This window comes from Rousettus aegyptiacus, unplaced genomic scaffold (genome assembly GCF_014176215.1).
Source record: "Rousettus aegyptiacus isolate mRouAeg1 unplaced genomic scaffold, mRouAeg1.p scaffold_m13_p_4, whole genome shotgun sequence".
Lineage (NCBI taxonomy): Eukaryota > Metazoa > Chordata > Mammalia > Chiroptera > Pteropodidae > Rousettus > Rousettus aegyptiacus.
In genome coordinates this window covers 88,262,437-88,384,332 of record NW_023416307.1, presented here as the reverse complement: position 1 = coordinate 88,384,332, position 121,896 = coordinate 88,262,437, and the positions used below count along the sequence as shown (strand labels likewise).

The 121,896-nt window shown below is 35.5% G+C and overlaps 1 long non-coding RNA gene and 2 pseudogenes across 1 annotated transcript; 2 read left to right on the top strand and 1 right to left on the bottom strand.

Moving 5' to 3' along the window:
* The first annotated feature begins 3,276 nt into the window (after window positions 1-3,276).
* On the top strand, window positions 3,277-85,025 carry LOC118601704. The gene is made up of 3 exons (XR_004950540.1): window positions 3,277-3,314; window positions 81,942-82,801; window positions 84,772-85,025. It is a non-coding gene; the product is annotated as an uncharacterized LOC118601704 (long non-coding RNA).
* Window positions 54,885-55,446, top strand: LOC107516584 (annotated as a pseudogene).
* A 21,606-nt stretch (window positions 85,026-106,631) lies between the features above and the next one.
* Window positions 106,632-108,763, bottom strand: LOC118601685 (annotated as a pseudogene).
* Window positions 108,764-121,896: the final 13,133 nt, after the last annotated feature.

Sequence of the window (121,896 nt, the reverse complement as noted above, 5' to 3'; positions counted from 1 at the left end):
ACCCCATCCTGACTAAGGCAGAAAGGGAAAGAGCTCCATGAAACTCCTGTAGGTAGGGACTACGGCCATTCTCAGCAGGAAGCAGATACAGAAGAAGAGACCTGTCCCTCATCATCCATACTAATAATAAGGGGGTTCATGTGTAAAAGTGGAAAATTCTCCAGGAAACTAGTCACAAAGACAAGACAGGGAATGATATCTTCAAGTGCCAGCTCCCAAAGGAAAAAAAATATATATATATATCACCGCCAGGATGCAGATAAAAGAACTGTCTACCAGGCCCTGTTTGCTATAAGATTTAAGAGTCCCCCAGAAATGACATTTTTGCACCAGATGAAAACAGCCAACTTCTGCTTCTATAATCTGCTTAATGTGTGACTAGAGTGTAGTTCTAGGAGATGTCCTGTGCAAAGATGTACTAATGGCTAACTTCTGCTTCTATAAACCCGTTTGCTTGTTTGATGTGGTTTTAGGCTTTATACACTACCTCTTCTGAAAGCTCGGGGCTGATTCTCTAGTGGGGAGAATCAGTCGCCGGCTGGCTAATAAAGGCTCATAATTAATCTCAATCGGCTCCATGGGTCTTAGATTTGAACGTGCCACACAACACGTGGCTCTCAGAACAAGAAGTAGGCAGGAAAGTTAGCTAGGGAGTTTCAGGTCTGCCTGCAAAGACATTGAGGTCATCCTATCTTAGAAGGAGTCCACCCTAATCTGCCACAATTAAGCAAGCCAGAAGGCATTTTTTTTAACTCACAGAAGAAACTAGTAAACAGAGATTTAGGTACCAGTTTAAGCCAGTTACTCGCACCTGCGCAATGAAGACCCCAATGACCTTCAACTCACCTGAGTCTCATTATACCATAATTATAATATGATGCATATGCTCGGAAGTTCATTAATATCATTATAACAGACTGAATTCTGGGAACAAACATGCGCAGAAAGCAAAATGATGATCACTGAGTTCTGTCAATCTTAGTTGTCAATCAAGGAAGCCCACTCTAAGTAACCACCCACAGAAAAAAGGGATAAAAACCCTAAAGTCTTTGTTACCAGACCTTTTGAGCCACGTTTATCTTGCTCAGGCTCGCTTCCACTTCTGGAAGTGTACTTTCCTTTCTAACGAAACTTTTCTACTGTATTTTAGTGTCTTGCTCAATTCTTTGTTCGAGACATCAAGAACCTGGACAATGCAACAGGAGAAGACCCCACTCTCCGGTACCTCTGCCATGGAAAAAGAGGGTGTAACTCCCTTTCACATTCTCACCCTACCACACATGTAAGCTTTCCATCCCCTATCCCATCCTTTCCAATTTAATGAGTGTTTTTCTATAGAAAAATATCCATTTTGCTAAATGTTTTCATAAGTCTGTAAATATAGCTGAGCGATGTTCTTTCTGGACTATATGCTTCCTGAAGTTAGTAATTTTCTTGGTTTTTATCTCTTACCTTGGTTTTCTATACACTTATTAATACCAAAATGTTGCCAATTGTGTGGCTCTCTCAGTACAGACACTGTATTCTATCGGTCTCACGTTTATGGTGCAAAGTACAGAGCTGTCATTCTTGACTGTGTTTATTTCTTCTGGGATTTCCTGTGTCTCTGCATTGTGTGGAGTCCCCTGGTTTCTGGAGCCCACATCTTCCTCTCTTTTGGTTTCATTTTAAAACACATCCTTCGTAACTTTTAAAGAAAAGTGCATGGGAAATCTCGAGTACTTGAGATTGTCTAAAAATGTCATTCCATTTGCTCATTGATAGTTTGCAAATAGAATTCCAGTTTGAAATTTATTTTCCTTTGTATTTTGATTATAGCATTCCATTGTCATCCAGCTTCCAGTCTTGCTGTTTGAGTAGTCATTCCAATTTCTTATTTTGCAGAATGGCAGATTTATTTTCCAAAAGTGGTTGCCAAATATCTCTCGCCTCACATGCTCTTCAACAGTGTGACCTTTTCATCCTCCCATTGAGATGTGTGTGTCTTTCCCTTGAACTGGGGTGACTAGAGATTTGCTTATAATTAATACAATGTGGTAGAAGTGATGTTGTGGAGAACTTTGAGGCTGGGTTAGAAAAAGCAATGCAGCTTCCACTTTGTTTGTGGGGACACTTGTTTGTGGAACCTGAGTTGCAGTATAAGAGTCTGACTACCCTAGACATCATCCTTGAAGAAAACACAGGGCAAATAAAGAAGCTACAGGGAATGTTTCTGTTAATAGCCCCAACTGAGGTTACAGCTGCATCGAATGCTAAATATGTGAGTGAACGAGACTTCAGATGATTCCATCCATCTTTTGGGTTATCTCTAGCTGTTGAATCTTCCCATCTGAAGTTGCAGATGTGAAGAAGAAACAGGCTGTTTCTATTGCACCCCGTCCAATTTTGTGACCCACAACATCGAAGAGCATAATAAAATTGTTTTAAGTCTGTAAGGAGATTTGTTGCACAACACTAGTAACTGGAAGAGTATGTGACTTTTAAATTTTTTTCCTGGATGCTTTATGCTTTTAGGGTTTTATATATATATTTTTAGCATCCTGAGAGTTTGTGATGATCATTTTAGTCATATCAGGTACTAAGTATATACTTTCAATCTAAAAAAGTTCATATCTTTTCAGTTCTTGGAAATTTTTTTGAATTACTTCAGTGGTGATATTTTCTCCTCTATTTTCTATTTTTTCTGGAGCTCCTACTATTTAGATGTCAGACCTCTTGGGCTAATCTTCTAATTTCTTCGTTTCTTACTTTTGTCTTTTATTTTCAGCTTTTATTCTTTCTATTCTAATTCCTGGGTTATTTCCTAGACTTCGTTTGCCCAATATTTACCAAAGTTTTAATTTCCAAGACATTTTTTTTTCAGGTATCCTATTTAAAAAAAAAAAATGTATGCAATTTCTCTTTTTATTTGTATGAGGACTTTAATAACCATTTTTGTTTGCTTATTTGTTTGCTTGGTGTTTTTGTTTTTTTCTCGAATAATCTTTGTTACCTTTTATCTGTTTGTTTTGGTCTTTTTCTTTGATGTTGGCTTTGATCCTTGGTTTTCTCATGGTTAAGAATGGGGCACTAAAAATGGAACCGAGTAGTTGATTGTAGGCTTATTGCTTCATATTTTGGTTGAGATTTCATTGGGGAAATCTCAGTGTCATTATTTTTACCTTTTTTGTTGGGAGGCGGTGTTTGGGAGAACATGCTGGTCAGATTCCAAGAGAGTGATTATTCAACTTCCTGATTTATTGGAAAGTTTCTGTTTTAGCTGTCAGAATTTTAGGAGTCAAGTAGGGAGGAAGATCGAGTAACGTTTCTGCCAGGTAAGCATGCTATTTCTTCTGAGAATAAACCTCCAGTTTCCAGAGGAAGAGGACAATTTCTTTACCTAGCGGAATGAGAGGTGACGTGGTATCTGACTTAGACTTATAACCAATCCTCCAGTTTTGCTCTGTCTTTCCCCTCTCGAGGTATCTGATGCCTTCATTTCCTATGCTTTTAAGACTTTGCAATATAAATTTTATTATTTCCTTGTTTTCCCTACTTGATTAAGATTAAGATCTTAATCTTTCAGGATTTAGTTTTGTTTCTGCTAGGTCAGTTATCACTTATTCATCTCTTACAGCTTCCAAAAGTTTGAGACTGTCATTTTCTTTCCTTTTCTCTTTGTCCTTGGATGATATGCTTTTTTGGACAGCTCTTTGATATAATTTTAATGGCATTGGGGAAGCAGAAAAAGTAATGTATATGCTTAATTATTATCTTTACTATTAAATTAAAATATGTACATTACCAGGATCTCTGCAGTAAAATTTAGAATGTGTTAGCTAATCTAAATATGTCTTATTGAATTTATTTTCTGATGAGATTGTTATAATTTTTTTATTGTTTTCCAATTCAATTCTAAGAGGAATATTCAAATCAGTAACAGCTTCGGAGGAAAAAAATTTTTTCAATAAATATACCTGCTGATTGTAAGAAAGACTTTAAGAAAAACAAGTGTAAAATACTGGAAAACTTTGAGAAACTATAGTAAATAAATATAAAGTAAAATTAAGAGAAATTTTAGCAATAAAAAGAAAGAGAAAATGACTTGTAGTACTTCATTAGCAGTTTGTCTTACATTTTGACCCTGCTAATAAGAAGAGAAACTTGAATAATCACGGAGTTGTACAAAACTTTAAAGTTTTACCTCAAGTCAAACAAAATCTTTCATTTTGATTTCCTTGTTCATAACTCAGAGTGGTGAGTTTGACATTTTCATCCTAAATCCCCTCTGGTTAAAACATTCGCATTTCATTTCTATTTGTTATCAAGGAGTTGAAAATGATAACATGTTATGAAAATGTCCAGTGTCTTTTATAATCGTTAATCAAGAATTTTCAAGTGTTATTGTACATGTGGCAATATAAGAGCAAATTCCAAGAGCTCTGTTGTACAAGAAAAAGGGCATGCGGGGTTTCACACATCCTCTGGACAGAATGAGGAAAAGCATCCAACTTGGCAAAACTAATTCTTACAGGATTTGATTTCACAGTGACTATTTTAAATGCTCCTTTTTTAGAGGGGAAGTGTTTTGGGGAAGAGGGTGGACCATATGGTTGCCAACTAAATTTTTTTCTAGATGTGTTAAGAGATCTGCTTTTTAGACAGGAGTGTTTAAGTCCCTTTGTGCTGGCACTTGGCTATACTTTAGCCTAGGTCCCTTGGCTAACAGCCCTGCATGATTCAATCTGACCACTGAAACCCTGACTCAGGGTTGCCCGCTTTGCCTGTGTGTTACCAGATTTGACCTGGCCCTGTCATCTAAACTCAGACCAAACTACCGACTAGAGATAAAGAATAGTTTGTTTCTTTGGTTTTCAGGGTAATGTGTTGTACACTAGATGACATCTCCTCTATTCCCTTAAACACAAATGCTAATTATATTTTATGTGTAATTATAAACCTGTGATGAGCTCAGTGTTGTAAGATATTGTTTTCTTTTGAAATGGATTATTTTAATTTGAGAAGACATTAATTAGATTTTTAACCTTAAAATTAAGATATGGAAATACCTTAGAACAAGGCTACCTATACACACATACCAACATGCAATTTAAAGAAAGCTGGACAGTAGAAACAAAACTATTACAGGGTTTTCCTGCTCCTGTTTTCACCAAATTGCTGGTTTCACTAAAATCTGCCTCTTGAGATAAAATCTGAAGGCATATTTGTTAATGAGATGTCTGTTTTTTTATGGAAAAAGTATTTTCATATTTAATTTAAGAAATTTTAATCTCACTATTTATTGAGCTTTCTTCTTGTAATGTAAGGTATTTTAAGTTGTAAAAGCTAGAACCTATATTCAAACATAAAATTATGTGGAAAAAAATGAGAATTCTAATCTCGGCTGTGATTCAAGCAGGTTGCGATGATTTTGGCCAATCGAGTCGAGTCGATCAGCGAAGAGGCCTCTTGTTTGGATGGGCAAAGTCTTGGTAAAAGAAAGAAATTGAGAGACAGAGAAACACACTCTTGTGAGACAGAGAGTGCTCTGATTCAGGCAGAAAGTCCTGGAGATTTTATGTGTAGTGGTGACGTCTTCGGTGTCTTATCAGCCAGGTGCACAGGTGTCTGGTTATTGTTAAGGGTGTAGTTATCCTGTGCAAAGATATGCTAATGTTAACTCCTGCTGCTGTAAACCTGCTTGCTTGTTTAATGTAATTATAGGCTTTATAGGCTTCCTCCTCTGAAAGCTCGGGGCTGATTCTCTAGTGGGGAGAGTCAGTCACCGGCCAGCTAATAAAGGCTCATAATTAATCTCAATTGGTTCCGTGGGTCTTAAATTTGATCGCATCACAACAGTTATCACTCTTGGTCAAATCAATTTCACTCTTGGGGTAAACAATTTCAGTTCGGCAAAACAAGTTGTTTACATTTCTGAGGTTTAACATTAATGGAGCCATTTTACACACATGTAATATAATTCAAATCTAGTTTACACAAGGGCAAATAAACTCACAATCCACATGTAACAAACCACTGCAACACTAAGGACTTCCTTAGTGTTCTGTTTCATCCATATCTATGAATCAGACTAATAATTTTTAATCTTTATCTCCAGGTCTTGTCCCAACCCTAACTTCTGAGGAATATACCTTCATAGTAACAAACTTGAAAAATATGTAGAAAGCCATTGTTTTCATGCAACTGAAAATATTATGAATGTACCATCATCATACAAATATACTTTCATTAATATGAAGTAGAAAATTATGTGTAAATGTGTGACATTTATATAACTGAAAATCAGCAACATGCTAAAGATGACTAACTTAAGGTAATATGTCTGAGTGTTCTGTTGAAAGGTCAGCAATTTTGGATAGTGACAAAATAAAAATAAATTCTATTTATTTCATGAAATTTGTCTTGCTTTTAGCAAGATCACATATTAGCAAGGTCATCTAATGTTATAATCAAAATTGTCATATAATTTGCATCCTACTAAAACCGATGCCATAGAGAACAACTTTTCTCGAGTTATTAGATACGAAAGATTTTAATTTTTTTAATTTTAATTTTTCAGTTAGAGTTGACATTAAATATAATTTACGAAGTGATTCCTAGGTGTAGTACTCACCTGGCACTATACATAGTTATTACAATATTATTGACTATATTCCTTATGCTACACTTTACATCTCATGACTACTTTGTAACTACCAATTTGTATCTCTTAATCCCTTTGCCTTTTTTACCCAGTGCCCCAACGCCTCTAAAAAAAAAGTCTTAAAGCAATACTTAGATTTTTTTAAAAAATGAACTAAGGTGATTTCCTGTCTTGCATATAAGCAGCTTGGAAGTTGCCACTTCATCCAAATGATAAGTTAAAACCCGAACAAACTAAAAAATCAATTCTTTTTAGATCTATAAGAGAGGTGAGGTCACGGGGGAAACCACTGCCCGCTCCCACCCTAAACTGGAGAGACTGACAGTCAAATACAGAAAATCACAACTTCCTGAAGCAGAAATCCATAAGCTAAAACCTCTGTGGAACCCTATTGGGGTAGGAAAACGAACTAATTGACAAATTGCTGGAGGCTCAGTGTGAACAAACAGGTAAAAATTCCAGCGAGTCCCAGTCACTGGGAGCCCCCCACACTTTTGTGAGTTTTACCTCTAGGAGCTTAATCAAGTTCTCACAGTGAATAGGAAAGTCCCATTGTGCTTCTGGCAGGGGAAGGGGGAAAGAACTAATTTAAAAATGCACCAGAGCATTCTGTTCTTAGCAAAGTCTGCCCTCAGGAGAAACTAGTTAACCAGAGCCTAATCTGCTAGGGTTTTATCAGAGCCTAACTGACTTTGAGGGTAGGGAAATAACCAAACTCCAGCTCATTCTATCCATCCTATTCCACCTGCAGGGTTAGGAGAAACTGAGAAACGTGGAATTTACAGTACAGAGGCACAGGCTCACTAAAAGACTGAGACATAATCATAAAGTATTAGAATATGTTTCTTCCCTGTTACTAAAGGCCTATTTACAGCGATTTGTTTTGCCAAGCCCATTATGTCTGGCTATCAAGAAAAGGCATACTAAAAAGTAAAAAACAAAATGACACAAAAGCAAGCATCAGAACCAGACTCAAAAATGACAGAAGTGTTGTAATTATCAAACCAGATTTAAAACAAAAAAAAAAAACAAAAAAAACATGAATAATATTCAAAATGTTCTAATGAATAAAGGAGATAGTATGAAAGAACAAATGAGGGCAATGTAAACAGATGAAAATTCTGAGAACCAAAAAAAAAAAAAAAAAAACCCTTGAGATAAAAAAAATGCTGTAACATAAATGAAGAAGGCCTTTGATGGTATAACCATGTAAGTCTTCACTTTTTTACAATAAATTTTTCTCTTCTCTTTCTCCTTCATTCAAATAGGCCTCCAGCTCACTTGCTTCTCTTTCCCCCTATCCTGTGCAGGGCAAGACCACTCCCGTAATCATTAAACCCTTAGGTCAGCATTACTCTTAGGAACAAAGCCTCAGGTCTCTTGACCACAGAAACAGTTTTAGTCAAAGTAAAGGTAAGATCTTGCAGCTCCTTGTCCATGAAGGTGGAAGGACTCTACGAGCATCCCCTTGAAACCAGAAAGAACAAGGCTATGACTGACATTAGGACCTGATGCAATTATCAGCTGCCTCCCACCCTTTCCTCGACCAATCAGTAGAACCTATAGCACAGATTCTCCACACAGATAATAGAGTCCTGTCAAAAAAATAAGGAAATGAAAAAGACTGATCAAGAAACTTGGTAAGTAGCAGTATGATTGGTAGAAAAATCAGTGGGGAATTGGAGAGAGAGAGAGAGAGAGAGAGAGAGAGAGAGCGAGCGAGAGCGAGCACATCATGGAATTCATTTCAAAGAAGTAAGATTTAGTAGACTAGTGTACTGGAGAATAAAAAGACGTTGACATACTCTCCTCCCTACTCTTTTGAGAGAGCAATAGGGAAAATATTAAGAAAAGGTGAGTTTTAGGGTAAAGATATAGAGAAGTTTGCTTACTAAGTAATGATATATAGGGAGGTTGATCAAAATTTCCTGTTTTTATGTAATAGTCAGGGTTTAAACCTAATGGCCTAGTGTCTTGTCTAGTTTACCATTGCCCTGTCTAAAACATCCCAGTTTGGACAATAACTTCTGTGATCATCTTATACAAATGATACTTGGACATGCTTTTATGCTTCTGAAAAATCACCAGTCCATGAAGAGTGAACAGATTACTTGATTCCCTTGTGTGAAAATAGTGGGACTCTCCTAGTTTGAGATCCTTATTTGCTCAAAATGATCCCTTTGTTTATTAATAAATTTAAACATTTTCCCATAAGTTTAACATCCATTCCTCTTTAGTATATTGTCTACATTTAAGAGACCTATTTACTACTTGGAGTGTAGCTTTTCTTCCCTTCCCTTCCTTTTTAAAATATATATATTTCTATGGGCTACGGTCCATACTTTGCTTTTACTCCATTTTAATAGGTCAAAAGAAGGTACCAAAGACACACACACGCACACAGAATAAGAGAGAGAGGAGAGGGGCTATGAATTACCCAGGTTTGACAAGAATAAATAAAATAAAGGTCCATGAATATAGGTCATGCCCAGCTAAGAGGCTGCCAACCACATATTCTTTCTGTACTACTAAAGTTTATTAAATGCTGTCACATGACCTTGGAAATATGCCATATGAATAAATATTTTTCCTGCCACTTGGTGCAGAAGTTGGCCTAGGCAGGTCATGTAATCCCAGAACTTACCAGTGAAAATGTTTGACATACTGTGGCAGAACCCAGGATATTTGTCATCTCTGGTGGAGTGTTCTTTTGACCCATGAGACAGACGAGTCTGTTAGGAGGAAGTTTGGAGAATTCCAGCAAACCGATTCTATTTTTCATGTACAGTCTTTATATACAATCACATATTGCTTACCTCCTGAATTTTAGAAATAGAATCTGAAGTCAATGTTGACCAGGCTTCATTTAAAAGATATGAGACATGAGAAAGGCCTTAAGGTTTCAGTTATAGTAACCCAACAACAAAAAATAGTTACCATTACATTAAGAAGAATAAATTATTTAAACAAGATAGAAGATAGAAGGAGCCTTCAAGCCAGGCAAGAAGAATAATTCAAAGAAGGAAAACAAAATAAAACTACTGCTCAGCATATACGAAAATAGAGACATATCTGAAGGCAGACGTTTTCTAGTAAATAGTGACTGACAATTTCACAGCAGTGTTCCTCCACGCTATGGCATCACATGCTAGTGAGAATTCACCAAATCAAAGATATGATTGCTGAGATAGTTTAGAATAAAAATGCTATAAGAATCTAGAATATATGACTAGTGTAAAACCATGAATGTAGAGTATAACGGAGCTAGTATGCTAGGAAACAACTATTGAGAGAATAACTGACATGAATATTTTAAAAAATGTGGAAGATCTAGAAGATGATTCTTTTGGTTGTATAGATAACTTTGTACATTTAGGAAAGTTACTTCATTTGGCACAGAAATGTGTTAAAATACTAGGATCAAGGTAATTGTTAGAGTGAAATAAAGGCATATTCTGATTTATAAAATGGTGGTTGAAAAGATGTGGAAGGGTGAATTGAAGAAGTGTGTACGTGGGCACGTGTGTGGTAGGAGGTGGTTCCAGCCTATCCGGAGCTAGGATTCAGACTGCTTTGAATGAGTTAGATGAATTGTTGTCAGCAAGAGGGCATCTGACTGAAGAAAGAGATTTTGCAGGTGTGCTTTGGAGACGAAGCAGATCCAATGAAGAAAATCCATACTGGTAGCTGTCTGAAATATCGGGTGCCCCAGTTGGTCCTTGGGCCATCTGAGTTGTGGAAAAGAGAGCTCTGGGTAAAGGCTGTTGGATCAGTTTTGAGTAGATGGTATAGTGCTTAGATGACTAAGTTCAATCCAGAGCTGAATGAGAGTTTTGAAAAAAATGCTGTGTGAATGAGGCACTCTCAGGATATCTGAGGGCACTGTAAGGGCTTTTTGGATTCCTAAAGGGTTTGCTTTTTTGTGGCACAGGGATGTGCAGGGCCAAGGATTGGCACAGTCACATCCTCCGCTCCATCCCATCCAGTTCTTCTCAGGTAGTACAAACAGTGGCAATAGGCTAGAGAAAAATATATCTGAATATATAGAAGGCGTTCCCTGGTAACTGAAGAAAATCTTCCTTTGTGTAGATAGTGTCCCACTGGAGGTGGACATGTTATAAAATACATGTCCTATGTTAATAATTATGTAAATTTGACGCCATTTCTAAACACAAACTGGCAAGTTCTGAAACTATTCATGTTGTAGATATATAACAAACTGCACTGCCATGCGCTTCATTCTCCTCCCACAGTCTCTCAAGCAAAGGAAATAAACTATGCTCTGTATTTTTTCATACTGACATGCTTTTGAAATTTTAGCCTCTGTGGTATGTTGTCTGTTTAAACTGCAAGATGTGTGAACAAAATTAATCAGAGGAAAAAATGATCTATATACGGTAATTTTCTTTGACCACGTTGGCTTCTTGGCTCAACACAATTTAAAATTAGCTAGCTTTTAGTTTATTTGTTGGCAAGTGTTGTTTTGGATTAACAAAAATATTTGTTGTATTTTTTCCAAGGAAGAAAATGATGAAATCCTTGTTTTCTTTATAAATTGAGCCAACATACTTTAGACTGAGATATTGTAAGGGTGTACCTTCTTTTATAAAATCTGGTTAACATTTTTGGGAGGATCTGTTTGTTATTTATTTCCTGACAAACATGTTAGTACAATTTTGCTGAAAACAGCCCATCAATAATAGACCAGGATCAGAACAATAAGCAGCTTCTCCCCTAAAAGTCTTGGAATTATCTTAAGACTCTCAAAGATGTGTGATTAATTTCGTCTTAAAAAAAAAAAAGATTGTTTTGCAAAAGTAAAGCAAGAAAAATCTAATTGTTTGAAGCACATAGATTAAATAGTTCTCTAAATGAGAAACACAGTTTCTTTTTTTCTTTTTTTTCCCTTTTTTACCTTTTATGAAGAATCCCTGGAAAACCAAATATTCTTCTCTCTCCATGAGGCTCATCTGTACAAAGAATTGATCCTAGTTGGAAAATGTTAGTGATATTTTCGTAAATGCAAATATGCACTAATAGAGGAGTAGTTTTATTAGTTAGTTATACCTATGTAATAGAATACTATGTGGCCATTAGAAAGAGTGAAAAAGATGCAAATGTACTAATATGGAATGTACTCCAAGATATCCCATTGAAACAAGGAGAAGTATAATGTCTATATCCTGCTACCATTTGCAGCTAAAAAGGGGGAAAAGGGAATAAATGTGTGCATATCTCTGGTGGCCTCCAGGGTATGGGAAGCAGGGTAGAAGGGATAATTTTTTTTATTGTTATACAGTTTTGTATACTGTTTAAATATTTAAGCATGTAATATTTCTTATTTAAATAAACAAATATATAAATAAATCATTGAAAATGTAACCCACATGTGTAGCTTTGATCTCTCTCTGTTTCAAACACATGACTTTAAGCCCTGTCATGACCTAATACTCTAGTATAAAGGAGAAACAAACTCTTCAAGGGACCTCGAAGATCATCTGCTCAAACTGCCCCAATTCATGGTTAAGGACCAAAGCCCAGCATGGGAGATACTTGCCCAAGGATACACATTTTGTTAGTACTGAAGTCCAGACTAGAGCTCCAGGCCTGTTAATTCTAAGGGAGTGTTCTCACCCTATGGCCCTCTGAGAGAGAGAGAATAAACAATTTTGGCTTTAAAAATGACCTTCCCCTCTATTCCTCTTCCCTGGTGTTGCACGCTGAGGCTGTTATCTCTGCATGTTCTGTCCCAGGGCCTCCTGCTTACTCTTTAGGCATCAAATATCCAGAATAAAAAAATGATAAAATATCCTAACTCACAGCTGCTTATTTTGAAGTCTGTGGGTAGGCTACAAAAAATCCTAGATCTAAGTAAGAGCTATGAACTCTGAAGAGAAAACTCAGTTTTCTATGAGGTTCATTGTCAACTGAGACAAACAACAGTCTGATCCTACTCAGATACACAAATGGCTTTAACAACAACCTGTTTTTACACTAGGATATATCTAAGTGCTGGGGAGTCATTACCAACAACAGTAAAATTCACTTGGACATTTAGCTCTGTTTTAAAGCATTGGAGTAAATTTGCTTCTTGCTCTTGCTATAATCCATGTCCATTATGTGTTGTTCTTACTTTTGGACCCAGGCTGAGGATGCTATCATGGCAGGGAAAAAAGAGAACTCAGAGGGTATCATGCCAAGAAGTAAACATTCAGCCATAAAGTATCTCATATCGTTTGTGCTGTCAGCTCATTTGTCAGAATGGTTACATGGCCTCAACCAATTACTAGGAGCCAGAAAGTGCTATCATACCATGAGCCTAAAAGGCAGAGAGTTGGAAATATTCAGTGAGCAATATTCATTACTACCATCTTTCTCCCTGAATAAATAGCCAGCAGTACTCTCAGAGTTCTAGCAATTTGTTAAATACCAAGAAAAATTAAACCATTTAGTAATACAGATAATTGAAAACTCTTATAGGAATAGAATATACAATTGCAGTTAATAGTTCCAGGGTGTCTATCCCAGTCTCTCCATTTCTATGGGCACTGTGCTCCTCACTCACCCCTTGCTGGAGAGATGGGTCTCAAGTCGTGTTTGTCTCAGTTCTATCAGTCATGTCATCGCCTTTCCCCACAACGGATTGGACTAGTAATTGACACCTATCCCACTGGGTGTTGATCTGCTGGCTAGTCTGTAACCAAACATATTTTCTGAGACAAATACTATATAGTCAAATGGATGTGGGCCTATGAATTAAATGGTTCTGTAGAGTTGGGCCTTTTCAGCCATATTCATACTCTTAAAGAGGAAGTGTGGAGAGAGAGAGAGAGAGAGAGATTTTCCATCTTCAGTGGTTCCTAGATCCCAGCTCCTATTCCCCAAAAGCCCAACTGTGCTTCATTTCTGTGAGGATTTGTTTTATAATAAATCCTCGTTTTCAATAAAGTCTCATTTTATTTGAGCTGACTTAGTATCCATACAAATAAATCAAGAATCGTAGTCATTCTGCCTCTACCTAGGTTATTATTACCTGGTTCTATGCCAGATCTATGTAGAAATTTTGACACTCATGCTGGGGTGTATGGTTGGAGACTAATAGAAAGGAACCTTACTTTATTTTCTTACTTGTTGTGTTCCTGATTCTCTGGCACCTCACTGACCTGGGAGGGACTGCTTCTCCCAGGGTTCGTTTATTCTTAGAGATAGCATTGCCTTGAAGTACATCTTTCTTATGCAAAGTAGCCAATACAGAGCCACCCTCAGTCTCTTCCACCAGTCTCTTACACTTTAGTCTACCATTCCCCTACCCTAATCCCTACCCTAATCACTCTAGTGCCAGGTATCAGACAGACAACCTAGGACAGCGTCAACACCCAGAGCCTGCTGAAGTTATTCAAACTACACAATTTTACACCTGCTTAGCATGCCTTACTATGCCTTCCCCTTTTCTTCCCACAAAGACCACAATGAAGTTCTTGCTCTTGCTTTCCTCTGCTCCTTCTGCCCCTTGATTGACTGGGGTGCTTAGCCACCTGGCCGTGCTGTGTGGTGTGTCATGCTCCCGTTTCTAGGGATTGGGAGTATAAGACTTCTCCCACCATGACAGTCATTTCCGCTTCTGACTGTCTTACCATACCTGATTACAACAAATTTCAGGTACATTTTAATACAAAACCTTTCTCTGTTTTCTTCCGGGCCTCAATCTTAGGTTACCTATTGATTTACTTGTCTGAAGAGTAAGGACCTTTTGTATTTGTAGGTGGTCCTCTCAGATATTCAAATTATAAGCTGTCTAGTGGCACACAAAAAATAGAGTAAAGGGAGTACTTTTTTCCCTCTTAAATATATAATTACAATTACAATGGATCATCCTCTGTAGGCGTATTTTTATATATATAAAAAAGTCAGTACTAATTGTCACAGACATGGTCTCCCTCGGGCAGCATTTGAAAACACAGGGACACATTCTTTCCCTTTTTTCAAGACACTGTGCCTGTGCAAACCACTATCTTTCTATTATAACCAAAAAAAAAACCAACAACAACAACAACAACAACAACAACAATGACCTCAATTCTTTCAGAATTAAATTACTGATATTAAAATCCTCTTTTTAGGGTTTCAAGTGGGGTTCGAGACACTCATAAGTAGTGTTCGTTTAGGGGACATGAAATGCCTGAATCATGATTTTGATATATCTTTCAAAGGAAGACTCACGGCAAATCCTTCTCTCTCTATGAGCCCACAGCTTTAATTCTGTGTGTAATAAGCGAGCATTCAAGCACATACAGTGTTTGTTGAAAGTATTCATCTCCTTTTAGTTCCAGAACCTTAAGACAGGGGAGGATTTAGTACAACAATACTTTATCCTCCCCTCAATGTTGGTATAAGAATAGAAAATGTGCATCTCAACAGTCTTGTGTTCTCAGTTATCTCTTTTATGCTTCAGAAAGAATGAGCAGCTACAAAAGGTCTATATTTTAGGTAAAGAACTCTCATGTTTATTCCCAAGTATATTTGTTAAGGTTTAGTCGTAAAAACAAAGCTAATTTAAATGTTTGAGACAGAAAGGAATTTAATATAGAAACTTAGGAGATTACAGGAAAGGGCAGGAAGCTACCACTGAGGCTACAGCCACTTCACAGTCCCCAGACTGAAGAATGAAACAGGAGTATGCCATCTGAGATGGCTTCAGCAAGCCACTGCTGCTAGTCAGCCACCGCATTTCTTTAGCAACAACACATTGTGTCTCATGCACTTTTTGAATGTCACTCATGTGATTTCATTTGTTACCTGCACTAGAATTCTGATGGGAAGGTACTAAGGGAATTGTAGTTTCCAGGCTTCCAGCCTTGTGATACCAGAAAAAAAAAAAAATGAATTGATGCTGAGTGCTAAAAGATAATTTGTCATGCCACTTTTATCAGGACATTATAATGCCTTATCATTAAGAGACAAAAGCTGTTTCTAAAGGGCTAATGATACAAAATGCAGTCATGAAAATCTACTCTTGTTCAAGGAGACATGGACTCTATCTTTGGATGTTAGATATATGAAAGAATTTGTGAATATGTTTTCAAATGATCACAGGTATAAGCAGGTATTATGTCTATTTCAAAAAAAATTTGAAGATTTGTTGTGAACTTATATACAGGCAATTTTCACAAATGTTCCATGTCCATTTGAAAAGAAGGCATGTTCTGTTTTACTGTGGTTCAGACTTCAATATGGTTATAGATGGCTATTGATTATGTTATTTAGAACTTTGATGTATTTTCTTATATTTTCTAATTTTTTCCACTTGATTTTACTAGATCTGGGAGGGATTTGTTAGTCTATTAGTTTGTATCTGTCTCTACCTTTATTCATCTCTTCTAGTTTCTGCTTTATAATGTAGCTGATATCTTATTTTATATATAGATATTAATAACATTTGCTCCTTTGTCAAAATCAGTTGACTATATTTATGTAGGTTTTTCTAGGCTTATAATTCTGTACCATTGATTTGTCTGTTGTTTCCCCAATATCACACTTTCTTGATTAATGCAGCTTTACAGTAAGTCTTGAAGTTGGGTAGTATAAGTCCTCCACCTTTGTTCTTCTCCTTCAGTATTATGTTGGCTATTCTGGGTATTTTACCTCTCCATATAAACTTTAGAATAATATTTATAGATATTTACAAACTTGCTAGAATTTTGATTGGGATTGCGACTGCATTGAATCTATAGATTGAGTCAGGAACAAACTGGCACCTTGATAATATTGTCTTCCTATCCATGAACTTGAAATAACTCTCCTTATTTAGTTTTTTTGACTTCATTTATCAGAGCTTTGTAGTTTTACTCATATAGATCTTGTACATATTTTGTTAGATTTATACTAAGTATTTCATATTTTGGGGTGCTAATATAAATAAAATTGTTTTTAATTTTAAATTCCACTTGTTCATTTTATATAGGGAAGCAATTCACTTTTGCATATTAATCTTGTATCCTGCAAACTTACTATAATTGCTTGTTGGTTTCAAGAGTTTTTTGGTCAATTCTTTTGAATTTTCTGCACAAATGAGCATGTGATCTGTGAGAAAAGACAGTTTCATTTCTTCTTTCTCATGCCGTATACTTTTTATTTTCCTTTTTTTGTCTTATCGCTTTAGAAAGAACTTCCAATAACATATTCAAAAGAAGTGATGAGAGGGGCACCCTTGCCTTATATTTGATCTTAGTGGATGTGCTTTGAGTGTCTCGCCTTTAAGTGTGATATTATTTTTAGTTATTCCTAGATATTCTTTAAAAAGCTGAGAAAGCCTGCTATATTTCTAGGTTACTGAGAGTTATCATGAATGAGTGTTAGAGTTTGTCAAATGCTTTTCTGTATCTATTGATACAATTGTGTGTGTGTGTTTTTTTTAGCTTATTATTGTTATGGATTATATTATTTAAATTTTGAAAGATGAACGAGGCTTGCATACCTGGGAGAAATTCCACCTGGTGTGCTGTATAATTCTTTTTGTACAGTGTTGGCTGCAATTACCTATTATTTTATCAAGTATTTTTGTATGTATGTTCATAAGATATCAGTCTGTAGTGTTCTTTTCTTGTAATTATTTATCTGGTTTTATTATTAGGGTAATTCTGACCTCATAGATGAATTAAAAAGTATTTCCTTTGTTTCTATACAAGGATTTGGTCCATTTTTATCTATTTATCAAATTTATAGTCATAGAGTTGCATACTATTTTATTATCCTTTTAATATCCATGGAATCTATAGTAATGTCCCTCCTTCATTTCTGAGAAAGAGTAATTTACATACTCTTTCTTTTTTTCTTAGCCTCTTAAAGGCTTACTGATTTTATTGATTTTTTAAAAATAAACACTTTTTGGTTTTGCCGATTTTCCCTATTGATTTCTTGTTTTCAAATTAATCTTTAATTATCATTTTTTTGTTCTGCTTACTGTAAATTTAATTTGTTCTTTTTCTAGTTTTCTAAGGTGAAAACTTAGATTATTGATCTTGGGTCTTTCTTCTTTCCTAATATATGCATTTAATGCTATAAATTTCCCTTGTAAGTACTTATTTGCTGCTTCCCACAAATTTTGACAAGATGTGTTTTAATTTTCATTTAGTTCAAAACATTTTTTAAATTTTTCTTGAGAACGGAGAAGCTATAACATGACAAAGAAAGTACTAGAATTTGTAATTGTAGTTCACATCTTGTCGCATTTTAGGAGTCTATGCTTTAACAGTTACTATGCTTATAGTGTTATACAGTATTTCTTTTTTCTAGTAGCTAATCTTTTCAATTTTTACATATGCTTCAGATTGTATAATTTTCTAAACCATTTCCAAGCTTTAGAGATGCTCACTGTGCCTATCTGTAGCATCAGTATTACACATCGATTATCAACTTTTGATAATTAGAATTTAAAAACTACATATTATACTAAAAGTTTATTGAGGGGCTTCTGCTAGAACGTTGAAAATAGCATCACTGCCAATCCTAGAATAAGAAAAAGTCAAATAATCTATAAAATGCTAGCACCATGATAGTAGACCAGTGAGAACCCCTCTTATAATGCAGGACTGAGGTAGGAGAACAGCAATGGATCCTTTTCCCTATCTTATTTATAGAACAAAATCTTGAAACCTCTGGAGAAAGGGAAGCAAATATTACCTCGCTCAAATATAACTGAAGACTTTTGAAGCTAGGAGAGGGAATGGAAAAAAGAGACCTTTTCCTGAGAGAAAGATAAGAAATTGCCCTGGACCAAGATGGCCAGAGGATTACTGTTGTTGGTTTAGGGACAGACTCATTGAGAAAATTTGTTCTGTGAGACTAAAAGGGAGAGGTTTTGCACAAGATCAAGGATAAAGAAAGAAATAGAGAATATTTCCACCTTCCACCACCAGGCTAGCTAGCATCAAATAACAAGTAATTGCAGTCTATTACTAGGAGAGAGGCATGAAGATAAAGATGGAATTTCTTTGAGGTTCAGGTTCATAGAAGAATACTAAACCTCAGAATGGAAATAGAACACTGAAAAATATCTTTTGGAAACTCAACTCCCATCTCAGTACAAGGTAATGGTAGAGGAATCTGAGGCCAGTAATGTGCTGACAGTAAAAAGAACTAATAAAATCGTAACCCTATTTGACTCCTGACTAGACTTAACTGTCAACATTAAATGTGTAATAGAAGAGGTGTGCCCAATTCTAGGCATAAATACTACATACCTTAGTCTTTACTGTTTCACACATGATACCTGGCTTTCAACCAAAAATTATGACATAAACTAAAATGCCAGAAAACATAACCTCTGTCAGGAGACAATACAATCTGCAGAACCCAGATGTTGAAGTTATTGGACAGGGTATTAAAAAGGGGAAAAAAATAAACTGTAATTAATATGTTAAAGATTCTGGTATAAAAGATGGCTAACAACAAGAACACACGGGAAATTGTAGCAGAGAAACAAAAACTACAAGAAATTATAAAATGGAAATTGCAGAAATAAAGCTATAGTAACAAAAATAAAGATTAGTGCAAAGAAATTATTCAAACTAAAATGCAAAGAAAAAAAGACTGTCTTCAAGAACTATGGGACAATGTCAAATAGTCTAATATATGTGCGATTGGAATTTTAGTATGAAAAAAAAGGAGACTGGGGAGAAGAAATATTTGAAAATATAATGGCTGAGCATTTTTCCAAATAATGAAAGACTTTAAGCCATAAATCCAAAAAGCTCATAGAATACTCAGCAGGATAGATACTAAAAAGAGAGAGGAAAGAAGGAAGGGATTGAGGAAGGGAGAGAAGAATGTAGAAGAGAGGAAGAAAACACCTAGACATATCATACTTAAATTATAGAAAACCAAAGACAGAAAAAAAATCTAGAAAGCAACCAGTGAGGGTGGGGAAAAGACATTATACAAAGATAATTGTATAAGGAACAAAGATAAGAATTAAAATAGTCTTATTAGAAACTAAGCCTGAAGATGATGGAGTGATATCTTAAAGTGCTATAAGAGGAGAGAAAACTTATTACCTCAAAAGTCAATGCTCACCTAATTTTCACAAGAAATGTTAAAGGAGATTCTTTAGGCGAAGGAATAGAATATCAGAAATCAATCTAGACAAAGGAATAATTTTCAAAATGGTAAAAATGAAGTTAATATAAAATTTGTTTTAAAAATTACTCTAAAAGATAATTGACTAAAGAAAAATTAGTAGCAATAAGTTGTATGTATACACTGTATAAATGTTTATTGAAATTATTTTAATATTTGATAATTGAGAAAACCTGTCAAGTTTTGTTGCTACTAAAGATCATTATTTATCATACCACTTATTGAACCACCTACCAACCATCCAACAAAAACCTCCAGAGGTTTTAACATAAAAAAAAAAAATTCTGTCTAAAATTCTGTGTAAATGCTTTATAAAATTTTTGTCTAAAAGGGAACTTACTCTGCGAATACTTGTGGTGATTTTCATCTGGTTCAATTTCCAAGGATTAACATTGCTTTTCCTACTCTGATATCTTTTGTGCTGTAGGGGGAAAACAAAAACAAAAACAAAAACAAAAAACTAAACTAAACTAAATTGCCCAATTTGATCCATAGAAGATTCTCCATTTGTTTATAACAGTCATTTTTCCAACAACACCCTATAAAGTTATGGCATCATTTGTCTACTTCTTATGCTATCTAAATATCTTTTCTGCTTTTTGTAAAACCATATTTTTATTTTTTCAGAGAGAGAAAGAAAAAAAAAGAGAGGAAAATCTCTTATTAGAGCAGAAAAAAAAATCTATTTATTGTGTATTTTTTCTTGTTCTGGGCAGAAACAGAGTTGTAAAAAAGCAGAACAAAAACAAACAAACAAAACCAGCTCATATTTCCATATGCATGTTTGCATTTTTTGGTGCATTAATTAAATGGACTACTATACTTCTAGGTTAAACCAAATGTTTAACTCACTTTTCATATGTTTCAGTGTTTGACTGTGGGCAAATGAAGTCTGCCACAAAAATTTTGTGGTGCTTAGTAAATATAAATTTGATACAACCAGAAGTGATGTAATGTGGTAGACCAGAAGCCGCATTCAACTTAGACCCCAACTGTTTCAACAGAAATCAGCAGTTCTCACACTTTCTATTCATCCCACAAATCTCTATAGACTTTTGTGCTCATTGTCATTGCTAAACAGTGTCTAAGGACTTTTGTTTCATTGTCTTAGTATCTAAGACAAAATGAGATGACTGAAAAAGTACTGGATTTCTCATTTAAAGGATGACTTAATACCCCTTATTCATACTTCAAAGATTTCTGTTGCCTTCACCAGGTAATAGATCTGAACTTTAAATTTTTTCTTCCCATTCCTAGAAAAAAATACTTTCCAGTACATTTTGAAGACTGAAGTTTTAGTGTGGGAAATAATAATGAAGACTTAAAAGGTTATTTAAAGTCATTTATGAACAAGTTTATAGCTTTTTAAAAATTCTCTATATTTTAGTTGTTAACTAAATGGTGACTACATTTGTGCAATTAGCCATTATTTATTTTGATAAATACAAAATGTTGTCCCTAAAATGTAAATGGAACAAATAATAATTTAATAGATTATCTCATAAAATTCAACCTGTCTTCCATAACAGATATTTTCATTGGCTTCCACAAAGACTGAAACATACCCGCTAGGTATTACACATTTTTGTTCCTAAATAAATATTTTATTAAAAATATTGAGAGAGACAAAGAGAGACAGAAAGAAGGAGAACAAATTATAAATGTCTTTTATCTACTCTTGAATTGTCATGCTTGCACAATGCATTTGTAACTGTCCTTGATGTGTTGCTAAGCTGACACTAATGGTTTCCTTGTGGAAAGATGCAAAATATCTTGGTTCTTGATAACATTGTTGAAGTGCCTAATCAACCACGCAGGAAGGAAGGTTGCCCTACCTATTAAGCAAATAAAAGATGGAATAAAAGATGTCCTTGTTCTTTAAAGCTAACTTGACGGGTTTCTGTTCCTAGCCCAGATATCCAACAAAACAATGTTATAAGGGAAAGAAAAACAAACAAACAAACAAACAAACAAACAAACAGAAGTAAACTCAGTGAAACTATTGGCAAAGGAATAAAATAACATGAATAAATCAGCATGGGTTCAGTGAATAGGATAACATGAATAAGCATGAGTTCAGTAGGCACTGAAGTAATTTAAATTTAACATCTATGTCCTAGACACTGAGGTTGTAAAAAGATGGTTGAAACATGGTTTCTGCTTTCAAGGAGCTCCAGACTCGTGCTCAGACCCACATTCTGAGATTCAGGTCAGAATTTACTCCTAAGCCACAAATAGGGAATTTCTCTATGCAAGTCATACTGCTTTTGTGGTTTCACTGGATTAATACCATCTTGTTTTATAAACTAATATGTAAGTTGGATTTTTGTTGAAATGTGAAAATTTTGGTCTGGATTGAACCGGGGTGAATAGCTAACTTTCACTAGTTGCAGTGTTTAAATGGATAATTTGTTTTCTGAGTGTTAAACCAGATTCCCGCACTCCACCCCCCCCCACCTCCAATTTTTATTACTTGTATAGTATTAAAAATTTGTTTTCGAACTGACACTTTATAAATTATTTTTCTTTTTAACATTTGCCAAAACTCCTACAATAATATATTGGCCAAAACAAATTTCGACCTTTAGAGACACAAAATCAAAAGTCCCAGAAAACACTAAATAAATTATAATTTGGTGTGAAATAGTTAATGTAAGCTAATTTTTAAAATTCTAAAAGTTGAGAAATTTAGGACTCATAATGTTATCAGCTATTTTCAGTGTTTCAGTTAGATGCATGTTTCAGAGATGGATAAATGAATAAAACTTATCTGAGCATATGCAACTATGTTCTAGGATTTTAAAATTCACTTCTATATATCTCCATCATGGTGGTGTTTTCTCTTCTGGTCCTGAATCTCCATTAAAATGTCACTAGGGATTATTCAGAAAGGACACAATGGAGTTCTCTTCTGCATCTTGCAGCGTCTTTGGCTAGTTCTCCCCTATGTCTCAATTCCAGATATTTCCTGGCATGGCTAATACTTCCCCTCCCCCCCCTCTATAGCAATAATCCTCTGTCCTCTTGGGAGTTATTTGCCATTCAAAGACTCTTATGAAAGTTGTAAAATGCATATACACAAATATTTCTGTATAATTTCAGGGATACTAAGTTATAAATCCCTATTACAAGATTACAGCCTAGTTTCTGATATGGTGTACAACTTTATGTCAATTAGGACTTGCAAATCATCCATGCATTTAGTAAACATTTACTAGAGACCTTCATGCATTGCTCTCAGTGATAGGAATATTATGCTGAGGAAGATAAACTCCCTGCCATCATGGAGCTTACATCCTAGTGAGAGAGACTGACAGACAACCTATAAGCAGATAAAACAAAGAAATAGATAATATAATATCAGATAAGTGCAACAAAGAAATAAAAACATAGAATAAGGGGATGGAGAGTGACAGGGCATATTCTGAATAAAAGCATGTCAAAATAAAACAAATGCAAACATATCATTTTTAATGATTTTAAAATTATTATTTCTAAATTTTATTATAGTTTGTTCATACCAATAATGTTGAAAACATGAGATGTAGGAAACATAACAAAACTTTTCATTAAAGCTCTTTTTATGATTACTTAAATAAGTTAATTATAAAGAAATAATGGGTAAAATCAACATTTTCTTTGGAAAATTAGAAGTAATCAAAAAAATTTTTTGTAGATTAAAAAAATTCTTGAGTTCTTGTCAAGATGGAAAAGATAAATGCTGTGCTTGCGTCCTCTCACAACCACATCAAAATTACAACTAAACTACAGAATAGCCATCATTGAGAGTCACATGAAGTCTACCTGCATAAAAGTCCTACAGCTTGGGACTCACAAAAGAGGCCACCTCGGGTCTGGTAGGAGGGGTAGAGATGTAAAATGGACTGGTCCCAGGGGTAGAGATGCAAAATGGACTGGCCATTGAGAATTGGGGGAAATATGTTCGCTTCAGAGGGCTCCTCTGAAGAGTGAAGGGACTTGGCCCTACACTGTTCTCCCCAGCCCAGAGTTCCAGTGCTGGGAAGACAATTTCCCACAATTCTGGCTGTGAAAAACAGAGAATGTGGCTGAGTGAGATAAAGGGCCACTGGAGTTGCCAACATTCCTCTCAAGGGCCCGCACACATAAAATTACTCATTGATGGACTTACTCACTTTGCACTCCAGCACAGGGGCATCAGTTCAAAAGGTGCCAGGGACATCTGGGGAAGAACTCAATTGTCTGGCTTCAGGGTGAGGGCTGAAGGGGCAGCTATCTCCCAAACAAAAGTATTGGCAAAATCCATTGTTCCTTCATTGAGTACTTTCTTGCCTGGCTTGCAGACCCAGGTTGGTGCCATATCTGGGTCTCCATCAATGTAACTAATACTGGTTGCTCTGCCCTGAGTCCCTACCCCTCCCAACATGTGGGCTCACCCAAGCTGGTTTCTGTAAATTTTCTCTACAAATGGCCTGTCTTGGCTCATGCTACAAATGTTCCTAAAATCTACCAAAGGTTTGCAAACTTCGAATAAGCAACATTTAGCCTCAGAGTGCCTCATACCTCTTGCTGAGCAGCCCCAAGCCTGGCACTAGCCGGAGCTGGCCTTGGTTTGCGGCTTGGCCTCTCTAGGCACTTCCAAGCCTAGTGCGGGTAGCTTTCATTTACGGATTGCTTGGTGGCTCATGCCAGGTGGCCTCAGGCAGGGCATGGGCTACAGCTGGATTTGGCCTGTGGCAGGGCCTCTTCCAGAATGCCCCAGCCACTCAAGTGGCCAGCTTTGGTCTGAGCTGGAGCATCATCTGGCATCACATCTGAAGACAACATACCCAGAGGGCATACAGGGCTGACACTAGAACCCTGCTAAAGTGAATCCTGCTCTGTAGGACTAGCCCCTGCACAACAGCTCCTTCACTGGTCATGGCCAGTCATCATGACCAATCAGCCCTGTATGCCTCCCATTGATGAGCAAACAGCAACCAAGACTCAACTACAACTAGAGAGCACACACAACCCACTACAAGGGACATACTAGGAGCATCTGGCTCAGGTGACCAAGGAAGTCTGTGCTACTGGGCCCCATAGCACACTTATTACATAAGGCCACTCTACTAATACCGGAAGACATAGCAGCTCTACCTAATACATAGAAACAAACACAAGTAGCAGCCAAAATGGGAAGACAAAGAAACATGTCTCAAATGAAAGAACAGAACAAGACTCCAGAAAAAGAATTCACCAAAATGGAGACAATCTACCAGATGCAGAATTTAAAATATCTATTGTAAGGAAGCCCAATGAATTTAGGGGAAGAGTAGAAAAACTCAGTGAGAACTTGAAGAAAGAGATAAGAAACATAAAAGTCGAGATAAAAAACATAAAAAAGAACCAGTTAGAAATGAAGAATACAATAACTGAAATGAAGAATACCTTAAGAGAAATTATGATAGAGTAAATGAAGCAGAGAATCAAATCAGTGATTTAGAAGATAAGGTGGGAGAAAATACCCAATAAGAACAACATCAAGAAAAAAGAATCCAAAAAAATGAGGATAGTGAAAGGAGCCTCTGGGAGAGCATCAAGTAGACCAATATTCATATTGTAGGGGTACCAGAAGGAGAAGAAAGAGGGCGAGGAATTGAAAATCTATTTCAAGAAATAATAACTGAAAACTTCTCTACCTTAGTGAAGGAAATAGATGTACAAGCCCAGGAAGCACAGAGAATTCCATCCAATATGAACCCAAAGAGGCCATACAAAGACATATCATAATTAAAATGCCAAAGGTTAAAGACAAAGAGAGAATCTTAAAAGCAAAAAAGAAAAGCCACCTATTTCTCAACAGAAACTTTTTCAGGATAGAAGGGACTGGCACAAAATAGTCAAAGCAATGAAAAGTAAAGGTCTACAACCAAGTTACTCTATTTCAGCAAAGCTATCATTTAGAATTGAAGAACAGATAAAGAATTTTCTCAGACAAGAGAAAGCTAAGGGAGTTCATTATCATCAAGCTAGGATTACAGAAAATGTTAGAAAAACTACTTTAAGAAGAAAAGAAAGAAAGAAAAAAGATAAAAAAAATATGAATAATAAAATGGCAATAACTGTATATCTATCAACAATTACTTTGGATATAAATGCTCCAGTCAAAAGATAGGGTGGCTGAATGAATAAGAAAATAAGACCCTTATACATGCTGCCTGCAAGAGACTCACTTCAGATCGAAAGACACACACAGACAGAAAGCAAAGATTTGGGAAAAAGATGTTTCATTAAAATGGAAACAAACAAAAAGCTCAGGTAGCAATACTCATATCAGACAAAATAGACTTTCAAACTAAGACTATAAGACAATGAAGGACACAGTAAACCTACATCTGTGTATTTATTTGAAGAAACCACAAACACTACTTCGAAGAGACATGTGAATCCTTAGGTTTATTGCAGTAGCTAAGATATGGAGCCATCTGGGTGTCCATCAATAGATGAATGGATAAAGAAGAGGTGATACATATCTGCAATGAAATATTACTCAGTCATAAAAAAAAGAAATGAAATCTTGCCATCTATAACAACATGGATGGACCTAGAGGGTATTGTGCTGAGTGGAGTAAGTCAGACAGAGAAAGACATATGTGGAATCTAGAGAACAGGATAAACAAACAAACAACAGAAACATGCTCATAGATATAGAGAGCATTTTGATGGTGGTCACACTGAGGGTGGGTGGATGAGAGAACGGGGAGGAGATTAAGAGGTACAAATTGGTAGTTACAAAATAGTCAAGAGGATATAGAATATAACATGGGAAATATAGTTGATAGTCTTGTAATAACTATATATGGTGTCAGATGAGTACTGGATTTGTCAGAGTGATCTCTTCATAAATTATTTAAATGTCTAATCACTGTGCTGTATGCCTGAAATTCATATGATATTGTGCATCAACTATAAATTAAAAAAAAAACAAAAATATAAAAATTAAAATAAAAAAATTAAAATTTTGAAATTATAGTTGACGTAGAATATTATATTAGCTTCTGGTATACAACATAGGGATTTTGGCTAGATTTTATTCAGTAAAATTTTATGGAAAATTTAGTAAGCTCTTGCTTCAAGTCTTTTAGCTTATTGTATTTTTGGCTTCTGTAGAGTTAGAGATCATTTAAAAACTGGAAGAGACCCAGTTTCCACAAATGGAACCAAATGTAAACAGCAGTAGAGGCATATTATCTTCCCACAGCCCTGTGAGAAAGAAAATTAAGTTAGGTTTTATTTAATGCAGATGTACTGTTACTAATTTTCTGTCTGAAGATGTACTTCACAGTGGCCTTAAATTCATACCTACATGGACGTATAACATATAATATATTTAACCAAGCTGACCACAGAACCCTTATGTTGCTTTGGAAGTCTCAGAAACATTGAGAAAATCCTTCCAAAGTAAATATCTCCAGTGCTCTTTTGGCTACAGAAGAAGGAGTTGCAACTACATTTGTCTGTGACTTCAGGCAGTGGAGTGTGCTCTCCTACTATTGCACAATTTCTGAAGTATTACAAAATGTTTCTCCTTTTCATGTCATGCCAGTTGGAAAAAAGATTTTTTGATGGGAAAACCATTGCCTAAGCCATTGCCACAAGTGATCCAAATGAACGCGAAAGAACTCTGTAGGGTGATTTGAACTAGTTACAAAAGTAAATGGCTACCGATCTGCCCCTAGTTATTGTTTTATCAGTTAATCTAAAGGTTTTCTTTTTCAGTCATGTAAAGGAGTGCATATATTTAGAACTTATGATGCATTTCCCATGGGATGAAATACACTTCCTTTCCTATACACTGAAATCTTACCTGTTCTCCAAGAACAAAATCTAAGCCATTCTACCATGTTGTTCTCTCTAACACTCTGGTCAGAAATATTGCCTCCAATTTTACATTTTTTTCCCTGTTTTGCCATGCTAAATTTACCTTATTCCATGTCATCTTCCTTTACTTGAGGTGTGATTGTGATGTATACCAAAATGTTTGCACTCTACTGAACGTCCTCTTTCTAAGGTTTCCTTCAGAGCAATAATGCTCTCATTGCTTGAAATATTTCAGGAATTCTTCCCTGGTAACCACAGGCCAGCTGCACCAGAAAGTCAGCCACTTTTTATTTTTATTTTTTTACCTCTTTTGGTTTTTATAAAAGGAATAAAGTACCCAACCTGATCACTCATCCTCTTTCCCAAAATCAGTTTCCAAAAATAAAAAAAAAAAATTTAAGGGAAAAAGTTAGCCATTATTGAAGACATTCTAAAAAATGCAGAAGTTGAACTACTCTATCAACAGTTCACTGATTAACCTAAAGTATAACCCAAAGTATAAAAACGATCTGAATAAATGTTATAATGGCTTTTGTAAGGGTATTAGAGGCTGCTACTGCCATTTATGCACAGCAAATTATGTCTGGGTTTTTATCTTTTGATTATTATGCTGCTTAAGACTTTAAGCTATTAAACTATTTCATAAATGTTTTTTTATATATATATAAATGAAAAATTATCAGAAAATATTAAAATTTTTGGCTAGAGTAGGATAAAGGCATATTCTCAATAAATACTTTAAAAAGAAAAGAAAGTCAGAAACCACTTCAGAAGGAGGGAAGACAAAGGAAAAAACAACAAATATATATAATATTGGTAAAGGAATAAATTCAAAATGGTGAGTATTTAGCCATTAAACCCCAGAAAAAAATTAAATTAAGGAGATTTTTGAAAGAAAAGACAACTCAAAGTTAAGAGCTATAACAAAAAAAGATTATTAAAATTGTTTTTAGGGGGAAACAATTTTCTTTTCTAAGGAAAAAATTTTAAGAGGAAAGAGGGAGTCTGCTTGTATAAACTTTGATTAAAATGGTAATATTAGCAACAAAATTGAATTCTGGTTAGATTTCATTTCAGGAAAAACAAAAAAAAACAAAAAAAACAAAAAAACTGAGGAATGTCCTGAGGGAATTAGTATGGCCGGCCAGAAAAGATGGCTTTACCGCAGACCTGTCTTCAACTGTGTCAGTTACACTTTGCCTGTGGTCTGCTTTCTGGTTTCAGTTCTTTCCTGCCATTAAATTTAAGTGGTATCTTTGTGGTCTGTACCATGGTACATTCTGAACTGACTCATCATTAATAATATTATATGGAAGCTTGGTACTGAAACTCAAATTCCCAAGAAATATACCCAGATTCAAAGTTTACGTCTTGGCTGAGCTACAGGAGACAGTCTATGAATGTAATGTCACAGAGATTGTTTTCTTTAATGGGAACCATTACTTGGATTTCTAAGTTTTCATTATGTAACTGAGTAAAAAAACTCTGTTTACTAGTTTCATTTACATTTGGGAGGTATGATAAGCATAAAATAGAGAACTAAATGTGTAAACCAAACTTGCAATTACATCCACGGTTCAATGGGTTTTACTCAATATTTATACTTTCTTCTAGGTTTCTATTTGGTGCCAGTCTGTTTTCGTTAGCTGAGCTATGAGTAATAATTAGCTGTTGTCAATTTTTTAAAAAGTACCATGCATCAATGGCAAAACAATGTTTTTGTGTGATGGTCATATCATTGAATACTTATTTCCTAGATGCCTGGTAGCTCCTATATGAGCTGCTTCTCATGAAGTTTATTTATTATTGTATACATTGGAAATGATAGAGCTATGTGCTTTTTAAAATTTTATTTGAAGTCTTGATAAACTAAAGGATAAACAATAAAAAATGACAGACCAAAAATTGTTTCCATATAATGAGGCCCAGATTAAATAAGTTAAAAACAAAGCTATTATGCAGTCTGTATGTGTGTGTGTGTGTGTGTGTGTGCGCGCGCGCGCGCACGCGCGTGCGCGCACTCATGCACTTTGGTCTTACTAAAATTGCCTATGCATTTCTCATGTATGTACGTCCTCTCCCACACAAGCTTCTTAAAAGACATGTTCTTTCTATTCATAACCCCTAGGATACTTTCCTCAGACCACAGCTCTTTAGACCAGAATTGGATAATAGACCCAATTTACGCTGATAAAATTTTCTTATCCTTTCAAGAATTGAAATTGGGTCACTAAGAAGATGACAGTGAGATAATGTTAAGCTCATAAACTAAATGGATATGTTAGTGTGAGGACTGGTGTAGATGTCATTGTGAGTCAAACTCAAGACTTGCAAGCCAAGGGGATGCGAGGAATTGAAACCATGAGAAAGGTTTAAAACATTGCAGAAAAGTAGATGGTATAATAAACTCTCACTAGTTTAATAGAGATGGAGTTTTCAAACTTTGCCAGTAGTTCTTTTGGGACCCCAGGCAAGTTATGTAACTTCTCTGAGTTTTTGTTTTGTTTTTTTTCTCCATTAAAATAAGTTGACTCTGGGAATCTCTGTTTGTATCTATCACCTATCTGTCTGTCTATCTATTGATCGATCGATCTATCTATCTATCTATCTATCTATCTATCTATTTATCATCTATCTATATTTAACTCTGCCCTCTAATGATACAACTGTCTGATATAAATGATTTCAGAAACAATGATTTCTGAACCAATAGAAAAATGGACTATTGACCTCATTTTACCTTCATTCATTCATTCATTCATTCAACAGGTATTTACTGAGTGTATTCATCTTTAGGCACTATGTAGGTATTATGGACACAATGGGGAAAACAAACATGGATTCTGCCTTTATGGGCCTCATAAATGAGGCACATTGCTCAAATAATCATTCAAATATATAATTATATATGTATAATTTATGTATAATATAAAATAAAAAATATATAATTATATCAGTAATTGCTATGAAGGATAGGGCAGCATCTAACAAGAGGCTTGATTGCTCTGGGGTGATGCCTGAGGCAACTTCCCAGAGCGAGTACTGTGTGAACTCAGAGAGCTGAAGGATAAATAAGTAAAGAAAAGGAAGAAGAACATCCAAGGCATAAGCTCCAGCTTGGCAAAAGCCATGGAATTCCTTAGCAGTCATTATCAGAAAATATACTTATTTGCGTGCTATCTTATTGTAGCCTAGCACACTGAAACCCACAAGTGCAGGAAAATACTCTGCATGCCACAGTCCCACAATTATTCATAATGGAGACTATATCTATATGGAGGCACCCACTAAAACATTTGCTGAAAAGTTCTTCCTAGAACCCATGAAAAAAGCAATAGCAATAACAGAATTTTTTACTTGTGCAAATGAGTAGCGATTTTTTTTTTTTGAGTGTAGATAAATTCTTCAGCACTTTAACAAGGTTTATTATTGACCTCTTTTCTCATCTCCATCCTCCATGCCTGCCTTGGGTTTGGAATGCATTATGTAACAGTACTGGGAGACTTAAGCTTAAATTCTTCCTGTAAGTATTGTACATATCTCTGAACAACTTCTCATTAAAGAGAGTGGCCTTTGAGATTATGTTTGTGAACAAGTTTCAGACTTTAGCTACAACAATGCTTGCAAAATTCTAGGCATCTTAGTCAAAAGGGAAAACTCTTGATTAAACATAACTGGAAATGCTAGCACTGAAAGAAAGTTTTGCCTAGTTATTTGACCCAAAAATACAAGTTTAAGACATTATTGACATTACAGATGCTAAGTGGATGGATGGTGGGCTCTTTTATATTTCCCATCAAAATTGCTATTTAATTGATAAAAGCTTAGTTTAACAAAAATTCTTGAGTTCCTATGACGTTCTGGCATATTCCAGGAACTAAAGATAGATAAATTAGATATTAAGAAAGGTAACAGACATGTAATATTAATAAGTATAAAATGTTATTCATTCAAGAATGGAAATGTGGGTAAACTACAGAAGTGGTGAAATGATTATTCTGATGAAGACAGGGTTAGGGGAGGAGCTGCCAGGATTTTTAGAAAGTGTGAGTGCTTAGTACAGTTCGCTGGCTGGCTGGGAGCCCATCAGGCAGAAAAGGAAGAGGAAACTATAGACCTTGGGCCAAATCTGACTTGGTTCCCTTTTTCTGTTGGGTCCACGAGATAAGAAAAGTCTTTACAAATAAATATTTTCAATCAATTCGATGATAGGGAACACAAACCTTGAACCCCAATTAAGCAAAATGTTATCTCCCTCCCAGAAAATTCTGTTCTTCTTAATAGACTTACATTACAATTTTTTTCTCAATTATTATTATATTTATAATTTCAGCATAAAAATTTTCTAGAAATTGTTTTTTCTCATTTGTTATATAAGCGCACAAGTAATGTCTTCAATTTTCCCTCTTGGCCTGCAAAACCTAACTTATTTACTATCTGACTCTTTTCAAAATGAGCTGGCAAATTCCTGTGTCTAAATGAGAGATAATGAGGCTAGCATGAAAGGGGAGGAGAAAATGAACCAGATAGGGACCATCCAAGTATGAGTGGCTATAAGAGGATATTAATTTTCTGAATATGTCTGGGTTGATTTGGAAAATAGAGAAGTATAATAAAGATGTTTTTTTGCCATGTAGACAAAACAATAAGTTGTCTAAATTAATAATTTTCAATCAGTTGTAGTATCCTGAAGTTGTAACAAGATCAATAACATTATTCATTTTTTAAAAGACCTTATACCATTTTTATTAAGTTTAAAGCAGGTAAGCAGACCTCCTTTATATATATTGGCAATTTTACATATCTTCATGTAACTAAGTAAATAATTTCTTACTTAAAAAAAATGCAAGTAATAGTTGTAGATTTTTTTAAAAAAATCCCAACAGTACAAAAAGATACACCATGAAAGTGAACTTCCATTTCACTTCAGTCTCCTGGTTCCTCAGTTTGCCAGTCCTCTCCAGAGGCAATTTACTTTGCCAGTTTCTTACTTTGTATCTGTGGTTATTTAACGTGTACACGTAAACAGCTCCAGTTCCTTTTACTCACATTCTTTGTACTGTATTATATCTTTCTATTGCCAGTTAATAACTTGGAGTTGGTTTCTAATCACTTTCTATAGATCTTCCTTATTAATAGCTGCATAGTATTTCAATGTGTGGATAATACAATAAATTGCTGTGTAAATACATCTTTATACATATATTACTGAATTTCTACATACACACAAAAGTCTGTAAATGGAATTTCAGTGCAGAAAATATCTGTATTTTAAGTTGACAAATACTGTCATGTTGACTTTCAAAAGTTGAACTAATTTATACCATCACCATGTATATATCATGATATATATTTTATCTCTTTGTCAAAATAGTAAAATACTCAACTTTTAAATCTTTGCCAACAGATGAGAAAACAAGGCATTCATTTATAATCTTCCAATATATTTCTCATATTATCATAAATTTGAACATCTTTTTCATATATTTAAAAGTTATTTCCTCCTCTTCGAATTGTCTGTTTATGTTCTTGGCTCATTCTATTGGTATCATGTTCTGTTTTAAAAATAAAAAAAATTCTGGAAAGTACTATGTCAAGGAAGGAAATCTTATTCAAGCCAAATTTCATAGATGGAAATGAAAAAAACCCTTACTGTTCAAAGGTTTCAATTACTTTACCAGAAAACGAGAATTTTCCCCACTTAGCTTCCTTTTATACTACATCCTATGAGGGAGCCGCGCAAATCTATGTGATCTATAATCAATATTTTTTGTGACCTAGCCTCCCTATTGATTAATCAGTTATTGGCCCAAAAGATGAATGGACAACTTTAGAGCTACAGATCCAGGGTAGAAAAAAAAAAGTAAAGTGAATTCATTTTTATGTAACAAAGGTAGTCCCAAAGAGGCTATAATAGTAATGAAAAGAAATGACTAGTCAATTTTAATTCACACAGAACATTCAGAAATTATGCAAAATACACATTTAAAAGAAGAATGGAATTAAAAAATAAAAACACACACACACTTTGAGTAAATTTTAAAGTCAAGTCTTATATTATCTTAAGAAAACATGCTTACCGAGTAAAATGCCATTGCTTTGACTCAAAGAACATGTTTTAAATGCGACAGAGGCGACAGACTGCTTTTCCTGGGATCTGTGTTTTTTGCCTATGTATAAAATTTTATGAGGTTTAACACATAGGTTAAATTCCATGGTAAAGTTCCTCAGAGGTGTGAGTCCGAAGTCAGCACCTTCATGCTTCTTTCTAACAATAAGTTATTGAAAAAGTACAGAGATTTATGCATGCATGTTGGTAGGCACAGAACTCATGCAGACATCCGGGAACATAAAGGCAATGAACTAAACGAACTCTGGATTCTGTGCTTATATGAGGGGAACCATTAGGGGAAAATCAATCCTAGCTCTCACATATGCCTTCTTGGTATAATTAGACACAGTCGTCAGAAACTTTCTTCCGAAGTGACCAAATGCCCTCTTGGGTATCTGTCTTAAGGGATCCTGGGTGCGACACTTGTCCTCACTCAAGGAGCAATGCTATAAATGAAGTTAAAGGCTTGGCAAGAATTTCATACTTTTTTCAGTGGTATTTACTAGCAACCCTTAAAAAGGAAACAAAACTGGAAGCAGCCTAGACGCATATTTATTGTGACTTTGTTATAGATTCTTTTCGATGTTTTCAATTAAGAAAAAGACTGGTTATTGTGATGGATTCCCCATGATAGAACATTTGATATCACTAACTACACATAGAGAATTGATTGTATTGGATAATCCCTTTACACATTTTAAAATAAAAAACATAGATCTTTTCAGACTATTTTAATAGTTTATACTTGATGCTTATGTAAAATTTGGCTTCAACTGACTATTTGATTTCCTGTGCTGAGTCTAAGAAGCTAAACTTTCCCTTGGCAAATTGCTATTCCAAATGGCCCAATTGCTACATGTGTGGCCTTTCAGAACACTTTCTGCATCAGCTGTAGATAATAGTAAAATTCTGATTTAAATGTCCAAATAGGAGATTGATTTAGTGGGCTTATCACATTCCTACTGTTGGCTTCTCATATCTATACAATAGTTTCATTTTATGGTCTCTCTTCTCCTCTTTCCATTTCTCACAATCTACTTTATCTTTCATAATCCTCTGATCTGCTGCCTGACCTCCTAAGCCAAGGTCATCCCCTGTCATCTCCTGCATATCTCTTGCCCTCTCCACACACTTCATATTCCATTTCCCCCTCATCTTTGATCCTTTAAGTGACCAGGAAACTTTCTGATCATTCTTGGAACAGCATCCTGTGATAACTGAAAGTAAAGTCACCATGATTATCCTTTTAAGAAGAGATTATATTAAAGCCGTTTATATAGTTCGGAGTTTTTGCTTTTGATAGTTTTCTGGAGTAATTTAAACTATTTTTAGATGTTCAAATTGTGAACAACAACAACAAAATGGTTTTCATGGAAAGTAACCTGACAGAGTGATACGGTCATAATTTCCTAACTGGGCAGGTCCAGGTTTTACTAAAAGGCTTATCCTTGCCTTAAGCAAATCCTCTCCATTGTTTCTGTACATCTAGGTTAACACATCTTTAAAATAAACCATAACCACTCTTAAAAGAGAATGGAATCTTAACTATCCTGTAATCCAATCCCTACGTTTCTTCTTCCCACCTCCATGTAATCTTCCTTAGTTCCCTACTTGATTTCAAATGTATAAAAAATGTTGCAAACCAGTCTTTCTCCGTTCTCTGGAGCATTTGATATCTTGCTCTCTGGCATAGCTAGTCAGTTTAGCTCAAATAAACTCTTATAAAATTTTTCCTCAAATTTTGATATTTCTTATGTTGACAAAGTGATTAAAAGAGAAAATATTATATCAAAGCAAAAATCACCTGTCTTGCTCCCTCCATTTCACTTTCCTCTCTGTGATTATTGCATATCTATTTAAGACAAAAACCTGATCTCATCACTCCTCTGCTTTAAACTTTTTCTGGTTCCAGTTGCTCTTAGGAAAAAGCTCAAATCCTTTAACAGGGCTTCCAAGGTTCTTATGTGATCTGGTATTTTTCTTTACCACTTCCTTGTTCTCCTGCCTAGATCTACAGAGAAACAGAGTCATGGTTAAGAGCATGAGCTCTGGAGATAAAACACTGAGCCTTGGAACCAGTTCTTTCTGTTTCATCTCATGACCTTGAGCTAGTTACTTAAACTCTTGTATCTCAATTTTCTCATTTGCACTTTGAGATAATAACTAAACCTACTCACAATTTTATGAGGATTAAATGAGATAATATATAAAGGGAACTTAGAAGAAAATTTGACATATGCTAAGTACCAAATATTTGTTATTGTTATAATTTTTTTTTTTGAAAATGCTATGCCCTCTGCCTTTGGGTCTTTGTACCTGCTTTTCTTTCCTATTATGAATTCTCAATAGAAACAGAACCAATGAGTGCTTGCATATATGTGTGTGTATGTATGTGTATCATTCATCATAAAGATTGGCTCATGAGATTATGGAGGCTGAAAAATCCAAAGATCTGGAATGTGAATTGGCAGGCTGGAGACTTAAAAGGTTAATGTTTAGTTTCCAGTCTGAGTCCAAAGGCCCAAGAACCAGGAGAGCCACTGATGGTAATTCCAGTCTGAAAGCCAGCAGGCTTGTGATCCAAGAACAGCCCATGTTTCAGTTTGAATCTGAAGGCAGGAGAAAAGCCAATGTCTCAGTTTGAAAGTAGTCAGTCAGAAAGAACTTTTCCTTCCTCAGAGAAGGTCAGCCTTTTTGTTCTATTTGGGCTTTCAACTGATGGAATGAGGGCTACCCACATTAGGGAGGGCAATCTGCCTTACTCAGTCTACTGATTCAAATGTTAATCTCATCTAAAAACACCCTCACAGACACACCCAGAATAATTTTTGACCAGATAGCTAGGCACCCCATAGCCCAATAAAAATGACACATAAAATTAACTATCAGGTCTTTCAAGTGTCAGGTTAAGGTCACACCTTAGGGGAAGCTTACTTTGACCCTGAGATTATCTTTCCATCTTTCTAGTCTGTGAGCCCTCTGAGCACAGGGATGTGTTTATCTTGTTTCGTTCTCTATCTCTAGTACCTAGCACAGCGCCTGGCATATGACAGGGTTTCAATAAATGCTTGTTATATGATCAGTTAATTAATAGATAATTATAAGGTTTTTCCATTTCTGATAATATAACTATTCAAAAATATCTAAAATACTGGACAAACTACTTTGAGTTGTAGTAAGTAGACTCTAAAAGCCAAGATCAGATTCAAGATGGCATAGAAGGTAAAGGCTGGACATGCCTCCTCTAGTGACCACACCAAAATTATAACAAAACCACAGAGCAACCAGTACATGGAGTCACCAGAGGTCTGGCTGAACAGAAGCCCTACAATTAGGTCACCTCAAAATGGTAGGAGGGGTGGAGATGCAAAACGACCCCATCCCACAACCATATGTAGCAATTGAGAATTGAGAGGGCTATTTTGGCTGCAGAGCCATCTCCTCTACCTAAGGAGTGAAGGGTTTTGGCTGCGCACCGGGCTCCCCAGCCCAGGGTTCCAGTGCCAGGAAGAGAACAACCTCTGGCTTTAAAACCAGCAAAGGCTGTGGCTGAGTAAGATGGAGGGCTGAGGGAGGTGGAGACCTTCCTCTTAAAGGGCCCATACCTGGCCTTACTCACTGATGCACTTACTTGTTTTGAGCTCCAGAGCTGGGGCAGCTGCTGGAGGAGTGCCAGGGACATATAGGGAGGTGCTGGTCTGTTAAGCAGGCTTCGGGGCGAGGGCTGGAGGGGTGACTGGCTCCTGGACAGAGGTGCAGGCAGAAGCCATTGTTCCTTTGTCGACTCCTTGCTGCTCCCAGCCTGCAGACACAGGTTGGGATAATACAGGTTGCCCTACCCAGGGACTCTGCCTCTCCCAACTGGTGGACCCACCCAAGCTACTTCCAGCGATTTATTTCATATGAACAAGCTATCTTGGCTTCTGTTGCAAACTTTCATACAATCTTTCAAAGTCTCATAAAACCCAAACAAGCAGCATTTGGCCTCGGTGTGCTCTGTACCTCTTGCTGACCATTCCCAACCCCTGTACCAGTAGCAGCTGCCCTCAGTTTCTGACTTGGCCCCTTGAGGCATCTATAAGCCCAGCACAACCATATGTGGATTGCTTGGTGACTCTTACCAGATGACTCCTGAGGTGTACAAGCTCTGTTGAACTTGGTCTGCAGCTGGGACCCCTCTCAGGTCTGTACCAAGAGGCCCCACAGGATATCCACTACATTAAGCCACTCTACTAAGACCAGAAGACGTAGGAGCCCTACCTAATACAGAGAAACAGACACAGGGAGGCAGCCAAAAGGGGAAAGACAAAGAAATATGTCTCACTTGAAAGAACAAAGCTCTAGAAAAAAATTCATCAAAATGGAGACATGCAATATACCAGATACAGAGTTCAAAACACTGGTTATAAGGATCCTCAATGAGGAGTAGATGAACCCAGCAAGAACTTTAACAAAAAGATTCTAAAAAACCCATAAAAATGGAGATCAAAACATAATAGGGAGCCATTGTATTTCAGAATACAATATCTGAAATAAAGAGTACATTAGAAGGAATCGACAGAGTGGATAAAAAGGAAGATCGAATCAGCAACATAGAGGATGGAGTAGCATAGGACACCCAATCAGATCAGCAACAAGAAAAACTAATCCAAAAAAATGAAGATAGTTTAAGAAGTCTCTGGGACAACGTCAAATGTAAGAATATTCACATCACAGGGGTACCAGAAGGAGAAGAGAGAGAGAAAGGAATTTAAAATCTTTTTGAAGAAATAAGCAGAGAAAATTGCCCTAACCTGGTGAAGGAAATGGGCATAAAACCCCAGGAAGCTCAGAGAATTCCAAAAATCAAGGATCTAAAGAGGGCCACACCAAGACACAGCATAATTAAAATGCTAAAGGTTAAATTCAAAGAGAAAATCTTGAAAGCGGCAAGAAAAAAGCAATTAAGTTACATACCAGGGAGTTCCCATAAGACTATCAGCCAATTTCTCAACAGAAGCTTTGCAAGTCAGAAGAGCTTGGCACAAAATATTCAAAGCGATGAAAACCCAGGACCTACAACCAATATTACTTCACCCAGTAAAGCTATCATTTAGAATCAAAGGACAGATAGAGGACTTCCCAGACAAGAAAAAAGCTAAAGGAGTTCATCACCACCAAGTCAGTAGTACAGAAAATGTTGGAGGGAGTTTTTTAAGAAGAAAAAAATGTGTATCAAAAGTCTAAATAAAGAACACTAATAATTACATATCTACCAACAAGTACTTTAAATGAAAAATAATTAAATACTCCAAACAAAGGATAGAGTGGCTGAATGGATAAGAAAACAAAACCTTTACATATGCTACCTACAAGAGACTCACTTCTGATTAAAAGACACACACAGACTAAAAGTAAGGGAATGGAAAAAAGATATTTCATGATGGACCTAGAGGTTAGTGTGCTGAGTGGAGTAAGTCAGAAAGAGGAAGACAAATGCCATATGATTTAACATATATGTGGTATCTAAAGAATAAAACAAACAAACAAACAAAAAAGCCAAGATTGTTTGTTAGACTTATTGAAACTATTTAATCTTAACCACAGATTTTGGGTCAGATCCCCAAACTAACTTGCTGGTAAGCATCTAGCAGAATGTGCTGATGTTTGTTGGTAGAAAGCACTATGCATTTTAAACTCAATCTGGTATTTATATCACTTGATAAAATAGATATAAACAAGTTAGTTTTTAGTTTATCTTGGCAAATACTCTACTTGGTTCATTCAATATATTTTACATACAAATTAACTAAGAAGTAAAGCATAGTTAAAAAATAAACATTCATCATATAGTCTCAGAGACTTAAATGTCCTCCTACCTTCAGCAAGAATCCTTTCTTTAATGATTTTTGAATGATTATATATATTTCTATATATGAATAAACTGTTCTCAAAAACTTGTTTACTGCCAAAGGCTTGTTTCCTACCTTTGTTTTTAGTTTTCTTTTGGCTTTAGACTTTTAAGTAAAGTCAATTTTCATTATTTGCAGTAGTTAAATTTTATAAAGTCACTGTGAGGATTGATTTCGCAAATATTGAACCATTGTTTCTAGGGGAAAAACAAGGTTAGGTTCCTGCAGGTCTCTGGTCACAACATTTTTTTGGCAACCAATCAATACATAACCTTGTTTTATGCTTGTTTCTTTTTAAAGACAACTTATTATATATAACACTGAACTCACAGCACTGTAACTCATAGTTGAATGCAGCTTAGCTAACACACTTATTTTCCCCATAAGGCACATCGGCCTTTTTGTACTTGCGAAAACTAGTTAGGGGCCATTTTAAACCAAAATTACCAACAGAGAGCTGAAACAATTTTGAAGACAGAGTGTTGCCTTGTTTGACCTTAGCTGAGAATGAATGTGTATGTGAGGCAACTCAATTTTTTTACTGCTCTGCACATATTTGTGAATAACTGCAAAAGTGCTGCAAGTATTAATTTTGGAGTTACAAATAAATTTTAGTGAGCAAGCAAATTCGCCAATACAGGATATGCAAGCATTAATTCTACTAATATCTGTAGAGATTTCTTAAGCATTTTTAGAAGAGATTTTTATAAAGACTGCAAAGAATTAGCCTTGCAGTCAGCTGTGTGTTACTTCTGTCAATGTAAAAAAAAACAAAAACAAAAATTCTATAGAGAACTTTTATAAGAGTTTATTTGAGACAAACTGACAATTGTTCGAGAGCAAGATCTTAAACTGAATTATTTATTCTACATTTCTGGATTCTCTTCTTCAGTATTGAAGATGGGCATAGTCTATCGCCATGAAAATTATGACATGATTATATAAACTTTTTCATCAAAAAGATATCATAAATTGCTCCAAATTTTATTTTTTAAAAACCCATTTTCCATTTTAAAGATAAAAAAACTAAAGATTAGATAGGCTAGGTGACTTCAAGTAAAGAACATTCTTCAAGTAAAGACAACGCAAGCTAGGTTTTTTATGACATTCCATGCTCATTTCTTCGCTTTGCCTCTGTATGGAAAGATGATCAGCTTATACCAGGTCAAATTAGTGGCTATGTGCTCAGTAGCTTTTCTACTCTAGTCATTTCTAAAATTTTGAATGTATCAGAATTCTCAGAATCAACTAGAGGGCTGTTTAAAACACAGATTTCTGGGGCCCACCCCCAGAGGTTTTGATTCTGTAGGTTAAGTTGGAGCTTGAGAAATTTTATGTATAAGTTCCTGGGTGGTGCTATTCCTGCTGGTTGGGGACCTCTTTCACTATGCTACTTGAACCAATTTCATTGGACAAAGTTTCCTCATGAAGGTAGTGATTTCCTAGTGAGGATGGTGAAAGAAGACAGATTGGGCTTGCTACTATGCTGTATTCTTCCTAAGCTCTGCCACCTGTCTCAGCATGCATGTGGAAACATGTACTCTGTGACTGTATCTTTGATGCAGGTCAGCTTTGAGCTATTTATTTAATCCTTTAAACTTTTCTGAGAGTAACTAAAAAAATCAATTGTTTCTAGAATAGAGTTTTCATTGTGGGACCGGCCAGGAATTCCCAATTAATGATAGCTATTACTCTCAAGGTAGAATGTGGGTCAATGAGGAACTAACAGTTAAGCTTCTTTGTGACATCAGTCCTCTGTTCTAAAAACTTTTATAATAGGGGCCTATATGTTTTAAGATTTCTTAAGGATATCAAGGTAATAAAAGTAGGCAAAATATTTGACTGAAAATCCTGGAGTTATCAAGATAATGTTAGGTTTCCTTTAGCATATATTTTTAAGAACATAAGTAAATATAATATATTTTTAAGAACGTTTCTATTGAAAATGGTCTGAATAAAAAAAAGAAAACTTCAGGATCTAAGGTAAGGCTTCTCTTTGTTAAAAATCAATAATGAAATAGTCTTAATCTCAGTGTAGGCATTGTGTTTGTTTGAACTGAGTTTGTATGGAACTAAGACAATTTAGGATATAGTAAGAGCTCATTAAATAGGACTAAATCTTAGTCTTTGAACATTCAGTTTTCATTGGAAGAGACAGTGGCCTAAGAAAACATTTTGTAGACTGTGGTTTATGCTCATGCTTCATTCTCACCATTCAGCTTCTCTCTGCTTCATTCATCTATGTTCACCACTTTCTTTCTCTCATTCTATGTTCTCCCTACTTAACGGATTCTTCATATTGTCTTTCATAGGCTTAAAACTTCTCTGTCTATTGACCTGAAGAACCTCCGCACTTCCTTCATTGACCTACTATATGTTGGACATTGGGGATACAGCAGTGAATAGGTAGAAAATTTCTCTGCCTTCATAGAATTAGCATTTTAGTGGGAAAAAAGAGAACAGGAAAACAAGAAGTAAATAAGATGATTACGAGTGTGATACATTTAAGAGGCACACTAATAGGTGATTTTGATGAAGGAAGGAGATGAGATTCTTTAGATCACTCACTAATTCACAGATTGGCTGCAATTAGAATCATTTATAGAAGTTTGATTTGTTTTTATCTCATTCTGATGTGAGTGTCCTACTCGGATTACTTCATAGGAGTAGGACCTGGTCAGCTGAAGCTTTTATAAGCTTCCTAGGTGATTCTGATACTACTGCTTTAGGAGAAGACCTTTTGAAGAAGATAATATTTGAGTTGAGACCTGAAGGAAGAAGCAGCCAGCCTGGTGGAGGGAAAGATTTTTCCAGATCGAGGACACAGCACTTGCAAAGGCCCCGAGGTCAGAGAGATGCATACACAAGGAGCAGAATAGAAGAGGCTCACCATAGTTGAAGCACAAGAGGTCAAGAGGGAGAGTGGAAACCTAAAAAGGCAAGTAGTAAGCAGCTTGTTTGAATTTTTTATATTTTCTATGTTTGAATTTTTTACAGAATGAGAATTCACTGGAGAATTTTAATCAGGTGAGTGACATGATCTTAAATATTATTTAAAAGAACTCAAAAAAAAAAAAAGAACACTGGCTTCTGTATGGAAATAGATTTTAAGAGAGCAAGGTGGTGATGGCGAGACCAGGTAATAATGTTATGAACTCAACCAAATTGAAAGATGATGGTGGCTGAGATAGGGGGATGGCAGTAGGGTAAAAGGAGTACACAGACATGGAAAATATTTTGGAAAAAGAACAAGTAAGACTCTCTTTTTATCTATTATCTAACTTCCTAAGAAAGAGAATCTGAGTAGTGAATCAGTCACTCATATTGATAAATTCTCCCTAATTTCCCCTACAGAGCACCATGCCATCTTATAGGTTATTGGGTTTCCTCATGCCAATCTATGGATGAGTATCTTAGGATCTAGAGCTCAAACAAGTCATGGCCCAAGATGCAACACATATGAGGCGAAGCAAGTTAATTTATACAGAAGGAAGAGCTTTATTTGGGGAGGGGCTATAGGCATGATAGCTATGTAGACTTTCTTAGATTCTTCTTTAATAATCACTTTAAAAATAGTATTTGTCATCAGTAACTGGCATAATGATCAAATATATAAATTATGAAAACTTCGAATGTCTCACATTCGAAGTTTTGCATATTTTCAAAGCCAAAAATTTTGAAGGAAACCAAAATTTTGCCACTTTGAAGCTGTCATTTGGGATATTGATTTTAAACTATTTATTAGGAAACAAGACTCAGAAAGAACTCCTGACCTTTTCTTTTTTTCTGCCCAAAAGATTCAGACAGAAAAACCTGCTTTAGAATAGGAGCCTTGGTTTAATCACCTTAAGAATCATCACCCTAGCAATATCAGGAATTCTCCAAGCCTGTTGTTAGCTAGATACCTGCTGTGTTTCTGAGTTGCCTAGCAAGATTGTTTCTGCCATGTATGTTCTACTCTTCAACTACCCGTAAATTACATTACTTATTCTTACTTCCGAAATCTAAAATCCCATTTCTCTTTTTTCTTTGTTGTTCTAAAAGTCATATAGCCAGTGTTGCCCAACTCTTTGGAATTTTTATGCGTATGTGAATTTCTCATGCACATATATTAAATATTTGATTTTGTTCATGTTAATCAGTCTGTTAATTTGATTATTAGCCCAGCTAGAAAAACTTTAAAGGTGGAGGGAAAGTGCCGGAGCCCACCGGCGGCAGAGATCAAACAGCACCTAAAAGAGGGGAGTGAAGCCTCAGAAAAAAGAAGACAGGAAAGCGCTTCGGGAGGGCATACAGTCACTGCTGCAGCCCCGAGTTTATTTAGCACAGCCTTTACATAAGTTTTTGGATACAATAGCAGAATAAGATAGCAAAGCACAGAGTACAATAGCCAAGTACAGAGTACAATAGCAAAGCACAAGGTACATTACCATAGGAATGCTGACATTTACATAAGTTCCTATATATCCTTCCCTCAGGGTACAAACATTCTTTTCTGGGCTGTAAAACATTCCACTATCTTAAGAGGATTTCTTTAGGAGGCAAACCTCCCCTCCAGAGTCAGTAACATTTAACTCCACATCCTGCTTCCTAGAACCATTGCTTAAGCAGTCTCAGCAGTTGCTTCATGGCTATCGCTACATGACTTCTTCAGTGTCTCTTAATGGCTCCCGACAGGAAAGTATTAATTTTTTTGCCCTTACAGTTTTAAATTTTATTATTATTTTTTGATTGGGTCACCATTTGCTGGCCTCAGGATTCACAGTTAAAATGTGACTTTGTAAACAAACAAACAAACAAAAACTGCACATAGGAGGTTGGTTTTAAGGAAGGAAGAAAATGTTAAACAATTATTGTTAGATTATCATAGATCAAGTTTGGGAACACAACTAAGAGTATGTTTTCTAATGTAGTTTGTCATGTGTACAAATTCACATGTTCAAAGGAATCTGGTAAATAAAAGTATTCCTCTAAAAATGTTATAAAGTCTTCAGTATCTTGTGAAAAAGTGACATCTGGAAAAAATACTTTTATTGTTTTCAGTGAAAACTCACCAAATGTTTATCTTAATTTTCTAACACTTGATGTACTAAGGCATTTACTATTCATACATCTTAAATGTGAAGGTCGGTTACATTTGCCCAAGCCCACATGTCAAGACATACATCTGTGGGCCTCACAGATCCCATATCCTGATTCAGTGACCTGTGAAGTAAGAAATCCTTGATTTTATTTCTGTAAAGAAAAGAGAAAAGATGAGAGCCAGAACAAAAATAGCATCTTTTAATGTTTCTTTTTCCTCATGGATTTCTCAATTCTCTGTAATGGATACCTTCCATGAGTCCTTTAAAATAGATTTTTGTTAGCCAGAGAAACTTTCCATCAGCTTTCTTACTTGCTGGAATTATTAAGACCTCCTGACGTGGTATGTGCTAGCCCAATAATAACAAACTCTACCTCCAAATTTTAGCTGCATGTAGAAAAGCAACTTAAATCATGTGTTCATTTTGCCACTTGTAGTTTAGCCTGAATTATGCTTTCCTTCCTTTTTCAAGAATTACTAAGATTTATTACTTGAATAACTATTATGTACTATACTAGAGAAGAAATATTAATCGGTTGACAAAAAACTATGCAGGAATTCCCTTCTAGGTTTATTCATTGACTAACCTTGAGTTTTAAGATATCCTGCTTATGAAAAAGAAAATTAGAATAGGTGAAGCTCAGATGATTTGGATAAATGTTGATACAGTAAGGAAGTCAACAGCATTGATCTTAGAACTATTTCTGTCTCCATCTTCCACTCCTTTAGACTTTAGTTTTCCTTATCCTCAAATGAACGTCTTGTAGTTCTTTTGTTCCAGGCTTTATTTTCTATTTTATTGTCTTTTGCTTCTGCAACTAGTATGTAGCTATTATTGCAATCGCACAGAGATTTCACTTATAGCTTTTCTTTGATTCAAGCTGGTGTTGCCTAGTATAATGGCATTGTGACTCATTTATTTTGTTCTTATTCTCCTACCTTTATATGCCTACACACTTAATCATTAAGCCTTGAGACATAAGTTTCTGCACAATGTCAAATCTTTTAAGAATAAAGCCTTAGGTTCATGACCATGAGAACAATAAGTTTTGGTTAAACTAAGGATAACATCTTGGCTTTGGGTATATTTCAGCCCCAGACCCATCAAGGCAGAACAGCCCCACTGACCATGGGACCAAAAAAAGATGATGCCATGGCTGATTCCAGAACCAGACACTATGATCAAGTACTCTAGCCCTGTCCAATCAGGAGCACCCACAAACCCAACTCCTTTAGTTTCCATTACTAAGAATTTTTCCCCTATATAATCTATCCCCTTGATATACCCGGTGGTGAGAGGGCAGGTCTTCAAGTGGTAGCTCACCTGTGTCTCTGTGACTTACAACTCTCTAAAATAAACCTTACTTTCTTTGCTACAAAACCTGTAAGTAACTCATTGGACTTAGATGTGTACAAGCAGACAGACCCCTTTGCTCTGGTAACATTAACAAGTTCTCATAACAACTTCTTTACCTCTTTCAAAAATTTGGGAAATTTCAGCATGCCAAGAGAAACCCTGGAAATGAATTGATAAAAAATTTTCTATCTCATTCAAATCCCTTGGATGTGGCCCACACACAGTGTGAATAAGATAATTTCACAGCACAATGCTACACTATTCTAATCATAGAGGATGTCTGTGTGACACACACATCCCATAGAACTAGTGATTTCAGCATTACAGAAAATGCTTTTTCAGGTGATGATTAACCTTTGTTTCTTTTCCATAACGGGCCATAAGGAAAGAGCAACAAAAGAGTATAAGATGTAGAAAGAAAGACACCTCACCTCAGAAATAAATCATTCCCAAATAACAAGTATCTGCGCACAACACTCTGCTGAGAATTCAGCAGAATGATTTCATTACACAGATAAAACAAAAGAACAACAATTAGAGATATGGGCATGTAGACTATAAGATTTATAAAAGGAAGACTGAAAGTTCTCTGTGATGAATATTAAAGACCTGATAAGAAGAAACAAAAAATCTGGAATAGACGCTTATGGATTGAAGAGAATGAAGATTTTGCCACCTTGAAGCTGCCTTTTGGGTTATTGGTCAGAAAGAGCCTTTCACTCTTCCCCCCTTTCCTGCCCGAGGGATTCAGACAGAAAAACTGCTTTTTTAGGAAGAAAGCCTTGGTTTCATCACATTAAGGATCTTTATCTTAGCATTACTCAGAAAGACTCCATGCCTGTTAGATACTGCCTGTGTCCCATTGCTTCCGAGTTATCTAGCAAGAACGTTCCTGCCATGTATGTTCTGTTCTTCAACTACTTGTAAATCACCTAAAATCTAGTACCCCTCTCTCCTTTCTCCTTTCTCCAAAATGTCTTCTATACTACTGTTGCCTCACTATCTTTGAAATTTTCATGCCTATGTGAATTCCCCATGCACAAGCATTAAATCTTTGATTTTATCCTTGTCAGCGCTGAGCTGGTCAAGAAGAGGTTTTGGTGGTGAGATGCGCAGTTAGTAGAATACACAAGAGGCTGACGTGAGAATGAAACAGCAGGCACCAAACTTATTGTGGGGAGCACATTTCTGTTCTAGGAAGTGCTGTTCTATTGTGCGTTTCTGCTTCTGCTCTTCTTCTGCTCCCCTTCTGGTGCTCCCCCTTCCACTCCCTAGGGGACCGCATGGCTCCACACATATCAAAGAATAGTGGCATTCTGCCACACATCCGTGATACAATAACTTGAATCATGCTTACATGTTAGGCACAGGCACCCTACTACCCTAATGTAACATTCTAAACCCAGGGTCCTATTTCTAGCTGTGAGTCTGGATCACAGCCAGACCTGGGGCCTACAATCCTGTTAATCTGTCTATGTTAATTTGATTATTGGTCTAGCTTGAAGAATTTAGAAGATGAGAAAAAAAGTATTAATTAATTTTTTAGTCTCCCTAAGATCAGGACCAGTGCAGAATATGACAATTAGGAAGCTGCACCAACCAACAAAAGGGGAAGAGAATATGAATTGAAACAGGGAAGATTAACGTCTTCATTCTATCAGTTTCCTATTGCTGCTGTAACAGATTATCACAAATCCAACTGCTTAATACAATACAAAACAAATTTATTGTCTTGTAGTTCTGGAGTTCAAAAATTTTAAATGGGTCTTAATGTGGCTAAAATCAAGGTGTTCAAAGAAATGCAGGGCTGAATTCCTTTTGGAAGTTCTGGGAGAAAATCTGTTTCTTTACTTTCCAGTTTTTAGAGTCTTACTGACCTCCCATCCTTTACTTTATTCCATACCTTCAGCAGTCACTACAGTGTTTGGTGAGAGGCAGCTACACCAGTTCATGTCATGGAATTATTGGGGAACAAGAGTAACTTGAGGTAGTTACAGAGATTATCAAAGGAGTTTGTTAAGGACATGCAAATTATATTCTGGGTTCTCCCAGAAATGCTTGGCTTGCAACTTACTCAAAGGGGATGGATATTATTGTGGAAAATACAGGCAACAGCCAGTGAAATTTGAGTTGTTAACACTGTGGTTTTTGGGTCTTGGAGAAACAAACCTAAGTTACATGCACATAGTCTATTCCTGAGTTTGAGTTCAAGAATTCTCAGCTAGCCTTTTATTTTTCAATCTCTATAAGTTCTAAATTCTATAATCCATTCAGATATTGCTAAAGATCATTACTTGTACCAGATAAATCTCAATTGAACTTGCTAGTACATTTTGGTATTGAAGTTGAGGAGTCTCAGTAGACAGTACTCCTAACAGAAATATTTGGTAGTTACTTCTGTTTGGGTGAATTATATGACATGAATAGCTCAGAAGTGTCATGACATAGGAGCCACAATTGTTCCAGTTTGTGCGACCTTAAAAAATATATTGCATACTCAACTTGCTCTTTTTTATGTAATTTCAAATATGTGCACGTATTCATTCAATTAAGATATTTTTCTTCCATAAAACTATTTATTTAATTTGCATTTTAAACAGATTTATTAAGGTTAATTGATATACAAAGAACTGCACATATTTATTGTGTACAATTTGAAGAGTTTAGACATATGCAAACACCTATGATATCACCACCACAATCAATGTAAGAGGCATATCTAACACCTTCCAAAGTTTCCTTGTGTCTCCACTTTTTCTGTGGAAAGATGCTCAACATTATTAATTATCAGAGAAATGCAAATCGAAAATACAACGAGCTATTACCACACACTGATTAGGATGACTATTATCAAAAATAAGAATAGCAAAAATAGCAAGTGTTGGTGAGGGTGAGAATGTAAAATGATGCAGCAGCTATGGAAAGCAGTATAAAAGTTTCTTTAACAATTAAAGATAGATTTACCATATAATTCAGCAATCTCACTTCTGGATATTTATATTTAAAGAAACATGGAATCAGAATCTGAAAGAGATATCTGCACTCACATGTTCATTGCAGTATTATTCACAATAGCTAAGAAATGGAAATAGCCCAAATGTCCATCCACAGATTGTTGTGGTGCGATCAAATTTAAGACCCACGGAGCCAATTGAGATTAATTATGGGCCTTTATTAGCCAGCCAGCAACTGACTCTCTCCACTAGAGAATCAGCCCCGAGCCTCTAGAGGGGATAGCTTAAAAAGTCCTAAAACCTCCTCTCTCAAGCAAGCAGGTTTACAGAAGCAGAGGCTGGCCGTTAACATATCTTTACGCAGAATATCTCTTAGAACTACACCCTGTTTAACATTAAACAATGGAAGCAGAAGTTGGCCATTTGAAAATTTTCTACCCTTAACAAGATGAATAAAGAAAAAGTAGTATATACATACAATGGAATATTATTCAGCCTTAAAAATAGAAGGAAATCTTGCCATTTGCTACAATGTGGATGAAACTGAAGGACTTTATGCTAAGTGAAATAAATGTTACAGAAGAACAAATACCACATGATTCTACTTATATGAGCTCTCTAAATTAGTCAAACTCATAGAAGCAGAGAATATTTAATTAGCATTAAGTGTTCCATATGCTCATGGACATGAGGTTAAATTTTGTGTTACATGATACTTTAGTGTGGTAGGAAAATAGTTTATCATATATCATTGTTACAAGGGGTTCATTTTGCCTGCATTCATCAAGACCAAAAGAGACACAAATGGGAATTTGCAGCAAAGAAAGTAGAGATTTATTTAAGAAAATGGCACCAAGCCTAGAAGCACAAATGAGCTAGTGCTCAAAGACATGGCTTCCCACTGGCCTCTAGGGGATAGATTATATAAGGGAAACTCATAAGCCATGGTAGCTAAAGGAGCTGGAGTCATGGACTCTGCTGATCGGTTGGGGCTAGGGTAGTAAGCAGCTGATTATTGATTGCACCAGGTCCTGTCAACAGTCATGCTGTAGTTCTGTTTGGTTTCAAGAGAAGCTTGTAGGGTCATTCTGCCTTCATGGATCTGGGTCCCTAAAATGTTATTTTTAGTAGGACTGAAACTCTGTTTCTGTGGTCAACAGACCTGAAGCTTTGTTCTCAAGACTTTGATGCTGACCTAAGGGTTTAATGGTTAAAGGAGTGGTATGCAGTATGCAGAAGGATAAAGGAAGAAAAGAAGCAAATGAGCCCAAGGCCAGACTAAATTGAGAAAGAGAAGTGAAGATTTGGATGGTTCCATGTTTATTATACTGTTAGATGATCTATTGTTAGAAATATATTTCTTTGTGTTTTTCTCCAAAAAACTTTTTATGATGCGTATACTCCTAAGAAAAGTGGCTTATTTATGTTAAAGTGAAGTCAGATTCTTTATCAATTAGTTTCTTAGTAACTACTTTGCAACGAAGTTACTGTGGAAATGTGAATTTTGTAGGAAGATGGAGGCACTAATTTAGAGCATTGAAGGAGGAATTCTGTTGAAATATAGAATGGCACAGTACTTTTTAAAAAGTGATTGATATTTGAGTTGAAGAAAGAAGATTATTTAGATGGAAAGGAAAGAAGTATCAAAAAATGCCATGGTGAATAGACTCCAAAGATGATCTTTGTTTTATTGATAATTTTCCCTTGAGTATCTCTGGGGGAAGAGGTTTATCATAGTAAATCTGAATATATCCTCAATCCTCTCATCAAAACAGACTTTAAGAGCCAGTGACATAGTATTTAAAATTTTGGCATATGAAAAAGCTATGGTGGTAAGAAAGGGAGGTGCATTTGATTTGGCGTTCATTGGTTTAATGATTAAGAGACTAGCCACAGAAACCCTTATATAATTGTTTAGGTAATTCTCTTCAGTGTGACTTCTGACTATTTGCAGTTTTAGTATTGTTGTACCCGTTCAAATCTAAGACCCACGGAGCCAATTGAGATTAATTATTAGCCTTTACTAGCCTGCCGGAGATTCTCCCCACTAGAGAATCAGCCCCGAGCTTCCGGAGGGGATAGCTTAAAAAGCCCCCAAATCCCCCTGCAGCAAGCAAGCAGGTTTACAGAAGCAGATGTTGGCGGTTAGTTGTTTTTTTTTTTTTTTAAATCTATATTGTTTTATTGTTCTTCTTGGGAGCCTTGGGAGCTATTTTCTCCTAGGCAGCTGGCCCCTGGAGATATCACTGCCCTGTCCTTGGGGTTGACTTACTGAGGAATTGATACCAAAAACCCTAACAACATATTTTCCAAAGTAGTCACAGCTGGAATAAAGAGGGGAGATGTGAACAAGGAAGATGTTATTGAAATGTACTTTTACGCTGTTACAGTATTTTAATTCTTCTCTCATGCCAAAAAAAATCCTTGTAGACTTTAGACCTTGATTTTAAAGAACATTTTTGTTGAAATCATTAAGATAATAAGTGATTTGAGAGGCCACTATTAAGTCTATTTATAAATACAGGAGGCAAGATTATGGAGCACATATAAACAAAATTCAACTGGTGTTTATGTGAATTTGTTTATAAAGGCAATTCCCACCTTAAGGACTGTTTTTAAAAAAATCACGTTGAATGTCAACTGTAATTGAAAAAAAAAGCATATATGTATTTTGTAAAGATATATTCAAACTGTTAAGTAACTATAGAAACTTCCCTTACAGACACAGAGACACAGAAACACTTATTTTATGCTTATAAATCACCCTACATCCTGAGGCACAAAGGCTATAAAAGCTGCTGGCTTATACCAGCCACAAATTCATGGGCAGAAAGTAACCTCAGTTTCATTATACAATTATTATAATATCAGGCTTATGCCTGGAAATTCATGAATCTAATTATAACAGCCTGAATTCTAGGTAAGGACAAGCACAGTAGGCAAAGGGTTGTATAACAGCAACTGTCAATCAAAATGACCTGAGATGCCAATCATCTAGGACCACCCCAGTAACCACCCATCACAGCCCTAATATAATACAGACCTCCCCATTGCCAGGCTGTTACACCTCTTTGCTGGTAACTAGCGTTTCACTTGGCGTGTACTCCATCTTTTATCTTTTCACCCCAAATTCCAAGGGGCTGTAGCCTTCTTAGGCATGGCCTGTCTCCTTCTAAAATGTACTTTCAACAAATCTTACTTTTTCTAAATCTTGTCGACCTGAAATTCTTTACTGAGTCAGTGGGGAAGAACTGAGGGGTCCCTCCATACCACTGGGACGATGCTAGATTTCAGTAACATTATCTGTTGGGCGTAATATTTAAAGAAACTCTAACCCTTTTGCTATTACTTTATTTCTTACAATTGTTATAGATTATTAAAAAAAAAATGATGACCGTTGTTTTGATAATAAAGAAATGCAAAATGTTTAAAAAATTTATTTTAAAGTCTGTTATTTGAAATCTAGAATACATTTACTCTCAGATGTTCTATATAGAAGCTAAGTTCCTCCATCAGCTATCAAAAACCTCTGTAACCCACAGCATTCCTGAAATGTCCATAAATAATAATACCATTAAAAAATAACGTTATGCACAATGTTGCTTTCTGGAAGAATGAGCCTGAGTGCCAGCTGGGAATATTCTGGCGCATTCTCTTCCTCTCATCTTCTGCAAGTCATGCAATGAGAGAAACTCTGGAAGGAAATCAAATTAATATAGTAATTAACTGGAGAAGAATGCTGAGCGAGCTGAGGGACTCACCCACAACAAAGCAAAGAGAAAACAACTAAACAAAGGAAGAAATAAAGCAGTTGTAAGAGATGAAAAATGAACTGAGAAACTTCTAGAGGAGATACAGGAGAGAAAACCAGAGAAACAATATTTGAAGAGAGCATCTCTGAGAATTTTTTATGTGGAAGAACAACATGCCAAGAGCTGCTAAAACAATTTTGAAAAAGAATAAAGTAAAATTATAAAATAATAGTAAGTTATAAATGATAGTGTTATGCCCTGACTCGTATCTCCACGAACCACCCCAAGAAGCTGACACCGATGCAAGAGCAAGAGGGAGTTTATTTCAGACTCGAGTCCGGACTGCAGTCCGCACACAGATGCAGCAGTGAGTAGGAGGCGGTCCCGGACATGGGGCTTCAGGGGTATTTGAAGGGAAAAATCGTAAGCACGGGGAGCGATGTCTTCGTGTTACAGGATTGGTACAACGAGCTTGTCTCTTAGCAGGATTGGCTGGGTGATGGCGCCAAGGAACAAGGCGGGGAATTTGGAGAGTTACTTTCCATAGTTGCTCTGATTGGCTGAGTCTAGGGTGGGGTGATCGTCTGGCTATCTGCGGCTTTTCCAGGAACTGGCCTGTGCTTAAAATGGAGTCTTATATTTAAGATGGAGTCACTTTGGTTGTTCAATAGAAATTATAAAACAATTGTAATAAATATGATATTGAAGCAAGGCTAGATAAAGAGACCAATGGAATAGAATAAAAAACTAATAAACAGATTCTGCTATATGTGGAAATTGGAATAATAATGGAATTGGCATTACATGTTAGCAAGGAAATGATGCAATAAATTATACTGAGTAGTTATTCATATTGAGAAACAGTTACATTCCTTCCAAAAACATACACGAACAATAAATCTAGATATGCCATATACTGCTAGTAAGCTTTGTGAATAAAAAAGGAGGTTCTATGAAAAGTAACCTCACAGAATGACGAGATCATAAACTTCAGACTGGGTGGGTCTTGGTGGGTAGTCATACCCCAGGCATACAACTTCTTTACTAAAAGGCTTATTTTTGCCTTAAGCAAGCCCTGCCACATTGCTTCGGAGGTTCTAGTTTAACACTCCTTTGAAATGCCCCCTTTCATACTCCTCTCCCTCTAATAACTAACTACCCTTTCAGACTCCTCAAGAAAACACATAATCTTAACTACCCTTTATTCTGAGTTGCTTCCTCCCACTTTCAAGTAATCTTCTTTAGTTCCCTCTTTAATCTCAAATACATAAAAAGAAAACAGTAAACTGCTACTCTTCAAAGTGTTTATTTCAGTTTGTTGAGATCTTGCTTCCAGGTGTATCCTCTGTTTGGCTCAAATTTTTATAAAAATTCTCTACAAGCTTGGATGTTCTTATGTCAACAGCTTATAAATTAATATGGGCTCACATTTGTTTGCAATATGGACCTGTATTAAGTTTCTATTGCTGCTGTAACAAATTACCAAATTAAGTAGCTTAAAACAACGCAAATTTATCTCACAAATCTGGAGGTCAGAAGTCTGAAATGGGTCTCTCTGGTTCAAATCAAGGTGTCAGTAAAGCTATGTTCCTTTCCGGATACTCTAGCTGAGTCTGTTTCCTTGTTCTTCCTAGCTTCTAGAGGCAGTCTACACTCCCTGGCCCATTTCTCTGTGTTTGAAATCAGAAACATTGAGCTGAGTCCTTTTCATTCTGCCACCTCTCTGGTTCTTCCTCTCACTCTTTTGCTTCCCTCTTGCACTTATAAGGATGCTTATGATTACCTTGAGCCCACCTGGATAATCCAGGATTATCTCTTTATCTCAATATCAGTTGATTAGCAACCTTAATTCCCCTTTTCTATGACTAACATGTTCACAAGTCCTGGAGATTAGGACATGGACTTCTTTGAAGAACTATTATTCTGCTTACCACAGGAACTATCAAATAATGTAATATGCTTACGTCTAATGATTTTGCAATTTTATTTCTAGGTATAGTCCCTTTAGAAAACACAGCATGCCCAGAATGCCACAGTACAGGCTCCCCAGTGGTGCAGTCTCAGACTCAGAGCACTACAGGGCCTACTGCCAGGGTATACTGGTCCCTCTGCATTCATGGTTTCTCCTAGCAAGGCAGTAGTTGTTTCTGAGAACAGAGGCAGGAAGTGGGTACCCATGGTGTAACTGGTTGAAGAAGGGGCTGGAGCAGATACTTGGTTTTCAGTGTTTGGCTTAAAACATTCCCGACCCAATTACAACTAGAAAAAGTATCTGGCTGTCCTTTATGGAGACAGAACTGCACTGTGAAAAGAGGACTATCATCATAGGCTACAGTTCTGGGGCTATTGTAGCCATGAGGGATATAGAAACACATTGAGTATATGCTATTTTGTTAGTGACTGCATACACATAGGCCTTGGAGGATGAAAATGAGCATGTGGGTGTGTACTTCAACCACCCCTGGCAATGGGAAAGGATCAAAGTCAACTGCCCTCACATTGTTCAGTTTGGCTCCACTGATGACCCTTCCCTTCCCTGGAAGGAACAACAAGTGGCCAATAAGTTGGAAGTCACATTGTATAGATTAACTGACTATGGCCACTTTCCAAACATAGAGTTTCCTGCACTGATTAATATGGTAAAGTTTATGCTGAAAGTATCAACACAGACAGAATGAATTCTGGTATTTTGCATACCAATATGGTGGAACAATTATCATATTATTAGTAAATAAGCTATTATCAGATGATTACTGAACACATAAAACATCAAATTAACACTCTCCCCCACAAAAAAGACAAAGGAAGCATAGCACATGTCCAGCGGAATTTATATAATTGTAGCATTGTTTGATAGTTAAAAATTAAAAATAATCTAAATGTCTATCATCAGGAACAAGGATAAATTGTGATCCATTGATACAATAGATTATTACACAATAGTTAAAGATAATGAACTAGAGGCTACAGGTGTCAACACGAACATTTCTCAATGACAAAATGTTGCAGGAAGCTGTCTGTTCTGTGGTATCATTTTTATAAAGCTTAAAAACCAGAAGACAACCATATTTTATTTATGGACACACTGCCTGAGGTATAAATAATCCTTACTTGTACTACAATATTTTTAGATTCACCTTTTGCCTTTCACTTTTGTGTTTATGCCTACTCTTAAACACCATAACCTTCTTCTATAGCGGGGGTTAGTAAATTATGGCACTCCGACAGTCCACCTTTTTTTAGGGAATAAACTTTCATGAAAATATAGGCTACATACATTTTTGTAAATAAAATTTTATTGGGCTACAGCCATAGCCATTCCTTTATTATTTTTGGCTGCCTTCATGCGACAACGTCAGAGTTGAGTAGTTGTGACAGAGAGTGAGTGGCTCTTAAGTCTAAAGTATTTACTACTGGCCCTTTACACAAAACTTGTAAGTATAATTAATATAAGTTGAGATAACACCACTGTTCAGTTGCAGGTATTGAACAAGTGGTGTTACCTCAACCTGTACTCCTCAAAGTTGGAATGTTCTGATGATACAATGGTGTTCAGGGGCTCCTACCCTCAAGGAGCTTGGGCTGATAGAGAAAGAGATATGAAATAAGTTCAATGAAATATAAGTTTATACTCTAGGAAAGAAGTTATTTAAAACACAATGAAATGGGAAATTATAATTTTTCATCAGAAGTTGAAAGAACGGATAAATGAGAATTAACATATAAAGTATCTGGCTCATAACAAAATTTCACTGCTGTAGGTTTACTATTTTAGCTATGTTTGTAACCATCATCATCTTTTGATACTGCATCAAAGTAAAGAAATGGAGAGAAGAAAAAAAGGCAGAAAAAATATTTAGAAGAGAAGAAAGTTGAAAGTGTATTAAATAATGAGAAAAGGAGTACCAATTTTTATTTTCCACCACTTCATATTTCAAAAATAATAGTTTTTTGATTCTATATTTTTTAAATTTCATTGAAAACATAGAATGGTCATTTTCTCCAGAAACATAGCCTTTTGATTTCCCTAGTGCTAACTATAAATAAAGTGAATAAGATTTCTCAAATAGTTTTGCCTCAGCTTTCATGCTGATATCTGCTGAAATATACATGCCTATAAATTATAAATATGGCGTATTTCTAGTACGCCAAATAATCATTTTGAAATAAATTCTCTTTCCTATGAGGGTACACATTGTTTTCTTTAATGTGCTCTTAAGGTTAAAAAGAAGTGTAGATAAGTTGTCATCATAGTCATTATCCATTTTTATTTGCTGAGTTTCCAAGGCTTGTTCTGTTCTCTGTAGAACATGTTTAACTTTGTTACTTGGTCAATCATGAGTCCCCAAATAGCTATTAAAGTTATTTTGGCTTGTGTCATCTTTTGAGAGAAAAAAACACTTTTATCTCTCTCCAGGCTAATAATAGTTTATATGTGATGTATTTTTCTCTTCTTCACTTCTCTTTGATCATTCAATGACTCCAAGTATTTGTTTGTTCCCTTGGGAGTTCTGCTAAGGAGCAGCTGGGCACTTGGCTTGAACATACATGATTCTCACTTAATTATAAAACTATTATTACCTGATTTTCCTTCCTGGATATCTTTTCACATTTTCAGTTGTCACTGAAAGTCTCATAATTATGAGAATTTTAGAGTTAACTTATGAAGGTAAATCTTCTTAAAAGGGCATTTTGCTCTTTTCTCAGTAGAACCTCACCAGGCTGATAATTTGCATCTAGGACTAGAATTTCTTGCTTAGTTCTATTATGCATAGCATCAAAATAATACTTCATTAACAAACAGGAAGAGAGATTTAATCTTTGCCTAATAAAATGTTCGTTAAGTTCAATCTAATAGTACTCCTATGGTTTATATTGGGCTTCATTTTACCTTTAGACAGCAATGATCTGTTTAAAGAGGGGCAAGAATGGATCCAACTAGTAATACAGCAGGAAAGCGTTGTTACATTTTGGGGTATGGGAAAGACTAGCTGGTGCTGCAGGTTGGACAACAGAACAGATGTCCACTAGTGGCAGTCAATGTTCAGAAGGCACGCCCTGAGAACTAACTGTCCTACTCATCTATGACATAGAACCCCAACTTTCTCAAGGTCACTTTTATAACATCCAGTAGATGAAGTTTTGAAATTTGAGAGATTATATATTTAATTCCTGACCTTGACCTCAGAAACCTTAGCTGTTTAATTTTTCTGTTAAGAATTTTGTTTTGTATTAAAATGTATTTAGAATTCTAAAATCTAAAATAATGAAAATGTTTATATTTCAAAATGGTTGCTTTACTGTTGATGCATTTTGCAACTATTTATCTTTTAATGCAGAAGCCTTGGCATACTACTGCAAACACATTATTTTTCTCTTGGTTGGTATGATTCATTTATTTATTTTTTAAATTTTATTATTTTTTAATACATAAATTGTGGTATATTTATTGGATACAATGTTATCAACACAACATGTAATGCTAGTGATTGAACTACATGGGTGTCCATCACACACATAACATCGGTTCAAAAATTTTATGTGCAGAAAATTATGTATTGTATCCAATTATATAAATTTCAAGAATATTATTTAGAAATATAAATTGGCATGGTACAGTTTAATAAAAATTACATGATACATTTTGTATAAATTGGACCAATTTGTTGATAATCTGAATAGAACATAGATATTTAGTAGAAAAATTTAATGATAATATCAATTGAATTAAGATATTTAGTAGAAAAATATCTATAAATTGATTTACAAAATGTTTTGTTGACTTGATTAAAATGTCATAACTAGTTTTTATTGTGTGTGTGTGTATTTAGAAAAGAATATAGCATGATGGTTAAGGTAGAAATTCTAGGGTCAGCCCTGATCTTATTTCTATTTATTTCCATGATCTTGTGGAGTCCCTTAATGTCTATAAGCCATAATATTCTCATTTTTAAAGGAAGGTAATAATATCGTAGATAAAAAACGTGACATAATGCTTGCCAAATTACAATAAATGTTAGTTGTCATACTATGTGACAGAGTTGCAATATATTTTAAAATGGGTGGCAAATGATAAAGCACTATATAAATAAATGTTGCTACATAATTTTCATGAGAAAAATGTAGATTTTTCTGCACAGGGTTGAAATGGAAGGATTGTCAACCAGTTTGTATTGCCAGTGGCTCAATAAGTGGGAGAAGGGCTTAGCTCAAGTAATGCAATTAAAGATGTGGAATATTAAAGCTGAGTTCAATTCAAGTTTATTCGTTTGTTTGATTTTTACCTAATAGAGTGACAATGAGCAATTAAAAATCAATATTATGAAAGTGCATCAAGGGGTAAACAAATCCTAGAGAGTATATAATCTTATCGAAGTGATCCTAGTATAACTAAGATCTCGGCTACTGTTGGAGCATATATGTGGGTCAGACGGGTGTGAATGACAACTCCTTAGCATGATATTTGAGGCCTTCACAATCTGGTCCCTGACACCTTTTTAGTTCTTTGTATTATACCTTTCCATGTTCTATAATCTTCACCATCTCAGATGAAGCTATATATTTTCAGGCCTCTAAAATATCTTCTATATTTTCTTCACAATCCAGATCTACTTGTCATGTTATTCACTTAGCACCAGAAAATACTGAAGGTTCTTAAATCTTACTTTTAGAAATCATAGCTTCTCTCCCTGTGTCTATCACATTTTTAAAAATCTCCATTTGTACAACTATGTAATTTACTTTGAATTGCCATTATTTGTGTTTCTATTCTTTTACCTGAAGGCCAGATCCTTGAAAGCAAGTTCCTGGAGATCATCCTTTGTGTCTTCTGGTCGCTATAGCCCCTCGGTGCCTAGCTCAAAGCTTTGCACACAATGAGGACTAAGAAATGATATTTGGATTGAATAGAAATCAGACTTTCTTGAATAAAGAAATACCTCTAAGACATTGGGATGTGTCAGCTTTCCAAATGGCCTTAACCATTGGGGTAGACTAAATTCTTATGATCTTTGATGGTTCCTAGAGGGAGGGGACTTAGTAAAGACTTTGCTCTAACACTGAAAATGATCAGCTGGCATTGCCTATTAGTAGATATATAACATTATACTTTTGGTTATATCATTGGAAAAGGAGTTTCTTACTAAAAAGAGTGTCACTTATTACAAACTAGTATCTAAAAATAATATTATTTCCTTTATCATTTCATGCTGTTTTAATTCTACTCTTTTCACTTAAAAAAAAATGAAAACTGAGGAAGTGAAGAAATTAGTATGAAGGGGTAAATAAGAGGTCAAAATTATGCTAGGCATATGAAATAAACAATGATAATCTAGCATTGTGTAATGAAAAACTTTATAACATCTTATGGATCAAGTGAATATGTAATACTGAAAGGGAACAATAAAGGAAAATGGGAAATAAAAAATATAGCCTAAAAGAATAGTGATTAAAATAGCACACAAAGGTGGAGAAAAGTCTTTTGAAGAATAAAAGACAGGAGCTGTCAGAAGATGATGGATTAGGTAAAAGTAAGGTTTGCCTCCTCCCAGGTCCACATAAAATTACAATCAAATTATAAAGTAATCAAAGTGGGGAACCATCTGAAGTCCAGCTGATCATAACACATACATTTGATAATATAAAGAAGGAGCCACATCGAAGCCAATAAGAGGAGCAAAGTCACAAATTGGGCTGGACCCACATCCACAGGTGATGGAGGATCACCAGAAGGGAAAGTGAGGCTGCAGAGGCTCCCTTGAAGGAGAGGGGAATCCTGGCCTCATTTGGGGTCACCCCAGCACAAGGTCCCAGCCCAGGGAAGAGGAGATTCTAATATCTCTGACTGTAAAAACCAGAGGGGATCCCAGCCATCTGGGTGAGATGGAAGGAGACTGAAACCTAGACCCCTCTTTGAAGGGCTCATGCACGAGCTTTCTGACCTGTGGACATTAACTGAGACACTGGCAGGGGGCCAGAGGTTCAAATGGGATTCATACCAAGAAAGTCCGCATTACCTGGCACCAGAAAGAGGGCTGTAAGGGCAACCACCATTATACTTTAGTCTGGCCTCCCTACCTGGCAATCTACAGACAGAGCCAGCTCCACTGTGCAGACCCCTCCTACCTCCCCCCTGTCCCCACCCCCGCCCACACGCAGGGCTATTAGGAAGCACTGGCCTGAGAGGATCAGCCTGCCCCATACAACCCGCAGATTGCCCGGGGCTTTTGTTGCTGAATGGCTGCCACACCCTTTACAAATTTAGGGTCAAATATTCACAGCTGGCAGTCAGTGCTGTGAGCACGCATTTCTGAGATAGTTTTAGGCAGATCACTGCCAACACAAACTTGGACGGATCTTGGGGATCTGTGGGCCAGTCCCGGACAGCAGCTGGTCTTGCAGTGCTCTGGGACTTCTGCAGTTATCGAAGTTGCAACAAGACTGAGGCTGTATTGATCTGACTGTCATTGTCTCCCTGAGACCCTGCCCCACCTTACCCACAAACTGCCGTAGGTGGCCCATTAACAGTGAAGGGCCATTGCCCTGCCCCTTCCCCCTGGGTCTCCCAATCCACGCCGGCAACAAACTTTGGTTAGCACCCGGCAGGCACTGCAGGGAAATCAGCTGCAGGCAGACCTCTGCTGCCTACAAGAGTTGCCATATTGTGTCCAGGGAATGCAAGTGTCTGTGGGATGGCAGCTGGTCTCAAAGTGATCTGTGACTACAGGGGGAGTGCCCAGGCACAGAAGTTGTGGCAAAACTGAGGTCGTATTGGCCTGATAACCCTTGTCTCTCTGGGATCCCACTTCACCTAAGTCACGAAGTGTCTGCAGCCCATTGACAGGCAGGTTCCTCTCCCTGCTTGGCTCTGGGGTTGCGTAGCAACAGACTTTGGCTAATGCAGTGAGTGCATTTCGAGGAAAACAGTTGTGGGCAGACCACTGCTGCCTGTATGAGCTGCAATATTTCTTGAGGGGATTCCAGGGATCTGTATTGGCCTAACAGCCCGGTGCAGGTTGATAAGCAGCTGCCCCTGCCCTGGGGTGGCACATTCAAGCCCAAGGTGGGCAGCAGCTGGCCTTGATACAATTGGAAACTTGTACAGTGTGCCACGGAGACTGTGCCGAGATGTAAGCTGACACTGCAGTGGCAGGGAGAAACTTACTCATAGACTTAGGAGACTCCTGGGGCCCCTGCACCACCTAATACACATATCACCCAGAGGCTATTCTAGTTTCAGAGACTTAAGGGAAACTGACAGGCAGTATCAGACCTGGAGGAGTACTGGTCTCCCTGCTAAACTGCCCTAGGTCAGGAACAGGGGATAATTGGACTGCTGCCTACAGTGTTGTCTCTTCCATTTACCTACAGATCCAGCATAGGCAACAACCATTTGAGGATCACTTTGGAGTTCTCACCCAAGCAATCAAAAGCATCGGCTGATCTTGGCCTATGGGAGAGCCCTTCCCAAGAGGACACAAAACCAATGCATCTGGAGGCTGGCACCAGACCACAATAGAGTAATTCCTGACTGGTTCCATTAATGGTACACATAAAGGGTAGTTGTGACAAGTATGCAAGCATGCTAGGGCAAATTCTGCTCGGTTGGGTCAGCCCCTACACAAAAACTTTTACCCTGTGGGTGCAGCCAATTCCCACAATTAGTCAGCATGAGCATTAATCCTATCCACTGATGTACTAAAAAAAATAAAAGCTTGATGACAACAGAAGATTACACACAACCCACACAAAGATCACGTCCAGAGCCTGTGGCATAGGGGATCAGGGAGAGTGTGCCATTAGGCCACACAGGACACTTTCCACATTAGGCCACGTGGCCAAGGCTAAAAGATAAAACAAATATTCCTGACAAATAGAAACGAACACAGAGAGGCTAATAAAATGAGAAAACAAAGAAACATGCCACAAATGAAACGACAGGAGAAAACTCCAGAATATAAGCTAAATGAAATGAAGGCAAGCAACCTACCAGAGACAGAGTTCAAAATAATGGTTATAAGGATGCTCAATCAGAACTTAAGAGGAGAATGAATGAGCACAATGAAAGCCTCAACAGAGAGACAGTAAGCATTAGAAAAGACATAGAAAACATAAAAAAGAACCAGGCAGAAAATGAAGAATACAATAACTAGAAGGATTCAACAGTTAATTGGATGAAGCAGAAGATCAAATCAGTAAACTGGAAGACAAGATAGCAGAATACACCCAATCAGAACAACAACAACAAAAAGAATTTTACAAAATGAGGATGGTTTAAGAGACCTCTGAGACAACATGAAGCATAACGACATCTGGATCATAGGAGTACCTGAGAGAGAAGTGAGAGAGCAAAGGATTGAGAATCTATTTAAAGAAATAGTGATAGAAAACTTCCCTAACCTGGCAAAGGAATTAGACATACAAGTTCATGAAGCACAGAGTCCAAACAAGAGAAATTCAAACAGACCCACACCAAGACACATCATAGTTAAAATGCCAAAAATCAAAGGCAAAGAGAGAATCTTAAAAGCAGCAAAGGAAAAGCAGCTAGTTACTTACAAGGGTACCCACATAAAAATTTTTGCTGATTTTTCAACAGAAAATTGCAAGCCAGAAAGAAATAGCAGGAAATATTCAAAGTTATGAAAAACAAGAATCCACAACCATGAATATTTTACTCAGCAAAGCTTTAGATTAAAATGGAAAGTGAGATAATGAGCTTTCCAGACAGGGAAAAAAGCTTAAAGAATTCATCACCAACAAGCCAGTATTACAAGAAATGTTAAAGGGACCTCTGTAAAAAGAGAAAGGGCAAAAAAAGAAAATAGAAATAACAAATAGGAATAATAAAATGGCAGTAACTATGTACCTATCAGTAATCACTTTAATTTAAATGAATTAAATGCTCCAATCAAATGGCATAGGGTAGCCAAATGGATAAGAAAACAAGGCCCATGCATATGCTGTCTACAAGAGACTCACTTCAGATCAAATGACACTGACAGATTGAAAGTAAAGGGATGGAAAAAAATATTTCATGCAAATGGAAATGCAAAAAAAGCCAGGGTAGCAATACTTATGTCAGATAATATAGACTTTAAAACAAAGGCTATAATAAGAGATGAAGAAAGGCATTACATAATGATAAAGGGATTGATAAATCAAGAGGACACAACCCTAGGAAAGATATACATACCACACATAGAAGCACTTATATATATAAAGCAATTATTGACTGACATAAAAGAAGAGATCAATAATAATATACTTATAGTAGGAGACTTTAACACCCCATTAACACCAATGGACAGATCTTCCTTAGTCCCAAAGGAAACAATGGGACTAAAAGACATACTAGATTTAATAGATATTTTCAGAGCATTTTACACCAAAGCAGCAAAATATACATTCTTCTCAAGTACACATTGAACATTTTGCAGACCACATGTTAGGACAGAAAACAAGTCTCAATAAATTTAAGAATACTGAACTCATATCAGCTGTCTTCTCTAATCACAATGGTATGAAAGCTGAAATCGATTACAAGAAAAAAAACTGAAAAGTACACAAACGCATGGAGACCAAATAACATGCTACTAAACAATAAATAGGTTGTCAATGGGATCAAGAAATAAATCAGAAGATACTTAGAAGCAAATGAAAATTAAAACACAATGGCTCAAAACCTATGGGGCACAGCTAAAGCAGTCCTAAGAGGGCAATTCATAGAAATACAGGCCTACCTCAAGAAACAAGAAAAAAGCTCAAATAAACAATCTAACATTATACTTAAAAGAACTAGAAAAAGAACAGCAAACAAAGCCCAAAGTGAATAGAAAGAAGGAGATAATAAAGATCAGAGTGGAAATAAAAGAAATAAAATCTAGAAGAATAATACAAAAGATTAATGAAACCAAGAGCTGGTTTTTAGAAAGGATAAACAAAATTGACAGACCCTTAACCATACTCATTAAGGAAAAAAAGAGAGAGGACTTAAATAAATAAAATCAGAAATAAAAGAGGAGAAATAACTCCAGACTCCACAGAAATGCAAAGGATCATGAGAAAAGGAGCAATTATATGGTAAGAAATTGGAAAATCTGGAAGAAATGGACACATTTCTAGTAACATACTATCTCCCAAGACTGAGTCAAGAAGAAACAGAAAATCTGAACCACCAATGAAATAGAATCAGTAATCAAAAACCTCCCCCAAAACAAAAGTCCCAAACCAGATGGCTTCATAAGCAAATTTTACCAAATATTCTAAGAAGAGTTAACACCTATTCTTCTCAAACTATTCCAAAAAAAATTCAAGAAGAGAGAGGGTTCCTTAACTCTTTTTATGAGGCCACCATTATCTTGATTCCAAAACCAGACAAAGACATTACAAAAAAAATCTATATATCTCTTATGAATATTGATGCACATATCCTCAAAAAAAATTAGCAAACCGAATTCAAAAATACATTAAAAATATCATACACCATGATCAAGGTGGATTTATTCCTGGGATGCAAGGTTGGTACAATATATTCGAATCAATTAATGTGATACACCACATTAACAAATCAAAAGATAAAAACCATATTATTATATCAATAGATGCAGAAAAAGTGTTCGAAATCTAGCATCCATTTATGATAAAAACTCTCAGCAAAGTGGGAATAGAAGGAACATACCTCAACATAATAAAGTCCATATATGACAAACTTATAGCTAATATACTCAATGGGAAAAGCTAAAAGCATTTTCCTTAAGATGAGGAACAAGACAAGAATGCCCACTTTCACCACTTCTATTCAATATGGTATTGGAAATCCTAGCTACAACAATCAGACAAGAAAGGGAAATAAAATGTACTCGAATTGGAAAAGAAGAAGTAAAACTCTCATTACTTGCTGATAACATGATACTATATATAGAGAACCTTAAAGATTCCACCAAAAAACTGTTAGAACTAATCAATGAATTCAGTAAAGTAGCCGGTTACAAAATAAATATTCAAAAGTCAGTGGCATTTTTATACACCATGATGAATTTTCTGAAAGATAAATTAAGAAAACAATCCCATTTACAATTGCATCAAAAACAATAAAATACCTCGGAATCAAATTAACCAAGGAAGTAAAAGACCTGTTCTCAGAAAATTATAAGTCACTGAGAAAAGAAATTGAAGAAGATAAAAATAAATGGAAGCATATACCATGTTCATGGGTAGGAAGAATCAACATCATTCAAATGGCCATACTACCCAAAGCAATCTATAGATTCAATGCAATCCCTATCAAAATATCAATGGCGTTTTTCAAAGAGCTAGAACAAATAATCCTAAAATTTATATGAAACCATAAAAGACCCCAAATAGCCATGGCAATCTTGAGAAAGAAGAACAAAGTTGGAGGTATCACACTACCTGATAACAAACTATATTACAAGGCTATGGTAAAAAAAATAGTATGGTACTGGCATAAAAACAGATACATTGATAATGGAACAGAATAGAGTCCAGAAATAAATCCACACCTATATGCTCACTTAATAGATAACAAAGGAGGTAAGAATATACAATGAGGTAAAGACAATCTCTTCAATAAATGGCGTTGAGAAAACTGGACAAATACGTGCCAAAAAAAAAAAAAAAAGGAAGAAAGAAAAAAGAAGCTAGGCCATCTTCTTACACCATATACAAAAATACTCAAAATGGATTAAAGACTTAAATGTAAGATCCGAAACCATAAAATTTCTAGAAAAAACATAGTCAGTAAACTCTCTGATATTGCTAACAGTAATTTATTTTTGGATATATCTCCCTGGGCAAAGGAAAAAAACAAACGAAATAAATAAATGGGACTACATCAAACTAAAAAGTTTTTGCACAGCAAAGGAAACTATGAACAAAACAAAAAGACAACTGGCTGATTTGCTTATGATACATTTGATAAGAAGTAAATACCCAAAATATATAAATAACTCATACAACTCAACAACAAGAAAACAAACAATCCAATTAAAAAATGGGCAGAAGACCTGAAAGATACTTCTCCAAAGAAGAAATGCAAATGGCTAATACAGATATATGAAAAGATGCTCGAGGCCACTAATCATCACAGAATGCAAATTAAAACCACAGTAAGATATCACCTGACACCTGTCAGAATGACTATCATCAATTAATCAAAGAACAACAGGTATTGGTGAGGATGCAGAGAAAAGGGAGCCCTCATACATTGTTGGTGGGGTTACAAATTGGTATAGTTGTTATGGAAAACAGTCTGGAGGTTTCTCAAAAAATTAAAAATAGATCTACCTTTTGATGCAGCAATTGCACTTCTGGGTATTTATCCAAAGAAAACCAAAACAATAATTCGTAAAGATCTAAGCACCTGAATATTCATGGCAGTACAATTTACAATAGCCTAGACATGGAAGCAACCTAAATGCCCATCAATAGACGATTGGCTAAAGAAGTTATGGTTCATATATACAATTGTATATTACTTAGCCATTAAAAAAAATGAAATCCTACCATTTGCAATGATATAGGTGGACCTATAGGGTATTATGTTGAGTGAAATAAGTCAGACAGAGAAAGAGAAATATCATGTGATTTCACTTAAATGAGGAATCTAAAGAACAAAAAGAATAAACTAATAAAAAAAACAGACTCACAAAAATAGAGAACAATTAGATGACAGACAGAGGGAAGGAGGGTTGGGGGTCTGGGAGAATGGGGTGAAAGGTTAAAGACGTACAAATTAGTAGTTGATAGATGTTTATGGGGATGGGGAGCATGGCATAGGGAATGCAGTTAGCATTAATATATTAGCTAGGTGGAAAACCAGAGGAAAGGAGTAATTAGGGGGATCATTCTGTAAACTATATAAATGTCTAACCAATGTACTGTATGCTTGAAACTAATTTAAAAAAAAGATAAAGAAATATTAGCAGTTTTTTTTCCAATGGCAAAATATTAAATACTTAACAGCCGACTATGGCTTCATAGAATCATGTCAATTTATGACCATTTATTTATCATTCATTCATTTATATTTATTTTCTTATTGCTATTTTTTCATTTTTTGTTTCATTTATCCAACATATATTACATATTTCAGAGATGATAACAACTAGTTGTAACTTAATATAGTGAAGTAACTAAAATATAAAATGTTTATAAATAATATCTTGTTACATAATGGTTGCAGTATCTTTTTTTCATGGACATTAATTAGGCGAAAACGTTTTAAAAAGGAGGCAGTGGTTTATGGCTTAGGGAATTCTTTCCGAGAAAATGTACATTTCATTCAATAAATACTTGGGCCCTAACTAAGCTGTTAGAACAAAATAAATGGTTAATTTTCAGGTAACACCGTTCAATAAAGTTAAGAATATGAGAATATGAGGAAACATTTTTATAAAAAAAGGCAAGTGAAAGGTTATAACTTTAACTGTCATTTAAAATGAATAAAAATACTTTGTGTTTTTATAAATTAGTTCACGCCTCCTCATATTTGGAGAGGAAAAAATATAAGGTAAGTTACAAAATTAACTTTCCCATCTCAGCTATACTGTTCTTCAAAATTGGGGTAATGTCAAATTCATCTTAAGGCTACTATTGGCCTTAACTCCACCAAAAGAGCTCTAGCAAAACACGTCGATCAGGTAAATCTGAGTTTATTAGACTTACTCCAGTAAGGCAGAACACTAGTGTGAAAGACTGTTAGCAAGGTCTCTGAAGGAATTTTTATGAGAAAGTAGACAGGGTTTTATGTGATTTTAAGGCAGATGATGCAAAGCAGAAAACTGAAATTAGGCAGATTTTATAACAAAACAGCTTTGGTTTGGTGGACATGATAAGGAGAGAGGCTCGAAGTGAGATAATAATCTTTATAAGTAAGCTGTTTTGGTTGGTTCAGAAATTTATTTTCCAGAGCAAGAATTTCCTGTGGCAAGCAGCTAAGTTGCTTTTGTCAAGTGGCAGTTTTGTTTAGCACTGAAACAGGACAACATATTCGGTCCTCAAACTTTTTAGCCCAGGAACAGTAAAGTATGTTGGTTTTACTTTTCACTGCAAATAACTTAAAATTAATTCAAAGCTGGCATATAGCCAGTAATTTTTTCTTTTAGGAAAAGCATTCTTCTAGACTGAGTTTATTCTTTCACCCTAAAGACATCTCCAATGACTCCCGTGCTTGTCTAATTTTTGGTCCTTTTAATATTACATTCTATCTCTTTTTTAAATTGTCAAACTCTCATTGTTTTATTCACTTGTTCATTCAGTCGATTTTTTCTGTTTCTCTCATTGTGCTAGGTTCCAGGTACATAAAGTTGAGTGAGTCTAATCTTGGCTAAGATAAGCATGCAAACAATTAAATGCAAGAATTATAGCATGTACCGCTGAGACATTTTTCTGAGGGTATTCAAAAAGGGAGCGGGTGGTTAGACAAAGTTTTATATAGGAGCTGACTCTCATCGGAATTTCAAAGAATAAGGAGGAAGTGAGGGAGAGAAAGGAAGGGAATTGTGGATTAAAGGAACAGATGTTAAAGTTTGGGAAACTGACACCTTTTCAAATACCTATTCAGAATGACAATTTAAGATATCTATAAGTTTTACTTTATATAGAAATATTTTTTTCTTGCTCACATTTTCTTTTGAATGTAGGTCTTATTTTCCTAACACAACTAAAAGGATCTTGCACATAGGAAATCTTTTTATATCTCTCATGTCATTTAGACCTGTGTTTAGAGAAAGTGCAATAAATATTTTTATTTATTTATATGTGATAACTGAGAAGACCATGAGGAAAAATAACGTGAGTTGAATTTAACAAAGTACTCTTATTTTAACAGGATTTTCAGTGGGTAGAATACATTTGGGTGATTGCCATAGTATCACAAGCAAGTAGCTCTTCTCAGCTCTACAATTTATGACAGTTTTCAACGTTCAGGGCCAGATTATTAATAATATCAGTTATTATTATAATGACCTAACTCATAAGAAGAGTATTTGCCTGATACTTAATCCTCAGTAACTTTGCGTGAAATGAATGGATACATTAATATGACCAAGAGTGAACGGAAGTCTTCTGGAATTTGTGGAAAGCTGTTCTTGAAGCATTACAAAGACAGAACCCTGTGAGGTTTGCTCTCCTTTTTTCCGCATTTTCTCGTGACCCTAGTGTGATTCAGTTATGCTTGAAACTCTGGTAGCTGAATTGCTTCAACAAGGTTACAGAAACATAAAGACGAGAAGCCCTAAACTGAAGATGGCTGAACAAGAGCATATAATAGACTGTGTTCTCGATGCCTTTGTTTTGCTGCAGCGCCAATTCTGGGCTTCCTTGCTCCAAACTTCTCCTTATGAAAGATTATTAAATTGCTTAAACTACTGTCAGGTCCTAAAAACCTTGTAGAGAAGAGCATTCATTACTCTTATTGGGTTTTCAATGAATATTTGTGTAATGAATATTACTTAACTCGGACGGGCTTGTAGGTCAACGGGGCTACACTAAATTCTATTAGTCATCCTGGGCCGCCCTAACGAAATACCATAGAGTGGGTAGCTTAAATAACAGAAATTTATTTTCTAACAATTCTGGAGGCTAGAAGTCCAAGACCAAAGTGTTAACTGGTTTGGTGTGTGCTGAGCCTCTCTCGACTTGCAGATGGTTACTTTCTTACTATGTCCTAAAATGAACTTTTGTGCATGAGCATCCTCTTTCGTAAAGACATTGACCAGATTGGATTAGGGCCTATCCTAATTGGCCTCACTTTAACATAGTTACCTTTTAAAGGCCCTAGTATAGTCTCATTCTGAGGTTCTGGGATTAGGGCTTTAACCTTATAAATATGAATTTGAGGGGACACAGTTAATTCTAAAACATAATTATTATAATTTAGTGATTATTACTGCTTGTTATTTCTTCATATAAGCTTTTGAATAAGATTGTTTAATTTTTTAAAAAATAACTTTTATTTTGTTGGGATGCTTTAGATTCGTAGACTAATTTAGGAAAAATTAATACCCTTATACTATAAATCATATAAGAACAGATAGATTTTTCTCTTGATCAAGTGCTTTTTCTGTCTCTTAGGAACATTCTAATGTTTTCTTCTTAGAAGTTTTTCACTTTTCTTGCTAATTATTATATAGTTATATTATCTTTGAGCATATTTATGTTTTCTTACATTATGCTTTTTAAACGATTGTGGTTTTTATTAAAGCATGCTTATATTTTGCTAGACTTCTTATAGTTTGTAATAATTTTGATTTTGGGTCTCTTGGTTTTTCATTTTCTACAGTGCATTACATCTGCAAATAATGTTAATTTTTCTCCTTTTCCTCCAAGTTGTATAACATACATTTCTTTCTTTCTTTTTTTCTTTTTTCTTTTTTTTTTGTCTTAGTGTGTTAGCTAGAAGTTAGCTAGAAGCCAGTTATCTTCTATTGCTTTTCCTTTAAGCTTGATGCTGGATTTTGTATTGATAAGTAACTAGAAAACATCTGCCTGTTGTTATTTTATTAATAGTTTTAATCTAGAATAGATATTAAATTTTAATCATTGTTGTTTTAGCAACTATGGTAGTTATGTATCAACATGTTCCAGAGCTCATGCAATCTTTCTGTGCTCAGACAAATGTAATGTCTCTAATTGTAACTGTGGGAATAGATAAACCTATTTCGGCTCTTGTAAATGGGCAGGCAGTGTGGTCCTGCCTCCTGGGCTCGCATGCTGAGCAGTTTCCTGTTCCTTATTACATGTGTGGCACATCTGACTTCCATACCTACACAGTCCCTGAAGTACCATCTCTAGTACATATCTATGCTACAGCTCATTCCAGGTTGCATTACTTTAATCTCTGCTATTTCTCTGGGTTCCTTTTGTTTCTGCAACATTAATATTTTCACTTTCTATCTTTGGGTGTGGTCCTGTACCTTTTAATGTTTAAAATAGTGTCCATTATTTCTATTTTGGTATAGAAAGAGAGATAGCTGAGTGAGGAACTCATCCATCTTGTCCCAAGCATCTTATTTTCTTTCTGTTCATTATTAAGTCATTAAATTATTATTGTGCAGCTTTTATCCAAGGTGGATAGCTTTAGTCCATCCAAGAATTATGAAACAAAGTATTCTCCTTTTAGTCAGGCTATGTGGAATAGTGAAAAGTCTCTAAGCTTTGAGGCCAATAAGACTTGACATTGAACCCCAGCTTTGCAATTTACTTACTTGGTAATCTATCTTAAGATAAATTATTTAAATTCCTGGATACAGAATTTATAAAGTGGAAATAATAATAGTTACCATTCGTTTAAAGACTAAATAAGATAATTAATATAAAATGTTTCCCATTAGTAGAGGCTCAATAAATGTTGTTATCACCTCTTGCTTTCCAAGAAGAATTAATAGAATACATAAAATATGTAATTGCATTTTAATATATACCCATTTCACATTCTGAGGCAAGCGAAAAATATTTCAAATTTGAGAATGATGAAGAATAACATTGTTAGTCATAGGTCAGAAATGTACTCGACATATCTTACTTATTTTGGGTAATATCTTTTCTCATTTTTTTAAGCTTAATTTAATTTTTTGGAAGGGAATGAGAAGTTACTATAAAAAATCTGACTGCAAAGATTAGTCATAGAATTATATCCATGTCCTGGCCACCATGAATAATGTCGTTATGAACATTGGGGTACATACAGCTTTGAGAATAAATGTTTTCAGGTTTTTGGGTAAATGCCCAGAAGAGGGTTGCTGGATCCAGGACATGGAATCAACTGGTGTCCTAGAAGAGATGATTGGATAAAAAAAGATGTGGTACATATATACAATACTCAGCCATAAGAAATACTACCATTTACAACAACATGAATGGATCTTGAGATAATCATGCTAAGTGAAACAAGTCAGACAGAAAAAGTTGAAAGCTGTATGATTTCACTCATATGTGAGATATAAAAAACTGAAATCAACAAATAAAAATGACAAACAAACGGATACTTGCGGACACAGACTGTAGATTGTGGTTACCAGAGGGAGGGGAGAGTGGGAAGGTAGATAGGATAAAAGGGGTGAAATATTTGGTGACTGAAGGAAATCTAACTTTGGAATGTGAACACGCAATGCAATATATATTTTGACATACTGTTGAATTGTACACTTGAAATGTGATTTTATTAAACAATGTCACCCCAATAATTTTTAATTAGAAAAAAGAATTATCATATCCAACAGATATAGGCACTTTAGATTCTTTTTCTTCTCTAATGCAGACATGTTCATGAAATGATCCCCAAAGCTCTTGAGTTTTAGCATTCTCTGATGCTTCTATGATATCTAATTCATATCCTTCCTTTAACACAGAAGGAAATTGAGTTCCAGAGAATACAGTTGGCCAAAACCACATGAACTAGTTTGTTAGTAGCAGGACCAAACTGGAAGGCAGGGCGCTTAACTCTCCAGTAGATTTTGAGGTTCCTCAGAGCCAGCTTTTTCACTGAAGACAAGAAACCAAAAATATTTGTCTGCCAAAGAGTTGGCTGAAATTTCCACCATGGTGTGGCAATAGTGAACATATTTATTAGAATTGTAAGCTCTCATATTTCTTGACATAAATACACTATAATTTATAATTCTTTGGTAATTTTTATTCAGGGGTGAATGGATAGATAGATTAATCCTTATTTCTGGACTTTTACAGAAAAATATGTACTATATAATTTGACTGTGACTAAGGTAAAATAAATAGTGAACTAAACCTTAAATTAACAGTTATATTTATTTACCATTCATTTTGATGGTGCTTAAGTCCGGTTACATTCTTGTTATATGTGTAAATGAGATAGTTTATCTTCATGAAGTCCAACCATAGGAAAGTCAAAATTGCCTTTTCCGTCTTCTTTTCAAGCTAGGCAGTCAATGGAAGCATATCTATCCAAATGTTCTCAAGCATTTGTATTCAATATGGTCCAATATTTTCCTAAATTAAGTGTTAATATATTAACAAAGTATCTGACTTCATTATCAATAATAATTATAAAACAGCAATGATATCTTGTATTTTTATTTTTTTACATTGATTTTATTTCACCCTTTACTCTTGCTCTCACAGCATCTTCTTCCTTATAGGGAAAGGGCTTTACAACCTGGGAGACTTAGGCACAGAACTTTAGAGTGACTTTCTTTCCATTCTACAGTTATTTTCTTACACTTACACAAAAACATTACTCTTCCGAGTTTTTAGCTGGGTGCTTCTCTTTTTATGCTTCAGCATAGAAAGCACCATGTATTTGAATACTCAAGTTATCACCTCTAGCAACTGCTTGAGAGGTAATGATTAAAATAAGAAAAGATCAGTTTCAGAAGACATGTTTTCATTCCTGAAACATTCTATTTTGTTTACCGTTTTCCAAGTGGGTGGACTGCGGGCATATACATGTTTTAGAAAGGAATATGTATTTTACTAATGATAAATTCTGGCCCATAAAAATTACAATAAAAGCTATTATTGCTTGAGATCTCTAAATTTATGGCTTTACTTTTAATGAGATTCCTAACCTAGGTGATTTATTCATTAACTCATTCGCTCAATAAATACTTAGTGAGTACCTGTATCTGCCAAAGACATTATTCTAGGCACTGGGAAAACAAGAGAAAAAACTAACTAACTAACTTACTAACTAACTAACAAACAAACAAACAAGAATCCTGCCCTCATGGAATTTGCATTTCAGTTGAGGAAGTCAGAGAACTTATGTATAAAGTAGTAATAAATGTAGTTCATCAGATAGTAATATATGCTTTGGAGAAAAGCAAACAGGGAAGGAAGATAGATAGTGGTTGGAGAAAATGTTACAGTTTTTAATAGGGTGGTGGGGTAAGGCCTCATTGGGAAGGTGATTTTAAGGAATGGCTTGAAGGATGTGAGGAAACCAGGCTTTCAGATTTCTGGGAGAAGAGGATTCTGCTCATTTGAACAAAGCAACAACACTATTGATATTTTTCTAAAACTTCAGGCTGATTGACGAATATACCTTTGAGGTAATTACCGAACCATTTGAAGTTGGTTTTCTTCTGTCAAGAGAATTGTCCAAGTAAATGAGAGCTTACATATTCCTAGTACCAGGGCAGACAAGAACACCCATTGATGAGATTTTCACCTATAATATTTCCAGAGAGAGGATTTGGCACATCTTGACATTTAGGGAACAGTAGTACTAAATGGTTCACCAGATTTTTAGACTCCATCGTCTTTATTTAATGTAGATTAGAAATTCATTTTGATGACCTACTTGTCTGAAAAAGTGAAATACAGCCAAAATGTCAGCCCATCAAAAGATTATTCTGAGTTTCTAGTGCCTAGAGATAATTAAGCATTTGAGACAAATTTATATCTTCAAATACAGCTGACTAATGAAAGATTAAGCTGTCTGTTTGGTGCCTTTATTTATTTCTTCAGGAAACAATGAAAATTTTTCACTTTGTTTTAAAACTCATCATTTGAAACTTTGTGATAAAGAGTACTATCTGTTAGCCTGAATCTATTTCCTCCCCTTGAAAAAGGATATTGAAATGATGAATATTTGCCAACTCTGAGGCTTTGTGTATTCCTGTTCTGAGCTTCCAAGAAAAACAGTAGATACCTATGAATATTAATGAAAGAAAAACATACGGAGATTAAATCTGGAGAGATCAGCCCTAACCAGTGTTTCCTGTAGAGCTTCAGAAGAGAGTAAACTTATTCAGTGATGGTTGAGAGATCCTCAAGGTGATAAATGAGCTTTTGAAACCATGAATTACTTTAATCTTCTTTATCAAATATTAAGATTGGAAAATATCATCATCTAGAAGTTTCTGCTGATGCCTAGTCATACTTGGTTTTGCCTCCTTAAGAGTTAGGCCAACCTCAAAGACTTTGACGGGAGTGGACATCCAAGGAAATGTAAATCATCACTTTTTTTCCATTTCAATGTCAAATAATGAGGCCACTTTTGTATACTTCTTATTGAAGTCTGAATATTCACCTAATTCAAATGCATGCTATTATTTACTAATTTTCAACAGGAATGAAGTCTTAGAGTCACAGGCCTGGCTCCGGTTTCTTTGGGATGGCTTTTTGGTGGGTGGTGCTATCACTTAAAATACGTCTCAGCTCTTGGTTAGGGAAGGTAGGAAAAATAGAGTAAGCCAACCACTGGTCCTAAGAACCTTACAGTGGACTAGTGGTGGACTGATGGGGAAGGGAAGAAGTTTGCAGACTTCATCTCAAACAGGAGGCACAGACAGAAAGCTGTGGCGTTTTCGTGGAGAGCAAGACTGCAGTGACACTGGTTTCCAGAAGGTGTTGTAGATGTACATTGAAAATACACCGAGGTTTGCATCTTGGCTCTGGAGTTCACTAACTGTGTGATTTAGGGCAAGTTTCTTAATCTCTCTCAGCCTCATTATTTCTTCATTCATGAAGTAAGCATACACTTTCTTAACTTGCAGTGAGTTTCTAGGCATATAAGAGAGTACATGCAAAGCACTTGACATTTTGTCTGTGATAAAGTAGGTGATATTGCCATATTAAGAAAGGTGAGGAGGGGCACCCCATTAGCTTGTATTTAAGAGTGTCTAATGATTGGAAGTACAAAATCTGAGTTAAGAATGGGCTCTGCCAGTGGTTGACAAGGTGCCAAGGAAGCAGCCTGGGCTGGATTTAGTTTGCTGGTGGAATGCTGTGTGGGTGGTAATAATCACTGCCAAGTCTCCTGTGGTGTCCTGAGAGTAGGTGCCATCATAACTATGAAAGCCTTTGAAGAGGCAAATATTAGGCACACAAATCAAGAACACTTGTATGCAGAGGGCAGCTTGAAATTTGTATTTGGCAGGTTTGTATAGGAAATTTCTAGGAAAAATATGGCCTTTGACAAAAACCTTAGGGGACCTATGAAAACTTTTCCTTGCTGCCTCATTCAAGACCTTTCATACCTCCTGTTCTTGCCTCCAACCCTCAGACACACACTGATTCCTTCCTTCTGCCTTTTTGTTTCTAAGGGTAGTGCTCTAATATTCTTTATTATGCATGAATATGTGAATAGCTCATTAGTGAAATTTTACTCAGTAGGATTATAAGCCAATCTGCCTGTGCATATAATTACAGCGTATATAACAGAGTGAGAGAGAGGAAAATTGATTTTATAATAAAATAAAAGAATAAAATTATTTGTGACTAAATAGTGATTTTTTGTTTGTTTGTTTCAGAAACTGCATTTAAGTATTTAGGTGTTTGCACTAGAGACATATATAACGTTTTTTATTAGGAGAGCAGAACTAAAACATTGAAAAAAAGATTAAGCACCCAAATCAAAGGTCATAGCGGCAGAGCTGGGAATTAAACTCAGCTTTTTCTGTTGGCAAAGCCCACGTACCTATCCCCTATTCAGGACACCTGACTGTTTCTCTTAGCTCCAGCACGTGGCTTTGACATTGGGACAGTCTTTTCAAAGATGCTGCTTCTGTATAAGTATATGAGATTCACCTGTTATCGCCTTTTAAATCACCCCTATATGGTATTTAACTTGAACACTGCCTCTCAGAGAACTGTTATCCATTATTAACTGATGTCAGGACTTAGAAAAAACAAAATACTCTTCATTTAGTAGTTTAAGTGACCTCCCTGCCTGATACTTAATGTTTTGTTAAAATATCTATGTAGAGAAGAATATAGTTCACAAATATTTTTTATAATTATTCAAAACAGTGGTGCTCAAAACCAGTGGTTATTTCAGTAAGCCACTATCTCCCTCTTTTGTGGGGACCTCTCTTTTTAGACAAAAATAGCACCTTCCTCCTTGGTTTTCATTAGGAAAACTGCATTGCTTTATCTTCCTCTGTCACTAGGCTATCATTCGCTTCTGAACTGTGAATTTCTCACTAGACCATAAGCTATTATATCTTTTATTTGTAATATCTTAAAGATGGTAGATATTCCAAGTATTTATTAACCTGATTAAATTCTATGTGCAGTATTTTTAAACAGTTTCAGAGAAACTTAATTTTAACCATACTTCATTTTTTGGTCAGATAATTCATGGATAGTAAAGAACATTAAAGCACTAGCCCTGATAATAAAGAGGCAGAAGGAAAGGATTCGGTGCTGGACCAGAAGAGAAAAGAGGAACAATGGAAAGGATTTCGAGGGGCAGCAAGGTAATATTTCAAGGTGTTAATTTGATGAAGATATTTTAGATTTTAGGAATAAGGACATGTGCATATTTCAATCACTTCCACTGGAGTCTTTGCTGGAACTAGTAACAATTTGATAAAACTGAATCTTTGAGTCATAATGCCCTTCTCTGCTCGTGGATACATAATGTTTGGTAGAATTTATTCCCATGTGAAAAATTGTACCTGTGTACAGTTGGTGACATGAAAAGCTCAATTATCACACCAGCAATGTATCATCATCTTTTTCTTCCTGCCATTTTTGATGCTTTTGCCAGTACTATCTGGATTCACTCAGAATGCCCAGAATGAGTTCAGGTCTCTGATCCCAACTTGGACTCATGGGCTGCAGTTAATAAAAAAATATCTTTGAAGAGCATTAAGATCTTAGAGAACACCAAAAGCATTTTGATATTTGGGGGCAATTGCTGGCCAAGGGAATAGAAGAACATATGGTAGAAATCTGTGCTTTTTGCACAAACTCTGAGTAGGATTGAACAGTGGGAAGTTATTAGGTAATAAAATAAGTTTGAAGACTTTTAATTTCCTAAATTCAGGTGCCTGGGTAGCTCCCGATACTTCTTTTTATCCTTCATCCTCTACTCACTCCCCTACCACTCTTTATCAATGTCTTTTTGTCTCAGAAATAGAACTGACAAATTTCTTCACTCTGAGGCATCTCTGTTAGATCATGATATATAAATACTATTAGAGATTTTTAAATAATAAACAAACAAGTCTACAAAAGTTTTAAAACAACAAATGAACATCTAACTGTGAAAGGGGAAGCCTGAAGAAGGCTGGCTGAGGGAGAATTTCTTTGGACAGTGTCAGGCTTTCCCAGAAAACCTGACTAGACCTTGGAAGATAGTGAGCTGAACTTCTCTGAAGAAAGTATATTACTCAGAAGAAAATTCTAAGGATTCTAAGACAGCATTAACTCCATATGGAAAAAAAATCAGTTATTTTAAGTTTTTGGTATTTTTTTGATTTAGTTTTTTTTCTTGACAATTTCTTATAGAATGTTTTATTTAAAAGGGCATCTTCTTTTCTAGGATATCTAAACCCAAAATGCTCTTCGGTTAAAGATGGCCACTGTGGTGGGACTTGGGAAGAGAGTGGACTGGAAGGGAGGAATGAGAGGTTAAGGGAAGAGAGATGGGCAGCCACTCTAGGAATTCTCAGCTCAGGAGAAGGAAGGTCAGCATGAGGAAAAGTCAAGAGGATCAAGCTATTCTCTTCACCTGCCTGTAGTTCCTCTAGCTGCTCCCATCAGTCATCTGATTTCCACAGACAACCAACCGACCCAATATGGTCTAACCTAAAATGCTCTCAACAAAGGAATCCTACTCCTGCTCATATTAATTTGAAGGAATAAACTGGAATGTTTCACAAATAGCTCAGCTGAACAGGTTGAAAGGGCAGAAGTTAAGTTAAAATGCCACATATGGCTAGTTTTAGTTCTTGGAAGTCCAAACACTAAATGACATCAAGCGTATATTTTTAGCCTTATTTATAGTATAACATTTTATCATCTCCCCATTGTCAATGTTACTTCCAAAGAATTATGAAAGATCTGACCTGCATTAAAGTTCCTTTGACTTTGAACATAGCACATGTTTTCCATAAGGATATTAGTAAAATTTGGGGCTGCACTTCTTGGTTTTCTTGTTCATTTATTAATTCAACAAATATTTATTGAGCACTTACTATGGACCAAATATAGTAATAAATTGTTGGAGGTATAAAGATAGCTCTGAAGAAATGATCATCTTATGAATTAAGAATTAGAAATACAGTGTGATCACTGCTATGAAAAGAAGTATAAACAAAGTGTGGCCCCAAAGGAGACCAGGCCTCTGAAGAGAAAGGCAGGAGGAACCAGGTTAGACTTTCCTGAGGAGTCTGCTTAAGAAGGATGTAGAAATTAGACAATAAGAGAGCAAGAGACATTCTAGACTGCAAGGCAGCATGTGCACAAGACTTTATCTATAACAACATAGCACACAGCTATTTTTAGCAGAATTGTGTTTATCAGATGCCTGTGTGTCATCAGCTGGAGCAACACTGGATGGTTGTGGTGGCTTTTGTATTCGACTCTATATATCATAACAGTCTGAGTGCGCTGGAAAATTTTTTGCTATTTTTTTTTTCTCCTAGTGGTTGTCAGTGGTCTCAAGCTTTAGCATTCAAAAAGATTCACCCTAGCTAGTTAAAAGAATGTAACATGGGCCATATTCCAAAATGGGCTGATTCAGTAGATCTGGGTGGGGCCTAGGAACCAACCAGAATTTTAATAGTATTCTAATGATTTTGATGAAGGTAGTCTGAAGATTACATTTCAAGAAACACTAGCTTAGAATAGTTAGAAAGTAATAAAATTTCTGTTTCTACTTTAGCTTTTTATTTGCAGAATGAGAATGTGGGGAAAAGAAAAGGATGCTAAAGAGGGTAGAATAAAGGAAAAAGGTCATTTGGGGACAAACTGAGAGCTACTGGCCAGCAGGGATCTACATATCAGGAAATTAGCTGCTATTTATTTGAGGTTAGGAAGGGAGGAACAGAGGAAGGTACATAGTGCACTAAAATTGCAGTCATACTATTTAATGTTGTGGAAATCTCAACAGAGAAACAGGAAGCAACGAATGTTTTATTTAAAAGGGCATCTTCTTTTCTAGGATATCTAAACCCAAAATGCTTTTTACATATGTGTAAAAACACTGCTTTTACACATATGTTAAAGAAGAGTGGTTGATGACAAAAGGGAATGTAGCTAGCTTGTGCTGATATTTTATTTGAATATTAAATAAAAGGTTGGCCCCAGAAGGTTTTTAATGTGTTTAGGCAACATCTCTGTTTGCTCTGTTCTGGGAGCCATCTTTTCATATTTATTCTCTCACCATTAGAAAATGTTAACACTGTGGTTACATGCTGTGGATCTTTGAGACCTGTTTATAGTGAAACAATAGAGATCATCTTACTTTTTCAATTTCTTAAAATGATTTACTATTTAATTGCTGGTCACATCAGTTCTCATGATACCGCATCATCCACCATGACACCTGCAAATATTGTCTTCTAGTGACCCAAACATTATTATTCCGTTCTGTTCAGTGCCACATAAGTATTTGTGATGAGTTCAAATACAAGTTGTAACAAGATTATACAGAGAAATGTGAGGACTGTAATTTATTATTTTTTTCTGGTTGTCCATTTTTATTCAATAATTAAGTACTAGGAGGGTGGTTTGTGTTTGTGTTTCTTCCGTTGAATGTATAGGGTTATTTCTCCCCATCCCTAACTGGGAAATCTGTAAGGGCCCTGATACATAGGAAAAGTTGAGGTTAACTAGCAATCTTCAATTTAGGGTGAACAGTTAGCTGGCTGTTAGGAGGGCTCTCTAGGATCCCCAGAACTGAGACGGCTTTTTCTGAGGCTCTAATACTCCATTAGAAACCTTTGTTCACTTTGCTCTCACCTTATTACTATTTCAACTTTTTTAGAGTAGAACAACTTGTCCTTTCCTCAGAAGTTTCTCTCTCTCGCTCTCTTTCTTCTGCGCGCGTGTGTGTGTGTGTGTGTGTGTGTGTGTGTGCGTGCTGGTGTAATGCTGACAGACATTTGGCACAGTTACTCCTTTTTATAGACCTTCAATTAGTCCTCTGGTTTTCAGCTCTGCTTCTTACTCTGGCCTGCCATGGTAGGTGCAGACTTTCAGCTTAGTGCCTCTCTAAGATTTTGAAGAGTAACTTAGTTCTTATTCTGCACAGTCCCCTTATAGGGTAATTCCATAGTTTAATTTTAAATTAGTTTTTGTTTTTATTAAATTTATTGGCGGTGACATTGGTTAATAACAATAATTCATTTTCTGCTCATGTTAAATTTACTGGTTGAAGTTTTATAGCATAAATTAGAGCAACACATCATTCAACCATATCTTCTCTTTAACTCGTTAGGTTGCCATGACTTCTGAGAATATGATCAATGTGGACCTCACCTGCGCTTTCCAAATGCTGCCACAACCAGGGAGGAGAGAAGAGAGTCCCCAGCACAGTGCAAAAAGAACGGTTCCATTTGCACAAGAAACATCCATTACTTAACTGGCATGGACTAAAACTGAGCCAGGAGAGAACACTAGCACCACGCCAGTCGGAGTTAAGCCAGTTCGATGATGAGAAGAGCCATTGATACTGTGGAGCTGTCATCTCTAGATCTTCTTACATCCAAATACAAGATGTGAACCCTGAATATGTGATGGGGTGCCAGTGATGGGGGCACACAGGGTACAGGGCCACTACCCCCACTGTTTTTAAGTATTGTAAACAATAAGTGGCACCATGATTGAAATGTAGCCAAGAGACAATATAAGGGATCACGCATGTGGCTCAAGGCCAATCATTGGCCATAAATTCTCAGTGGCCCTGAACCCGGGACTTGTACCATGAGTGAAATGAGAATCATCCAAGTCAGCTATTCTGTTGGCCCATTATCACAAGATCCCATGAAAGAAATACTGTACTAATCGCAGGACTGATCTATTCTCTAGGCCACTGTTTTGGAACTCACGTCAGGGGCATTTTCTTGGAAACTATAAGTGAGTTCTGAAGCTTCTCAGGATCTAGTTGACCCTAACTCAAAACAGAGAATTGGAGAACATTTGGAGAAGAAGAAATGGGGTTCAGAACCCACATGGTTCTCAGTCTGGACTCAGGGCATCTTTCCCAAACAACGCTGTAGGACCCGATTGGTCCCAGGCACTTGGGGAGAACTTAGAAAACTTTGAGGAAGTCATCTCAAAGCAAGGGACCTCAAGCAGGTGCTTTCTTTATTTACCCATGTTCATAATCCTAATTCTGCTGCTTATAAGCTCAATGATCTTTAACAAGTTATTTGACTGAGCCTCAGTTTTCTCATAGGTAAAATGGGGATAATGCCTGACAAAAATGTTGTGAAAATTGTATGAGTTAATGTTTAAAGTGCCTAACATATAGTAAATGCTTGATAAGTATTTTCCTAGCTATTATTACTTTGGTCAGGGCCATAGTTGGGTCTGATAAGTTGCTTGAGTATATAAACAACTTTCTGCATTAAGGAAATTCTTGCATATGGAAACTAATATTTTTTTATGATTATAAAAGTGATTGTTTTAGAAAATTCAAATAGCTAAAAACATTAATTTATTCAGCAACTATTTATTGAGCACCTACTGTGAGCTGTACTACTGATTTTGGACACTAGAGATTTAGCAGTCAACAGGTAAAGTCCCTTTCCTCTTGGAGGAGAGAGACATACTTATATATGTATATTTTATGTTACATGTGTATATAATACATATAATATATATGCACATATATTATATATAGTTTGTCATGGTATGTCAGATGGCGATGGTGCAAAGCGGAAAAAGGTAAGAAGGGGGATATGGAATGCCAGGAGGTTTACAGCTAGAAGTTTTAAATATGGTGGTCAGGAAAGGCTGAGAAGGTGACCTTTGAACAAGGTCCTGGGAATATCTGAAGGAAGAGCATTTCAAGCAGAACAGTCCTGGCATGTGTGAGCAAAAGCATAGAAGCTGGTATGGCTAAGATAGGGTGAATGATGAGTAGAGTGACAGGAGACAAAGAAGGAAAGAAATGGGAATGGAGAAATGTAGATACTATAGCATCTATAGAGCCTCGTAGATCATTATAAAGGCCTTGGCTTTTATTCTGATCAACATGAGAAGCTATTATTGGGAGAAACTGTCTTACATGGATCTCTTGCACTCCTGCATGTCTTACTAAATATACCAAGAATGCAAGGACCTGACCCCTTTTTACCCGGACCATTTCTCAGAGTCAGGTTTGTAATGAGCGATCTTGAGGCATGAAGTGATATCTTCCTCCAGGACAAAGAGCAGGCTTGTTTAGTGCTTGCTATAAAAGAGTGGGTTTCTCAAGCTTGGCATTCTCCTGTGATGCAACACATTGTATATGCACATAATCATTTCCTCGTAGAACTTGGAGGATATGAGAAACTGATGTAAATATGCTGACGTTCATGCTACTTGCCAGGCTGTTGAAGATAAAATCTTTGTTTTGGACCCAAGAGTCTTGTGTCTTTTGCCAGAACCTATGAAATGGTAGGGACAAATTTATTAACTTGTGAGCAGGGTAAAATCAGAACTCAGACTCTTTACAGTTCTTGGAATCAAACATAAAGTTTCAATCAGTAGAACATGATCTGACTCATTTTAAAGGGGTCACTCTTGCTACTCCATGGACTATAGACTTAGCTAGGGGCAAAGGTTAAAACAAGGGAACCACCAAGGAGCCGACCACAAGATTTGGCACAAGCATTTACCACTTGCAAGATGGTTTTTTGTTTTGTTTTGTTTTGTTTTTAACTGAGATGGGAAAAAAAGGGGAAAATTTTTTTAAAAAGCGCTAGGAACTAAACAGTTGTTTTTTTACATGTTACATTTTAGTTGCTTATCAGATATTTAAATAACTGTTGAGTGAGAAGTTAGATATATGAGTCTGGAGTTCCACACAGAGGAGAGATAAGATAGAAAAGTAGAAGAAGAAAAAAATATTCTCATATTTGCCAGAGACAGACACTGTTGACATGCTGGTTTATTTCCTCTCAGTATATGCAGATATATAATTTGAACAACAACAACAATAAAAAATAAATATAGAAACTTAGCCAGAGGCAATGACATTGTATCTCTTAATTTGATTTGGAAAGACATTGTCGAAACTCTGAAAATGATGGAGACTGTTTTTTTTTTTTTTTTTTTAATAGTGAATAGAAACGATCTGGCAGTGTCACCTGGATGTTCTGCCAGATGTTCTGCCAGATGGACTTGGCTGTGTCTATAATTGCTATGCTGAAGAAGTTGGGTGACTTTTTACCTGGACCAGACTCTGTGATTTAAAACATACTTCTTATTGGTCACAACCGTTCCAATTGAAATTGAAAATGGGCAGATGAGGAAACCATGCCAGACAAAGAGGAAGTATACTTTTTAAACTCTAGTGCATACACTGACAGCTTGTGACACAAACATTATCCTTTTGTGGGTTCTTAAGTGAATTCCTTTTAGCAGAATGCAGGCTCCAAGGGTAAAAAATTTAATATAAAAATTCTGCAACAACAGTGATTCTGCCCTCCAAATATGGGTGGAGAAACTATCAGCATGGCCTTTGTTAGCAATGCATGCTTTTCCCATGTGGTTACTTCAAGGCAGGTTAGGCATGCTGCTGTGGTTCTCAAACTGAACTTGTATTAGAGTTCCCTGGAGACCTTGTTGAAACACAATTCCTAGTCCCCATCTCCAAAGTTTCTAATTTAGTAGATCTGAGATGGTGCCCAGGAATTTGAATTTCTAAATTCCCAGATGCTACTGCTGCTGGTCTGAGGACCATGCTTTAAAGACCACTGATTTAATGGTTAAGAACAGGATCCCTGGAGCCTGACTGCCCAGGTTCAAATCAAGGCTTTATCTTGGACAAGTTACTTAACCTCTCCATGCCTGGTTTTCATATTGATATAAGGGTAACGATAATATCTACTTTATAAGTTTACTGTGAGGATTAGATAAATTGATGAATATGAACAGAGGTTGGCATACAGTAAATCTGTATTTGCTATTCTTATTAAGAGAAACTTCTTAAACTTCTTGAAAATACTTACGGCGATTCTCAGTTTCTGGGAAAAATCCCCTTTTAATGTCTTCAATTTTTGGTTAATATTTACACTGAGGACATAAAGAGAGATATGAACAAAGTAAGGGGTACAAAACTTGAGAAGAATCAGCTACTTGGCTATCCAGTCATAACCAGGCTGAAAGGTGAAAGAGCCAAGTCTAAATGAAATTAATTTCTTATCTTCCCACCCCCAATTTGTGTTGACAATTGTAGAACAATACCACACAGGTGTACACATGCACATATACACTCACACACATGAACGATGATACTTCTGCCTTTTGCTTCCAAGCTGTTCACATGGTCATCATTTAGTCATTTTTTTTTTCCATGAATTTCCTTTTACCCTGTGGCTGAACTAACTGGCTTCACTTCAAGATCAGATTTGTTGATATTTAAGCAGTTAAGTGATTCTTTGGCTATTCTATCCCTGAGGACTTTGCTCAATCATCCCAAAGCCAGGAGATCTTGCACATTGAGTCGCAGTAACTATTTCAGCATTTTAATAATATTTCATGCGGTTTTCTGAGTACTGCATTTTGTAATATGTAGGTTACAATAGCCCCCAGATTTAGGTTCTGGGAATATCTGTCTTTTATCCTCCTAACACAAAGCTAAGTATTGCTCTAAGAAGAGTTGTGAACCCTAGTGAAAATTTGTGACTGTCTTAGTCATTCTCCAGAAGATGCCATGGAGTTCTTCATGGTTCACTGCACCTTTTGACATAATTCTGGGCAAAATTCAGTGTCCTCACTGGTCCCTTAGGAATTTTTTTTAGTCATCTACTTCGAGGATATTTTTTTTTTCAAATTTAGCAACCCACTTTCTTGCTAATACCCTGGACCTTTAATCACTTGTAATTGTTTTATCTCCGAAACCTTCAATTTTGACATTCCATCCTTTGCTTACAACTTTTAACCCACTTAACTTGCTCTTCCATCACATTGTGGCCTTGATTGTTAATTGCACTCCCAATTTCTCATCTCCCTCATGTCCTTCCCTTTCTAGCCTGGACCCGGTAGTCAATCTCCTTCCAAGTAACTCCTCAAACCCTTTCTCACTACCACTGCCGATCCTCAACCCAGAGCCACTGAACAATCCTTTCTCCTTGAATTGCCAAGTGCTGATGTGGGCTTCATTGATTTTATCACAAATTTGTCACTTTCAATTCTCACTGATCGCTTGGTCGTGCATGAACGCCAGCATGGGCCGTCAGTCCTGTGAGCAGCTCCATATTGTGCACAGCAGGGGAGGAGCAGCAGGGCTTTATTTAATGGTGACTAATACTTCTCCAGAGGAGAGTTCTAGGGAGGCGGCTAATGGAACAATAAAATTAATCACATGTGGCACAGTGTTTTTGGATGTTTTCCATAAAACTCACTGCTTTCACAGCCAAAATTTCCTTTGCCATCACATAGGAACGTGGCAGCTGTCTTTTTTGAATCCATTCTGACAAATGCAGCCTTCTATGGTTCTTTATGTCTTTGTTACTCTTTTCAGCAACAGGATCACACTTTAAAAACTGCTTAAAAATAAACTAATTATTGTACTACAAGCATGAGTCTTCTCACGGCCCAAACTGCCTAGCAGTGTGTAAATTAAAGGGCTTAGTATGGTGACAGATTTCTGCAACCTTGACATTTTTGGTTATTTACTTGAGTCTCATTGCTTCCTAAACCACATTCTCTTGATTAATTGCTCTTCCCCATTGCAATTTCCAAATTAAAGTCAGAATACTATCCTCAAGGTCCTCTTCACTGAGGAATCTTGGAGGAGTGGTGATTCCTTCTCAGGATGGCCAATCGTCCTCATTTGCCAAGACTAAGGGGTTTCTCAGGATGCAAGACTCTTGGAGCTAAAACATGGCAGTTCTGGGAAAACGAGGATGAGCTGGCCACTCTATTTATGTCTTATTCTTAGCTATTACCCAAAATTCACTTATATCAGAAAAACATTCTCATAGCCTTTAAAAGCACCACTCTCCGGGGGCCACTCACAAGTTAGTTTATTCTATTGTTGAGCTGTTAATGTTTTATGCATTTATAAAAAATTATAAAACCAGTTCTTAGTTTCTAGTTAGATATGTAGTTGTAAATACCCTCTCATCAAATAATTTACTTCCTTTACGCTGAAGGTACAATTCCCCATTTAAGAGGTTGGTGTTCTTACAATTTTATCTAAGTTGCATGCTCTCCATACATTCTCTTATTTCCACTCCACTCTACCCTCCTTCTCCTCCGTCCATCTTCCTTAGCTGGGAGACCCATCTGGAAGGCACAAAAATTGTATGTTAGCATGATTTCTCCTTTGGCTCTGCTCCATGTTCTGCAGTGTCAGCATGGCCTGACCATGCCTTTGTCACTCATTTTCCTATGACAGAATTGTTGGATATGTCTTATAAGGGCCATGACACTCATTTTGGGAGAGAGCTGTATCCTGCTCCAAGTTTGATGGGGCACAGATTTCCTTTCATTATGTTTCACTATTTGGCAGGTGTGTGTCCGAAGTCATACACTGAAAACGTGGCTATTTCCTTGATTTATTGAAGGTGATGTTTTCTTTCCTGTTTTTCATTGCTTTGATATTTTCAGTGGGCCTCAAGGAGAAGAGTAAAGGAAAAAAACAACCCAACTTTATTTGCTGCCTTTACTAGAATCGTTACTTTGAGGAAAAAATTACCAACTACAAAATTTTCTATTTCTTTATAAATATTTATTCTTTTATTTCTCTTCTGTTGGGCATGTGTGGTATATTAAGGACTGACTCAGATACTAGGTTCTTGGGGATTCTGTTGGGGCTCTCATCTCAACCTGACAACTTGGAGATGGGTTAAGTACTGATTTCAGTTCATTTGTTTTCATTAGTTCTCTTCATCCTGCCACTTCCTTTTTCCTAGTGCCCTCCCCAAAAGGTACCAAATTTTATGAAAATATAAAGGTCACTTGGGATTCTTTAAACATTGGTGGAGAAAGTCTTTTACAAAATTCTTGGTAGTCTTGTATTACGTATTTTTTCCCAAAATTTTTGAGAAAAAAGACAGGTTAAAAAAAAATCTAAGCTTCTCTTGACCCTAATGAAAACACTTGATGGAAAATCAGTAAAATATTTTTCTTCTTAAGAAACATTAGAAATGGCATTCACTCATTTAGACTCAAATTTTCCATTTAAAGAACACAATGATAATTTACATTTATTTGTGGTTTCCAAATAAACTTTTTATAAGAAAGGATTGCTTCTTTCTGTGTTGTTGAATACAAGTCTTGAATTTAATAAGGCTGTTATAATTAAAATCTACAATTTCCCCTTACAAATCTGAATTTTACAGGTCTACATATGAGCTCTGCACGTTTGCTATTACATGATGTGGTAATAAAACATTTTCCAAGGTTGAACTCTGTAAATAAGACCTAAACTTAATGGTTCAAGTAGTGTAAGCAGAACTGATGGTTTATTTTATTTGACTGGTATGGCATTAGGAAAAAGCAAGTGAGGAAAACTTTGTAAAACTAGTTTAACTCTGAGACTGCAAATTTGGCAAGTTTAATGACATTAGAAATAAAAGTAAGATAATATCTTTTCCTCATAATTATTTACCTTCTAAATGAATCTTTCTGTGTTATGTTCAATGTGTCGAACCCTTTTTGAGTGTCTACTGTGTTACAGGTTCTGGGAGTCAAAGGGAAAATCCTTCTTTCAAGGGGCTCCCACTCATCATTCCCCACGTGATGATGGCCACTCTGTGCTTTGGGGATTTTTAAATACTTTTCAATTTAGTATCCCCATAACTTCAACCATTTTTATAGAAATGTGGTTACTAAATCTATGCTAGGCATAAATCTATTCTTCTGAATAATAAAAGCTCTAACTCATTTCTTTGAGACTTGAGATTCCACCCCTTGCCCCCCACCCCACATAATGTTAAGCATATTTGATTTAATTATACTTTCATACATTTTTTTTTCTTTACCTTTCTTTCTTTCTCTGATGTTTTCCTTCTTTTGGAAATGTTCATCAAAGCTGACCACTCTTAATACACTCACAATGACACTGGAGAGGGCAACAGAGCACCAAATCCCTGGATTTTCTCCCCACTTTTAAAATTTTTGTTCCTTAGCCACTTTTTCTAGATTCTGCTCCTCTAACCAGCCTTGTCAGAATTCCATAAAGAAGGACTTGCATTCTCCTTTAACAACATTCTCTCCTTAGACTGTATCGTCCATCACCATGATACTATCTATTAACTGACTAACTCCAAAATGCCTTTCTCTGTCTGAGATGTCTTCTCTGAACTCGATTTAGAAACTGCCCCAAATTGAACCCTTCGACAGCTTACATGGACTTGCGAAATTTTCTTAACCTCTACATGCTTCAGGATTTTTTTTTTTAATGTGAAAAGTGAGTTAAATAATAGCACAAGACTTGTAAGTTTGTCATGCAGATTAAATGAGTTAATGCAGAAAAATTAATTTAATGATGATATCAAAGACAAGGGATTGTTATGAGGCCTGACTTAGTTCATACAAAATCTCTCAGTCAGTTTTGCTGCTATAACAGAATATCATGGACTGAATAGCTTAAACAATAAACACTTTTTTCTCACAGTATTTGTGAAAGGTATATCTTCTAGAGGTTGTAAAGTCCAAAGTCAGGATACTAGCAGATCCACCATCTGGTGAGGACCCCTTTCCTGGTTCACAAGGTGGCTGTCTTTTCGTACTCTCGCATGGGAACCAGAGAGGGAGGGCAAACTCTCATGTCTCTTATAAAGGTACTAATCTCATTCATGAGAGCTCCATCCTGAGGGCCAAATTACCTCCTAAAGTTCTCTTCTCCTAATACCATCATATTGCAGATAACAATTTCAGTGTATAAATTGGGGAGGAGGCATAAACATTCAGTCCATAACAACTTATAAAGCTCTTATATCTAAAGCACAGTGAGTCATCAATAACTGTTAGCTTTTACACCGAGTTTATATGAAAGCATCTTAAATTCCTGATTGTCTCTCTACCCTTTTGTGTCTATTCTCTCCCCAGGAGAGCTGAAAGGTCAGCCAATAATGGAACCAGTCAGGCACAGTAGCTGAGTGTGTGTAACTCAAGATCACTATTTTATCAAGCCAATTTGGCATTTCCTAGGCCGCTCTGCCTTGGGTATTATCTCTCCTCCTCTTAAAGGGGCTGTGTCTAAAAAACAATCTGGTAATCCTTTCAAGTATGAGGTAAGGTGTTGATTTTTAGAGTTTTGATGCATTTTAAAAATTGAATGAATGTTATAAAAATAAAGATATTCAGGACCATATACAATGAACAGTAAATCTTTCTACTTTTTCTCTGTAACTACCTAATTCTCTTCCCAAGAGGAAATCACTGGTATCAGTTTCATGTATAGTTTAGTGGAGATATTCAATTTCACATGCAAACAAGGAGGTATATGTGCTATGTGGAAATACATTAGCAGAATAAACACAATGCTCCGCACTTTAATTTTTCACTGTAACAGTGTACATAGATATATCATATTCTTTTAAATAGTAAACAACTATTCCATTGCATAGATGCATACCCGCAATTTATTTTGCTAGACCCTTGGTAATAGATATTTAGGTTGTTTTCACTCTTTTGATCTTATAAACATGCTAAAATGATTAACTTTTTGCATATATCCGTTCCTAATACAAATTAGGTATAAACATGGTTTTTCTGGGTCAAAGGGCATGCTCATTTTAAATTTGAACTGCTATCTAAATCACCCTCCTCAGAGGCTGTTTAAATTTACACCACCTCTGGTAATGTGTAAAATTTCCTCTTTTCCATACACTTGCCAGAAGTTTTTGTTTTTTAAAAAATAGAATTTCATGATCTTTGCCAATCTACTACAAGGAAAATAACTGTAGTTGCATGTGATTAAGAGCTATTAGAGATTTTATTTTACTTTAAAAGCATGCTGGTACAGAAACTAGACTGAAGTCTAGTTTTCATCTGTTACCATATATTTGACCACCTTTACCCATTCATCCTTTCCCCTCTTCCCCTCTGATATCTATGAGTTCATTTTTCTTTTCTCTTTTTTGGTTTTGTTTTATATTTTATATATGAGTGAAATCATACAATTTTTGTCTTTTTTCATCTGACTTATTTTACACAGCATAATATCCTCAACATCCATCCATGTTGTCACAAACGGCAAGATTTCATTCTTTTTTATGGTCAAGTAATATCCCTTTCTATATATCTACTACATCTTCTTTATCCATTCATGTATTGATGAACACTTAAGTTGTTTCCATTTCTTGACTATTGTTATAATGCTGCAATGAACTAGGGGTGCATATATCTTTTTGAATTAGTTTTTCCATATCCTTTGGATAAATACCCAGGAGTAGAATATTTGGATCATATGGTAGTTTTATTCTTTATTTTTAAAGGAATCTCCATATTGTTTTCCGTAGTGGCTGCACCAATTTACAATCCCACCCAACAGTATACAAAATTTCTCTTTTCTCCACATCCTCTTCAATACTTGTTATTTATTGTCTTTTTGATACTAGTCATTCTAACAGGTGTGAGGTAATATCTCATTGTGGTTTTGATTTTTGTGTCCATAATAACTAGTGATATTGAACATCTTTTCACGTACCTATTGGTCATCTGTATGTCTTCTTTGGAAAAGTGTCTATTCATAGCCTCTGTCCATTTTCAAACATATTTTTTTGCTGTTGAATTGTACGAGTTCTTTATATATTTTGGATATTAACCTCTTATTGGAAATATCATTTGCACATATCTTCTCTTATTTGTTTGGTTGTCTTTTTGTTTTGTTGATGATTTTTGCTATGCACAAACTTTTTTCTTTGATGTAGTCTCATTTGTTTATTTTTTGTTTTGTTCTTTTACCATTGAAATCAAATCTACAAAAATGTAGCTAAGACTGATGTTCAAGATCACAGTGCCTATGTTTTCTTCTATGTATTTTATGATTCAGGTCTTACATTCAAGTCTTTTATACATTTTGACTTAATTTTCGCATATGATCTAAGACAGTCTAATTTCATTTTTTTAGCATGTGGCTATTTAGTTTTCTCAACACCATTTATTGAAGAGACATTCCTTTCTCCATTGTATGTTTTGGGCTCCTTTGTCATAAAATTAACTGTCCATATATGTTTGAGTTTATTTCTGGGCTCTCAATTCTGTCCCATTGGTCTGTATGTCTGTTTTTCTGCCAATATCATATTGTTTTGATTATTGTACTTTATAGTATAGTTTGAACTCAAATAGGATGATACCTCTGGCTTTGTTCTTTTTTCTCAAGATTGCTTGAGTTATATGGGATCCCATACAAATTTTAGAATTTTGTTTTCCATTTCTTTAAAAAATATTATTGGGATTTTGGTAGGGATTGCATTGACTCTGTAGGTAGCTTTGGGTAATATGGACATTTTAACAATGTTAATTTTTCTAATTCATGAGCACAAAATATCTTTCTATTTCCTTGTGTCTTTTTCATTTTTTTTTTAGCAATGTCTTATAGTTTTCAGTGTATAGGGCCTTCATCTCCTTGGTTAAATTTATTTCTAGGTGCTTTATTCTTCCTGTGATTGTTAATGAAATTGTTTTCTTTATTTCTCTTTCTGATAGTTTGTTGCTAGTGTATAAAAGTGGAACAGATTTTTGTGTATTGATTTTGTACCCTAAAATTTTACTGTATTTGTTTATTATTTATAATAGTTTTTGGTGGAGTCTTTAGGGTTTTCTATATATAAAATCATGTCATCAGTAAATAGTGACAATTTTACTTCTTCTTTTTCAATGTGGATGACTTTTATTTATTTGTCTTGCCTAATTGCTCTGACAGTACTTCCAATACTATATTGAATAAAAAGTAGTAGGAATAAACATCCTCGTCTTGGTCCTGATCTTAGATATAAAGCTTGCTTCTTCCTTTTTTTCTTAGTTAGTCCAGCTGAATATTTGTAAATTTTATCTTCTTAAAAACCCAGCTTTTTGTTTTATTAATATTTTCTGTTATTTTTCTGGTCTCTTTTTACTTACCTTTTCTTTGATCTGTGTTATTTCCTTCCTTTTCTTAATTTTGGGCTTAGTATGTTTTCCTTTTTCTAGTTCCTTTAGGTATAAAGTTAAGTTATTTAAAATCTTTCTTTTTTCTTATTGTAGGTGTTTATTGCTATAATCTTTCCTCTTAGACCTGCTTTTTCTATATTCCATAAGTTTTAGCATGGTGTTTTCATATTTGTTTCAAGATTTAAAAAAATTATTTCTTTTGAGTTTTTCTTTGACTCATTAGTTGTTCAATAGTATGTTGTTTAATGTTCCTATATTTAAGAATTTTTCAGTCTTTCTCCTGTTATTGGTTTCTAGTTTTATATTATGGTGGTCAACAAAGGTACTTGGTAGGATTTCAATCTTCTTATATTTCCTAACACTTGTTTTGTGACTTAACATATGATCTATTTTAGAGAATGTTCCTTCTATACTTGAGAAGAATGTATTCTACTGATATTAGATAGAATGCTCTTTGTATATCTGTTAGGTCCATTTGATCTAAAGTATGCAATCATGTTCCACTTAACATAGTGGATACCTTCTGAGAAATGTGTCGTTAGGCAGTGTGTGAACATCATAGAATCCACTTACACAAACCTAGATGGTATAACCTACTACACACCTAGGTCATATGGTATATAGCTTATTGCTCTGTAAGGGAGGAAAAGTGATTTTCCCTCTGTCCTTCTGGGGTCTTGATTGAGTGATTCTTATAATAAAAGACAGATTATCGGGAAGAAAAGAAAAGTTTAATAAAATATATGTCTCCTGTATACATGGGGGAGACCCAGAAAAACCAGGAAATGACAAAATGGCTGAAGTTTCCACTTAAGTGCTGTCTTCAGCTGAAGACAAAAGATGTTGATGGTTCAGGGAGTCATTTATGGGAAGTTACCAGGAAAAGCACAGTGAACGAAGAAGGTAAGGTTGTTAAGCAGATTTAAGTCATTCCCTTTTGCATTGATAAGTGTTTAGTCTTAAGATAAGGTTATCCCTCTCTTCTTGGTGCAGAAAGAGAGACATCTTTTAAATGGAGGTTTCCTTCACAAATGTAAATGTCTTTTACAAAGAGTAACTTCTACTTGGTTTTCAGAGCTTTTTGCATGTCTGTTATTTCTTAATTTAACCAGCCTAAAATAATCCTTATGCCAAATAGACATGCTTTGGGGTGATGGAATCTGTTTCTCCACAGCTCTTAATCTACAAACCTGTACAGCATGTTACTGTACTGAATACGATAGGCAATAGTAACACAATGATAAGTATTTGTGTAGTGTACTGCTTTCCAGTATTACAATGGCTATAATGTCATCAGGTGACAGGAATTTTTCATCTACTTTGTAATCTTACAGGATAACTATTGTGCATGTAGTTTATTATTGACAAAGTGTCATTACATAGAGCATGACCATAGTTCAAGTCTAATGTTTCCATATTGTATTTTGTCTGGATTATTTATATATTGTTGAAAGTAGGGTATTAAAATTCTTTATTATTATTGTATTGTTGTTTATTTCTTCCTTTAAATCTGTTAGTATTTGCTTGATATATTTAGGTGCTTCAATGTTGAGTGCATACATATTTAGGATTGTTATATCCTCTTGACGAATTGATGCCCTTATCATTATATGAACTTTTTGTCTCTTTTTACACTGTTTCACTTAAAGTCTGTTTTGTCCGATATAAGTTTAACTACCTCGCTCTCTTTCAGCTTTCATTTGCAAGATACACTGCCATTTTGAAGAAGTCACTTTATTTTTATTCAACAAAAATTTTCTTGTGACTAAATACAATTCACTTCATGGAAACCCAGATAATATTTCAGTTGGCCTTTGCATAAATGAAACTAAATCTAATACCTCTGAAATCATTGTTATTTCTTCTTATTAAGTTTTCCTGGGCCTAATTTTGATCCTCTCCTACTTAACTCAAATATTTATAGGTGGAAATGGAAAACGAAAGGAAGAACAATGAATAAAGTATAAAATAAAGTTGTTTAGAAAAGGAAGGGGAGGGTGTGTTTTTGAAGGAATTTGAGGAATAAAATTAAAATACTAAAAAAAAAAAAAAACCCTCCATTTATCTCTTTCTTCTTCATGCCTTCTACAGTTATCTTGGCACTGAAATGCAAGCTTGAAAATAACCAAAATAACTTTTAAATCAAACCTTGTTTGTTTCCTGGATTTACATCTTTTAACTCTTTTTTTCTGCTGGTGATAATTTCTATGATCTGTTTGTGGATCTTTCGAAGATGGGTTAAACAAACCAGTTTAGTCTTAGAAAGAAAAATATCTTGGATTTTAAAAATGAAATTAATACCTCTGAAATGGTTTACCCAAGTTCACTGAATAATAGAAATATAAATATCAGGAAAAACTTTGGCCTAGGCATGAAAGAACTGCATTTAAAAATTTTCCTGAAAAATAGGAACAGTAACATATGTAAAGCTTGTATTTTGGAATCTGGCCTTTATTCTGTCAGCCTTCTGAGCAAATTGTGGAACAAAAGCCTTCAATAAATTATAGAATAAGAGCACTCATCAAATTAAGGAACAAAAGAAGGACTCCACATTCAGTGGTGATCAGTTGCAGACTGAGGGCGAATTGTCTATTATGGAAAGTAAGCTCTAATAGATGCCTATTGAAGTTTCTTTAGATTTTCTTCCTGGAAGATTGTATCATTCCAAGACTATTTATAAACAAAGTAATACTTACAGCAGGGGCTCTAAATGTTGTTTTAGAGTCTTCATTATCCTCAAGTTGGGAACAAAGAAGACAGAAAGCAGAGAGTGGGGAGGATGAACTAAATCCCCTTCCCCTTCAGGTTCTTAGAGAGGTGATTAAGAAACAAATATCCTAGGGCCACAAGACCGGTCTGAGGAGCTTCCTGGAGATTTGTAGGGGGTACTCTTCAGAGAGTCCTGAAGTGGTCCTTACAAAGTTGCCTTATCTTAAGCCAGGCGTGGTTGAGAGTTGAGGGTTGGTGATCGAAGTCTTGTCTCCTCAACTGGAAAAAATTATTAGATATAGTGAGAGTGTCTTATATATGTATGTTCCAGCTGTAGGAGCCTCCCCAGGAAAGAGATCTTCTTTTTCCTGCTTGTTCATGGAGTCTCTCCCTAAAATATTCTTTCTTCAACTCTGGTTATACTTTTTTAACTCCTTCACAGATATTGTCTCAACTCTCTCCTTTTTTCATCATTTGAGGGGGGAACTTATGAGTTATATAAGTAATACATATGTGTGTGTATTACATATATAAATATATGCACACACATACATATATAGATATATATGAATATATGTATTCTTAATAACTTAAGTAACATTTTACTTCATAGTTTCTATATGCAGCAATTTGTTCTCATAAAGAATAATTTTATACCCTTCATCCATCAGAGAAAGGGTTAATAAAGTTTTTCTACAAGGAAAAAGAGGGAACCTTGGTGAATAAGGATTGCTTTTCAAATTCTCTCTGTTACCTAAGGGACAATAAATAGGAAATAATATAGATTTATTTTATTTTATTTTATTTAACCACATATAATCAACAGACCTACTTAACAAATATTTATTTACTATATACTATGTACCAGACATTATTATCTTCTCTTCTTTTTAACCCCACAAATACCTCTCTCTCCTTTGTTTTAAGAACATTTTGACTTACATTGAAGGAATGCTTTCTGTTTAAAATCAAATCTTGAACTCCTCAAGGCAAAGCTAATGCATACCCAGGTCCAAAATACTTCTTATTATCCACTAATTTGTGATGAATGAACAATTAGAGTAACTTTTGTGCAAACGTTTGTATTCTGAGCTAAAGTTCAGCTAAGTGTGGTTGGTCTAGAAATTAGTCAAACTGCTTTAGTGTTTAGACCATAAAACAGTACTCTGAGACTTCTACTTCTGTTTCAAGATGAGAAAAGCATAAATTTAGAAAAATAACCAGTAGAAGTCATAATTGAGATTTTTGAATTTGAAAAATGTATGTTTTAATTCTATATTTAGGTAAAATTAGAGTAATTTTTTCTGTTTGAGAAATGTTTTTTTCTATTCATTTTTTATTCCTTTCTGTTGGTGTTCACTCTTTTTGTTATGATAGGTTTTCTGAATATTTTTCAAAAATTCTATGAAACTATTCTTTATTTCTTAAAAGTTTAATGAACAAGTCAAGTACATATATTAATAAATATTTGAAAATATTTATTATAATAGACGGTAGCTATACCATAATGACATAGGTTGTAAAATTCCTTTATCAGACTTCTTATATTTCAATTCATCCTTTTATTCCTTTATTCATTGAAAAACTATTTGTTGTACCCCTTTTGTGTTACTCTACATGATAATTTCTATGCCAAGCTTTGGAAATGCATGAGTTGAATGAATTCATTTCTATAACCAAGCACATTAAAAAAGAATATATGTTAAATTAGTTATAATAGCTCATTGCCGAGAGAAATAGCATTTACCATGGTAAATACTATATTGGTTAAAGAGGAGGAATTTATTTACTTTATTTGATAAGGATGAGTGAATGAAGACATTGGCAGGAGTGACACTTAAACTGGATATGGAAAGAAAAATAGGTAAATGTTAGAGATAGAGCAGCAGTGTGGTGTGGGCGTAAAGGTTTTCTAGACTTGTGCAAAAGATCAAGGAGTCCAAAATAATATTGTTTGTTAAGGGAAATACTTATTCTTTTATTATTTCATTTGAAAACATTTATTAAGTACTTAATTTTACTAAATGTTGTATTAAGAGAAACATAGATAATTACAAGTCTTTTGTCTTTGAGGACAGAATATAGCAAGAGATAAGTCTGGAAAAGTAAACAGATTATGCCAAGAAATATGGATTTTTATCATGATAGTGATGAAAAGTCATTGATGACACCAACCACGTGAGAACGAAAAGCAAAACAATATTCTTAAAATATAATGCTGAGAGCAGTTTCGAGGATAAGGTAGGGGGAGAGAGGAAAAATGGAAAACATGGAATTCCCTGCCGAAGCATTTCAGGAATCCAGGGAGAGCTAAGTAGGGCTGATTGACAATTAGATGTAGAATCAGTAGGATTTGGGAATGGGAAAAAAAGAATTGGATTTGGAAAACAGAATGGATGAGACACTAAAATTCAAGATAGAGAAAACAGGTATATGAATAAATTGAGGAGTGAATTATTATTTGGTAACCTACTGAATTTAAAGATTATTTCTAGCCCAGACCACTCTTCTGACTATCTGACATCTGACTGTTTAATGTATATCCCACAGATACTTTAAAATTTCTGTGTCTATGATTTTTGAATACTCTAAGTACCTCATATGATTGGAATCATACAGTTTGTTTCTTTTTGTGACTCGTTTATTTCACTTAGTATAATACTCTCAGGGTTCATCTATGTTGTACTATACGTCAATATGTCATAATTTCCTTCCTTTTTAAGACTGAATAATACTCCATTGTATGTATATACCACATTTTGCTTATCCATTCATTCATGTATGGTCTCTTGGGCTGCCTCTATGTTTTATCTATTATGAAAAATGCTGCTATGAATATAGGTATATGAATATTTCTTTGAGACTCTGCTTTCAATTTTTCTGAGTGTATATCCAGAGGTGGAATTGCTGGATCATGTGACAATTCTATTTTTAACTTTTTGAGGAACTGCTACACTGTTTCCCACAATGTCTGTACCTTTTACCATTTTACATTCCTATAAATAGTACCCTGGGTTCCAATTTTTCCAATTGCTCATCAACACTTGTTATTTCCTGTTTGTTATTTTTTTAATAGTAGCATTCCTAATGAGTACAAAATGATATATCAATATGTTTTGATTTTCATTTTCCTAATGATTACTGATGTTGAGCATCTTTTCATTTGCTTATTGGCCATTTGTATGTCTTCTGTGGAGATATGTCTATTTAAGTTCTTCTGTCATTACAAAGTTTTTATATAGCAAAGCAAACTATCAACAAAACAAAAAGACAACTGACTGATTAGGAGAAGATATTTGCTTATTATACATCTGATAAGAGGTTAATATCCAAAATATATAAAGAACTCATACAACTCAACAACAAAAAATCAAACAATCCAATTTAAAAATGGGCAGAAGACCTGAAAGATACTTCTCCAAAGTGGAAATGCAAATGGCCAACAGACATATGAAAAGATGCTCAAGGTCGCTAATCATCAGAGAAATGCAAATTAAAACCATAATCAGATATCACCTCACACTTGTCAAAATGGCTATCATCAATAAATCAAAGAACAACAAGTGTTGGTGAGAATATGGAGAAAAGGGAACCCTCATAACATTATTGGTGGGATTGCAAATTGGTACAGCTGCATGGAAAACAGTCTGGAGGTTTCTCAAAAAATTAAAAATAGATCTGCCTTTGGACCTAGCAATTGCACTTCTGGGTGTTTATCCAAAGAAAACCAAAACAATAATTCATAAAGATCTATGCACCTCAATATTCATAGCAGCACAATTTACAATAGCCAGGATATGAAAACAACCTAAATGCCCATCAGCAGACAATTGGATAAAGAAGATAGGTTCATATATACAATGGAATATTATTAGCCATTAAAAAAATGAAATCCTACCATTCACAATGATATAGGTGGACCTAGAGATATTACATTGAGTGAAATAAGTCAGACAGAGAAAGATAAAAACCATATGATTTCATTTATATGTGGAATCTAAGGAACAAAAAAGACAAACTAATCAAAAACAGACTCACAAATATAGTGGACAATTTGATAACAGACAAAAGGGAAGGGGATTAGGGGTCTGGGAGAATGGAGTGAAGGATTAAAGAAGTACAAATTAGTAGTTGATAGATAGTCACAGGGATGGGGAGCATGGCATAGGGAATGCAGTTAGCTAGGTAGAAAACCAGAGGAAAGAAGAAGCAATTAGGGGATTGTTTTATAAACTATATAAATGTCTAACCAATGTACCATATACTTGAAACTAATTAAAGTAAATAAATTTTAAAAAATTGAATCAGAGTTTTTAAAATTATTGAGTTTTAGAAATTTTCTATATAGTCTGGATATTAATTCCTCATATGATTTACAAATATTTTCTCTCATTCTGTGGGTTGCTTTCTTACTTTATTGATATTGTCTTTAGATGCACAAAATTTTAAATTTTTTATGAAATCCAATTTGTCTATTTTTTCTTTTGTTGCATGTGGCTTTTGTGTCATATCCAAGAAATCATGAAGTAATATTTTTCTTTTTACAAAAATATTATTCCAAAGTTGACTCATAGTTGAGTAGATGATACAAATATTTCACATTGTTTTTCAAATACTTCGTTTTGTGGATGTAAAATATGATTTTTTTTAAAGAACTTTAAACATATATTTGGGTACAATATTTTCTGAGGAGACATTACATTGTGTCTGGATATCTTTGAGAAATTCCACATGATCAGAGAGTAAGTATTTTACTCTAACTCCCAATTTTTGGTAATATTATTATGCAATATCATTTAAAATTATTTGCGGTAGCTTGGAAGAACTTTCTGCTTACATAAGCAAATAACTCAAATATTTAGTGGTAGTGGTTTTTAACATTTGTTGAGTATTAGCTTTTATTTCTTTTCCATATTTTTTTTCCTTTTTAACAAATGGTCTAGTAAAATGGTATAGTTTCAACAACTTTAAAAGGAGAGGGGAAATAAAAAGTTAAAGCCCAATTAGAGAATTTATATAATTTTGTATGTAATTTTGGAATGTGGAGGGCATCAAGGTGGATATGAGGGGCAGGATACAAAACTGGCTATTTCCTAAATGAGAGAGATATGTCATATTTCACAGATTTGTACAAAGGACAACTTCACAAATTGGGCAGAGGTACAAGTAGGAGAGGTCTAGAATTTTGGAGACTCTACAACAAACAGTATTGACAAAAAGAAAGCATCAAGACTGAGTTGTAGGGTATGGAACAGGCTAGTTGCTCTTGATTTCTTTCTTTCTTTTTTTCTTTCATAATTGAGATTTTATTGGTTGTTTTGAGGATAAGTACACTGACATTTCAATTTGTACACAATTCTTAATGTACGTACCAAAAACCTAAAAAGTCATGTAGTTGTGATTCTTTTCTAAATAGTTATTTTAGTGCCTTTTTAGCTTAAAATTTGGAGGTTAATTTTCCTTAATAGAATATTGAGTTACCAATATCTTCAAATGTTGATACGCTATTACATCGAAGTCCAACTAATTCACAATTTAATATCATATACACTACATAATCAAAATTTTCAATCTTTCACATCACGTTAACAAAGTTACTATAAAAATCGAATTACCACAACAAAAATGTTACAGAGTGTACAACCTTCTGACAGAGAGAGCCAAGATCAAGGAATGGTTTTCTTTAGGAAACAATGCTACCAGAAACATTGGGAAAGAAGTCATTTAAAATGTTCAAGACATATTAAATGCACAACCAACTCCAAATTGCCATTTAGTATGATTTTTTATAGGATATGAAAACTGCCCCCATCTATGAAATGTTAAGCTGAACCCCCGGAAAACTAAAGCATCTCATATTCAATATTACATTATTTTCTGGTTGTACCCAAAAATAAACAACTAGTAAATGATTTCACTTCGTAAAGTGGGATGAGGTGGTATCCCTGCCTTCTTAAAAATGTTTCTAGAGCTACTAAAAAACTTGCATTTACAAAATAATTGATAAAAATATTTCTCTGGATTGTATAAGAAGAGAGACAGGGACCGCTGATAAGACATGGTATATGATATTAATCAGACTTGGTTTCTTTCTCTTGTTTCATCAGAGGCTGGACTTTCCTGGTTTTTAGTTTCTCCATTTTCTGCAGGTAAATCTTTGGTTTCCTAGTTAGCCACTTCGGCCTGCTTTCCCTTTGCTTCCTTTTTCCCTTTTGTTTGCACTTTTTTTTTTTTTTTTTTTTTTGTCTGCGGTATTGTCCTTTCCTGCCGCCTTTTTTTAGCTTCGGTTCCACTTTTGCAGGAGCAGGTTTAGCTGACAACTTCTCCGACCAGCTCCTGGGTTCCTCCTTCCCAGAGAGCCTTCGCAAAGTTGGGCTAATTGTCAGCTGCCACTGGAGCTACTGAGACCCTGCTCTTGATTTCTTTATAGTCTTTGCTATGTGTGGAAAAGTACAGGAAGGTGGAAGTCTAAGCTCCCCACTTGCCTTTTCTGGCATGAGTTGGGGTTAGCCATAGCTTTCTTCTGTGTGACTGGAGTAGAATGGTTATTGTCTATACATTCTTGCTAAGCTGCCCATTTCCTGATTCTTTGGCTAGAAAGAGAGGTTTTTCTGTTTGTGCCCCTTGGCTTTCCTAGGTTATTGTTTATTTCAGATCAAAGTCTGGGATAAAGGAGCCAAAAAGAAAACCCAAGAAACTGACCATGTTCTCCACCCTCCACCAGTCCCGTCCCCCCTACCCCGCCCTCCCACCTTAGGACTGGAGCTCCCTAACTAGTCTGCTTTCTTTCCAAATTTTTCAGAGACTTACGTTTCTTTTATATACAATACTCAAGATTCTTAGTTGTACTTAGTGGGAGAAATGGGAAAAAGTATGTTTATTCCATCTTCCGAGAAGTAGTCCATTCTGTTACTTTTTAGCTTCTCTGAATCATTTTGCTTTAGGATTTTCTTTGTATACAGCACATATTTGGGTCTTGATTTGTACGCCAAATTGAAAATTGTTTTCTTTAAATAAGGGAATTAAATTCATACACATTTACTGATATGACTAATATGTTTGGTCTCAATTTTCATATTTTATCATTATGCACATTCTATTGTATTTGCTATGCATCTTAATATATGAGATGGACATTCTTTGTGTTGTTTGTTTATGTTTATTATTTATTTATTATTTGCCTCTAGGATGATTTGTATTTTTATTCTAGTGGTTACTTTTGTATTTATTCCTTTCCACCTTTTCTTATCTAAACTTTTACTATCTGTTTTACACTATTTTATTATCCTTTTATACACACCTGTTGCCTAGAGAGCATTTTTTTCTGTTTTTTTTCTCTTTCTTTTATTGTTCTATTGTTTAATTGCTTAATTTCTACTTTGTCATAGCATATAATATTTATATCTGAGTCTTCCGTCTTTACCCCATTTTTTTTACACTTATATGTACATTTATATATTTTAATGCACTCATCATTGATCCTCTTCCTGAAGATTTCCCAATCATTACTTGGTTAGATAAAATTCATCCTCTAGTAAATTTCTCAAGAGCTACTGAGTACAGAATCTCCTAAGCTCTTATATGTTAGAAATGACTTTACTATGCTGACATTTGAAAAACAGATTGGTTGGACATAAACTCCTTTTTAAAATACTTTATTTTATTGAATATTTTTATGAAGATTGATTCATGGTTGTCTTGTTTTGTATTTGGTTTTGAAAAGGTCTGATGTCCATCTAATTATTTTGATTTTGTAAAGTATTTGAATTGTTTGCTTCGAGGTCTTAAAGATTTTATCTTTATCTTTGAAATCTAGTTATTTTACTAAAAAATGCTTTTATCATTTTGCATTAATTTTTGCCAGCTACCCAGTGAACCTTTCAATATGCAGATTCAGATAATTTTAAAATTTTTCTGGAATTTTTCTTGGACTATAGTGTTACATATCATTTCTGTCACTATTCTATTGTGGTTTTTTTGTTGTTGTTTTTCAGTGACTCTGATAATACTAATATTATTCCTACTTTACCTGTCTTCCATTTCCACTATCTTCTTTCTGACTCCTTTTACTTATTTGTGTCATTTTCATATTTTTTGGTAATTTTCCTGCCTGTCTTCAATTCTCCGTATTACATCGTCATTTGACGCCATTCTGCCTTAACACATTGTAATTTTCTAAGAAATTTTTTTAAATTCCATTTCTTTTCTGGATTTAATCAACTCTTTATTTCTCTCTCTCTCTCTCTCTCTCTCTCTCTCTCTCTCTTTGGCGCATTCCTGTTTTCATTTCTGATTCAAAGTATTTTCTATCCTTAAATGTTTGTTTGAGTATATTTACTCCCCCCATTGTATTTGCCTCTCTCTCTCTCTCTCTCTCTCTCTCTCTCCAGAATATATATATACACATATATTTATTCTGGTTGTCTATAGCCTTCTGATAGAGGTAATCATGTTTTTGAGGCTATCATACTTTCTTCTTTGCTTTATATATTTTCTACATTTAGTAAATGTTACGCTTACCCTAGACTTTCAATAAATATAAAACATTTCTATATTTTAGTATTTATAGACACAGTAACTTGAATAATTATTTCTTATGAAAATGTTTAATTATACCATTATAAACTGTAGCTTAAAAAGGGAAGCAAATACTTATTACCTTGCTCGGAACTTTTGAGACTGGGATATTTTTTTTGTTTGTTTTTGCTTATATGCTTCTACTCATCTACCCATTAAACAAGGTGAAGGAATATCTGTCTAGTGCAGCATTTCTTAAAGCTCCCTGGAAGCTCCCTACAAGGTCCAAGGTGATGTCCACCCTGCTGGTGTGAAAACCATACTTTGAGTAACAAAGTAGTGATGCTGTATATTACAGGCTTCTTTCATGCTATTGAAATGGTCACTTGTATTGTTTATTTGGTTTCAAATTAGTATCTGTTATCTTGATATCTATAATGTTTTCTATAAAGGAAGACTTCTTTGAGGGGCAACATCTGAACTGAGATATGAGAAATCCACAAAATCCTCCTGTATCTGTTGATACTTTCTTCCTTTACCTAGAGAGATTTATGTAATCCCAACCAGGCCTTTACATGTAGGGTTATTCTTATATCAGTTCTACCTCAATTACTTCCTTATCACGTTATTCCATGGTCTGTTCACTTTCTGTCTTCTTGGAAGCCATGGACTCTGTAGTACGCATTGCCCTTTCGGCTACTAGACTAGCTGATTAAGAGAATTCGAAAAACATTTTCAATGTTGGGGTTAGTCAGGGAGCCTTACTGCCTGAGGGATTCTGCACCATGAGTAAAAAGTGCAACTACCTTGAAGCCAGGTATCTGGGTCAAAATCTGGAACTGTATATGTATATTTTACATGTAAAATTAAGTTCACATGTAATTAAGTTTTACATGCAATTTCAGAGATGACCTTTATTATGTTTGCGTCCATGATGGACCATACTACCCTTCTCTTATGTCAAATTAATATTTTTATAAATCTAATTATTTTGGGAATAACACAATTATATTGCATTAGAATTTTTGTGTTAAATGTGAACATTTAAAAATAACCATATTTATATAGGCTTCTTTGGGCACATCTTCACTTATCAAAATATTAGTAGACTCAACAAAAAAGAAAAAGCTGTGCCTCTCTCAAGCTCTAAGAAACTCTGCTTGAAATGTAGCTGCTGTATATTAATCTTTGTTGCAGAGATGGTTAGGAAGAAGAGTTGGAGTCTGGAAATGCTTTTACTAACATGGATAAGGGAGAGGAGGATTGACAATGCTAGCAGCCCCCACCCCTGTTTCCATGGCTTTTTATTCTCCCTCACAAAGCTGGCTTTGCATCATTAGTTACTATTAGGTTAGCAATTAGTTACTATTAGGTTAGCAATTACAAAGTACAGCCAATTCCCAGACTCAGCCTCAAGGCCACGACCGTGTGTTATCAGCTATTTCTTCTCAGGTAACTTTTCCCCATCCTCGTCCCTAGAGCAAGAAGTCCCAGAATAGGTCAGGCATGTGTGCCTTCCCTGCAATCTGTCCTTGTGTGCAAGTCCACTTCTGCTTCTGATCACCTTGTTGCTCCAAGCACCAGGCATCCCACCAGGACTGCAGATGTTTCTCACAACATATCCCCCTTTTCTTTTTGCGGAATTTTATTCAGCATTACTGAGAACACAGCAGCCTGTGTCTTTCTTAGTCTTTGGCTTCTTGAGAATCTCTTCCAGACTAAACAAAGAAAAATAAGTGACAAACAAATTACAATCCAAGAAGCGATAGATGAGCCCAATAACCCATGACTTTGTGGAATAGGATATAAGTCTTCGATACTATTGACCATGCTTTGTAGCACTGCGATCCCCTGTAATTCAGGGATCTGTTTTTAAAAAGTGTCAGCAATATGTGTTTGTAAATCTGTAATTAAACCTGAGGCATTACCATACCCCAAAATATGCTGTTTTACTTTATCCATTCTAACATACTTTCATTATACAATACAGGAGTTATACAAAAAGAAGTAGTATTCCAATCACATTTAAGTTGCACACGTTTCTGCAAACTAACAATTTGATCTCCTAACAATATAACTGCTTGCTGTAAATCTGCTACTTGACTTTGCAATACAGAGTCAATTTGTCTTTGAGAAGTCCATAACTGTTCAGCATCCCGATGTCAGGTTCTAACATAATCAGCAGTCTGTACAGATTGATGCAGAGCTACTCCAGCCGCAGCAGCGGCAGCAGTAACAGCGATGATACCCGCAACAGCAGCAATCAGCATGCCAAGGAATCTTTTAGCTCTTCTTTTAATGTGCTCCATCAGTTGCTGCAATACCATAGTGGCAGGAGAGTCCTGCCAGGGTTGAGACAATTAAACTGGCATCCATACTCCAGTTCTAGCTCTAAGAATATATAAGCTTTCATATGATTTGTTAAAAGGAATAGAAGAGTTAATACAAGTGTAAAAAGAACAGTATTTACATGAAACATAACCTAAAGTTTCATTTCACCCCACCTTGTCCTTCATAACGATATAGGGGAGCCTAACACAGGCTTGAGCAAAGTGAGTAACATTCCGATGAAAGGTGATATGAGAAGAACTCCCAGATTGAACTATGTAACCCTTCCAGGCATGCATGGGAAATAAAGCAGCTCCTAACTTCCAAATATGATTCTGTATCCCGTGATGGAGTAGTTGAGGAGATGGGGGCGGGGGGGAGGGACCCTCCATCATGCCAGATGATTGTGTTATTACTAGTTCCGTCTGAAAAAAACACTTACTAAACCATTCTCTATCTTTCGGTGCCACCGCAAATTTACTTTTCCTCCCTTTGCTCGGGCGGAGCCAGAAGGACTCCAATCAATGTCTCTTCCATAAGAAGTATTAACTAAAACCCGAGCTTGTTCAGCTTGATACTGAGTCCACTGAACCCAACGTTCAAGCGTCTGAACTTTCGGAGTGGCACACCACAGCAAATCTGGTGGAGAGGTGTCATCCACAGGTTCTGTAACATTTTTAAATCCTACCATACTTAACAAAAACAAGTGACCTACCCCAGCATTCTGTTCAGAAGTCTGCCAAATTGTCAACCATGCTTGAGCACCCAGCTGTAAACAGTGCTCTCCAGCTCCCATGCAAATTGGCATCTCTTCCGTTCCCACCAAATAGTTCTCAATCACTCTCCCTTCTTCTTTAGGACTGAGAGGCCCTCTGGTATCATAAGGTCCAGTTTATGTTAATTAGAATCATTAACATAAACTACCACTGAAGCATCTCCCCATCCCACTGCCTTATTTAAAAGGGGATTGGGCACACATGTCCAATATGAATAATTTCCTGTCTCAGCTTGTACCCCACTTACCTGTGCTGTAATCAGGGCTGTCATTGCAAGGAAGAGAGAAGTTGGAGTTATCTCCTGACCCGACTCAGTGACAACCTGCCACTTCTCTCCGCTCCCGGAGCCTGACATTCTTGGCTGGGACCCAAAGCTTCTCTGTTCCTGTAGAGATATAAGCAAAACCTCAGCCCCATTTCAGTACCTCAGCAGGCACCCAATCCCCTTTCAGATCCTTGTAGTAGACTGGCTGCTGCAAAGGCTCACTGGCCTGTTTCACCCAATGCTGATGAGCTGCTGTGCTGCCTTGTTCATCTTGATTTAAAAAATTTAAAGTATATAATGCTCTATTAAGCCTTTATCTTGGGGTATTCCATATTCCCCTTTTTTGTTTTATAAGCTTATCCTTCTTTGAAATGTTGCAGGAGACACTCCAAGGGTGTCTTCTGTGAACTCTGGTTTCCCTCCATCGCTTGCGCAGAGAACACAAAACAGAACACAAAACAGACACTCAGACAAAGACAATTACTGGGGTGTAGGTGGACCCAGAGAAGTTCGCCACCTACCACTGAGACAAGACTAAAGACAATAAACAGAACCTGACAACAGGGCACAGGAGGCAGCGTCCCTCAGCCTGGCCATGGTCCGGGAGATATGACTGCGTCCAGTCTCTCCACGGACCCCTAGCGACTGGTCAACAGAAACAGGAACAGAAAGGTACCTCAAAAAGCACTGAATTTTGTAATTTAGTCATTACTTTTCTCATCTCCAATACAAAATCATGTTATCTTCACTGTTGACTCCATGCTAAAATGTCCTAAGTTTTAGACTAATTAACCAATAGAAGAAAAAGGAAATCATTAATAGCTTTTAAATTACAAGTTAGAGAAAGAACCTTTACCACACAATAATGAAATCTGAGCAATGCAAGTTTATGACTACAAGAGTGTCTTTCAAAAATACAATATTCAAAATTCCTTTTCCGCCAATGGTGTTAGTTCTCGAGGACTGTCCAATGCTGTAGGCCCTTCTAAAATAGAGAATAAGTTAGTTAAAGTATATATGGGGATATTGAGGGAAGGACCAAGCTAATTAATATCTCCCAATAATTTTTGAAAATCATTAAGAGTATTAAGAGTATCTCGTCTATTTTCTATTTTCTGAGGAGTAATTTTCTGTTGAAAAAATTTATACGCTAAATATTGATAATGAACAGATTCGTATGTAGCCAAGACAAAAAATTAGTGTAACTCTCCTCAGGACTCAGTATGATTTTAGTAAAAGACTGAGGATGTTTCCCAGGTGGCTCCACTGGAGACCAAGCACTTAACACTATTAATTTCACTTGTAACAAGGTTTCTTCAGTCAAATGACATTGTTGTTTAATGGTAGTAAAGTTTCCTGTAGCTATCAGCTCTTCAAGAGTAGCCCCTGGAGGGTTTCGTGCTGCATTTCTACGAGCCACCTGTTGGGCTTCCTCTCTTCACCAGGTTTTCATTTGCAAATAAGGACCTGGTTCTAACACAGTTTTTATAATAGTTTCCCAGTCTGACACTAACAATTGTTGTTCTGTGGCTATACTATTTAAAAGACCTGTCTCATAAGTGAACTGCATACTATATTGATAGATTCTTTAAGTATTCTTAGGAATTTATGTTCCAATGGAGTATATTGCACATTGATACCCCCTGAGGAAATTGGGCACTGGGGGGTGGGGGGGGAAATGCCTGTCTCACTATAGGGAACCCCATCAGCTAAGGAGTAGCTGTCTGTCTAGGAAGGTTTTCTAGACTACTCTCTTCATCTGTTATTTCCTTAGTCAAATCAGGTGAAAGGGGAAAGGTAAATGAAACAGGACTAGCAACTGAAGGCTCTGCCCCAAATAAAGTATTTACAGGTGGTGCAGAGGGCTTTCTTGGTTTTTGAAAATATCCTCCAGTTGGCCCCAATTGCAATTGCTTTAACCTCTGATTTATTGCTTTTACTTGGACCAAAAGAACCTGATATGACTCTATACTGGGAGGAATGCAGCCTGCACATTCCTCTTCAGATGAGGACTCAGTAGATTCCTCTTGCTTATTATCAGACTCTATTTTTATAGGATTTTCATAAATAGGTTCAGGTTCTTCTTGGTGTGCTGCCAAGTTAGTTGCAGTGCCCTCAGAGTTAGACTGCAGAGGCTGTAAAGCCTGAGAAATTAACGTGCATAAAGACCAAACAGAAACAGGGATGGGATCCCCCTGTTGATGAGCTCTCGGCAAAGCTCTTATGACTTGTTTCCACACTTTAGCATTTAATTGGGATTTTCCTTCTGGCTTGAACCAGTAGCAATGTCTACCTACATACAAAAACAATTCATAAAATTGACTTTTCTTCGCTTCTACTCCTGAAGACGACAATAAGTGTCACGATAACTTAATGTACTGGGTCTCCACCTTTGACAGAGAATTCCCCATGCTAGAACGGTGTGCTAATAAACTACGCCGAAGGTGCCGCTTACTCTCAGTGGATTTACCCCTTCGGTTTCCAGCGTAGTTCCGCACCCTCTTCTTCGTGCCCTACGCTGGGCGCCAATTGTTGTGGAGATGGTTAGAAGAGTCGAAGTCTGGAAATGCTTTTACTAACATGGATCAGGGAGAGGAGGAATGACAAGGAATGGCAATACTAGCAGCCCCCACCCCTGTTTCCATGGCTTTTTATTCTCCCTCACAAAGCTGGCTTTGCAAAACATCATTAGTTACTATCAGGTTAGCAATTACAAAATACAGTCAATTCCCAGACTCAGTCTCGAGGCCACGACCGTGTGTTATCAGCTATTTCTTCTCAGGTAAATTTTTCCCATCCTCATCCCTAGAGCAAGAAGTCCCAGAATAGGTCAGGCGTGTGCGCCCTCCCTGCAATGTGTCTTTGTGTGCAAGTTCACATCTGCTTCTGATCACCTTGTTGCTCCAAGCACCAGTCATCCCACCAGGACTGCAGGTGTTTCTCACAACAATCTTCCATAATATAAATCAACCAATATAATGTAACATTTCTTCTCTTTCTGCACTTTAATCTTTGCCTTTTCCTTTTTCATTGAGATAAATTAAGACTGAATAATGAAAACTATGTTTGAGAGAGAATTGCCGAGCCATAAATCAAATTCATACATGATGGCAATTAGAGTGTTAGTTTGAGATAATATAAGAATTCTAAGTAGAAAATATAAGTTCATGAAAGAGACTTCTATAGCAAATCTCCCTTAAAAGTGGATTCAGTAATCTGATGATATAAGTGTAAATGGATAAGTAACATTTGGATTTGATTTTCTTAAATTGCATGTGATTGCTGAAAAATGCAATTCTGCCTAAAATAATACATTTTGAGTTTTAGAAATTGTTTCTGGAGTCAGCCTAAGAATTATGCGTGTTCCTTTAATGATCATATTTAGTCAATAAAGCTTATCTTCTTATGTTCTCAAAATTATTAACTAAAGGTCACTTTCAGCATAAAGTTGAAGAGATTATCCTGGAAAAATAAATGTCTATACATTCACTAGAGCAATAGGTCAAAAAATAAAGAGTCGAGGAAATATTATTTTAAAAATATACTTATTTTTTCATTTAGCAGGTTATTTTTCATGTGACTTGTTTACTTTAAATTCCTTGTTTTGTGTGGTGTTTCCTTTATGGTGTGTATTTATTACATTAATGTCTTTATGCTGGAAGGAAGAAAACACAACTACATGGATTTCTTTGAGTCATCTGAAGGTAACCACTATTAATACTTTTATTAACATTTTTTTTGTGTTTTTCCATACACATTTATGTCATGGAGATTCTGTAAAGATAGTTTTATTTAGATGATTTTCACTTAATATTTTAATCTAAATATTTTTCCATATTATTAAACATCTTCGAAGATGGTTTTTTTAAACAGCTATATAATATTATATCACATAGCTGTATCATATTTTGCTTTTGGATTTCCCTATTATAGAACTGCTTCTAATCGTCTATCTTACAAATATGGCTATGATGAATATTATACACAATAATTTTCTTTGTATATAAAAGTCTTTTCTGTATCTAAGAAGACCAAGAAGATCATGTAATGACTGGATCAAAGAATAAAAATATTTGTCAGTCTCTTGATGCAATCATTTTTTCCAAAAAGATTACACTAATATGTGCTCATATTGACAATGAGAATTCTTAAAACAAAACAAGTCTTTTTCAGTAATAGACAGAATATTTTATCTCATTTTAATTTTTATCTATTTGCTTAAACATCTATTGAGATCTTAGAGCTTTTATTTTTAGTTGTAGGAGCTCATAAAAGGAATTAACTTTTCGTTATTTTTCTATTTACTTCCTTATGTTAAAAGAAGTTCTCAAAGATAAAGAATGAATTTTGTACTTTCTTGACTAAGATATGAGGAAGAAAAGATTTATGAACAGAGGATGCCTTTCTATTCATTTAATTTTTTTCAACTATGTTATGTAGTTTTCAGAGAATATGTTTTATACTTCTTTTGGTATTTATTCTTAAGTATTTTTTTTTTATCTTATTGTGTATGGAACTGGTTTCTCAACTTTATTTTTTAATTGTTCATTGCTAGAGTTCAGAAATGCAATTGGTTTTTATATATTCTTTTGCACACTCATGATGTAGGTCAACATATTCCTTTACCTTCTGTATTTTCTGCAAATTGGCAGATGAATTAAAAATCTTAGTCAAATTTAGGTTCTATATATTTGGCCGTACTGTAGGGGAGGTTGTGTTCTTCCATTGGAAGACACATGCTATCTGGTTTTTGCTCTTTTTGTTATTAGCAGCTATTAATGCTTAGTTCCTAGACCTGTTAGCCCCAACTGGGGCTGAAAAAAAGGTGATATTTGCATTGTATCACTTTTTTTTTCATTTATTAGTTGGAATGATTTTGTAAATAGCCTTTTTCTCTTATCTACTAATAGGTTGACCAGTAGTACAGTTCATGTGGGAAAATCAGGATAAATTTTTGATTCTTTCTCTTTACTTAGTTTTTAAAATGAAAAGAATTGCTGCACTATCATTCTCAGAAAGTAACTAGTTTATTGGTTTACTTTTTAAATATTATGAACCCATGACTTGAAACATTATCGATGGGCTTCAATCCATTTTAATTCACATTAAAGCTTAAACTGTGCCATATTAGGTCAGTAGGAGCCTTTTCGAGTTGGCTCCTGCATCTTTTTGTCACGATCCTTGTAGTATTTGATAGCTTCCTTACTATCTGATAAGACAGGGTGTTCTTGGCTCAACTAGTACATTCTGGCATGGAATCAGTCATTTTTCAAGAAGTTCTGGTTTCTTTCACTTCAAAATGTTATTTCAAGTTCACAGTCTGGACACTTAAAATGCTTATTGCTCTTGGGTTGGTTATTGTAGATTATTTCTAGGATCTTTTAGTTGACAAAGCTAGAAAATGTTATGTGTATATGCACACAGATAACTGTTTATATTTAAAAATTAAATACATTGTAGTTTTTTTACAAAGACATGTCAACTTACTGTGATTTTATGTGTGTCATTTTCCCCTCCAAAAGTAGGACAGTTAAACATGTTTTATTTCCCATGACGAATCTCTCTCTGCTCTGACCATCTGAGCCTCCTCTGGCCTGTTTTGATTCATGCTCCAAAAAGTCTCATTGTTTTTCTCAGGCTTTCAACTCACTTAACTTTAAAGAATGAAAATGTGAGGATAGATGTTTCTAGGAAGTTGTCTATCTGTATAATAGTAAGCTTGTTTTCATTTAAATTAGGATCTAAAACACTACAAATTAATACTGTAAGTGCCTGGAATCCAGATACTTAGAGATAAATGTATTATTTTACTGTTGAATATTTCATTGTTTTCTTCGAAGGATTATAAATTTATTTTTATCTTATATAGTGCCTCTGATATAGGAGTGTCTCAAAAATAGCTATAGAGTCTTTGAAAACTTGACTTTATTAAGGCACAGTAACATAATATATTAAGAAATGAGAAAGTTTTTTGAGCAGCATAGATGATTCACATCAACCTCGAATATAATTTTTTTCTTTGGTATGTAAAGCTCTTCTGATTTATGTTTTCTTGATTCTGTTTAGTTATCTATGTTCTCTCACAGCTTTTGAATTCTTGCAAGATCTCCAAGCCGGTTAGTGGGGCTTTATTTTGTTCCTTTGGTGGTGTCAAGTTTCCCTTATTCTTTGGAATCCTTATAGCTTTGCATTGATGTCTATACATTTGAAGAAGAGATACCCCTTCCAGCCTTCTCAGACTAACTTCTGTGGGAGAGACCCTTCCTGAGTTGATCTAGCCAGAGATTTTGAGAAAGCCTATTACTTGCTACAAAGAGGGGAAAAGGCAATTTTTATCCTAAGATAATCTAAAAAATAGCTTTTAACTGTATGTGTGTTGATATATGTCTAAAATAAAAATGAAGATATTAAAATTGTTAAAGAAAGTCTATAGGTAATAAAAAGGAAAAATCCAATTCAATGGAAAATTGATCTTTGAATCTACAGGCTGCTCTCGACAAGCAGTACTATGTTATTTTATTCTTGTATAGCAAAGTTTTCTTTTAAGTATCAAAACAATTTCACTCAAGAGCTTACTGAGTCTTTTTTTGGGGGGGGGGGGGTGCTTTTCTTCATGCTTTTGAATAAATTTTTAACAAGATTTCACTTCTAAAAAGCTTAGATTTCCTAATATTTCTTGTGTTTATTTTCAGTCTATATCAAGATTATGTTTCCTATAACCATTTATAATTTTTAAAATATCATGACATATATTGTTTCCTTTTGAGAGTGACAACTCAAAATTAGAATAATAAAACTATCAAGATGTCTTTAACACCCAGAAGACTACTAGACAACATCAATAATTTTCTTTTATACTCTGTAAAAGAAGGAATGCTAAAAATAATTTTGTATGTATATATAATCATGACATTATTTAATTAGCTCAATAGTACTGTCATAATTGTCCTATTTGCCAAGCTCAAGATGTAAGAAGAGCTGTCAAATCAAAAAGAGAAGCTCATTTCCTCTATAGCAATTATATTGCAAAATGAGTATGTTTTAGTACATTTGTACTTTTTAAGATGACTAGAAACAGTCGAGTTAACATGCAAAGACTATTACAATGACCATCAATAAGCTGATTGTAAAGAGTTAGTTACTAGGTTGAAAATAGATTGCCAATTGGTGACAATCATAACATACATTTCATAGGATAAATTAAAAGACCCTAGAGAGTTCTCAGTGACCTCGCCATCAATAACATATTCTTACTCACAGGGAATTAATTTACTAAGTCATTAAAAATTAATTTGTATGAAACTTCAATGGGAGGGCTTTACTTTATTCTTATTTTGTTCATTATTTAATTAAATTACCAGAGTCTTTCAATTCTATGATCAAAAAGTGGTTTTTGCTTTTCTCTCACACTTACCTGAAAGCTCCTACTACAAGCTTCACTGGAAAAAATATCAAAAAAATAATGACTTCAGTAAAGATCTTTACCACCCATTCTTAATTATTGATTTCATACAGAACAACTTTAGGCATATAATTGTCATTGTCCTCCTCCTGGAAGCAGATGCCTGTCAAACAGGATTTCTAGTACTCCTAGTGTAGATGCAGATGACTTTGTGATAGTAGACTATCAAATTTCCCAAGATCGAATGAATAAGAAATAGTTCCCTTGAACTGAATTACTCTAAAGATAAAGTTTAATTGTGCTTAATTTTTTTTTTTTAGTGAAAATGTGAGAACGAGGACATTTCTTCTTTTTTAAAAAAATTTTATTATTAGTTTCAAGTATATAGTACATTGGTTAGACATTTATATAGTTTATAAATGATCCCCCTAATTGTCTCTCTATTTTAACAGGCTATACTATTATAAATCAGAAAAACTCTTTAAATGATATTTTATTTAATCAATTCTTTTGAATTCAGTAGGAGTCTTAAAAGTACCTTAATATATAAAGTAAACTAATACATAGTTGGAAAATTTTAAGAATGATTTTCTAAAAATTGAAGGCAGTTATTAGTCCTGTTGACAGAACTGCTCAGAACAATGGTTAAATATTAGGTGAAATGCTTTTAATGTGTCCTGTTGCTTTTTATTACATTATAGGTATTTTTATAATTTCAATAAAAGTCTTATTTAGTGAGGCATGATAAATTCACTATTAAGAACCAAAGTATGTTCTAATGTGGAAATGATGCCACAGTGTACTCTCTGGTACCCACTCTATGATTCATGGATTCCCAGACTTGCAGGTAGGAAAGAATATCACTTTGTGGCAGGACAAGAATCTTGGAGATTCTTGGGAAAGAGAATTACTTCTATAGTTATAAGTACTGCAGACAAAACTTAGTAGGAGTACACTAGATGTTTTCTAAACATTAATCTTAAAATACATAGTTATAACAGCAATAAAAGTACTGCTGGCAAATGAAAGTGGTTAATTTATGTACCTCGAAGCTTTATGAAGCCTCCAGAGAGAAATTAAACATCAAGCTCTAGTTTTACATGGCTCTAGTTAAAGTAACAATATTAACAAGGAAAATTTTACTTATTAGGCACAATAAAATAAGTAAAATAAAGCCAACCAAATAAACAAATCATCAAATTATTGATATTGAATTAGAAAACAGCTAAACAAACAAATGTGGTCAAATTTCCACCAACGTGAGAAGGAAGTTTGACGAGAAGCATGCACTGAGAGAGCAAAATGAACACTTTGTCCTGCTTTCATTTTGACTTAGCACCTGTTGTAACAGAAAAAAGGCAATTTGTATCTTTAGAAAAACTTAAAGCAAAAACATTCTGCAGAGAACTAGTCTCTAAATAAGTGATTTTGAGCCCTTTCTCTAAGTTTATAACTCCATGATTTTTGAAATACTGCAGATGGGACATATATGATGACTTTTGACCCCTGCAGATGTGAAAATCAAGTGAGCAAACTGCTGTTTTCCCACTTCAGAAGACTAACTTGAGCAAACTAAGTATAACTTTGGTTTTATATATTTATATATATATTTAGTTTTTACTTTAAGTAACTTTTGTTTTTTAGATAGTTATTTTTGCAAAACATTGCAAGAGAAAAATATTGTTATATGTTAACCCTTGTGCCGCTTTAAGTTTTCCCTTCAGAGGTTGTATGGTACATGGCACAGTATCACCTGCAGGTGGAGAGGGAACCAAAAAACGTTCTCTATTGGTTCAACTACCTAATACCTTCGCGAGTGGATCATTTAATTTGCTTTCAAATTTGTCCATTGAATTTGTTTCAGTAAAATTACTTGCTAAATATAGATGCTTGGCTCAAATAAGATCCTTAACAAATGATAGATCTATTTCTTTTCTGTCCTTAATGATAATAAATATTTACTCAATGATTTTGCTGTGAAACCATTTTTAACACCATAGTTCTCAATTTTCTAGGCTATATTTCCATAACAGCCTGTTTTTTGGTTTTTGAGAAAGAGAGCCAGTAAGAAATATCATAGATGATTTCCTCATCCCTTTTGTGCAATAAATCTATAAGAGTAATGTTGGTATGCTCTGGATTCAAAAAGAAATTAAAACCTATCTTTTCACATAAAAAAGAATAATTTTCAGGACTCTACTGCCTCTCAGTGGTTCATTTAATATTGAATTTAATTACGGAATGTTTTCTAAAACAACCTAAAATTTGCAGTAACAATTTTTTTAGTACTTGATTTCAGCGAGTTGTCAAGAGTAATGTACATTTTCTTGTGTTAGTGTGTGTGCATATCCTCACTGATGAAACACTGAGGAGCCATGTTCTGTTACAAAAAAAAAAAAAAAAGTTCACAGTTTGAATTCTTTAAAACAGGATTGAAGTGAATCTATATGCAAAAGAAGGATTGACATAATACAAAAAGTCAAGCCAGAACGTAAGTGGAGAACATAATTACCTTGGAAAATTTCACCTCTCTGGACATTTATTGTTTCATGTCCAGACATTACTGAGTTGTTTTTTGATCTATATTTTGGTATCCTAATAATAAATCCTACAGATTAGAGTGCCAAAATTTACTTTGAGACTCCCACCTGTTAAGATGGCATAATTCAACTTTTTGAGTGTGTGTGTGTGTGTGTCTGCCTATGATCAGGGAACTATGTCAGAAACTTCTGAAAGACAGAGGGAAATTATGGTTCAGTTGTCAAGTTATTCAAGTTACTTTTGTCCCCTTGAGATTACCAAGCATTTGTTGATGGATTGAACAATCAAAATTATCCATTATTTTTCCTTTTAACATTGTGAGTTCATTACTTGGTAAAAGCTGTTATTCTAAAAATAGCAATAAAAAGGTGGAAAAACTGGTTTCAAAAATCCATGAGATTGCTCTATATTACCCATAATCTGGTGTCTGATTGAGATTAAGAAAAAAAAATACCTTGATGCTTAGATTGATATCTGATCTTAGAGGCATAATTGAGTAATGATCTTGCAGGTATAATTTATTTAAGACTGTCAATGGTTAGACATTCCAATATGGACTTAAGTGAACTGGAAACTTGCAATAGTGTTGAAAGAATAATCTTATTCAAATTTTTACAGTTTCACTTTCATATAGGTTTTAGAATTTAAAGAAACAAGATGTTGTAAAAAAGAAGTTGGAAAGAGGAAATGCACTGAATAATTATTCACCAGGTACTCTTCGTGGCACTGGGGATTAGTAGATTGGATATAGGTAAGAATTGGCAGAAGACAGCCAGGGATATGTCAGCTTCTGTTCTCTAACACAAGATCTAGAATACCACATGATGATAAGGGAAGGAAAAATCAGAGAAAGAGAATCCTAATTAGGTTGAGAAGTTACCCAAAAAAGAATGAACTTTAACCTGAAAATAAGTGAATTTATACTGAATCAACAAGAATAAAACTTCTCCTCATAAGCAATCATGTCAGGATAAGAGATAAGTGAAGTTTTGTTGTAGCAGGCAAATAGAGTTACATTTTTGAATATTTGAACCTTGAGACAACAAACTTACTTCTACCATAAAATATCTGAATTTTTGGTAGACGAATCAACATTAAAAAAAGAGACAGAACTAGATGATATTATACAGAAAAGCCAAAGTAGAAAAAGATAAAAATTGAACAGGAAACAGATCTTGGGGCTTTAAATAAAAGGGATCAGAATATGCCACCTCCAAATATGACACTTTCGCGTAAGAATTGTTTTTGAGCTGAAGATAGTTGAGAAACCGTAGATGCAGGAAGAACTCTCTGCTTTTTCTCTATCTGGCTAACAGCAGGGCATAAATTTCTCATGAGGAAGGTGCCCTCCCAGTACCAGGAAGAAGGGATCAGTCTTATCACTGGAGATGAGTCTACACAGAGATGAGTCTGCATAAACAACTTTCCTAAAACAAACTTTATCTTCAATTATTTCCCATGCAATATATTTCCTAGTCATTTTTTCCCACAATTTATCATCCCTAGAGCTCCAACCACGCTCCCCCCACCCCTTTTTTGTCTAGTCATTTCTCTGCAGATTATCAGCCTTTGTTAAAATAGTATGTAAATCCCTGAGCCCAATTGCTTCTTTGGGTTTTCACTTTTTTTCTGTGAAGCACTTGTACATGTAAAATATTAACATCAATAAAAATACACTTTTTTTTTCTGTTAATCTGCTGCTAGTCAATTTAATTTGTAGGCCCCAGACACAGAACGTAAGAGAATAGAGGAAATGTTTTTCCTGTCCTGCACTAATATGTATGGTATGAGAAAAAACTGAGAATTGGAATAGCTCTGGGCGAGAACAGAGAGGGCGTATGGTACCTTCATGGTATCGGCGCTTCTCTTCTTTAATCCTAAATGGTGGGTCTGTAGTTTTTTTTTTTTTTAATTATTCTTTTAAAAATGTAGTATTCATTTTATACCATCTTCTAAATGTTAATTATATTTTACATATGAAATTGAACAGAAGAATCAGAATGATAGAAGTGATAGTAAAAGTCAAAATTAAGTTTTTAAAAAATAAAGCAAGGTAACGGCAGCTCACTAAGGTGGTCATTTTTCAAAGGCAACTTTATTGAGGTATGATGTATAAGAAAATGCTTCTATTTTAAGTGTACAGTTCTATAGGTTTTGACAAATATACACATCAGTGTAACCAGCACCATAATTAATAGAACATTTTTATGAGCTCGAAACATTTCTTTGTGTACCTTTGCAGTCAATCCCTTGTCCCTCTCCCCTGACCCCAGGCAACCACTAATATGCAATCTGTCACTATAGGAATTGTCTAGAATTTCGTATAAATGGTATCATACAGTTTGTACTCTTTTGCGCCTGGCCCCTTTGGCACAGCACAATGAGATTCATCCCTGCGACCATATGAATCAGAGTTCATTCTTTTATTGCTGAACAATATCTCATTGTGTGGCAGTCACGGAAATGTACTGCCCAGATCTCCTTACTAGAACCAATCCAGCTGCTATCACTGGATTACCTCTCTCTGGGTCTACCAGCACATTCATATTCTTGTTGTACTTTTCCAGGGTTGCTTCCAGCTAATGACCAAGCCTGGTGGAGACATTAGTGTTACCCCATTCCTGTAGAATGAAGGATTCCTCTAATGAGCAGTTTTAGTTCAAAGAATCCCTACTGACCAAGCTAAAACTTCCTTAGAACTGTTCTTCAGTCAGGCTTTTACTGCTAAATCCTCCTTTCCCTCTTCAGAGATTTCAGACCTGCATCATCATCTGAGGCACTCCTGCTTATTCCTGAGTCTTCCCTGTTAGCCTTTACAGGTGTCTTTCCCAATAAATCTCTTGAATATCTAATCTCCCTTTAGCATCAGTTCTCAGAGGACCCAAACTACTACATACCACAGTCTGTTTATTCTCCTGTGGATGGAAGTTTAGATAGTTTTCAATATGAGCATTCATGTACAAGTCTTGGTGAGGATACGCTGTTATTTCTTTTGAGAAATCCGAGGAGTAGAATTGCTGGATCATATAGTATGTGTTTAATTTTATGAAAAGCTTTCAGGGTGGCTTCATACTTTAGTGGTGAGCAAAGGGTCCTGGGTTCGGCCCCAGGTGCGCCAGGCCCTGGGTACGTGCCACGAGCGTGTGGGAGGAGATGGCCCACCTTCAGAGATCCAGTTCTTAAGGGGAGATGACAATATCGTAGGTCAGGGGTAAAGGGGGGAGGGAAGCAATTAAAGAGGGGAGAAATAGCTTTTTTTTTTTTTTCTTCTAACTATCAATGTATGAGAGTTTCAAATGCTCCACATCCTTTGATTATTAGGTATTATAAATCTTTTAGTCATTCTAAATGTGTACATTGTGGGATCTTATTGTGGTTTTAATTTACATGTTTTGATAACTAATGACGTTGCACTTCTGCATTAGTTTCCTAGGGGCTGCCATAACACACTACTAAAACCTAGGTGGCTTGAGACATTGGAAACTTATTCTCTCACAGATCTGGAGGCTAAAAACCGGAAATCAAGGACCTGGTGGGGCCATGCTCCCTTAAAAGACTCTAAGGATGAATCCTTTCTAAATTTACCTGGTAATTAGAA